This window comes from Vulpes lagopus, chromosome 12 (assembly GCF_018345385.1).
Source record: "Vulpes lagopus strain Blue_001 chromosome 12, ASM1834538v1, whole genome shotgun sequence".
Classification (NCBI taxonomy): domain Eukaryota; kingdom Metazoa; phylum Chordata; class Mammalia; order Carnivora; family Canidae; genus Vulpes; species Vulpes lagopus.
Window position 1 is genome coordinate 59,551,364 of NC_054835.1, and position 111,069 is coordinate 59,662,432.

General features: G+C 65.1%; 2 protein-coding genes across 5 annotated transcripts; both read left to right on the top strand.

Moving 5' to 3' along the window:
- The first annotated feature begins 10,837 nt into the window (after positions 1-10,837).
- Positions 10,838-15,021, top strand: LOC121474032 (collagen alpha-2(I) chain-like). Its single transcript, XM_041726862.1, has 4 exons — positions 10,838-11,328; positions 11,794-11,926; positions 14,620-14,769; positions 14,938-15,021. Exons 1-4 carry the CDS (start codon positions 10,838-10,840, stop codon positions 15,019-15,021), a joined length of 858 nt encoding a protein of 285 aa, XP_041582796.1.
- A 4,454-nt stretch (positions 15,022-19,475) lies between these two features.
- BAHCC1 (BAH domain and coiled-coil containing 1) lies at positions 19,476-78,381 on the top strand. Of its 4 annotated transcripts, none has more exons than XM_041725024.1 (28): positions 19,476-19,644; positions 23,298-23,694; positions 44,981-45,160; positions 54,591-54,713; positions 57,403-59,148; positions 59,442-59,550; positions 59,899-60,107; positions 60,246-60,404; positions 60,550-60,740; positions 60,884-61,214; positions 61,895-62,725; positions 66,375-66,574; positions 66,694-66,830; positions 67,050-67,178; positions 69,069-69,186; positions 69,654-69,945; positions 70,666-70,848; positions 70,939-71,240; positions 71,446-71,553; positions 71,652-71,835; positions 71,913-72,027; positions 72,124-72,199; positions 72,319-72,427; positions 72,885-73,004; positions 73,119-73,295; positions 73,374-74,569; positions 75,230-75,466; positions 76,254-78,381. In XM_041725024.1, exons 2-28 carry the CDS (start codon positions 23,520-23,522, stop codon positions 76,458-76,460), a joined length of 7,944 nt encoding a protein of 2,647 aa, XP_041580958.1. In that variant the 5' UTR covers positions 19,476-19,644; positions 23,298-23,519; the 3' UTR covers positions 76,461-78,381. The 4 variants fall into 4 exon arrangements, with proteins under 4 accessions (XP_041580958.1, XP_041580962.1, XP_041580959.1 ...); XM_041725028.1 differs by having other exon boundaries at positions 71,446-71,517; XM_041725025.1 differs by having other exon boundaries at positions 59,445-59,550.
- Positions 78,382-111,069: the final 32,688 nt, after the last annotated feature.

Below are 111,069 nucleotides of genomic sequence, written 5' to 3' on the forward strand. Positions count from 1 at the left end.
CCGGGTCAGAAGGGAAGCCCAGGCCCCACGCCCGACCGAGGCTTCAGGCACTTCCTCCTTGGGAAGCAGGATGAGGCCCGGAGCTCGGACAGGAGACGGGGCTATGTGTCACACCCGCTGGGGTGAGCTGAGGCCAGGGCCCCGAGGCCCGGAGGCAGCGCTGTCCCTGCACCAGGCTGTCCGCGGCAGCTCAGACAGGGCGATGGTGACAGGGGCACACCATTGCCGGCTGCTGCCCCGGGCCTTCGGGACCCTGGACAGTGAGTGCCCGGCCTCCCCAGGGCCCAGCCTTGTGCCCTCCGCCGCCGGGACAGGAGGGGTCAAGCCAGGACATCAGCAGTCAGCTCTCGGGGCCCAGTTCCCCCGGTGGGAGCAGCCAGCTTGCCCCTCCCCCCCGCCCTCTTGGGTCCCCGGCTGCCCCACCCCGTCTAGCCTCCCAGGGCTTGTTGTCTCAGGTGGGGTGAAGGGCTGGGAGGCCCGGGGGTTCTGAGGGAGGCCGCTGGCCCTTCCCGGCTGTTTCTGCGAGGCGGGCTGGGCCGTCACTCCCACGGCGCCCTCGGAGGGAGGCTGGAGAGCCCAGTTTTCAGATGAGGCTCGGGGGGCTGGAGCGCCCGGGGGGGATCCCGACGGGGAGAAGCCGGCCCAGGGCCTCAGCAGAGCCCTGGCTCCCTGCTCCCGCTGCTCGTGGGGGCGCCGTCCCCTGCTCCCAGGGCCGCAGGCCCTAACTGGGTGACTGGTGTCTTCCTCACCCAGTGAGGAACCAGGGATGGAGGGTGGGGGCGGCTGCACAGCAGCGACAAGGTGCTTCGGGCCTCTGAGCTGTACACTTACGAGCAGTCAAAATGGCCCATTTTATGTACGTTTCACCCCAATTTAAAAAATAAGTAAAAGCTTTAAAAAGAAAAAAAGAGCAAGGCAGATTTTTTTCTTAAAGATTTTTAATTTATTTATTCCTGAGAGACACAGAGACACAGGCAGAGGGAGAAGCAGGCTCCATGCGGGGAGCCCCATGTGGGACTCGATCCCAGGACCCTGGGGTCACGGCCTGACCCGAAGGCAGATGCTCGACCACTGAGCCACCCGGGTATCCCGGCAGAAGGAGATTTGAGACGGAAGAGATGCGGCTGGCGGGTGGCGGGGAGGGGACTGTCATGGCCAGCAGAGGCCAAGAGGCATGACCAGACTGCCCCTCAGAGCCGCACGTGGTCCGGGGCTGTGGCCTCTCGAACTGCCAGAGGTGGCCGCCCCGGGACACTCACCACAGCCTCCGAGCTTGGGCTGGGGCTGGGGGCAGGGGAGGAGGGATCACGTGCATTGCTTGGGTCACTGGGACAGGTCCCCAGTGCAGGTCTGACTGGGCCTCAGGGCGTCCTCTCCCGCCAGGAGGGCCGGCTGTGACTGGCCCTTGAGGTGCTTGGGCACCTTGGGGACACGGCTGGGCTCACAGGGCACAGAGGGGATGGTCCTCGGGGCAGGGGCCTCCCTGCAAGGCTGAGAGGTTGGGGCCAGGAGGCCAGTTTGGGGAGCGGGCCCTGCGACCCACACTGGGTGGGGTGGGGTTCAGTGTCGTGCGCTGGCGCACAGCCTTAGAGAGGGAGGGGAGGGAAGCAGGGACCTGTCCAGGTGGCTGGTGACGGCGCTGCATGCCATCCACGTGCTCAGGCCTCCTCTGGACTCACCAGGGCATGACACCTGCCTGGCTGTCCCCCTCGCTCCTGTGTCACCCCCACCACACCTCTGCCTTCCATCTGAGCTTTGCCCGGGCTCCTGGGTCCTGCTCTGTAAGCCGCGGGGCCTCTCAGCACCCCAGACCCCCCGGATGCCCGACAGCCTCCCTCACGCCAAGCACAGTGCACAGGGCCCCTGAGCCCCCCGCCCCCCAGCCAGCCGGCCCTCAGCACCCGTTCCCAGCAAAGGACCCCCTGTCCCCCTGGGCTCGGGCCCAACACTGCAGTCATGCCTGACTCTGCTCCCCGAACCCGTGGCAGATCCCCACGGCTCTGAGTTTCAAAATTCATGCAAAATCCAACTCTGGCCCTCCCCAGGCCGGGTGCCATCCTCTCTCCCTGTACGGCAGCCTCCTCCCCTAAGGGGCCTCCCAACTGCCACAGCTGTGCTTCCCACGCTCAGGGCTGTCCACTGGCCTCTCCTGCCAGAATGTCCAGGGCCTGCGACGACCTGTGGGATCCAGCCACTGGCTGCCCCAGCCCCTGCCTTGTCCCCACCCCCACCCACGGAAAGCCCACTGGCCTCCTTTCATCCCTAGAAGCCTCAGGCCCTTTGCACCTGCCAGCCCTGCAGCCTGAAATGCTCTCCCCCCCCACCCACCACACACCCACATGACTTGGTCCCTTGTGTCCCTTACTGCTTTGCTCAAATGTCACCTTGGGTGCCCTGGCTAAACACCCGTCCAGTCTCCTGGGCTCCACGCATTCCCTCTGAGCATGCCTTACGGCTGACCTATTCGGTGCATACTCTGCCCCCTGTCCCCCCGCCCCGTGCAGGGTCAGATCCTCAAGGTCCCGGCTCTCCAGGTGCACACAGTGGCCCATGTCTGGCACAGGGTGACGGCGCGGCGGCCGAACAGGAGGGTTGGCAGCGAGGACTACTGCGTGGCAGGGGGCTGACCTTGGCCTGCCCCTTCCCTGGAAGCTGCCCCCACTGTCACGCACGGCATCCTCCAGAAGGCACGCTCGGGAGCTGCGGCTGGGTCTCGGGCCCGCGGGCCGCCTCTGGCCCGGGCATCCTGGGCTCTGCTGAGACTGCCGTGGGGCGGAGAGGAGGAGGCCACCGTCCGCAGTGAAGAGAAGCCGGCCGGGCGGACCCTTCGAGGCCCGGAGGTCCGACAAGCTCTCGGGCCAGCCCTCCGACCTCCTCTCTCCAGCCAGCGGGTGGACTCACGAGCGGCGAGCAAAAGGCCCTGATGATTGGCACAATAATAATCAAACAGACCAATGGAACAGGAGAGAGGGTCAGAACGAGGACCCCCCGCCCCCCAACCCATCTTCGAATCAACTGGTTTATTTTGTTTTTTAAAGATTTTATTTATTTATTCATGACAGACACAGAGAGAGAGAGAGAGGCAGAGACACAGGCAGAAGCAGGTTCCACGCAGGGAGCCCGACGTGGGACTCGATCCTGGATCCCAGGGCCAGGTCCTGTGGCCAAACTGGTTTATAACAAAGACCACTGCAGCGCGAGGGAGAAAAGGCGGCCTTCGGACCGGCTTCTCACTCAAGGCGCCGAATCGGTCGGATTTGATGGGGGAAAATGACCCTTGATCCCTGCATCACGCCATACACGAAGATTAATTAAAAATGGATCACGGACCACAATGTGCAAAGCAAAACCAAAAAAGCTTCTGGAATAAAAATGAGACTCCCTTCAAGACACTGTCACTGGCAAAGACTTCTAACACAGGACATAGAAGGTGCTCACCACGAAAGATTGGACGTCATTAAATTTAAGAATGTGGGGGATCTCTGGGTGGCTCAGGGGTGGAGCGTCTGTCTTCGGCCCAGGGCATGATCCTGGGGTCCCGGGATTGAGTCCCCCATCAGGCTCCCTGCAGGGAGCCTGCTTCTCCCTCTGCCTCTCTGGGTGTCTCTCAGGAATGAATAAAATCTTTAATAAATAAATCAATAAATTTAAGAATGTGGGCTCATCGAGGTGCCATCGAGAGAGAGAGGGTAGGCCACAACCGGAGACAACGTCCACGCCATACATTTGTGTATCTTTTTTTTTTTAAAGACTGTATTTTTAAGTAATCTCTATGCCCAACATGGGACTTGAACGCAGAACCCCAAGATCCAAGCGTTGCACACTCTATGGACGGAGCCAGCCGGGGGGGCCCCCGTGTCTGAACACAGACACCCACCCAGCCAAGGCGTCCTATCCAGAACATATAAAGAACACCCACAAAGGCATAGGAAAGAGATAAACCAACCATTTTTAGTGGGGTCAGACCCCGGAACGGGCTGTCCGCAGGCCTCTAGGCTCTGGGGGGCCGCGTGCCCATGTAGAATCCGTCAGCCTCATTAATCAGCGGGGAAACAAAGATCTAAACTGCGACGACGCCAATAACGTGCGTCCCATGGCCACCGGGAAAGCTCGGGGTAAGGAGCCCGGCCGCAATCGGTGTCCTCGGGGCTGCGGACCTGTCGGTCGCCATCAGGCAGGCAGTTCCTGTCCCACGGAGCCCGTGTTAGTGTCCCACCCTGTCACAGTTCTGGAGGCTGCAGGTGTGAACTCAGGGCGTCGGCAGGGCCGGTCCCTCGGTCCGTGAGTCCCCCCGACTCCCTCCCAGCTTCTGGTGGTTGTGACAACCCGCACCACCCTTTGGCTCACGGTCACGTCACTCCAGTCTCCGCTCCTGTCACCACGTGACCTCTCCTGCATCTCTGCGCCTCCCCCTCCCCCTGCCCAACTCTGATGAGGACACTTGTCACCGGGTTTACGGCCCACCCTCATCAGGGTAGTCTCACCTCAAGATCACTAACTACACCTTCTCCCATTTAAAGGTTCAGAGCACGTGGTAGCCGCGTCCTGCGCTGGGGCCACGTCGCTCAGCGAGGCCCAGGCTGGAAACAACCCAGATGCCCATCAGTAGGAGAACAGATAAACAAATTGTGGTTTCTCCCCGCGACGGAATGTCACCGGGCTGTGAAGAGGACCTGCTGACACGCGCAGCCCCGCGGGGGGACTCACAGGAGCGACGCGGCTGGAAGGAAGGTGAAGGCAGAGGCTCACAGAGCGCAGCTGCGAGCCAGGGAGGTTGAAATCCCGGAGGCCCCAAGGGCGCCCCGGGGGGTGGGACACGATCCGTGTTCACCGAGGTGCAGGGTCACGTGGAGACCAAAGCCCCCAGTACAGGTGCCGTCCCCCGATTGGAACAGGGGCACCACCCAGACCCTGGGCGGCGGGGAGGCCTGCTGGCCAGCGGTGCCCACCTCTGGGTCTGCGCAGGGGCGGGGTGGGTGCTGTCAGGGTGCGGGGGAGTCAGCGGCAGCGCCCTTGGAACCGTCGGAGCCGCCCGGTGTGAGTGTGCACCTCGCAGGTGTGTGCGGAGCGTGCCCCGGGGCCGGGGCCAGGGCGGGGTCAAGGCGGGAGGCCAGAGTGCCTGCGTGAACACGTGTGCTCGCATGTGCGTGCGCGTGAACGCACGAACGGGAAATGAACGTTGGGGAGGGCAAGGGCCGTGGCTACCAGAAAGCTTTCCCTGGGGCGCCCCGGGGGCTCAGCGGCGGAGCGTCTGCCCTTGGCTCAGGGCGTGACCCCAGGGTCCTGGGATCGAGTCCCGCGACGGGCTCCCCGCAGGGATCCTGCTTCTCCCTCTGCCTGGGTCTCTGCCTCTCTCTGTGTCTCTCATGAATAAATAAAATCTTAAAAAAAAAAAAGGGAAAAAAAGAAGCAAGCTTCCCCTTCTGCGTGTGTGGCTCGCAGCAGCGCGTGGGGTGGCGCTGCCCTGGGAGATGCGTCAGGGAGGAACGGCCCGTCTCCAGAGAGAAAGTCAACTGCCGCCTAAACCCAGTTAATTGCCCCAGATTCCAACCTGGTGACCTCCAAATTCAACCAGGCATCACGGTGACTGAGACCCCCCACGTGTCAGAGCAGGGCTGGGGATCCCCGTCCTCCCCGTCCTCCCCGACCTCCCCCGACCTCCCGTGACCCACTGGGGCCGCTCCCTCCGCTCAGGGCCGCCGCCGTCCTGTGGGCCCTACCGGGGAGGAGCTCACCTTCTGCCCGGCATCCGAGGAGCCGGCCCGCCCGGGGCCCACGCGGGGTTGGCATCCTGGGGCTGCCGTGCAAGTGACCACGCACCGGGTGCTTACCGTGGCACAAACGTACCCTCTCAGCCCCGGAGGCCAGAGGTCCAGGATGCAGGTGTGGGCAGGGCCGCACTCCCTCTGAGGGCTCCAGGGGCACATCGTTCCTCCCATCCTCCCCCTTCTGGGGCCCCCACGAGGTCCTCGCTGCCCTGCATCCCTGCAGTCCTGACCTCTGTGATCACGCGGCCTCCCCACATGTCCCTCTGCCTCTCCCTTAGAAGGACACTTGCCATAGGGCTTAGGGCCCACCTAGCGCAGAATGACCTCACCTTGAGATCTTTACCTCAGTTACATCCGCAAAGAAGACTCGTTTTCTTTTTTTTTTTTTTTAATTTTTATTTATTTATGATAGTCACAGAGAGAGAGAGAGAGAGAGAGAGAGGCAGAGACACAGGCAGAGGGAGAAGCAGGCTCCATGCACCGGGAGCCCGATGTGGGACTCGATCCCGGGTCTCCAGGACGGCCCCCTGGGCCAAAGGCAGGCGCCAAACCGCTGCGCCACCCAGGGATCCCAAAGACTCGTTTTCTGAACAAAGTTCGCACCCTCAGGATCCAGGTGGACTCGGCTTTGGGGTCACCATCCAGCCACTCCAGCAGGGTTCCCCAGATATCAGAGTTGGGACACAGTCACCCCAGCCGTATGATTGGCAAAGTGGGGTACGGGGTCTGAGAGCTGTGGGCAAGTCAGCCGACTCCTCAACGCAAACATGGGGCGAGAACAGGCGGGCGCGGGGAAAGGGCGTCCCGACGGCGGTTCTGGCCTGGGAGAAGCGGGGAGAGCGCAGGCCGCCACTGTGCACACCCTTGCCTCCAGGCTTCTCCGTGTCACTCGGGACCACCCTGCCACCTATCTCATCCCCACCTAGAGGGTGTTCCCCGTGATGGTGGGGGACCCCTCAATACATGGCAGGTCAGGGTCTGGGCCCGGGTCTCCTGAGACCAAGGAGGCCCTGGCCCGCCCGGCGGTGGGTGGTCCTGTAGCAGGTGCCACTAGGCGAGAACGAGCTTGCAGGAAGGGAAGGGCCTTGGGCCCCGGGGGTGAGAGGCAGCCCCTTAGAAACAGGAGGTAAAGCGACCTCGGAAGTGCCCCCCCAGACTCCATTTCTGGGGTGCAGGTGGCGAGGTGGGCCTGTGGGCCCTGGTTGTGACGGGCCTGGTTTGCGATGGGGTCGGGCCGCAGGTGCAGGTGCACAGTGGGGCTGCACGTGCCCAGGCAGCCAGAGGCACGTGGGTGTAGGGCCCAGCTTCTCTCCGGGGGGCTGGCTGGGGCCTGAGGCAGCCTCTCTCCAGTGGCCCCGGGGGGACGGCGCGCTCGAGGCCCGGGAGCCGTCTGCCGCTGATGGGCCGCTCAAAACTTTGAACTCTGTATCTCGGGTTATTAATGATGTAAGTCTCCCAACCGGAGGAAGAGACAGGAACTGGGCTGTGCCCGGCCCCCCGCCTGCCCCCCGAGCCCCGGGCCTCCGGCTCAGCCCCTTCCCCACAGACCCTCGGCCCAGCCTCGCCGCCTCCGCCCCCAAGAGGCTGTTCAGGTGAGGGAACGGGGGCGTCCGGGAGAGCAACCTCCGCCCCCCCCCTCCCCCTGAGGGTCAGGGGAGTGTGGGCATCATGGCCGTGGAGGGAGGGCCAAGCGCTGGGCTCGGCCCGGGAAGAGCTGCCCCACGTTGGCCGTTCAGACGTCCGGGTCAGCTCGGGCTGTCCTGAGCACAGGCCGGCAGCGGCCCCTCTGCGCCCGCCCATTGGACCCCCAATCCTGCATTTCTCGGTGCTCTCGGGGCCGGGAGTGGCTCGAGCTCTCATGGAGGCCAATGCCCGGGGTGCAAGTACTGGCAGCCCCCCTTCCTGCCTCTGGGGCCTTGGCCAGCCCTGAGGGGCCACCTGGTGAGCGAGGCCCAGTGCTCAGCCCGCTGGGTCAGTGAGGACGACCAGTGGCTGCTGGGCCCCAAGGCCTAGCTGGGGGCTAGGGTCATTTCTCACCCTTTTCCACTCCTGCCCCACTGGATTCCTTTTTTGACTCTGCTGGGGAATCCCTCTTGCCCCTCCCCAGGGTTGCAAGGGCCCTAAGCCTGCTCTGTCCGCACGCAGGACCCTGGCACCCCTCTCCCCAGCGCCTGCAACGCCAGCAAGTCCCCGGAGCCAAAGTCTTACCCAGCAGCCCTGCTGAAAATCCTCTAGCACCCCCAACCCTGTCACCCTCACGGGGGTTTCCAACCCACGGCGCCCCTCGGCCAGGAGCCCTGTGCAGACCGGTTGGGGCCTCAGCATGGGCGGGGGTGCGGGCGGCACAGGACCCGACTGCAGACCCCAAAGGAAGCTAGCTCACCCTTGCCCACACCCGGAGGCTCCTCCCGCGGGGCCCACACAAGGTGTGCCTGCCAGCAGAGGACCCTGACCCCTAGGGGAACCTTTCCCCGAGGCCCTCGACACTGTGAGGGAGCCTGGCGGCAGCCCAGGACCCTACGGCCTGCCGTCACTGGGTACTGGCGCCTTGAGCCCGGCATGGAGTGTTCGGGGCTGCGGGCCTCCCCGAGCGGGGGTCTCACTGCCCAGCGTTCACCTTACTGTGGGCGTTCAGGAGACAAGTGCCCAGCTTTGGGGAAGTGGGAGGGGCTTCTGGGGGCTGGTCTGCGTACCCCGTGGACTCTGCGGACTGAGGGACCCAGAGCAGATGGCATCTGAACCCCAAAGTCCAGCTGGTGGGCTCTGTGGGGCCTGGTGGGGGTGGCCTAGGGCGAACAGAGGCACCCTGGGCCTACAAACCATCAAGGGGTCTGTGGGGCTGGGGTGGGGCTGAGGTAGCCGGGGAGGTCCGTGGGCATCGAGCCAGGGCAGCAGGAGAGGGAGCAGGGTGTCCCCGGGGCCCCCCAGCAGTGAGGGAGGATAAGGGCCTCCCTCTGGGCCTGGGGATGTGCTTGGGGGTAATGTTTATTGTTTTGGGTTTCTCTGATTACAAAATGGGTACATTTCAAAAGAGATATTTGAGAGCTATAGGAAATGGGAAAGAAGAGAACCATCTGCCTCGACCTAGGTGACCTTCCTTCGGACCCCTCGCCCAGGAAAAGGTCAATAGGCCAGACACACTGCAGCCCTGGGCTTCTGGGGGCCCACGCTGTCCTCCCGGCCCCCCCGCCCCTGCCCCCACTGCCACTTACTAAGAGAGGACAATGCCCCCTCGCAGGGAGCACCCACTTCCTAGCCCAGATCCACTGTGGCGATTCAAGCCCAGACCCCCAAACTCGAGGCCTGCAAGTCACCCTCGTCTGCAACCCCCCCACCTCCACTTGCCCTTGCTGATCGACCCCCACCCCAGCCTGCTCTGAAGCCACCACAAGGTCCTCCGTCCCCGCTGGAGTTGGGGGTCCTTGGCCTCCCGGTCATCGGGGCTGAGCTCCGGCAGGGCTGACGGATCCCAGGGTGGGACCTGCTCTGCGTGGCCAGCAACACCCCAGAGGCGAAGCACCGCAGCCAGGCCAGGCACAGGGCGCCATGGGGCCGGGCGGCTATTCCCAGATGGGCCTGGGGCAGGCAGGGCATTATGTGGGGGAGGCCCAGCGACCCCCTCCCGCCCCCACCGCGGCCGAGGCCCACCCTCTCATCTTCCTCCCATGGCTGCAGCCATTGAAATCTGGGGGAAAAAATGGGTTTGATGACCCCTTTGAAACTTCTGGTCCCAACACTGTTTTTGCCCTTCTCTGTGTGCCCCAGCCCCCAGCCCCCAAGTACAGAGCGGGGAGTGGGGGGTGGGGGTGGGGTGGGCGGGGGACTGCTACGTACAGGACACCCACTCAAGGGTTAACTGAGGCCAAAAAGCAGAGCCACTGTTGTTGTGAAGCGCCCCCAGCCCCCCTGGCGCTGATCCCTGGTCCCGTGGTGACCACGGGAGTGTGGGTGCAGACAAAGCTGTGTTCATCCAGCCCTGGGTTTGATGATAGCAGCACAAGGACCCCATTCTCTGCCGTCCCCAGCTGCGTCCCCCCCCACCGTGAGCCTGACACCCCGGAGGGCCCCCAAGGGCACAGGCTCAGCTGCTGGGGCGCGGGGAAAGCTCGAGGGGCCTGACGGGGCCGGTTCTGCCTGAAAGGTACCGACAGCTGCAAGTCTGCGCGGCATGTCTTCGGGGGGAACCGCCTGCATGTTTACAACTGATTTTAGAACCTAAAAGTGGAGGTTCATATCCAGCCTGTTAAACATAATCTTACTGGTTTCAGTCCAATGTGACCTTTTGGAATCTGGCTTCCAGATTCTTCCCATATATTAGCAGCTCTTCCCAGCTGTAGAGACGGTCACTGGCCCCGCTGCGTGTTCATCCCCGAGACTCAGAAAAGCAGGCCCGGCTAGCAGAACCCGCAGAGGGGACTTTCCAGGGAGAAGGGGGCTCTGGTGGCGTCCTGCTCGTGGGTGCTGCGGCCCACCGTCGGGGGCACGAGGCCACGTTTTTCTGCTCTCCATCCGCAAGCATAAGGGGCATGGAGGAGTCGGGACAGTCTGGCCTGTCCACAAGCCCTGGGGCTCTCAGGACCCACAAGGCAGTCAATCCATGTCCTGGTTTTGCAGAACCTGAAACCCAGCCCCTGGGTGAGAACACAGGCCAGTCATTTACCGTCCCGGTCTCAGTTTGCTCATCTGTAAAATGGGCACGATCACCATGCCACCTGTGTCCCAGGCTGTCCAGAAGATTGAATGAGTGTCTAGGACACCATCTGGCACCCAGATGCCCACGTAGTCATTTAGACCAGAGAGGTGGACCAGCGGAATTGGCCAAACTCTTGCCTCCTGGATCCTGGTCTGGGCCCCCACGCGGGACTGCGTCCCACCCCTGGGAGCCCCCTCTGGGCCAGCGCCCAGCTTAGCTAGGTTGCCAGGTTGCCAGCTTGGTTGGTGGGGGCTGTTTGCTCTTGAGCACGCGGCCCTCCCTTTCTGCCAGCCACGGCCACTGGGGTCCCTCATTCATTCTCTCCCAGAAGCACCCCCCTCACCTTCAGGTGTCCAAAGCCGGGCTCTCCGCCCCAATGGCGTACCCCAGCCGGACAAGGCATCTGGCCCCAGCCCGGGGGTCTCAGGCCCCCTGTGGCCGGGTGGGCACCGGCCGGGCCTCCTCCGGGCCGCCAGCGGGACAGAATGCTGCCCCGGGGCCGGCGGAGGGGATGGGGCGAGCGCCCAGCACGCGGCCTCCCCGCCGGCCCGCGCCCCCCGGCCTGACCTTCTCTGCGGCGACAAAGGCCGGCGGGCCGGGCGGCGCCTTTAAGGACGCGGCGCGGCGGGGTCGGTGCCAGGAGGCTCTGGGCGCCCCAGGGGAGCCGCGGGGGCGGGAGGTGGGGGGGCTCTCGGCGCCCGCCGGCCACTCGCTCGAGGGGAGCCCCCGGCGGCTGGGCCCGGAGCTGCGGGGGAGCCGCGGGGCGGCGGGGGGCGCGGACCCGGGGGAGGCATCCGGCCGAGCCCCCAGCTCGCGGCGCCCCCTCCCCGCGGCCCGCCTGGAAAGCGAGTCGAGCCGGCGAGGACGGTGGAGATTAGATTCCGCTCCTCTCTCATCAATTTTCCGTTTAGTGTCACCGGGCCCCATTGTGGGAGAGGGAAGCGCGTCACCGGGCCATAAATTTGCGATTATGGCGCGTCCGGCCGCCTCCCCGCAGGGCACCGGGTGGGCTCCGGGGAGCAGGTCTGGACGGCGGCGGAGCCCCGGGAGCCCCGGGGCAGGACCTGCAGGGGGTCGGGGCGGGGGCGGGACCTGGGGCTGGAGCGGAGGGGCCCCGGGCGCCCTGCGGTGGGTGCCGCTTCTCCCCAGGCCTGAGAAGCAGGCCGCGGGCCCAGGGCTTTGTTTCGAGCTGGGATGTCTTCTCCCACAGGCCTGGGGGTGGCTTTCTGCCTCAAAAATGCCTGCTATTAAAAATACAAGTGGAAACCCAAGAAGATGCATTCTGAAGGTGGAAAGAGAACTCCCCGATTTGCAATCTGCTCCCTCCCACAGCCCCAATGGGGACACGGACCTGGTCCAAGGCCCAGGGCGGCCACAGGCCCCAGAGCGCAGCAGTGAGCCTCGGAGGCCCAGCGGAAGTGGCCCCCGGGGGCTGAGGGCACCAGCCCCGGTCGTGCTGCCCCGGGTCAGGCCCTTCTGCCTGGCCTGGCTGGGGCCGGGGGACTCTCCCTTTGGGACCCTCCGGCCAAGCCCCTCCCCCAGTTCCTGCCCGCAGCCAGTGTTGATGCGTCATGAATGGGGATGCAGTATGCATTTCTGCAGGTCAAAAACAAACAAAAATTTTAAAACAGCGGATCTATTGAATGATTTTTAATTAAACGGATCTACTGTCCTGTTAACAAAAGCGGCAGGCGGTGGGCGTGCTCCGATCGGGCCAGGGTGGTGGGCCCGTGGCCGTGCCTCTGAGGAGTGGGAGAAGGGCCTTTGCCGCAGGCCCCAGCCGCTCTAGGATGGGAATATGATCGGTGTTTGGTCCGTATCTGCTGCAGGTAAACAGGCCAAGGGCTCGACCCCCGAGCAATAAGCAGAAGAGGCGTTATCTGGTGCCTTCCCAGCCCTGGTTTCCTCCCCAGGGCAGCCCGGGAGGGAGCCTCCAGCCTTGGCCATCAGCTGGGAGGAAAGTCCTGGGAGGCCAGGGTGGGGATGTCGCTGAGCCCAGGGGCAAAAGGACGTTGTGAGCCGGGCCCACCCCAGAAAGTGGGTCTGGGATGCCAGTGGGAAGCTTGGCTGGCAACAGCTTTACAGGACAGGAGGGCTGGGCGTGTGACCCTGCCGAGCTGCACGGGCCCGGCCTCTGGTTTTATGTGTCAGAAGCCAGTCTGAATGCGCTGCCCCTTACCCCCGGAACCCTGCGCTGGGAGAGTAGGAAGGGGAGGCTGGCAGAGGCTGGGGGGCTTGCCTCCTTCAGGAACGTGAAACAATCCAGCTGGGAAGTTTGCTTGGAGGTTCCCGCCCGCTCTGGAGGCCAGGGTGGGAAGGGCAGGTGCCTTCCCCCTCCGTCTGGGGGGCCCTCCTGCGGCCTGAGCTCTGGGAGTGGTGCTCAGAGGACTCTGTTGGCTGGGGCTGAGGAGCGGGGTCTGATGAGCTGTGGCCCCCAACGTGCGGGCCAGCTTGGTCCCAGACACGCCGTTCGGCTCTGCTCCTGGCCTCGCCTGCCTGCGGCGGCTCTGCGTGGCCAGCTGGATTTTATCAGAGGAAACCCTGACACCCAGCCCGTAGCCCCTCTCTCGGGGCCCTCCCACCAGTGTGAGCTCAGGCCCGGGCAGTCCGGCCCCAGAGACCCTGTCCAGACATACCCTGACAGCGACATGTGTAAACACACCCAAACACAGCCGCGAGGGAGCAGCCGCCACGACTGCTTACTTGGCACTCCCGCGGCCGGTCTGGGAGGCCTGCTCTGGAAGGAGGCAGGTGTCCTGGGGGGGTGCAGCAGCCTCCGGTGTCTGTGCCTCCTGGGAGCACCACAGAGCTGTCCCCTCCGCAGGTCCTACTAGACTTTTGTCCTCCACAGGGCGGCTCCAGCCACTAGGCCACCTCCTCCTTTCCCACTGGCTGGGGCTGGGCTCTTCCCACATGCGTAGGAAGATGGGGGGGCCCAGTTTGGGTCAACCTCTTGGGAGGAGATCCCTGAAATGCACCTCCACCCCCAGTTTTGGCTTTAGAGGGTGATGGGGGGGGAGGGCGGCCTAGCACACACACTGGTTCCTCCCCAGACCTCCCCCAGCGTCCCCGGCCTTCTGGCCTTCTCCCCACGACGTGAGAAAGCGGCCAGGGGGCTGGAGGCTGGAGGGGGGACGACAGCGGGCAGCGAGGGGGCAAGGGCCTCCTCACCCCTGGGGGTCCCGCGTCTCCCGGCCCCTCATCTCTTCAGCCGTATTAACAGTCGCTGCCACTAATCAAACGTCCGGGAGGGGAAGCCGGGCCATGGGACGCTCCTGCCCTTTTATGAAAATCACTTCAGTTTAACCCAGATGGGTCTCCTGTTGATAACCTCACGCAACCAGCACCCTGAATTATACTTTACGTGTGAACACACTGGGTTATATTTAGCCACAAATTACAACTCTGTGTTTAACAAGCACCTTCCCTGAGCTGAGGGGGCTGGGCAGCCTCCTGACCCGGTTGGCCCAACCGGGAACAGCATTAACCCCCGGGGGGAGGGGCCCAGGAGAGCTGTTCATCCGACTTCAAAGTCTGGCTCCCCAGCAGCTCTGGTGCCTTTTGAAACTTCCAGCCCCACCCCCAAGTGTGTCTGTGGCCGCGGGGACCAGCTGTGCCTGGGGGGCGGCTCCTGAGTGAGCAGGACTCTGAGGGCCCCCAGCTCGGCCCAGAGCTGGACCTGGGGGGGACTCAGTAGGGCACCGCAGTGCTGGAGGGAGCCCCCTTGGGAGGTGTGGCAGGGACCCTCCCGGCCTGGCCTGGCCCCACAACCCTTCTTGCTGTCTGCTGCTCCCGTCACCTGGCTGGAGGCACTACTGGGGGGCCAGCCCCCTCTTCTGGGGGAGGGGTCCTTCCTGTCCTCTCCAAAGTGGGCCCATCCTAAGCTTAACACCCCACCCCACGAGGAAGACGTCCAAGAGAAGAGCAAGAGCACCCTCCAGTCTAGGCACCAAGCCCGGGCTGCAGCACCCTGGGGAGGACCTCTGCGGGTCCCAGGGGCCTTCCCGACCCCAGCCAGCCAGGGCTGAGCACAGGGGTCCAGGCCGCTCTGCTGAGGGCCTAGTGAGGGAGCCTCGAGGCGCACAGGGCTCCTCAGGTCTGGGCAGGCCTGGCCCACACCACCTTCCCCCCACACTTCTGCTCCCTCCGGTGTCCCAGCTGGAGACCCAGATGAAAAGAACGACACCCCCCCCACATCTGGTGGCAGGAGACCTCCTTCAGGGAGTTGGGGCGGGTGCCCAGCACGGCGTCCTGGAGGCTTCGGTGGTGCTGGCCGAGCTCCTCCAGCTACGGCCCTTCTGGGAATGCGTCTTTGTTTTTACCCCTTTTACTGGGGGGGGGGGAGGGCATGTGTGCAAACTCCTAATCTCCATACTGTCCTTGGAAAGAGAGGACGGGCATCCATCGTGTTCCCGGTGAGGAAAGGTAGGGGGTGCGGGCCGCGCACCCCTCTTCCCCCTCCCGCCCAACCTCTAGATGCTGGGCAAGTGCAAACCTGTGGTTACAGGGCCCCCCCTTCAGGCAGTCCTGCCCGCCTGCTCCCTGGCCCTGGCCCCCTGAGCCTGGGGGGGATGGCTAGGATTAGGAGTCAATTTTCGTCAAGAAACAGTCCCTAATTTGCCCTTTGACTAATGGCCCAGGGAACAATGGAGAGACCCCCCGACGCACAATTACGGAGCACGCAGCTCTGCTTCTGGCCCGAGCGGGCGTTTATTTGGAGCAGGGACTAATTCACAATTTTATGTAATGTACCCGAAACCCCCACCCTCTTGTATTAAAAGATGATTATTTCGTGATTTTGGACAGAGCAGAATCATGGTCTTTTGGGAGCTGGGAGACCTAGATCCATTGCCACCTCTCGGGGAGCACCGCAGACGGGGCGCCAGGGCCAGGGATGGGCTCTGGGGATGTCAAGGGCCCTGGGCCGCATGGGGGAAGGCAGCTTCTCAGGATGCTGATACACACGCATGCCGCAAACACGTGTTGGTGATGTGGAAGTGCGTGCATGTATGTTTTGTGCACATGGGAGTATAATGTGCTGTGTGATGATCAAGTGTGTGCCTGGGTGTGATGTAGGTGTACGCATGTGATGTGTGATCACATCATGTGTGATGTACGTGTGCACGTGAGGTGGCACATGGGTGGTGTGTGTGCAGTGTGGACTTAAGTGTGGTCTTCGAGTGTGTGCCCAGGTGTCAGAGAACAGCTGGCTTCTCGGGCATCTGTTTATCTTCTTCCCAGGCCAGAGGGTAAGCCAGGAGTGGTGTGTGCCAGGAGAGGCATGTGGAAGCGGGGGTTCCTGCAGGGAGGAAGCACGCGGGGGAGGGGGGTATGCTCAGGGACGCCTCTGGCAGGGTTCCAGGCTGGGGCCAGGCGTGCGGGCTGCTGGGCTGTGGGAGCCCATTCCCTTGTGAAACTGCAGGCGACTGCAGAGCCCTGGACACGCCAGCTCAACCTGGCCTCCCGTCGGGACCCCTTCTTGTCTCCTGTCTGACCTCTCCCTGGCTTTCTCTGCCGCCCTCGTGGAAGGCGAGTCTGCAGATCCCTACACCATGTTTCTCTAAAATTAAAAACATTTGTTAGCTCTGGACAGCAGGGAGAGTGAAAAGCTCGAAGCCGATAGTGCTCCCAGCCAGACGTGGCCCGGCCCCAGCCTCAAGGGAGAACACGGGGAGCTTATGTTGGTGGCGCGGCGGGAGCTGCCTAGCGGCCCAGGGCCGGAGCTGGGAGGCCGCCAGACCCTGCCCCATCCAGCAGGTCCAAATGCGGTTATTTGCTGTAACAACTGTTTTGAAACAGCACTGGGGGGGTAGCCTACTAGATTTGTTTTTTAAGTGATGCTGGGGGAAGAAGGAGGGGGCAGGGTGGGGTGGGCATAGGAGGGCAGGGAGCGGTGAGGCCCGGGCACATGCAAGGCCAGCAGGCCCTCCCTCCACAGGCCTGCAGCCTGACTCCGGATGCAAGTCACCAGGGGCAGGGCACAGCACTCGAAAGGTTCTGGAAGCTGGAAGCAGGCTCTCCCCCACTGAATTAGTAATCTGGTGAGGGTGAGCTGCAAAGAATGGGTGACCTGCAACCTGCGGGGGACCTCCCCAGCTGCCATCTGCAGCGGCTGCCTGGGCAGCCAGCATGTCTGCAGCGCTGCCCGAGGGGGGGGGGGGAGCCCATCAGGCTCCAGGACCTTCAGACAATCTTCTGCCCAGGGGGGTGCAAGCAGGGTTTGGGAATTTCCCAGCAGGGGCCCTTCTGCGCCCACACTGGGGGACGCTGGAGGATCCTGCACACCAGAAGCGGCTGCGACTCCTGACCCTGCGGTTGGAGGCCAGGAGTCCCCTCCCAGGGCTGCGGTGGCGCACACTCGGGGACACACTCCGGGAGCTCGGAGAGACCCAGGGTTCCACCGGTCGCCAGAGTCAAGAGTGTTTTCTCTCTCTTGGATGGCGGATCGCTTTTCTTAGATGTATTTTGCTCACATATATATTTAACTCCAAACAGAGCTTTAAAACCTAAATATATATATACGTAAAGGATTCCGGGGCCGGCAAACAGCCTCACTGGAGAAAGTCAGCAATGGGGAAGTCCGGTTGGGACCACAGCGGGCTGCGTGCTGTCGGCGAGGGGCGTTTGCGGGGGTCGGGACTCCGAGGCCCCGGCTGGGGGGTGGGGGCTGCGGAAGCTGGTGGGGGCCCCGGGGCGCACGGAGCGGGCAGCACCGCGCACCAGGCCACCGGAGCCAGGGGCGCCCCAGGGCCGCGCTGCCGGCAGCTCCCGGTCCCCCGCAGCCCTGCAGGCCGCCCCCGCCCGCCCACCCCGGGTGAGAGCGATTTCTCCCGAGCCGGGCCCCTCTCCCGGACGCGCGCGGGAAGCAGGGGCGGGACCCCAGGGGCGCAGGAGCGCAGGAGCGCAGGAGCGCAGGAGCCCAGGCCTCCCCGCATCCGCCGGGGCCGCCGCCGCCCAACCCGGTGGTCCGCGCCAGCCACCCCCCGCCCCGAGGGCCGCGCCCAGCCCGAGCCGCCCCCGGCCCCCCCGGGTCCGCAACGGGGCCCTAATTCAATCGCCCACGGCCTAATGAATAGCCGCGCGCTAATCGGATCTGCAGGCGCCTTACGGGTTTCCGCGCGCCGCCTCTCCTCCCGCGGCCGCCGCGCGCCGCCCGGGGTCGTTTCCGAGGGCTGGGCCCGGGGACCCGCCAGGGCGCGGGGGGGCCGGGGCTCGCCGCTGACTGCCCTGGGGACCGCGCGCCCCGGCCCGCGCCCGCCGGTCCCCGCGCTTACCTGCCCGCCCCGCGCTCTCCGGGGCCGCCCCGCCGGCCGCGCCGCCCCATCCCGGAGCCCCCGCGCGCGGCCCAGGCCCCCCAACCCCAGGTCAGCGGTGCCCGCGGGGGAAGGCCGGCCCGGGCCGTGCGCCTGCTTCCCCTTTCTCTCCGGATTCCTTTGATCCGCGGGCTCTGCGGCGCACCTCGGCTCCCGGGCTGCCGGGGTCGGCCCGTGGGGGTCCTGGAAACTGTCCCCAGCTTATCTCCTTTCATCAAGCGGCCTTGGGCGCCTTGAAACCGCGGAGCCAGTAATTGCTTTTTTCAGGAGGCCCAGTGCGGACTGGACAACAGCCAATCAGCGCCTTGTTTACACTCGGTGATGGACAGCCCGCTGGCGGCGCGCCAGCCAATCCCGGCGGTCCCGCGGGAGCGGGCGGGGGGCGGGGGGGCGGGAAAGGAAGGAGACAACAGAAGGCCCCGGGCTTAACCCCTTCGCGTCCCCGTCGGAATGAGCCGCTGGAGGAGCCGTAATGCGTGTGCACGCGTTTGTCAGCATCTAACAAAACAAATATCCTTTTTTTTTTTTTTTTTGGTCCCCCAGAGGTGGGGGCCGAGACTCACAATGAGAAAGAGGGGGCAAGAATAATGCACCCATCACTACTGAGACACCACCTGGACTCCCCGAGAATAAATAGCATTTTGTTGGGAAACCACATTCCAACAGAAATATTTATTCGGAGACTTTTTTTTTTTTTTTTTTAAGTGCTTTGCGTCTCGTAACGAGGAAGACAATCGTTCAGTGGCTCCTTTCAATTGCGGGAAGAATGGAGCGGAGATGCAGAAGAGTGGCACCGAGAAACACCGTGCAGGGTCTTGGCCCTGTGCATATCAAGGTGAACGCTTTTTTTTTTTTTTTTTTTTTTTTAATCTAGCTGCAGATGAAGAAAAGGGCAATCTTTGTCTTCGCCTTACAGCCCCGTATTTCATTTAGGTCGGTGCTCCGTGGCAAAGGACGGCCGAGGGAGACGAAAATGGGAGTTGCAGGTAGATGGCCAGAGATGCAGGACGGAGTCCCTGAGGTGTGATGGGCAGGCTGGGGGAGAGGCGGCCAGGCAGGTGACTCCGGGGGCCCACGCGCGCTGTCCGGGCCTCCGGCGAGCGCGCATCCCCGGGCTCGCTCCGAGCGGCCCAGGGTCCGGAGCGGTGGAGGGGCCGCAAAGCCGAGGAGGCCTCAGCGCCGAGGTCGGGCCTACGTGCGCACGGTTCAGCCACCTGCCAGGCCGGTCCCAGGTAGGAACAAAAACATCTGCCTTCGCGGGCGCTGCTGTTTCTCGTCCCGGCCTGGATGCACCGGAAGGCCAACGCGAGACCTGCTGGATTGCATTAAAAAGGGAAAAGGAAAAGGAAGGGAAGGAAAAGGAAAAGCGTCCCCTGCGCGCGGACACGCGCTCCCACTCGCCGCGCTCGCTCTCCCGCCCTGCGCCATCGCATTCCCATTCAGCAGCAACGATCTGCGCAGAGGAGCTGCGCAGTCGCCGGGCTTGAATTAGGCGCCATCGGGCTCAGTAGTAGCCCTGCTGCTCCCTGATTGGCAGCTCCCTGGCCCCGCGCCAGCCTATTGGGAGGCCTGTTTACGCCGAATGAGTGGCACGAGCTCCCGGCCGCGGAGGGCGGCGCGGCCAATCAGCGCGCCCGCTGCTCGGGGCTGAGTGGCACGAGCTTATTAGTATGCAGGGCCCGTGGCTCGCCGCGCCGGGCTGCAGGTTTGAGAGCCGCTCTGGATGGGCTCGCTAGAGTCGTTGTTGTGGAAGCGGTGCCTTTACAGTGCAACAGTCAGCACATTGAAAATACCAATAGGAATACAAAACAAAGTCACATTTACTGATTTAATTGTATTGCATTCAATTGTATCCAGGAAACAACCTCCAGTAAGTAACTGAAATTGCTTTCATTTTTTTTTTGTTTTTGTATTTTTATTATTTTATTTTTTTATTTCGGCTTCGGGGATTTACATTTTTTTTTTTTCCTCTTTAGCAAGAGATTCAGGGTTGTGATGTTGAGAAAGATATATCTTCCCTTTTTAAGATTCCGTTATAATGTCGAGTAGGCTTCTTTTTTTTTTAAGATGGACTATAGATCTATATATATATATAAGAGCGATTTTTTTTTTCCTCTGAAAAATCGTATCGATCGGTTTGAAATTCCGCCCCCCCTCCCCCCCCCCCCGTAATGCGTCCTTGCTTTGCTCTGAGCGCTTGTTGTCTCGATCGACACCCAGCATTAGAAATAAATAATCGCGACAGGACAGGGACGGCCGGGCTGCGTCCAGCGCGGAGCGCGCGGGTGGCTGCAAGCGGACGGTCGGCGGGGACCCGGGCGCCGGCCGACCGCGGACGAGCCCCGGCGGCTCGCCCCCCCCCACCCCGCCTCGCTCCCTCCCCCGAGCGGCTCCGCTCGGCCCCGCCCGGTCGCTCAGCCGCGCTGGGAACGGGCCGGCGCGGGGTGGCTCGGGGGCCCGGGCCGCTGGCCGCAGGGGCTTTCCGGCCGCCGGCCGGGTGCGGGCGCGGGGCCGGGGCGGGGACGGGCGAGCGCGCTCTCGGGCTTGGCTTTCCAGAGCCTGACTCACTGCAGAGCATTTCAGAAATTCTTTTCCTGGGGGGTGGGGGATGCTGGACGCAGAAGGGGGCGGCGAGGCCAGCGCAGCGGGGCGTCCCGGGCCGGGGTCCCGGGCCCCGGCCCTCCCGGCGGGGTCTGCGGGGGAGCGCGCCCTGGGGACGCGGGTCCCGGCGCGGCCCGGGGCCCCGATCCCCTCCCGCGGGGGCGGGCGAGGCCATTTCGCAGGGAGCGGGTTGTGCGGCGGCGCCCGAGCAGCCCGCGCCCCCGTGCGCCCCTGGCTCAGCCCGGCCTGCAGGCCCCACGGCGTCGGCGCGCGGGGAGACGGCGCCGGGGAAGGCGCTCCGAAGGGGGTGCTCGTCCCCCGAGGGCGGCAGATGCGGCCGAGCGGCTTTTAGTCCTCTGGCTCAAGCCGGAGGCGACCTGGAGGAGCCCCAGAGCGAGGGGCGCGCGAGCCACGCCAAGCGGGGACGGCGGCTCTGGGAGCGCGCCCCGCCAGCCCGGCGTTCCCAAGTGCGGCTCCTTCCAAAATGCCCGAGTCATGGTGTCCCCGGCCCGCGCGCGGCCCCCGGCCCGGCCCTCCCCCAGCGCGGCCGGGCCCGGGGCTGCGGCGCCGACCTCCGCCGCGGCCTCTCCGGAGCTGGGGGGAGGGGGCCTGCCGGCGCGGGCTCCGGGGCTCCGGGGCTCCGGGGCTCCGAGCCCAGGCCGTGCGCCCCCGCCCCGCGCCCGCCTCGGCCTGGCTTCCGCAGGCCGGCGGGGAGGCGCTGCGCGGCCTGCGCCCGCGAGCAGGGAGCACAAAGGGGAGCCCCTCCAGCCCGGGGAGGTCGCGGCTGCACAGGCGGGCGACTGCAGGTCTCCCCCAGCTGCGTAAAAAGTCTGGCGGGCTGCGGGGCCCGCGATCCGCCCGCCGCGGGTGGACCATGACGGCTGCTGCCGGCCGCCCAGCCCGCGTCCCGAGAACCGCGAGCGGCTCGCGCTTTCTCGGCAGAACTGAAATCTCTTTACCGGAAAAAAAGAAATCCCACAAAACAAAAGCGTAGCGCACACGACTCCCCGGAGGCCGCCCGGCAGCCCTGCACCCCCGCGGGCGCAGCCCGGGCCCTCGGCGCCTTTGAAGCCGCAGGCTCCAGACCTCCCTCCCCTCCTGCCCTCCCTTTGTCCGGCCCGAGGCCCCCGGCCCGGGCAGCCCCTCCCCTGACCCGGGCGCGGGCTGCCCCCTCGCCGGCGCTGCCTGGGCCCTGGCGGCTCGGCGCTCGCTTTGCAGTGCAGGCCCGAGCCGCGGCGCGCCGAGTGATTTGTTAGACCGGGGGAGAGAGCTGGCGATCCCTAGAGGCGAGGGAACCCCAAACCCCTTTGTAGGAAGTTGAGAGACAAAGAGGACTCTGTCTGGGTCCCATTTATTTACAATGCAAAAGTTCTCCGAATAAATATTAAAAAAGCTTATCAGCTGAGCAAATATGTATTCACTTAATACATTATGTTTTCGGTTATAGATTAAATCAAACACAAAATAGTCTGCAAATAAGACGCTGTCGAACTCGTGGCATTAAATATAGCAATTTAAAATGGTATTCACGAAATGGAAAACATCTCCGTGGCTCTGCTGTCATGGTGGGACGGCAAAAAATAAAAATAAAATAAAAAATAAAAAATAAATCAGGTTTTCTGCACGGTCCACGATCAAGGATCTTGAGCCTACCACCCATCTCCCTTTTGTTGGAGGTGATAGCAAACACCCAAACAATGCAGCTTTGCGGATTTAGGAAATGAGGGGAAATATGCAAAGTGAAAGAGGTCCACGCGGGCACACGGGCGTGTGGCTTCTCGGTGTCCGCCGCCTGCCCTGCCTGCCCCGCGTTCCCCGCGCAGCCCGGCGGTGCACTCCCCTGGGTGGGTGGGGGTTGGAAGAAGCGAGGTGGGGGTGTTTCTGGGCGGCCCAGCCGGGACGTGGAAGCCCAAGACTGAGCCCCGGGGTGGCTGGGACTGGGCTGTGGCGAAGGTCGCTTGGGGCTGTGGGCAGTGCTGGCGCTGCAGACCCCCGCGTGCAGCTTGGCGACCCCGGGCTGGCACCGCAGGGAGAAATTCTGTGGCCGATTTGGGGTGCTAAGAGGGAACAAATTCTGAGCCTCAGAGCATTTGGCACCCCCACCCCCCACGCCGCCCCAAAGCCCCCAGTCCGCAGAGGAAGATCCTGGGCGAATTGGATTGGGGGGCGGGGTAATTGTTCCAGCCTCGCTGGGAAGCTCCCGGGTCGGGCCGGCGGGCCGGGCACTGCGGCGTGGCCGCCCAGGTGACCCGGGCGGGGGACGCAGGCTCCCGGGATCGGCGGAGCTGGCCCCAGGCCCTGCCTCGGTGCTGTGGGTGGGTGGGTGGGTGGGGAGGGTTGTCCCCTTGGGTGGGTGGGTGGGGGGGGCGGCGGGTTCTAAAGAATGGGCCGAAAGACGCATGGGGGGATGGGAGAAGTGCAGAAAAGAGAAGGTTATAAAAAAAAAAAACTCTTGAGTTACAATCAATAAAATTACTCGCTTAATTAGCATGGTTATTCGGTTAAGCGGAATGTAGTAAAAGCTGGACCTCGGAATGGGGGGAGGCGAGCGTGGACCTCAGGCCTTTCCTCCAGACACCTCCGGGCAGCGGGGGAGGGGGAGGGTGTGCGTGCGAGTGTGTGTGTGTGTGTGTGTGTGTGCGTGATGGCTTCGCAGATTTGGGTTTTTATCACCCGGCGGAGCCAGCAGCCTCTTGCCGCGGCGCCCTCGCCGCAGGGACCCGCGGGGACGCGAAGGGGAAGCGGCGAGCGCTGCAGCCGGGTTGCCCCGGGCTCCGAGGGGCCGAGCGCGGCCGGGCCGGTGCGTGCGCGCGGGGCATCCGCGGGGCGCGCGCGGGCGGCCGGTGCGCCCCGGGCCCGGGCGAGGACCCCGGCGAGCCGAGCCCCCGAGTCACCGAGTGTCTTGTGCTTTTGCCTCCGCAGACCATGGACCCGCACGGCGGCCGCCGGCCCTGCGCGCGGCCGCCCTCCGAGGACCCCAGCCCGCCGGCGTGCTGACCGGCCCCCCGCCCCGCCGGTGACCCGGACGCCGCCTCCTCCGCGCCGCCCGCCCGCCCGCGCGCGCCGAGCCGCCCCCGGGCCCCGGCCGCGCTGATCCCCGGAGGCGGCGTGGGGCCGGGGCCGGGGCCGGGGCCGGGGCCCGGCATGGATGGCCGCGACTTCGCGCCGCCGCCGCATCTGCTGTCGGAGCGCGGGAGCCTGGGCCACCGCAGCGCCGCCGCCGCGCGCCTGGCCCCGGCCGGGCCCCCCGCGCAGCCCGCGGCGCACTTCCAGCCCGGAAAGTACTTCCCGTCGCCGCTGCCCATGGCTTCGCACGCAGGTCAGTGCCGGGCGCGGGGCGCGGGGCGCGGGGCGCGGGGCCGGGGCCGGGCCGGGGTCGGGGTCGGGGTCGGGCGCGCGCCCCTCCTGCGCCCCGAGCGCTCGCCGAGCCGCCTTCGGTTTCATTTCCCCGCCCGGGCGCCGGCGGGCCCCAGGCCCCAGGCCCCAGGCCCCAGGCGGATCCTCGCGGTCTGCACCGGCCTTCCCCGGGGTCCCCGGGGTCTCCGAGGGGCAGCCCCGGGGCCGGCTAAAAATAAAGCCTTTCCCCTCCGGCCCCCCTCCCCCACCCCTTCCTGCAGGGGGTTAGGGGAAGAGGAAAAAAAAAAAAAAAGGCTAAATTCCCCGGAAACCTCCTTTCTGCATGCTGCATTCACATCCTTAAGACATTCCGGGGCTGGGACAACGAGGCGCTTTCTGCGGGAACAAAACGGCTGTTGTGACGGGGGGCGGGGGGCCCGCGGCCGGCGGATTAGGGCGGTGTGCGCGGGGCGAGCGCTAATGGGCACTGCTGCGGCAAGACGAGCAAATCCTGTTTCTATATAAAGCCTTGAAGTGTCAGGGTGAGAATGGGTTTGCAGGGGCTGCGTGTGCTTTGACAGGCGCCTCTGGTATCCTGCTAACGCCGGCCCGAGCGCCCGGGAGCGCGGCCCAGGCTGGCGGCCCAGGCTGGCGGCCCCAGGCCCGGGCCGCGGGAGCTGCCTTGGGATTTCGGTGCAGGCGAGCGCGCTGCCAGTTTGCTCCGAGAGATCTCCTGAGTGTCCCCCCACTCCCCTTCCGGAGAGGGCTGGTCCTTGGCAGGGCTGACCCGGGCCTCCGGAGCGACCCTGACCCCTCCGGGGCCGCCCCGATGTGACCGTTGAGCCGGGTCACGGGAGAAGCAGAGCTGGGCCGCAGGGAGCCAGGGGGCCGCCGCCTCCAGCAGACCCCGGAGGTCACCGGCCGGCGCCCTCCGAGCTGGCAGGGGTGGTTTGGGGCTTGGTGTGCGGACCTGCTGGTCAGCCTCGGAGGCCGGCTGGCTTTTGTTTACAGTGTGTTCCAAACATCGGAAACATTGCCGCTTTTTTTTTGTTTGTTTGTTTGTTAATTTGGCAGTAACAGTTATTATTGCTAGCTTGATGAACTGTGAATACTAATAAAATTATATCTGCTTTAATGGGATTACAATTAGTGTGTGGATTAAAACGGATGGAAGAGCCGGGCTGAGAAGGGAGGATGTCAGGAGGGAGGGCAGTCGGGAAGGGAAATATAAATTTCCTAAAAAGAAAAAAATATGCAAAATTGCCTAATTACGAATGGGGTTTTAGCGTGGAGGTTCAGAAAGTTCGGACGGAGGAGGCAGGAGGGTAGGGGCTGGGCTCCCCGGCTCTCCGAGACTCAGCCCCGCGCGAGAGGTGCTTCCTGTTCCAGCGCCAGCCCTCGCGCCCTCGGCGAGGCCGCCCTTCTTTCTCTTCCTGCTGTTCCCCTCGTTCTGCCCTCTTCTTTTCTCCTCTCTAGATTTATAACTCGAAAGAGGAAACGTACTTGCTTGGGAAATTGGTGATTTAAAAATATCTGTCCTGGCTGTCCCTGAAGTTAAGTGTCTCTCCTGCCTCTGCGCTGGAGCTGCTGCCCACCCAGCTCAGCCCACGCTGGGGGGCTGCGGCTGCGGCTGGGGCTGGGGCGCGAGCTGGCGGCGGGGACGGTGCGGCCTCCCTCCCAGCCCCTTCTCCTGGCTGCAGCCTTGCAGCCTCTGCTGAGGGTGGGCAGGCTGAGCTTGCAGGTTGGGGGATGGGAGGAAGCAGCTGCACCCCCAGACCCCTGCCCCCCCCCCCCCCCCGCCCGCCCGCCATGCGGGCTAGCCGGGCAGGTAGTAGCATCGCCGCCGAAACAAGGGTCTAGAAGGGCCCCCGACGCCGAGGCTTCCCCAGGGCCATCCCTCTCTGGGGAGGCACAGCCAGGTGGGGTTCCCCGTCAGCTCCCCTGTCCCCACTCATCAACCCACAGCCGGGCCGGGTCTCGGTCAGCCGCCATGTCCCTTTCTTGCTGTTTTTGCCCGATGCAGGCACCACCAAGTCAGGTGGGAATGTGGTCGGGTGGCCTGAACCATTGTCTTGCTCATTCCAAGTTTGACCACGTGGTTCTTGGAGCAGAGGCCATGCTGGGTTTGGAGATCCTGGGTGGGCGCCGGCCTGGTCTGTGTCCTTGACCTAGACTCAGCCCGCCTCCCCTTACGCAGGGTGCTCTAGGGGGCGCTGGAGGTCCCCAGGGCACCCTCAGAGGGGGGCCGGAGGGCCACGTGTTCCTTGTTCCTGGAGGCCATTTCCACCCCCCTTGGGGGACCAGAGAGACCTATTGTGCTTGGAGGTGTCCGACCCATTAGTGACGGAAAGGCTGGCCGAACGGGCGTCCAGCTAGAAACATCTGCCGCTGAAAGCCTTTTGAAATTGCTGAAAGCCAGAATATCGTATTGGTTTTTAAATTTTAGCTACATCAATTTTTTTTAAAGGAATTATGCCCCAGATCACTTTGCTTTGGTCTGTATCCATATATGATCTAGTTTAGAAAGAAAAAAAGTATAATTAAGTTAAAAAAATTTTTCCCCATTTGTGTGCGGATTTCCAAATGGCTAGTTTGGCGGACTTTCTGCCCATTTCCGCGGATGGCCTCCGATCCGCAGGCCAGGCCAAGGCTGCCGGCAGCCCAGCCGCCCCTCCCCGCTGCGACGGCCCCGCTGAAAGGAGAATCGCTCCCAGCTTCTTCCTGTGTCCAGGTCTAATGGGGAGTAGGGTCCCGCCGGCCGGGTGTTGTCCCTGCGTTCCCAGGGCGGCTCATCCCTGGCGCGGCCACAGGGCTGGGCCCAGAGGCTCCCTGCCCCCGCCCGCCCGCCCGCCGGTCCCGCCCCACCCAGTGCTCTCAGGATGTCAGCCTGAGGACCCTGATGGGACGTTGGGCTCCAGGGCTTCTTTCATTGTCTGTCTAAAAATGAAAGTGCTGGTAGCTTTGTAATCGGGCTGTAGGGTTTTATGGTAAAGTGCTGTTCCAGTAACCTTGTCACCAAAAGGTGCAATTAAAATGTTTGGAATCATTATTTTTAGTGCAGTGTTAGATTTTGTCTCTAATACAGATGGTCCGGAGGCAAAGCTGTGAAATCTAGGGGGGAAAAAAAAGGAAAATCAACAACGCATCAACCCAAGATTTTTCATCAGCACTACTGCCTGGAGCGGTTGGGGACCGCGCCTCTCCCGGCACTTAAGAAAGGCGCTTAAGAAAGAGGCGCCGGGCCTGGGAGAGGCCGGCCCCCACCCCCTCTTCCGGCCGGCCGGGCCCTGCCCTCATCCTCCTCGTCCATCCCCCCTGAGGCCAAGCCTTCCAGAAGCACCCGGCCCTTCCCCAAGGCAGGCGGAGGTGCCCACGCGGGTCTTGCTTTTCCGCGATCTGGCTGTGGGCTGGGTCCTCCTCTCTGCCTCCTCTCTCGTGTCTTTTGGGGTGTACGTGGCCCAGCCTGGAAGCCAGGTGCTGCGGGTGGGGGGGGGCGGGGACGCTGGGAAGGAGCAGGGCGGCAGGTCCCTTCTGTCGGGGGTTCGGCCGACTCCTCCGCCGCTCAACGTGCTCCTGATTACCAGCCTCCAAAAGAAAGAAAGCAAAACACACTGGAGGAAAAAAAGATAATTTCCTAGTGTGAAAAGACCCCATCAGAGGTTCCCCCTCCCTCGTCATGTGATATTTTTTTGTAAAGGAGAAAAAATACATTTTCGTAAATACCTCATTAACTCAATGACACGATGGTGTTTCTGCAACAGTTACCAACATTAAGTAGGTGTGAAAAGAGTTACTTTCTGAAGACTCTACCCATCCTGCTCTGGAAGTGACAGAAGCAGACATCAAAGCGGCCGCCCGCTGCAGAGCCGGGAACCCCGGCGGCCCCGCCGAAGCCATTTTTGGAATGTGGGTTTTCTCTCACTGGGGCTCGGCCTGCCCGTGTCTGATTATCGCCCATAAGGATATTCCTATAGGAATATTCAGGTCACGTGAGTAATAAAGCGAATTAGCCCGCGAGGCGGGGAGCGGCCTGGTACGGAGCGCCCATCTCCCCAGGAAAACACACGCACCCCCAAACACTGCCCGGTTATTCTTAGAAATCTCCCTCCTCTGCTTCGAGACTGGGTTCAGCAGCCCGCACAGACAGGACCGAACGCATAGGAGTCTGTTAGAATAACACGGATGAGGCTAAAAATACCCCTCAGAAACACACATAAAAAAGCCAAATCCAACAACAGAACGAGCTAAAAATATTCCAGGCTTTGGCAAAGAGCACAGAGTTAAATAAATTATACAAGAGCCATTCATGGGAGCAAGTTGACTTTCTCTCTTACGGGAACTTGGTTCAAGCTAATAAAAATAATAATTTACTGGCCACTGAGCTTTGCATGAGTTTAAATTTAATTGGTGGGGCTTCTGGCGTTTGTCACTTCTTGGCGATTAGTGGGCTTGCCCTGGCCTGGGGCGGGATGGGGAGGGGGCGGCGGGCCTGGGGTCCCTGGGAGCTCGGGTCCCTCCAGGCTCCTGAGGAGGAGGGCCTGGGTGCAAAGGCCGGATGCCTAGGAGGTGGAAGGAGGAGGGGGGCTGCCGGCAGGGAGGGGGCGGTCGGGGGCGGCGGGAAAGAGACAGGCAAGGTGCGGCTATTTTAATTTGATAAATGATCGTACACCTTTAAGAGTGTGTTTTAACAATCAAGATACACTCCAGCAAGTTGATAGGATGTTCGCTGTCAACTTACATATGTCATCAGAGCGGGCTGTGAGCATAAATAATGTGCCAGAGCGTGCGGGATGCGCTGCAGCCTCTCCCGGAGCCGGGCAGGTAGCACCCCTGTCCCCTGCTGGCGCTTCTCTCTCCTGGTGTCTGGGGTCAGTGGTCAGAGGAGGAGGACAGGACAGGACTGGGTGGGGGCAGGAGGGTGGAAGTCTTTCCTCTCTAGGGAGTTGTCAGGTCTCCCCGCCAAAGTAAGAGTTTGGTCGGCTTGCTGGAGAAGCCACTGCAGGGAGGACCCGAGGCCGGAAATGCAGCATTGTTGGCTGGTGTCTTCAGGCGGCAGATGTCCGTGTTCAGCCACTTCCAGGAATGTTAAGTTTCCACCAGGGGATTAGGGTCAGAGCACCCCCCGCTTTGCTCTCTTCTGTTCCTTGGTTGTGCCTCAGTGGAACCCCCCCCCCAGGAGATCTCTGCGGGCCCTCCTAAACTCCTGAAAGACCACGCTTCCCAGGACGCCCCCGGTCCAGCTCCAGGGGTGGGGGGAGTCCCCAGCACAGAGACTGCCCAGCTAGTGCTTCTGCGTGGGCGGAGGGGGGCCTTGGTGGCACCTCCTGGAGCACAGTGGGCAGGGGTGAGAAGAAGGCCCGCTGGGGACAGCTGGCAGGAGGCCCAAGGAGCCCGCCCCGGGTCCACCCAGCAGCGCCCTGTGACGGGCAGGCACAGCCCCCTGGGAGAGGCCTCTGGGCCCCAGCAGATGGGAGCTGCCCTGCACCCTAGACCCTGCGTGGCCGCCGTCTTGACTGGCGTGAGCAGAGCCCCCGGGGGTTCCCACCGCCCCCCCAGCCCCCTGATTTCAGCCCAAGGCACGTGCCGTCCTTCAGAGGGGCCCCGGTCTCCCCGTCGAGGGCCTGCGTGAAGGGCTGGTCTCCGTCATCAGTCCCACGAGAAAACCCTTCACGCCCTTCGGCGGGCACGCTCCCCAGGCCTCGGGTCCTTAGCCCTTGCCCGAGCCGTGTCCACTGTGTACACCCTGTGAGTGACTTCTGGCAGCTTCTCAGAAGAAACCATCCCCCCAGGACAGGTGTCCAAGGACAGCCTGGCCCGTCACCACCCGTCAAGAGAAGGTTCTCGAACCTCTGGTCCTGGCCTGCAGCCTCCTGGAGAGGTGCTTCTCCGGGATGCCCCTTGGAGATAGCCCCCCCAAAGCACAGCACGCAGACAGGTGACCTGTCTGATGTCCCCCGCCCCTGTCATCCACCAGGGAGCAGCTCTAGGTTCCCTGTTCCCCTGTTCCCCGTTAACCTCTGGGGCCAAAGACTGGGGATTGCAGGGGAACAACAAAAATCAAAGCTAGCCTGCGCCTCTAGAACCTGTCCCCCGCCCCGTCCCCAGCCCCTCCCCCAGTCCCACCCCCCTCCTCCAGCCCCCAGCCCCCTCCCCCAGCCCTTCCTCCCTGGCCCCTCCCCCAGCCCCTTCCCCTCCAGCCCCTCTCCCAGTCCGGTCCCCCTTCCCCCCACCCCACCCCTTCCCCCCAGCCCCGAGGAAGCTGGGCCTGCGGCGCTCGGTGGGGCCGGTGGGGCTGCCGCTGCCGCTGCACCTTGGCTCTGCCGCTCTGCCCGCTGACGTTTTTATGGGATAATATACCGTTTAGATCACGCGGGCCCGCTTGACAGTGGGCCGCCCCTGTTGGTTGTAATACATAACATCCTGCCTCCCTGGCCCTGCGCGCAGCTGCCCGGCCGGCGACGGCGACGGGGACGGGGACGGCGCTGGAGGAGCGGGGGGCCAGGGCGGCCGCGGGGCGGCGTCCAGCGCCGAGCGGGCCCAGGAGCTGGCATCGAGGGCCGCGGCAGCTGTCCGGGCGATTAGGTTCCAGATGGGATCAGCCAGGAAGTGGTTTTCTCATTCTGGCCTGGGGTGGGGGGAGGAGGGGAAGACAAGGAACAGGTGGGTCGGCTTCCCTGCCCCCCCGCCGCCCCCCGACAAAGAGTCCACTGTCTTCAGATGCGAAGGCCGGTGCTGGGCGCTGGGGGGACCCACTGTGTGCCTGGCCCCGAGGAAAGAGGAAGCGGCCCCTCCCCGCCTCAGGGCAGGAACTTGGTTTTCCGCTGGAAGTTTCCAGAAATGGGGGACCGAGGAGAGGACCCGGGTGCTGTCCATCGAGGCCTCTCAGCAGCTGGCTGGGGCCCCAGGGCTGCCTGAGAGCAGTGCCTTCCTGGGGCCGAGAGAGAGAGAGAGACAGAGAGAGAGAGAGAGAGAGAGAGAGAGAGAGAGACAGAGATGGAGATGCCTGAGGCAAATTGCATAAGGACTGAACGGCCCCTGCCATCTTCTGGGAAGGCAGGTCTTGGCTGGGTCCCTCGGCCTGTCCCTCGGCCTGTCCCCGGGGCAGCCAGGGGCTTTCCTCCCAGGGACTCCCTTCCACAGGCAGCTCCAGGGCCGGGCGGCGCGGCCCCCCGAGTGCTGAGCACAGCTGACAGCGAGGAGGAGGCCCGCTGGGGCCCAGAGTCCAGGCTGGGGCTGCGCTGCCCCCACCTCGGGCCCCACGCGTGCCCACAGGTGGCAGGTGCCCACCCAACCAGCCTTCAAGGAATCACATTCCAGCGCCCCTGGGAGAGCCGGCTGTCCGGTGACCTGAATGTGCGCGCTGGTCCGTGTCCATTCGTGCCACCTGCTCTGTCCTTGAGCTCCGGCCCGGCCAGGGTGGTGCCCACTCGGGGCCCGCCCTTGCAGGAGGGGACTGGCCGCCTTGCTCAAGCTCCCTCTTGCCGTCTCACCGTGGACTCTGGAAGCTCTTCCCACAGGACACCCTGTGGCTCCCAGGGCGGCCCCCAGTACTCCCAGTGGGCTCCCTGCCCTGCTACCCGCCCCCCCCCGGCGCCACCCCCCAAGCCAGTTCCACGGCCACCGCTGCCCGGGCCTCGTCACACAGCTGGTCCCGGAGGGTCCTGGCCTCAGGTTCTCAGAGCCCCCGGGTGCCGGTGCTGGGCAGCTCCACCCAGGCCCCCCCCCGCCCCCACCCCCACCGTGTTCTGCTCAGACTCCACCTGTCCTTCCCGGGAGGGCTCCCTGGGCCTCCAGCCCGTCTCTGGCCCTGACCTCCTGGCTGCCCAGTGCACGAGCCCCTGCCCACTGCCGGCGGGGTGGGTGTCCTCCCGGGTGTGCCCCCCCCCCCGGCCGGCCGGGGCTGGGCCTCCCAGGGTGGTGGGGGCCCCCAGGCAGAGACGTGTGCCCTGCCGGGGTGGCACGCATGTGCCTGGGGGAGTGAGGATGGCCCCGTTTGGTTTTCCTCCCATGATTTCACAGCCACGTCGGAGAAAGGGGCAGATAAGGACCGTCTCTGGGAGGTCCGAGTTAGGGGGAGAGGGATGGGAGACATGCCAGGGTCTGCCCTGACCCTTGGTCTCTTTTGGAAAACCAAGGTGCCCTGTCCCCCTACCTGAGTAGGGGCTGAGTGGGACATGCATGCTGGCAGTGCCCCCTGCGTGTCCCCAGCCTGTGTGGCCACCTCCCAGGGGCCAGATCAGCGTCTCCTCATCTTCCAGAAGCATCTCCTGTCATTTGCAGAGGCTCCCAAGCTGTGTGCGCCACATATTAAAAAGTGTCGGAGCTAAACAGATTGGCAGAGTGAGCTGTCCCCTTGTTAGAGTCCCACCTGGAGGCGGGGGCTGGGGGCAGAGGCCAGAGGCTTCACCGGAGTCATAGGGCAGTGGTGGGTGAGGGGGGGGAGCTGGGGAGGGCTGCCCTCCCCTCCCCTGTGGCTGTAGGTGGAGTCGGATGGGGTGGGGCCAAACCTCCCCCTCGCCAAGATTAGGGCCCTGGAGAGACAAGGGAGCCCCCCAGGCGGGGCCGGGGGTCTCACCCCATGCCCTCCGTGGCGTCTCCATGCGGGGGTGGGGGCAGGCCTTTCACCCCAGGCCACTGTGCTTTGTGGCCCCGAGCCCTGGGAGCTGACTCCTGGTTCTCTGGCCGGACGCCTGGCCTGGGAGGTGTGTGTGGCGGGACTGGCCGCGCGCGCAGGCTTTCTGACAGCTGGGGTCCCCTGCTCTGTCCCCGAGGAGCCCGTTGGAGCTGGCCGGACACACACGTGTGCACACCCCGGCCCAGGATGCGCCCAGGGGCCTGCAGAGAAGGTGCTGCCTGGGTCTTGCAGGAGGGGCTGCTTCCCCGGGGGACAGGCAGGAAGCACTTGGGGCCCCTCCCTCATGGGTCACAGCCCCCCCAGCCCTTCTCCATTGAGGTCTTGTGGTCTTGACCACAGAGATAGGAAAGGGGTTCTGGCTCCTGCACCCTGGCACTGGGGTCCTGCCATGGCCCACCGGGGTGGGCTCTCGCTTCTGGGGGCTGTAGGCATGGAAGTGGGGTGGGGCTCATGGATGTGTCTGGGGCTTCTCATGGGGGTTTGACCTCGTGGGGACAGAGGTGCAGCCCCTGGGGTGAGCAGAGCGACCTGCCTGCAGGTCCTAGAGCCCCATGGGGCAGCCGGCGTCTCTCTCTGGAGACCACAGGGAGCGTCCGAGGCCAGAGGCAGGGCGGCCCCGGGGAACTGGGCAGATGACCCGGGCCAGGTCCCGGGCGGCGGTCAGCAGGGAGGAGGGCCTCCTTTCTGTGCGTCGAGATGCTAGTGGGACGGGGGCCAGACATCTGCTCCTCTGTCCCCGGCTGCCACCGTCCTAGTCCCCAGTCCTCTGCCCTGCCCCACCTCGGATGTGGATGTGCCCTGTGTGGCCTCCTTCCTGCTCCCCCGTTTTCTGTGCCTCCAAACCCTGACCCCGCCCACACCTGTGGTTGATTTGGACCAGTGAGCCTGAGGCTGGGGAGACCCCTAGGGAGGTCGCAGGCCACTGACTTGCAGGTGGGGAGGGTCACCCACCCGCCACTGGCTCTGTCCTCTGCCCCTGGATCCTCACTGAGCACATGAGGCCCAGGAACTTCGAGGTCAGCGCTGGCCTCCCCGCTCCCTCTCTGCTTCCCCCTCCCTCCCTCCCTCCTCTGACTCTGCAGGGCAGCCCCAGCCCAGTCTGTCTGTGGAGCCGGCCCCCCACATCTGCTGGGAGGCCCGGTGGGCTGCTGCCCCCCAGCCTAGCTGTGTCGTGGCCCCAGGTGCTGGGTTGGAGATGTGTGACCCCTGGAGGCGGCTCGGACTCCCCCTCCCCTGCACCGCCCACCCGCCCAGGGGGAGCCCGGAGCTCCAGGTGGTCCCTGGGCCGCCAGTGTCCCCCTGTGCCCTGTAGACCTTCCACCCCAGCCTGTGCGACTCACTCAGGTCCCTCCCACCCGTCACGCTTCCCTCCCAGCCCCGCGCTCACGTCCCGGCCCTGCACCCTTGTAGCCTTGGCACGTGTGCTCAGGAAGGCACCGTGTGGCACCAACCCCGGGCGCCTCCTCGCTGGGTGGCGCTCCCCGGGGCCCTGGCGGCCTGCAGGCTGCGGCTTCAGGCCCCGGGCAGGGATGTGAGTCAGGTGAGGGCGGAACTGGGGCTCCCACCTCCCTTCTGGCCTCCGCGGCATCTTCTGGGGGTGCTGACAACAGATCCCTTCGTCCCTGGCCTCAGTGCACGGCCCTCCTCACCCTGCGCAGGACGCGGGGAAGGAGCTGGACTCTGGAGCCCACAGGGCCTGCCGGGTCTGCCCAGTGGGGCAGGTGCCCTGTGCCGTCAGCCTGCCGTGTGCCCCAGCCACCCGGCCAGCAGGTCACTCGTGGGCAGTTTGCCTGAAGCCAGTCCCCTTTTTGAGACTTTTTGCATCCCTGTGGGTCTCCTAAAAATAAGCTTTCAATTTATTTTAAATTAACATTAGAATTAAATCTAAATTAAGTTGTAATGCATCTTAGGCCAGCTCTTAAAAAGTCAACGTATGTGAACACACGTAAGATTGAGAGAAGTCAGGCCATCCCACCCTTCGTCACCTGTCGCAGATGTGAGGACAGATACGTAGTCGAAATCCGAAATGACTGAGTCCGAAGGGCCCTTGAGGAGGAGATGGCCACAGGATCCGCAGGACCCCAACAGAAGGGCAGGGGACGGGACCAGACCCTGCACGGCGCCCACTTGTGCCTGCCCGCAGCGGTCAGGGACAGAGGTGACCTTGGGCCTGGCTTGAAGGGAAGTAGGCTGTGGGGGGCACGGGGGGGGGGGCTGGGGGTGCATCTGCGTCTGTGTCTCGAGGTCAGGAGGCGGGTGGGGCTCGGGGGGACTTCCCACCTAAACCTGGATTTCTGGCTTTTCTGTAGAAGCAGATCTGTTTGCTGAGTTGCTGACTCCCGTCCTGATCCTCCCTTTACCTTCCTGAAGGTTCTTCCTTTGCTCCGGGCTCCCTCCCCTCTCTGTGGTAGTCAGCTATCGCTGTGTGACAAGTCATCCCAAACTTGGCAGCTTACAGTGGCACGCGTCATTGTGTCACGCTTCCTGTGGGTCAGGAATCTGAGTCAAGGAGTCACCAGGGCTGCGGGCATCTCCAGGCTCGGTGCTGGTGGGCCCCCTTGCAGCCCCCCTGCCCCCTGTGGCTGCCACAGGTCTCTGGGCTCAAGGGGTGGGGGTTACATACCAGAGGTCAGGGGTCACCGGGAGCCCCGCTCACCTGAGTCCCTCCTGAGGCCATCCTGAAGCCGTAAGCGCCCTGCCATGCCGGACACTCTTGTCCCACTGCTGGCCAGCTGGCGGCCCTGGGGGGCTGTCCCTGCCTCCGCCCACACTCCCCGGCTCCCCGCATGTGACCTGGCCAAGCCGCTGGAGAACTACCTCGCTCCCTCTCGGCTCAGACCCCTCCTTGCTCCACAACCTTGTCATCACTTCCTCACGGTGACCCCACTCTGGCTCCCAGAGCCCGACCCCTGCTCCATGGAGGCCCCCAGACAGACGTGGCCCTGCTGCCCGGCTGGCCAGACGTGCTGGCTGTGGCATCATCTTACCACCTGTGAGATGTCCCCTTGGAGAGATGCCACCAGCAGGCCAGCGACTTGGCCCCAAAATAGCCTCGAGGACAGTGTGGGTCACCGAGATCCAAGGGTCATTGTTGGAGGCCAGGGTGCCTGGCCTGTGGTTTCCTCAGATTCCGGGCTGGGCCCGGGCGAGGGCCGCTGACCCCGCACAAGGCGGGCACTCGGTAATTGTGTGTCTAATGAATGAGTCGGGTTAGAGTTTCACTGTCCGGACGGAGCCCAGGGTTCAGGCTGTGGCTTGGGTGACAGCGGTGTTGCACTGTGACGTCTGGGCAGCCCTTCCCGGCTGTGCGTGGACCAGCAGCCTGCCCTGGCGAGGTCAGCAGGTGCCCTGGGCCCGCTGCAGCCAGACCCTGGGGACGGGGAGCCAGAGGTCATGGTGCACTGGTGGCCTCCAGACCCTCCGAGGCTGTGTGAGGCGGTGCCCTGGGGGGCCTGTCCTGTCTGGGCGCCCCCTTTCCCCCTCAGGCAGCAGAGCCTTTTCTGTAGTAGTTGCTTGGGGTGGGAATTGGGGGGAGGGGCTCAGTCCTCAGGCTCAGGGACCGTCCCTGGGGTGCATGGGGCCCACGTGGCCGAGCTCGGTGAGGCTACCCGCTTGCCCTGGGGTCACATTGGGAGCAGTGCGGGAGCCCAGTCTCCCTGGGCTGGTTTTCCGCCCCAGCCCTCCCACCCCGGCCCCTCGCAGGCCCCAGCCTGTGGGGAGCGGCGAGCACGGGGCTGGACACCAAGGCGGCAGGGGGACAGCAGGACGCAGGGGCGCTGCTGGGGTTTCTCTGAGCTGCAAGTTCCTGCTGGCGGCCCCCTGAGGCCACCCCTCCCGCCTCAGGGCTGCCCCTCTGTGGACCTGTGGGGTGTGTTCCCCCAGCCCTGAAGCTGCTCCTCTTGCCCCTGCACCTCGAGAGTCCCCAGAAACGCCAGAGCGTCACCGCGGGGGGCTGAGATTTCCCTTCCACTCACGCTGTTTCCGGAGGTTAGAACACCTCCTCCCTGTGCTGGTAGGGGAGCGAGGTTGTCACCGTCACCGCTGCAGGGCTGCGGGCGCTCCCCACCCCGCTGCCAGCCCTCCCTGCGAGCGCCTCCCTGCTTTTGGCCCCGGGGACTCGGGGTGGGAAGGGGGTGCCAGAAGTTGGGGCTCCTGCAGGTCTCTGCCTGGAGGGCCCGGGGCCCTGGGCTCACCCGTCTGTGGGAGCAGGGTGCGTGGGGGTAGCAGGCCCGGATCCAGCCTCTCTCCAGGGGCCCCTGGGGGATTTGGTCTCCCTCGGGGCCCTTGGGGGAGTCACGTGGGCCTCCTCTGCCCCCCCCTCCCCCCTGCAGGGCGATGCCGGCTCCTGCAAAATAAACAGCATCTTTCCCTAATGACACCCGCCTTTCCTCCTCCCCCCCACTCCCCACCCCCGCCCCCAGCATCATATCTCACGTCCCACAACCTCACATCCCACAGAGCCTTTGCCGGCTTGGCTCTCACGTGCTCGTCGTGACTCCTCTCCGCGTGTCCGCGCCCTGGTGTGTGTGCACGTTTCCCTGGGCTGCTCCTGGCTCCCTGCCCTTCCCGCTGGTCTCTCCTACTTCAAGCCCCCGCACCCCCCCGGGGCAAACCCCTGGGCTAAGAGGCCCCTCCTGAGCCGGCCCCTTGCCAGGGCCCACGGTGGCCACACGCTGACCACTGAGGCAGGACCAGCTTCCCAGGGCACTTGGGGTCGGGCGGCCCCATCCCGGTGCCCTCTGGCCACGCGCCGGGCCCGGGGCCTCCTCTGCGGGGGCTGCCCGGGGGGTTGAGCCGCCGGGAGGCCTGGCCAGGTGCTAGCGGAGGGCCCTGCGCGGGGGCGGCCTGGGTGCACACGGAGCCTCGAGGAACAGAGTCAGGAAGGGACGTGTTCTCCCGGAGGGGGCGGCGCCGGAGCGAGAGCCCCCGTGGCTGGATCGAACCATACCTGAAGGAGTGGGTGGGGAAACGAGGACAGTTGGCACTGGCGTCAGGGACCTACAGAACTTGAGAGGGCCCTCCTGCCCGCCTGCCCTCTCTTTCTTAGACACCGGAGGCTGGTCCACGCGTGACCCGTGCAGATCTCGGGTCCCCTCCTGGCCGCCCTCCTGGCCCCGCTCCAGGACGCTGCAGCCGAGCCAGCCCTCCTGGGTGTCCGGCCCATGGTCCCTGGTCCTTCTCAGGCACAAGAAGCTGGCCTGAGGGCGGGCGGCAGCCAGGCGGAGCTCCCCAGTGCATCGTGGTAGCCGCTGGACGGAGCACCCCAGGGCCTGTGGCCGCCCCTGCCCTTGCCCAGCAGCCACGGCTCCGCTGGAGCCCACGACGCATACCAGTGCCTCTCCCACCTGGGGGGTGGGTGCAGGTGCCTGGGTCAGCCCGCAGCCCTGCTAGAAGTCTGGGACGGGTCTGTCTTCAGATCCCTCCAGCCCACCCAGGCCAGCCCGACCTCCGGGCCTGGTAGCTGGACCCGGGGCAGGATGTGGGATGTCGCCTGAGGGAGCTCGCCAACCTTCCTCACCCTGGGAAGACGAGGTGCCTCTGAGCGCCCCACCCTGGAACTGCCAGCCTCCAGGCAGGGAGAGTCCTGCATTTACTGAGGACGGCAGAGGGGTTGGTGAACCAGCCGGGAGCAAGAGGCCGGCTTCCGTGAGGTTTCATGCCAGCCGAGTGCCAAGGGGACTGCCTCTGTGGCCAGCAGGCGAGGGGCACGGGGCCAGGGGGCTGGGGCCAGGGCAGCTGCAGCACACATGCCCCCGCTCAGGGCCAGCGCCCAGGTGGGCACATGGCCGGGGCGGCCGCCAGGTAGGGCTGAGGGTGGCAGGACAGGGAGTAACTGTATACCTGGGTCTGGGGGTTGTGACTACCTACCAGGGGGGGATAATCAGATGGGGGGGATGGAAGGAAGGAGGGAGGGAGGGATGGGTCCACGGGATGGTGAGCCTGACCCCAGGTGGCCTCCACCAGCACCTGCCTCACCCCTTAGAGCCTCCTGCTGTGCTGACCTTGGAGCCTCTGCCCAGTGCAGGCAGCGATCTCCCCTTCATGGGGTGGGGTGGGGGTGGGAGGAGGAAGATCACACCCCTGGACACCGTTCCAGTGACAGGCGACGCGGACACGATGGCCAGGCCCACTAGACCCTCCACCCCCGGCCTGGAGCCTTCACTCGGGGCCCATCCTGTGCTGGTGTGAGCACGTCACACCAGGCCCCGCCAGCAGGTGTGCTGGGCCCTCTGTGGGAGGCCAGGGGTGGGGGGCCGGGGACTGGGGGCCGGGGGCTGGGCTCGGGAGCCCAAAGTGCGGCGTCTACACCAGAGCCTCCAGCTCCTGGCCCCGACTTCTTTCAAGGTGGTGGGAAGGGAAGGGCCTTGCTTCAGCCGAGGACGCTCTGCCTGTTGGGGGTGTTCAGGGGTGGTTTTGACGGGCCCCGGCCACCTCCCCAGCCCGCCCCCAGCCCCGGCCGCTTGCCTGCCCTCAGGGGTGTCCTGGGGGGGAGGTGCTGGCTGCCCGCCCCGCCCCGGGAGGGTGCAGGGAAGGAGGCTGTGTGAGGGGCAGGGGAGCACGGAGGAGAGCCGTGCCCGTGCCCGGACCCTCGACCCCGGCTGGGGCCCTCTGAGTCACTCCCCGCCCCGAGGCCGAGGGCGGCCCCTTTGCCCAGCCAAAGGGCTAAATTTACCCTTTTAATAAGAACCAGACTTATATCCGATTTTCCTTTTCTTTTATTAGTTCTGGGCTGTTGGTGGTTGGGCCTCCCCTGTCATCTTGCCTCCACGTTGGTCGGCTGGGTGGCTCAGCAACCACAGAATTTTCCTATTATGGCCTGAGAACCGCTGCCTTTGGGCCAACCCGGGCTTCTGGAACGTTCTCCTGGGCCATTGGAGAGGGGCTTCCCATGTGACACGCTCATGTTTCTGGGCGGCTGCCCCTCACCCTGGGCTGCTCCACATCCTCGGGCTGGGCCGGCCCGCAGCCTCAGCCTCTGCTTCACATCCCTGCCCCCTCGGTCTCTCCCCCTCCCTCCTCTCTCCCGGCTCCTGCCTCAGGCTCCTCTTCTAGTCCAGCCACCATCTCAGAGTTGTGCACAGCAGCTGGGATCGCTGGACAGGCCAACACCTGGGGGTGGCCAGCTTGCAGCTGGAGGGAGGGGACTCCCCCAGGTCCCCACGGTGGGTGCGTGGGTCCTTGAGCCTGCCCGGCAAGGCTGGCCCTGCAGGGGGGCGTCCCAGACCAGAGGGCTCCTTGCTGTCCAAGCTGCTTCTCCACCGTAGAGAGGATGGGCTGCCCTTTGGGGGCTGGGCCTGGCCACAGGCCTACCAGCTGTCCCCCAGCAGCCACACGAGTTCTGGGGCCACTTTTAGATCCAGGTGGCAGGGGACTGAGCAGCTGGCCTGGTCAGGGTCCTGCTCCCCAACAGCCTGGGGGTGTTAGAGCTACAGTGTGGTGTGGACTAGAGGCTAGGGTCCCCTTCGGTCACAAGCGAGCCTGGCTGTGCCCCCACCTCCCAGGGTAGAGGAGGAAGGAGGTGGGCAGGACCCAGGCAGCTGGTCAGCCCGCTGCCCCCTCCCAGGTCCCCTGGGGGTCGGGCAGACAGAACCAAAGGCCAGGGTCTGGGCCCGCGAGGGGGCCAGTCTGGCGGGAGTCTGGCCTGGGAAGCAGGCCTTCGAGGGCCCCTCGTGCGTGCTTTGTGCCTCGTGTCCAAACCCAGGTGCAGCGCGCATCCTCAGAGCCCGTGCCTCGGACACGCGGGCTCATCTGTGCCCCGTGCACACACCTGCGGCCGTGCAGCGGCGCTCACACGCGGTCACGTGCCTGGGCCGTGGTGGGGTCCAGCCCTGTCGGGACCGTTCCAGGCGGTCGCTGGGAATCCTACAGCCCCGTGCACACCCAGAGCGGCCCCTCCCTGCCCCCCTCCTCCCACCCGCTTTCCCTCAGGCTGCCCAGGCCGCAGCATCTCGGTCCCTGCAGGACTAAGGCTGGTCGCCAGCTGGACACTGTCCTTCCGCGCTCCCTGTCCCAGATGAGAGGGGTGCGGCCGGGCCCTGCGCTGGGCTGTGGGTCCTTCCTGCCCCCGTTCTTGACAGCTCCCTGGGGGCCTGGTTCAGCCCCTCGGCACACCTCCTGTCCCTCTGGTGTCCTGGGGGAGACCCACGATGGCCCCAGGGTTCGGGTGTCCCCAGTGCCCAGGTGAGCCCTGCAGGCCTGAGCGGGAGGGTGGGAGCTGGAGGATGCAGGGCCCGGGGAGTCCCATGCCAGCGGCAGTCGCTGGGCTTCGGGGAACCAAGGGAGCCAGGGGAGCCCCGGGAGGCTTGCTTCTCAGGAGCGGCCGCAGCCATCCTGGCCTTTTCCGCACAACACAGCTCGGCTTCCAGAAGGGAGGGTGCCGTCCCCGTGGCTCACTCAAGACGAAACAAGCGCTGGTTGTGCCCAGCTCTGAGGCCCTCGCCTGCCCGCCTTCTGCTCCCTCGGCCCTCGGCCCGGGGTCACAGTGAGCAGCCGGGCTCCCTGGGGCCCCCCCGCAGGCCTGGCGCAGGGGTGGGGCTGGACACAGGGGCGCTGCGGGCACCCGGCTGCCCAGGCCACCAGGCCCCCCAAGCTCTGGGTGCGTGGCCACCAGTCAGTGCCCTGGGCTGGAGGCTCCCCCAGGCAACACCTGTGCTCGGGTGGGAGCAGCCGTAGCTCCTGGCGGTGGCAGGTGGCCTGGCCAGAGGGTAGCTGTGGGGAAGACGCAGCTGTCCTGGGGCGTGCCCGGCCACGTGGGGCCACCCCAGCCGGGCCCACAGAGCGGCCCTGGGTTTAGCCTCCCGGCACCGAGGCCCCGGGGGCGAAGGCGGGGCTCAGCGGTCACCTGACAATGTCGGGGTGCTCAGGGCCTTGCAGCCCAGCCCTGTCCAGCCGGGGCAGCTGTGAGGGCAGCGGCCAGCCAGGGAGGGCCAGTTTCCCGGTCCAGGTGGCCTGGGCCTCGGGGTGTAGGGTCAGATGGGGCTCGGGGTCAGGGCTGTGCTGAGGAGCTGGGCCGCCAGGGGGTGTCGTGTGCCCCCCCGCCCCCCCCCCGCCCCGGGCATGCTGGCTTCGGGAGCCGGTTTCTCAGCCAGCCGGGTGCCCGGGCCAGGCCTCCGTGGGGTACGAGGCACAGCCTGGGCGGTGCCGGAGCCGGGACCGGAGCCCTGTGTCTGGGGCGGCACAGCCTGGGCGGCCCGCGGCCCTGCGCACACCCGCTCGGCGGCCAGGCCCCTTCCCTGAACACGGGCCGCGTCTGTGACGACAGTGACGGAGAATCCCGGGGCAGCGGCCACCTGGGCAGGCACGCTGGGGGGGACAGGGCGGCCTCGGAGTGGATGGGCCTCCTTCAGCCCCAGCCGGCGCCCTCGGGACCACGGCGTCCGCACGGGGATGCCCCACGGTGGGCCGCCGGCCGGGGCTGCGTGAGGGCAATGCGTGAGGTCCGCAGAGCCCCTGGTCTGAGAGGCTGGAGCCCAAGGCTCCGGGGTGAGGGCGCCCAGCCGAGGGCGGGGGTGTCCACCCGAGGACCTCTCTGGCCTTCCCTGCTGCTCGGGGCTCCCACTGTCCCTCCCCGGGCCGGTGACCACAGCAGTCCGTGGGCAAGGACCTTGCCAAGAGGAAAGAGGCCTTCAGCCCAGTTCCCGGCCAGACTTGGCCGCGAGGCTCCAGCCCTGGCCGGGGCCCAGGCCGCCTCTGCTCACGCTCTGTCTGGGGCTGGCTACTGGTTGGCGGGAGGGGCTGGGGAGGCGGCAGCCAGGTCTGCCCAGGCCCCTGCTGGCCAGGCACGTTGCCATGTCCAGACTCCTTGGAGGTGGAGGTGACAGTGAGAGCCAGCTAGGGGAGGGGAGGCTCCGGGGTCCTCTGCCCTCTCCCGCCACCCACCACCCTGCCCTGGCACCTCCAGCTGCTTCCAAGCTTCTAGGCCCCGGGTGGGAGGGAAGACATGGAGCCCTTCGGAGCAAGGATTGCAGAGCCCCACCGCACAGGTTCCAGGCTGGGGGGACCGGCCTGCGGGCCAGGGGTGTGGGAGCCCCTGGTGGGACCTGGCGCTGCAGACAGGTTTGGGGTGGGAGGGGCCCCCTGGGTCTTCGTGAGAGTCTCCCACGGTGGCTCGGGGCACGCGATGTCTGTGCAGCAGGGAGTGGCAGGTGTCCCCAGCGACCTTTGTCGGGGCCAGTGCACAAATGCCTAGAACACGTGGGTGCTCCCCGGGCAGTGGGGTCTCTGGTGACCTCCACTTCCTTCCGTGTGTGCAGTTTACAGCGAAGCTGCAGACCTCACTTGTGCATGACAAGGCTCTTGTGTTTTCAACCTGAAGGGGAGAGTGGAGGAGGCCCCGGTGGACCAGGCCCTGGGCTGCAGAGCCATGGGGGGCTGGGTTAGGTCAGGTGGGTGTGGGAGGGGTGGCCCCGAAGGTCCCAGGGTGGGGAGGGGCAGGGCTGGGGTTCGGGTCCCTTCCTTGGCCCCGAGAAACCAGCTGAGGGGCCCCCTGAGGGTTCCCTCGATCTGAGAGAGGCTGTGTAGACAGGGGCGAGGTAGACCCAGGCTCGGGGGCTGAGGGGGTGTCCCCTGCTCTGGAGCCATGACCAGGGGCCGCTGAGCCCAGGTTCCCCCCACCTGTGCAGTGGGACCTCCTTCTGGGATAGTGTCAGAACAGGGCACCCATGATGTCCCGGGACCTCCCCCACCCGGGGCAGTGGGTCTTCAGAGGCCGCCTGCCAGCCGCAGCAGCACCCAGGCTGGGGACACCCCGTGCGGGCGGGACCCACCTCCGAGCATCCGCCAAGCCTCGCTCCCCGGCCCCAGGGACTCCCAGCTGCACTTCCCGCCCAGCCCGGGCCTGGCCGGCCGCCTGCCCCTGCCGTGTGGGAGAGCTCAAGGTGCGGGCTTCTCAGGCTGGGCTCCTGGAGAAATCCTTTATCCAGACCCGACTTTTGGACTCAGTTGCTTCCCACTGTCCCGGGAGGAGTGGGGTGGGCGGGACTTCCCTGGGAGGGTGCGGGGGTGGGAGGCCCTGGGAGACTAGGGGCGGCCTGGGCGAGGCAGGAAGAGGCCTGCTCATCCCCCAGGCATGGCCCCCCCCAGGGTCCCCGGAGCCCGGCAGGGGCCGCCCGCCCCCTCCTGCCCCTCCACCCCGGCCCCTGGAGGCCCACACTTCCCTTCCCAGCCCAGAGTCCCCTCCCCTGGCTGGACGCCTGTGGTCTGGCCACGGCCCATGGCAGTCCCAGCCCTGCGGTCCGGGAAGTCCCTGGCTCCTGGGCACCTTCGTCCCCTGCCTCCGGGTCCTCTCAGGGGCCCCACGCGGCCTGACACCCGCCACAGAGGTCAGCGTGCAGCCTGGTTCCCCGCCAGCGCTCTCAGACCTGCCTCTGTGGCCGGCGCCCAGGAAAGGCCCCTTTCCTGCGTAGGTCCCATCGTCGCTCACGGGAGGGGCGGGAGGCCGCCAGGGTCCCCCCCCCCCCCCCGGGGCCGCCCCTCCCTCGCCCCTGCGCTGGGCCCTGCCTCCTCTGTGCTGAGTCACCCCGAGTCTGGGAAGCTCCCAGGGCCACGCCAGGCTGGATGAGGAATCACAAATTCACAAATTCCCCCTGCCTCCCGGGCTGGGAAACAGCTGCCCTGACTCACCTTGGGCAGGGCCTACAGCCTCCGGGCGCCCAGCGCCCCTGGGAACCCCACCGGGCCCCTACACGCAGCCCAGCGGGGTGGTGAGCCCCCAGGCCCGACTCTCCATCCCCCGGGATGGTCCCAGGCCAGGCTCGCTGCCGGGGAACGGAGGTGACAAGGCGCTGCCAGGGTGGGGGCCACGCAGGACGGCCCTCAGGCACCCAGCGGGCAGCAGGGGCCGCTCCTGGAAGAGCATCTGTGCGCACAGACGCCCGGTCGGCGTGGAGATCCAGGGAGGCTCGCTCAGCCTGGCCTTGGCCGCTGGATTTGGGGAGGGGGGGGCACGGCGGCGCAGGGTGCAGGTGGCCATGGCCGTGCAGGCCTCGAAGGCTGGCAGCCCGAGAGGCGCAGAGGGTCCTGGCAGGCGGGTGACCGTGGGTGTGCCGCCCGCCGGCCGGACCCTGACCCTGAGAGACCCTGGGGGCTGTGAGAAGCGGGTCCCCGGCCCTCCGCAGGCTCTTCTTCCTCTTCGCCGTTTGTTTCCGTGTCGCTCACCTGGGGCAGGGCTCATGAGTCAGCTGGGGGGACCTGGGGAGAAAGTCAAGGACCCCACTGTGGGGTGCTGCCCAGGAGCTGGGGGGCCCCCGGGGCTGGGGCAGGGCCTCCACCGACGCTGGAGCTCCCTGGGAGGTGTGGGCAGAGGCGTCTGGCAGGTGTGCTGGTGGCGGGGGGACCTCAGCCTGGGAGGGTCGGGGCTCTGCCCCTGAGGAGGCCCACCCACACCGCAGCGTGCCCCCCACGGGCACAGGGCTTGGCATCTGGCTGCAGGGGTGGGGTGGGGACAGGGACGTGGTGGTGGCAGCAGTGCAAACAGTAACGGGGGCATGGGACCCTGAGGGCATCTGGGGGCCCTGGGGGGTATTGGAAGGCCACAGCCCTGGAGTCCAGGGCTCCAGAAGGAACATTCAGAACGAGGCTCCTGGTGAGGTTGCCCTGCTCAGACTCACTCTCACCCCCTGCCCCGTGTCCACAGCCGGCAGCCGCCTGATGGGAAACTCTGCGGCCTCCTCTTTCATGGGCAGCTTTCTCACCGGCAGCCTGGGCTCGGCGGCCCCCGCGCACCCCAGCGGCCCCGCCCCGGCCCCCTCGGAGCAGGCCTACCGCGGCTCCCACCCCGCCACCTCCCAGATCTGGTTCTCTCACTCCCATGAAGGTAAGTCCGGGGCCGGGGCTGAGCGGAGGGGGCTCCCCTGCTGTGGCCTGCCCAGGAAGCCCCCACGGGGGAGGTGGTAATTGGTTGGAAACGGGGGGCGGGCCCCGCCAGGCAGTGGTCCCAGCCAGATGTGCACACAGATGGGCAGAGAGGGAGAGGAGGAGGAGGGGCTCAGAGGGCTCTGGGGGGGCCAGGGAAATGTGGAGCCCAGCTGGGCGGGCGGGGGCCGGGCTGCACCCTCTGCCTGGGGCTGCGCCCACCTCCCCAGACTCGGAGAGGTGTGGGTTCCAGATGTGCCCGCTGGGAGGGAGGGGCGGGGAGGGCAGAGCTGTCAACAGGCTCCCGCTGCCACCTCGGGGGCCTGGCCTCCTGGTGGAATGGAGCCCTGTGCGCACAGGCCGCGCGGCCAGCAGGGAGGCCTCTGGGGGCCCCTCGGGGACTCTGGGGCTCCCCGCAGCTTCCCAGCGCCCTGTTGTCTGTCCGGCCCCTTGGCACCGTGACGTGGGTGGCAGCTTATGCCCGAGGTCTCTGGGATCCGTGCAGCTCGGGAAGGGTTAAGCCCGGCGGCGCTGGCTGGCACGCGGAGAGGTAATTGCACTTGGCAGCGGGCACAGAGGGCTCTCCGCTCCTGGCACCAGCGCCGCCGTAACTCAGTGACTGCTGGGCGGCAAGCACCGCGTTTGCAGAGCGAGCACCCACACACTGCGCCCGCCGCCCGCGTTCCAGGCAGGGAGATTAGCGCCCGGCGCTACTGGAGAGCCAGAGAAACCTCTTTGTGCAACAAGAAAGGGGCTGTTTTCCAAACAGGACAGGTGACAAGTGAGGGACAGTTGTTAAAATAATCTGGGCTTTAAGCGCTGTGCAGAGTGCACATGTTGGGCAGGCGATAAGGAGCAGCTCTCTTTCCTGGTGGCAGGGTGGCCAGGCGGGCAGAGCGGGGTCCCCGGCCCAGACTCGCCCCCGCGGCCAGCCCCCTGCCCTCTGCACTCGGAGGGCCCCCCAGGGGACAGCTGGTGCACATGCTGCTGGGCCCTGGCTGGGCCTTCGCTGGCGCCTGCGGGTGCGCCCCGTGCACCGTGCACCTCTCCCCCGGGCCCCTCCAGCCCTCCCGCCCTCGGTGTCTGCCAGGCAAGCTCCCAGCCCTGGCAGGAGCATCTGGGAAGGATGTCTGTGGGAGGGAGGAGGGTGGCCGAGCGTGGGGGAGCAGGGGGGAGGCCTGCGGCAGCCGCCCAAGACCACCTCAAAATAACCAAGTAACGGAATAACGGCCCCTGCCCCACCCCGGCCCGGCCACAGGTGCACAGGCGCACCCAGGCTGGCTGACTTAGTTTCCCCTCCGTGCAGTGGTGGCTGGGCGGGAGGGGGAGCAGCTCTGTGTCAGGACACGCACGGCCCCTTCTGGCCCACCCTGGGGGACCCCACCAGCACGGAGGGCGGTTTGTGGGCAGCGCCACCTGCCCCGGGGCCCAGGGAGAGGGTGGCCCTGTCCTGCCCCTCTGGGGGCTGCGTGGAGGGCGGGTGGGAGGCAGCCCGCAGACGCGCCCTCAACGGCCTCCCGCCACTCACTTCCCCTGAGCCAACGGCTGCTTCGGCCAGGAGGCTTGTCGCCTTTGGGGCACAAGCAGCCGAGTGGCAGCCCCAGGGGATCCCCCCCGCAGGGCAGGGGTGGGGGGCTCCCGGGCTTGGGCGGGCCTCTGCCCTGCATCCTACGGGGCGGCCTGAGTGGGACGAGGGTCAGTGCCAGGCCTCGCCAAGGACGTCCCTCCCTCTCGGGCCAGCCCTGTGGCCGAGCGGTCATCGGTCCACCCACCCGGCCCCAAAACACCGCCTGCACCGCCTCGGGCTGGACTCGCCTGCGGCCGGGCGTGGGGAGACTCCGTGGGCCAGCACAGGGGGACCCGGGGGGACGCAGGGGGACAAGGGACAGAGGGAAACGGGATGTGGCCTCTTACCCCCCCGCCGGCCAGCCTCCAGGGCACAGGGCCTGGGGGGAGCAGGGCCCACCCGAGGGTAGCTGGGGCGGGGGACCAGGGGGCCATCTGGGCCGGTGCCTCGGTTTACCCATCACTGCGTCCCCCCCGTGTGCCTTCCACTCGGCCGCCCCGCCTCGGGATCTCCTTCCTGCGGGGGTTCCCCTGCCCGCCGCCCGCCGGCTGCAGCCTCGCCCCCCGACGGGCCACGTGGTGCCGGCTGCGCGCCGGAGCTGGAGCGGAAAGGCCGGCGGCGGGCGGGGCCGGAGCGAGTGGCAGCGCTCGCTGGCTGGCTGCCCTGGCAGCGTGCCTGGCTGCTAGTTTGACTGGGTGCCAGCTGGCTCCCCGCGTGCCGGGGCCTGTTTCTCTGCCGTGTGTGTTCGGAGAGAAGGGGGGTGAGGCGGGCGGGGGGCACGCGACACGGCCGGAGAGCGGGGGCCGCAGGCACGGTGGGCTGCCTGGGCGGGCTGCCTACGGCTGGCTCCCACCCTCCGCCCCTCCTCCCACCGCCCCGGGCCGCCAGGCGCCAGGTGCCCTCCCTGACCTGCGGCGGGCCGGGCGGCTGGAGCTCCGTGGGGAGGGCAGGGAGGCCGGGCGGGCAGCGGGCGGGGGCCGGGTCGAGGGAGGGGCCCAGGCGGCGACCCCCGTGCCAGGCGGGACTCGCCCCGGCCGTGGTGCGCCCGGCTCGGCATCTGGGGGGCAGCTGCCGGAGCGAGGGCCCAGGCTCGCTGCCTCCCTGGCGGAGCTGCTGGGGTGCAGGGGAGCCTCGCGGAGCCGGAGGAGCCGCCCCGGAACATCTGGCCTGGGGCAGGGACCGAGAGTGCAGCCCCAGGCCCCCGGCCTCCTCGCCCGCCCAAGCGAAGGGTCCTGCCCGCAGCTGGACGTTCCCCCCTGAGGCTGAGGATGGGAGTGGGCGGCGGAACTGGCCCAGGCAGGGGTGAGCCGGTGTCCAGCCTGCCTGCCCTGGGTGGGTCGGAGCAGGGGCGGGGGCTGGGGGGGCACAGCACAGCTGGTCCCATTGTCGTCGAGCCTGGCCCCTCTCTGCCCGCCCCACCCCCAGCTGCCGGCTGGGACCACCCACAGGGCCGGTGAAAGGGGATTCTGTTCCTGGGGGCTCAGCTGGGGAGGGGTGGGCCGGCGCCCTGCACCGCGGGCTCCTTGCGCTCTGTCGTGCCACCTGGAGGGGGCGCCTCGGGGGCAGCAGCGCCCACGCCATCCCCGGCCTGGGGCCCCCGCGGGCATCGGCTGCTTCTCCGTCGGGGCCAGGCCAGCCCCCGGTGCTCCCTGCTGCGCCCAGCACCCCCAGCTTCCCCACATGCTGCCTCTCTGCCCCCTCGGTCCCGCCTCGGGGACTTCTGGGAGGGAGCCGGAGGCTGTGGGAGGGACAGCACCCGCCACCTCCCGGCCCTCCGAGGCCATCCTGCCTCCTGCAGCGTCGCGGTCCAGAACTATCTAGAGGAGCCGTCGGAGGTGGGTCTCTGCCCTGGACCCCGGGACCCCCGCAGGCCCAGTCAGCTCCACCCCCCTCTCCTGCCTCAGTGTCCCCGGCGGCTCAGACCTCCTGGGACTCTGCCCCCACCACTGCTGGTGATGGCCGTCCTGGTGCCCCCGTCCCGAGCCGGGCATAGATGCCTGCCCTGCCTCCCTGACCCCTGCCCGTGCCGGAAGGAAGGGGGCGGCTCGTGGGGACAGCTGGCCGCTCTGAGATCTGCCGAGGGTCCCGTGTGGGGAGGGTCGCGACACAGACGTCAGGGCTGCCTTGCCGGGTAGGCCGCATGTGGCCAGCAGAGGCCGTCTTCTGGGGATCCCGGCTCCCTCCAGACCCTTCTTGGGCCTTCCCTGACCCCTCCCCTCCCGGCGCCCGCAGCCACTGGCTGCCTTGGCCCACCCTCCCACCAGGGTCCCAGTCTGCAGTGTCCCCTGCCCTGCTGTTGGGCCTGACCCTCCTGCGCCTTCGCCTGGTTGCTGGGTGCTAGCCCACCCCAGGAGGGTGGCTGTGAGGCGGGTCCCCGGGCGGAGTGGGGGGCTCTGCCCGGCCCTGGCTCATTCCTGAGGCCACAGCTGCCCTGAGGCCAGGACGCCCGGGCCAGTTGCTGGCTCGAGGTCAGGCCGGAGACAGACCTGTGGTGCCCAGGCCTGGGGCATTTCGTCCTGGCCCAGGGATGGCACCTGCCTTGTCTACCTGTCTGAGTGGCACCAGGGTACTGGGCGGCTCTTCACCCCGTTTCATAGGGCAGGGGAAGGGTGGCTTCCAGTCCAGAGCGCCTGTCTGGGAGGCTGTCCACTCCTCCCCTTCCAGCTGCCCCGGGACGGGTCCCCGAAACCCTGTCTCCCTCTGCCTCCCTCGTGTCAGGGGGAGGTACCCCCTTTCCAGCTCTCGCTGGTCCCCGTGCCAGGCCATGGGCCAGGCTCTCGGTCGGTGTTGGGGCCCCCTTGGCACCCAGGCCGGGGTACCCACAGCGAGGCCTCTGTCCGCACCCAGGCGGCCGTGGGGAGTCAGGGCCGTGCTGGCCCAGGCCCAAGGCCCTGCACCTTGTGAGGTCGTCTGCAGGGCTCGGGAGCCGTGGCAGCCTGGCCTCGCCAGCGCCCCTCGCAGCCTCGCTTACTCCGTGTGCCCGCCGCCCTTACAGAAGAGCCCCTGACCCCGTGTGACACGGTCGGAGCGCTGCCTCCTGGCCAGCAGGTGCCGAGCGGGGGCCTCCTTGAGCACAACCACTCCCTGCTGGCCTGTCCTCCGGAGCAGCTGCCCACTGCTCCAGGGCCCTTGGCGCCGTCCTGGGCTGATGTCTGCAGCGGGAGCGAGTCTGGGCCGGGGAGAGGTCCCTGTGTCACCTCCCGGGCCCGTCTGCAGCCCGGCTCGTGACCCCAGAGCCCCAGGATTGCCCAGGCCCAATGACCAGCAGGCGGCAGCCCCTGGCATGGGGCTTCCTAGTAGCCACAGGTGCGCTGTGGGATGTCAGTGAAGGTTTTGGGGGTCACGCTGGTTTGCCCCCCAGCTCTCGGCTCTGAGGTTCTATTGCCTTTCCCGGCAAGAGGCCTGCGGCTCCGGGACTGTCCACGAGGTGCCTGGACCCCCGGCCAGAGCCTGGCCCCGTCCCCCGGGCCTCAGCCCTGCTCTGCGCCTGCGCCCTGGGCGGTGGGGGCAGCGTGTGTGCGTGGGGCATCGTGACCCATGGCTTGGCAGGTGCGCTGAAAGGGCCACCACGTGCCCAGCGGCGGGAGGCTGAGGCGAGGGCACCCCCTCCCACAGGAGGGCTCACTTGGCTCCCCCCAGCGCTCGGGGGCGGTCCTGGGAGCTGCACCCTGAACGCCCAGCCTGGACACCCGGGGTCTGACCGCCAGGTGTGAGGGGCCTACGGACAGGGCCAGGGAGGACACGGGGAGGGGGCTGGGGCCAAGGGGGCTCCCGGCGGAGGCTAGCCCAGGGATGCGCATGTCCTGCCCGCCAGCCGCCCGGCCCTCCCCTTCCTGGGGCAGATGTGATTAGTCAGTCACGCCGGGCTGCACGGGGACGCAGCCCCAGGACCTCTCCTAACTCAGCACCTGGTGGTCACTACCGTTGAGTAGACTCGTGTGTCACAGTGACCCCCGCTGACCTCCTGGCAGGGGCTTCACACGGGAGAGCCAGGGACGGGGACCGTTGGTCCAGGCCGCGCCTCCTAGGGGCCTCCGTGGGTCATCATGGGACCCGTTCAGGGCTGGTGGGCGTGGGGGGGGCCTGCGGGGGCTCCGTCTGGAGGGTCTGACCCTTGCTGAAGCCCCAAGACTGGGCCTGGCCCCGAGGACACGGGGCCTTGATTGGTCAGACGGGCCGTAGAGGTCCTCAGAGCCCGCCCCATGTGCCCTGCCGGCCCCGTGTCCACGCCGTGGGGAGCTGCTTCGGGGTGCAGTGCCGGGACGGAGCCTCCAGAAGAGCTCGCCGAGCGTCCTGGGCTGTGGGCCTGGGCTGGGGTCCTCTGGCTGAGCACCCACTGCCCCCAGCCCTGGGCTCCTGACAACCCCGGGACAGTGCCGGGCGCCCCCCAGGAGGGTGGTCCCTGGGAGGGTCTGGCCCGGGGCGGTGGGGGAGTACGGCAGGGAGACCCGGAGCGGGGAGGTGCCGCGGGCTGGGCGGAGGGCACACATGGGGTGCAGGGGGCCCCGAGTGGCTGCAGGGCCGCCCCTCCTTCCTCTGTGGCTGGGAGGCTTGCAGCAGGACCCTTGCAGGCACCCACCTCCTCACTGCGGTGTCGGGAGAAGCCCCTCCCTCCAATGTGCCCGTCTTCGAGGCTATGTCCCCTGTAGGGTGCCCCTGCCTTTCTTCCTGTCTCCCCTGTCCCCTGGCTGGGCAGGGCTGCCCACTGCCTCCTCTCCTGCTGCCCACATTCCCACCTGCACCCCTGACCTTCCCGGGCAGCCAGCACAGGCCCAGAGGATGCCGGGAGGGGTTGCTCTGTGTGGTCAGCTTGTCTCCTGGCGGCCCAGGGACCCGGTGGTGCTGCTCCTGCCCAGCCCCTGACTGTTCATCCCAGCCATCGGGTGATGGCGTAGACCCTTTGTCCCCTCTTGTCACTTATGTCATGGGATTAGCCTGAGTCTCCTGGCAACTCACAGGGTGTCCACGGTGAAATGTCCACTGAGGCCCGGGGCCTCTCTTCGCAGCTGGGCCAGGCCCTCTGGGGCCGTCGGGGCGGCGGGAGCCCAGGGACAGCCTAGCCTCCCCACCGTGGGCCGTTGCTTTATGCACATTTGCCACCTGTCACTTCGGGCGGGCACAGTAACCTCCAGGGTCTGGGGAGGGGCTCTGGGCCCGGGTCCCTGGGTGTCCAGCCCCCCCCACGGCTCCAGCCCCACAGCCCCCACGCCACCACCCCTTGAGCACCCGGCCTCGGGTCCTGGCCCTGGCAGCCCTGGCTCAGAACAGCTGCTGTGGTTCGTAAAATCATTTTTTATTCAGTTCAGAGAGGAAGGGATCTTTCTGTGTCTGGGCGGGGAGGCCCCCCATCCCCTTCCTCCCCCACCCCGGCCCATGCCCTTTCTGCTGCTTCCTTCTCGTGTCCCCAGCTTCCTCCCCTCAGCCTGTATTCCTGTCTGGGGTCTCCGAGGGCGGGGCCTCGGGTTGGGAGGGGGCCCCCTGCGCCCCCGGCAGGCCCAGGCCACCATCACAGGCTCAGGAGCAGGACAGGGACACGCCGAGCCGGCACCCTGACACTGCCCCCCCGACCCGGCCGGGTGCTGAAGGCCTGTCCCCCAAGGGGGCGGGTGGGCGGCGGGCCCGGACCTCCCGAGGGGTCACGGCAGGAGGGGGGCGTCCACGCCCGGGAAACGGGTTCTGGGAAGGAGGAATTTACAGACTTCTGTTTACCAAAACGAGGCCCCGTAAAACATTTAACAGCAGCCAATTAAAAGGGGACAGCTGTGGCGGTTTAGCCCCCCCAGCACACACAGGCCTCGGCCCCCCCGCCCGGCGGCTCCCGGCCCCGTCCGGCTCTCAGCTTTTGTCAAGTCTTCCAGGAGCTGAGTTTAATCTAGGGAGCAGCTGTTCCAGATGCGTCTCCGCACACAAACCAGGCCAGTTGGCCAGGCTCTGCGGACCCAGCCCTGCCCTCAGCAGGAGGGGCTGCAGGGGGACAGGCCGGGCGGTGGCTGGCACCTTTCGCGAGCCCTCCGAGGTGCCCGGGGATGTGAGCCCTGCACGGGAGGCATCTCGGGCCCTCTGGGGCCCCCACACGGGGTTCCTAGGAGCCCGTGGGACCCGGGACGCGCCCTGCGTTGCTCACCTCTCCGGGAGGGACTCGCCGCTTCACCGCCCGCCCGCTGGGCCAGGGAACATCAGACGGCATCCTAGGGTCTGAATGGGGGCCTGCTCCCGAGGGACCCCAGGGTGCCCCCCGCTCGCCGCTGAGGCCGCGTGCCAAGCTCTGCCCCCGTAGCTCCGTTCTTGACCTCTGAGCTGAGTTCCCCACGGTGGCTCCCCCCTTAGCCTCCCGGGCCCCTGATGCTCCCGGTGGGCTCCGGGCTCCCCCACGCACCTGCAGCCACCCCCAGCGCTGAGAGCGAGCCCAGGCCCCGCCACTCCACCCCCACCCACGGGCCGCCTCGGCGTCCAGGCCCGGCCTCGGAGGACGGGGGCCCCGGGCCCGACCTGTGGTGCTGACCCTGCGCCTTCTGCAGCGCCGCTCCCCTTGGGATGCTCACCAGCTCCCAGGAATGTTTGCTTCTGTCGTAAACGGAGTGTGCAGGACGGTTACTGAGCAGGACGGAAGGAGCTCTCTGCTTCAGGGCTTGTCAGGACCCCGCTGTGACCCCCTGCAAGGGGGTGCTCGTGCCCCCGCCCCCCGGCCTGTGGCTCCCGGCTCGGCTGTGACAGGCCCCCCCACGCTGGCCTTGGGACCAGGCCTGGCCTCGCTCCCCTCCCAGGACTCCTGCACGAGCGCCTCCCTGTCCCCGTCCCTGTGGCCGCCGCTCCCTGAGGAAACCCCTGGATTGCTGCTCCCTCTTCACAGCCAAGGCCGCCCAGAAGGACGGGGGACTGCGCCCAGGGGCCGGTCACTCTTGGGACAGTCGTGCGGCCCCCAAGAGAAACTCCTACAGAGCCCGTTCTCCGTGGAGAGAAAGTTGAGGGCATTAGCTCAACGCACGCGTCTTGCAGTGAGACTGCGTCCTGCCCGCAGGAGCCCCGCTGGCTCCCCGGCTGCCCCGGCTCTGGGCGCCACCTCCTGCCCTCCCTGCGGGGCCGGGTCGGAAGGACCAGTGGCGAAGGGCCTCCTTCAGGTGGCTGGGGGCCCTGCAGCCGGCCGGGACGCCGTGTGTCCATCCCTTCTGGGGCAGTGTGTGTGTCCCAGGTGGCTGGCGTCCCTGTGCTGGGCAGGGCCAGGCCCCCAGAGGGACAGAGAAGGGCCGGCCTGGCATGACTCAGAGGCTCCAGGGAGGGTCTCGGGCCGGGGGCCAGCTCGCCCTGCAGATCTCAGGCACCGAGGAGGCCCGGCCAGTGCAGAGCCGCGCCGCCTGCAGCCTCCAGCAGGACGGGGCTGCCCAGTCGCCCGGGTGCCTGCTGGGTGATGCAGGCCAGGGTGGCGTCTGGCCCCGGCTGTCCTGGCTGGGGGTGGAGCCCATGCCGCCAGGGCCTCTGTCCAGCGTGTGCGTCCGCGGTGTCCCCGTCCTCCCAGAGCCGCTTTGTTGCCCTGCCTCGGAGCTCCCGCGCCGAGTGCTGCTGGGGGGACCACAGGCCCCCTCCTCCATCCTCCGTCCTCCCCTCTCCCAGCCCATCAGCAATTCAATTTGTGCCGCACCAGAGGGATGGTGTTAGTCGAGTCAGAGTTAATATGATGTATTGATGGGTTCCCACCGGCGGGCTGCACACCAGGCTCTGCGGGGCGTCGCTCCGGGGCCGCCCGCCGCGTCCCACCTCCCCGGGGTCAGGGCGGCTGTGGGCCTGGGCCTCGGAGGTGCCTCTGCAGCCAGTCCCCTTGCTTCCCCAGCTCCAGGGTACCCCAGATTTTCGGGGAGTCTGGCATCCACCTTCCTACCCATGAGCCACTTGGATCACCATGGAAACAGCAATGTTCTCTATGGGCAACATCGTTTCTATGGAACCCAAAAAGGCAAGTGCTGGCTTGGGGCTGCGCTGGGGTCTGGGGCGCAGGGGCATCCTGGAGGGTGGGGCGGGCGGGGCGGGGGGTTTCAGGGGTGCTACGTCATGGCAGCCAGCCTGGGCAGGCCTCTCCCCGGGTCTCGGGTCACAGCGGGGTAGGGACTGGGGGAGACTGAGCCTGCTTCTCAGGCTCCAGGAGGACGGAGACTCCCAGCACGTGGCCAAGAGGCAGGTTATGTGCTGGGGCCAGGTGAGCACGCCGAAGACCCAGCCACGCTGCTTGGACCTCTCCAACGGCGGCGGAAGCACCTCCAGTAACCGCGGCCCCGAGAGGTGGCACCCAGCTCCCCCAGTGCCTAGCCTTGCCCCGCACACCTGCCTGCTGTCCCCGACTGCCTGGGCAGCTCCGAGGGAAGATGCCTCCGGGCAGGGGTCGGGGAGGCCCCCACTGCACCTCGGGGCCTCAGGTCAGACAGGGCTGCCGGCGGCGTGGGGGCAGCGATGTGTCCCGGCGGGCAGGGGGACCTCCAGGAGGTGTCCGCGGAGAGGGGCGCTGAGGTCATTTGCTCGAGAGCAGCAGGGATGAAGATGTATGCACGTGCGTGCTCTCTCGTGCACACGCTCGCGTGCAGAGGCCCAGCCTCCAGGGCGCGGAGCCCATCAAGGAGCCCAGGGGGGTGCGGCCGCCGGAGATGGGACAGGCGTGGGGAGTTCCTGGAGGCCTTAGTACCCGCGCCCCCATCTCACCGACCTTTCCTGGGTGGAGCGACATCTCATTTGGGTTTTAGAAAGGTCTCTCATTTGGGTGCTTGGGAGACGGGCAGGGAGGCTGTTGAGAGGGGAACTGAATTGGGACACGGGGCCCCACGGAGAGTGTGGAGGGGACACGAGGGTCGAGAGGTCCCAGATGACCTGCACCCGAGGCCAGGCTGTGGGAGGGGACACACCATCCAGACACACCTGGTGGGGGTCAGGGCCGGGGGGCACAGAGCTGCCCTGGGTGAGGAGAGTCGTGAGGGCAGACTCAGCTCGGGGGAGCCCCAAGGAGCCCTGAGGCAGAGGCTCTCTGTGGGGGCAGAGGGGGAGCCCACAAAGCACCCGCGGGGCCTGGGCCGTGGACAGGACAGGAGAGACAGGGCTTCGGGAGGTAGTGGTCAGATCAGAGGGGTCTCCGGGAAGGAGGGGGACCCCAGCGAGGCGGCTTTGGGGGTGAGCCGACGGCCAGCCCCCACGTCCTCCGGCCCTCTCTCCCGACCAGCCTGCCCCCCAGGGCGCTGCTGTGTCTTGCAACCCTGGGCCTGGCCGGGCAGCCGAGAGCCCTGGCCTTGACCCAGCCCAGGACCGGCGCTCGGGCCGCTGCCGACAGGACTGTGCCTGCGGCTGAGAAGCCCCCCGCCCCCCTGCTGCCCAGCGGACAGCCGCCCCCAGGCCACAGGCTGAGCCCCCCAAACGCCCGCGGGTGCAGCCGCTCTGACAGCGTTTGTCAGGGGTGAGAACCCCACCGGGTGAAGCAGCAACGGAGCCCGCCTGCAGCCGGGGGGCTGGGGGTCGCCGCGGCCTCGCGGTTCCGTGTTGCGGTGGGGTCCCATCCGAGAACATTTGGGTTTCGGAAATCCAGCTAATTAGGGTTCACCCAGGCTCCCCTCTTCCCCCTTGTTTTAATTAGCAGGAAATTGATGAGGAACTTACGCGGCTGAGGACGGTTTTACAAGTTCCAAATGTTCCTTTGTTCCCCGCCGCGTGCCCCTCTGGGCTCCAGGCCCTCACGCAGCCCGTCTGCCACCCCAGCTGGGCGTCGGGGGGTGGCCCCCAGGGCCCCAGACACGGGAACCCCGCCCTAGTTTGGGAGCAGCGGGCATCCCGGGGCCGTCCGGGGAAGGGCTTGCCCCAGGCCGGGCCCATCGCGGGAAGCGGGGGGTGCACCCACCACCCACCCGCCGGGAGGGGCCCAGAGCTTCAGGGACGTGGGGAGCTGATGGGCTCGGCGTAGGGGCTGCCCGCTGGGGCCGCTTCCTCTTGCTTCTCTGCGCCGCCGTCGCTGGAGCCCCAGCCCGAGGGCCCCGTAACCACGCAGGGCAGCTGGGGGCCTCCGTGGGGCTTCCACACCCACCCATCCTCAGGCGTGGCTCGCTGTCTCCTGGGGGTCTCAGCACTTCCCGGGGCCTGGTCAGGTGCAGCCCTCAGCGCCCGGCCCCTATCACCGGGCTCTCCCACAGCACCCCAGGTATCACGGTGTCTGGCCGCACATCGTGGGCGCCACGGCCCACTTTGCCAGCCAGTACCCTGCCCCGCGTGGCGGGGGCCGGGGTGGGGGAGAGGACTCGCTGCCCCAGACCTCCAGCCCCCGTGCTGGTCAGTGCACGCAGCCACCAGTCCCGCCTGCCCTCCCCCAACCACCCAGGTGTGGGGCGGGGGCTCCCCGGGGAGCTGCACCAGTCAGAACTTTCCTGGGGGGGCGATGACTTAATGTCTACTGGGCGCGGAGCTTCCGTTGGAACGATGCTAGAGTTCTGGGGACGGGCGGTGGTGGGGTCGCACGGCCGGACGGTGCGCGTGACGTCGCGGGTAAACCTCCGGAGCCGGTAACCTCGGGGCCCGGCGGCTGGCCGCGTGGACAGGCTCCTGGGCGCGCGTCGCGGGGGAGGCGGACCTCTCCGGCCGCCCCGGCCCGCCAGTGACCTCGGTTCTCTCGCACGCAGATAACTTCTACCTGCCCCCCCAGCCCACCCTCCTGCCCGCCAACCACAACTTCCCCAGCGTGGCCCGGGCCGCCCCCGGCCACCCCATCGGCTCCTGCAGCCGGGACCGAGGCGAGGCCGGGCCCCTGCAGAAGGGCGCCAAGGACTTCGACCGCTTCCTCCTGGGCAGAGAGAAGGCCGGCAAGGCGGCGGACGGCAAGGAGAGGCCGGCGGCCGAGGACGAGGGCGGCAAGGAGCGGCCCAAGCCCGTGCTGCCCGTGCCGGCCGACGGCCACTGCAGGGAGGGCGGCGCCGCGCCCCGGGGGGCCTGCGAGGGCCGCCCCAAGCACCTGGCCTCCTGCCTCCTCAACACGAAGGTGCTCAACGGCGAGATGGGCAAGGCGGCGCTGGCCAGCTGCGCGGGCGCGGGCGGCGTGCTGGTGCGGCCCGGCGTGGGCGGCGCGGCCCCGGGGCGCTGCTCCAAGGAGGCGGCGGGGCCCGCGGAGCCCGGGCCGGCCTTCAGCGAGTGCCTGGAGCGGCGCCAGATGCTGCACCACGCCGTGGCCTACACGGTGCCGTCCGGCCTGCCCGCCGGGCCGCCCCCGGCCCTCAGCACAGCCGCCGGCTCCTTCCCCTGCTTGCAGCTGCACGCGGGCCCCGACGGGCTGTGCCCGCTGCAGGACAAAGTCCCCCGGGACCTGAAGGCCAGCGGGCCCACCTTCGTGCCTTCCGTGGGACACCTGGCCGACAAGAGCCGCCCCTTCCAGGCCGCCGAGGCGTGCGCCGTGGCGGGTGAGGGCGCGGACCGGCACCTGGATGCGGCCCTGGCGCCCGAGCACGCCGTGCCCTACGGGGTCTCCTATGCCCACCTGAAGGCCGAGGGCAAGGGCGAGCGGCGGCCTGGGGGCTTCGAGGCCGCCCTCAACCCCCGGCTGAAGGGCCTGGAGTATCTCAACAGCTCGGGCCCCGAGACCTCCTTCTCCGGGCTCCCCAAAGGCGGTCTGGACAAAAGCGGCTACTTCGAGCTGCCCGGCCACTCGCAGGACTGTGCCCGGCCGAGTCACCAGGACCCGCTGGGTGGGAAGGTCACCCAGGCCTGCTGCACTTTAGATAAAACCGCCAGCAAGGAGACCCCCTCGGGTCCCCCTGGGGCGCAGAAGGTGGCCCGAATCCGGCATCAGCAGCACTTGGTGACCCCCGAGGTGGAGCCGGGGGGCGGCGGGGCTGAAGCCAAGCGCAAGTCCCTGGAGCTGGCGTCTCTGGGCTACGGCGGGCCCCACCTGCCCCCATGGAGCATCCAGTCGGGCCAGGGCACCGCCATGGCCATTGGCGAGGAGCGCAAGGGTGGCGCCTACCTGGACCCCTTCAGCGGCAGCCTGCAGCAGGCCGCCCTCCTGCCGCAGGACCTGCCCGCGCCCCCCGATGAGGTCTCGGCCATGAAGAACCTGCTCAAGTACAGCAACCAGGCCCTGGTCGTTGGGCAGAAGGCGCCCTTCGTGGGGCTGGGCAGCCTCAAGGCCAGCTGTGCCCAGCAGGATATGAAGTTCCCAGCCTCCAAGGGCCCAGCCCAAGTCCCCAGTGAGGCAGAGAGGCCCGACTGCGCCCGAAGCCGGGAGCATGACACCCCGCACAGTGACGCGGAAGTGAGGCAGCCGCCCGTGGGCATCGCGGTGGCCTTGTCCCGGCAGAAGGACCCGGTGAGCCGGCCGGAGACGGCCTATGGCACCAACGCCGGACGCCAGGGCCGTGCAGCCGCTGCCTTCAAAGGTAGGCCTCTCTGCAGGGAAGGGGTGGGGAGTGCAGCCGCCCACCCTCGGGTGCCCGTCTGGCGCTTGCCGGGACCAGGCTCTCCCCACATGCGCGGTCCTGACCTGCCGGCCCCCTATCCCTTGAAGCCACGAATCCCCCACACCTGCCTTCGGCAGGACCCCCATGGCCCACAGGGCAGGAGACCCTCCCTCGGGCCGTCAGCCCCCTTGGCTCAGAGCAGGGCCCCTGCTCGCCGTCCCTGCGGGCTCCCGGCCATCCCAACCCCCATCCCTTTATCCCCTACCATGTAGCAGGCGGTCCGCCCCGTGCCACCCACACGCTGGACCTGGAGGCCGAGGAGGAGAGGGCACGTCTGTCTGAGGAGCGCCTGGGGCTCACCGGCCGGGATCTGCTGCTGCAGTAAGAAGAGGGAGCTCTGGCCATCGGGGCTTGGCCGTGTGGGATGAAGTGGCCGGGACATCAGGCTTTGTGGCCTCACCTGGGCGGGGCTGTGCCCCCCCCGACCCCTGAGGGTTGCTGGGGTTTCTGCTGGTGTCGGGGTCAGGGGTGCTCTGCGGACTTTGCCTCTGCTGTCAGGGCCGCTGCTGGGCGGGCACCCCCCCCACAGAGGCCTGCCTGACCCCGGGGTGTCCCCGAGACCCTGCAGGCCCCTCTCCTTCCAGGGCTGGTGTGGACAGGCCAGGGTGGGGGAGCTGGGTGGGCGGCCGGGCGGCCGTGCTGAGCCCCCTCCACCCCTGTGATGCACAGAGACAACAAAGACCGCCTGGAGTTTGCCCGGATCCACCCCCCGGGCAGCTGCCCTGGAGACCTGGCCCCTCATCTCATGATCGCCAGCGGCTCCTCCCTGCAAAGCAGCCAGCTGGGCGGGGACCCGGCCTCCCACGCGCACCCTGCCCACCCTCCCTGGCTGCCCCGCACCCGCAGCCCCTCCTTGTGGATGGGGGGACATTCCTACGGTCAGTGCTCCGCGCGCAGGGGGACTGCCAGTGGGCATGGGGCAGGGCACCCTCCTGGCTGACCCCCTTCGGCCTGGCGTGGGGGGCCCAAGAGCGCGGGTCCGCACACTGCCTTACTGCTGTGCCCCGTGTCCCCAGGCCTTGGGCACCCCGCCCTGCACCAGAACCTGCCCCCAGGCTTCACCACCTCCGTGCCCGGCTCCATGCCCTCGGTCTTCCCCCTGTCCCAGGACAGCCCTGCACAGCTGGTCATCCTGCCCTCAGAGCCCACACCCCATACCACCCCCCACGCGCTTGGTAAGAGCCTCCTGTGGCTGGGGTGTCGGAAGTGGGTCTGAGGGAGGGATCGGGGCAGCGAGGCAGGCCCTGGGGTCAGGGCTGGGGTCCCCATCCTCGCTGGGGTCCTCACTGGGTCTGACGGCTCCTCTGGCCTTGTCCGCAGCTGACGTCATGGACCAGGCCTCGCTGTGGCCGCCCATGTATGGGGGCCGGGGCCCCGCCTCCCACGTGCAGCACCCAGGCCAGCTCCCCGTGTACTCCCGGTCCCAGCTCCTGCGGCAGCAAGAGCTCTATGCCCTGCAGCAGAAGCAGCAGCAGCAGCAGCAGCAGCAGCAGCGGGCTGGCCCCGTCCAGGTACCCGCCCCAGGCCGCAGCCAGCTGGGATCCGGGGCACGCTCCCCATGCCCCGCTGCAGCCTGGCCTGGCCCAGGAGCCCCCCCACCGCGGGATGCCCTGAGCAGGGGCCGGCCGGCTGAGCCTCTCTCTCTCCCTGACAGCGGAAGCCGGAGGATCACCACCCAGAACTGGAGGAGCCCGTCCAGGAGAAGACCCTGAAGTCCACCCACAAGCCAGTTGCCTTAACCCCCACAGCCAAGGGCACCCCCTCACCCGCCACCGTAGGCCCTGCCAAGCTGTCCCCTTGCTGCCACTCGCCGACCCCGAGGCCCCCCACCGGCTGCCCCCCGACGCCACCACGTCCCAGCGCCCCGTGCACTTTATCCGTCTGCCCCTCGGGGAGCCCCGGGCCCGGCTCCAGGCTGCCCGGCTCCGAGGACAAGAGCGGGGAGGGCCGGCGGGCTGGAGCCGACCTCAACGCATTGGAACCAGGTGAGAGTGGGCAGCGTGGGGCTGCCCGCGTCCTTGCTGTCCGTCCCCATCCACAGTCCTGGCTGGGCCGTGGGGGAAGCCCTCAGGGTCCCCGCCACCTGCTCCCCAGGTCCCGGCTCTGCCTCCGCCGCCCGCACCCCCACGGCCGACGGGCCCCCTGCGGGTTCGCGTGGCAAAGCTGTGTGGCGCACATGAAACCACCCCAGTTCCACCCGAAGGGGACTGTGGTAGCAGAGGTGGCATTTAGGGGGTGGGGGTGTTTTTGTTTTTGGTGGAGTGGTCTGCTGGGTTTTTTTCTTGGTTATTTTTTAATTGCAGTTTACAGGGTGTGTGCTCCTTCTGGTTCAGGGAAAGCCCCCAATGCCTTATCTGAACCCCACCTCCAGTTAGCCATGCCACACCATGCCACAGACGGCCCCTGAACACCCTGGGGCCCCCGCCGGCCAGGGAGAGCAGCCCAGGCTGGGCTGGGGGCCGAGGCCCTGGGTCCAGGGACCCCCTCCCCTGAGCTGGGGCACTCCCCTCTGCTGCTCCTATGTCACCTGTTCCAAAAGTGAGGGCAGAGGGCTGGCTGGGGACCCCGGGTGTGAGCCAGGGATCTGAGGCCCCTGTCTCCCCATCCAGAACAGGGCCACCTGTGCCCCCAGCTGCCCCCTCCTGACACACCTGCTCTTTCACAGACCTGCCTGCTGGATACACCTGCCCTGCCATGGCCAGCTCAGGCTTCTCCATGTCCCCCGACGTGCACTCTTCTGACCTCTTGGACCCCAAAACTATGCAAACTGCAGCCCCCAGGGTCCAGCCTGAGCCAGTGAGGACGTTCCCTCCCGGGGAGCTGCCCCCCCGAAGCCCCAAGAGCCCGCAGGAGCCGGGGTTGCCCTCAGGGGCCCAGGAGGCCACCCAGGACCTTGCCGCCACCCCCCACCCTGCCGAGCGGGGATCCCTGGGGAAGGCAGCAGACCCCAGCCCGCTGGAGGGGCTTCGAGAACTGCCATGTGGGGCCCTCCTCGAGGGAGGGGGCCCCGAGGCCATTGGCCAGGCTCGTTCTACTCAGGGAGGGGCTGCAGAGGAGAGGGCTACGGCGGAGGGGGGTGGGGAGGTAGGGCCAGGGCCCTCGTCGGGGGCGGGCCCCCAGGCCTTGCAGCAGCAGAGGAGCCCAGGCCCCCTGGAGGAGGCCAGGGCAGGCAAGCAGCAGCCCCCCAGGGAAGGAGAGCCGGAGGAGGGGGCTGAGTATCGGGAGGACAAGCTGGAGGAGGCCGAGGCCGGGGGCTCAGCTTCCAAGACCAGCCACCTGCCCAGGGTGCTCCTGGGCCTGGATGCCCTGGTGGCAGCCACCATCGACCTGGGGGACCTGCCAGGCACCGGCCCGCTGGACCCAGCCTGTGCCGCCGCCCCGGGGCCCCCGCGCACCGCCCCTCCACCCTGCAGCTCAGGGATTCACGGGATTGCCCTGCTCAGTGAGCTGGCTGACCTGGAGATCCAGCAGCAGAGGAGGGAGCCAGCCTTGCCAGGTGAGCCCCACGCAGCCCTCCGTGAACCCCCTGGGGCCCTGGAGCCACGCGGGGGTCTGTCCATGGGCTTGGGCTCAGTTATCCACGCAGCCCCATCTGTGGCCCTGTTGGGGGGGGGCAGGGCCCTTGGCTGCAGGGGGTGGTCTCTAGTAGGGTGTAGCTGCCGTGGTCGCCACGTCCACACTGCCCTGTGGGGGACTCAGGGCCAGTGGCCTGGCCATCCTCGTCTCACGTACAAGGATGCCAAGGCCCTCGGGGGACGAGGTGGCTAATGGGGAGGAAGGTTTATGCCCCCGTCAGGGTGTGCAGGCCTGAGCTCCTGCCACCTCGGGCTGTGTGTGTGGCTCTGGCCTGGGGCCTGCCTCCGCTCCTGCCCCCCGGGCCCAGGGGAGGTGGCCTGAGGCCGATCAGCGCTCCCCGGGCCTTGGACCCCCTCGTCACCCGCAGCTTTACCGGGGCCGGGGGCCGGGGTGCTGGTCATTGCCACCCGGGGACCTGCAGGCCGAGAGGCTCCTGTGCTCCCAGCATCCGGAAGAGCCCCCGGGGCGCAGGCACAGAGCCGGTGCCACCCCACGGGGGACCCTCCCCCTGCCCAAGCAGTAACCCCAGAGGGCCCCAAGGAGACTCCTTCCTGGGGGGAGCGCCCCTGCCAGGCATTGTGCTCACCGATATTTATAGAAAGAACCCAAGGAAGTTCTCCGGGCTTGCCCACTTGTTTCCCTGATGCATAAAGCTCTCTGCTGCCCGCCACCGGCGCCTTTTGTGCTGTTTGGACATAAAGCAAATGTTCTCGAAAAGTTACTTTCCCCAGAGGCTTCTGTGTCACTCTCCTCCCGTTCCCCTGGACGGGCCCACCGCAGGGCCGAGGGGAGTTTGCTGGGGAGCGCGTCCATGCGGGCTCCCAGCTGGACCCCTAGGAGGGCCTCACGGAGGGCTGGGGACTGTAGGTGAGGCGGGGGCACCTGGGACAGGGCCTGTGCGGCCCGGAGCCACCACGTGAGCGTGGCTGGCACAGAGTGTGCCGAGCGGATGCCGGGCGCCGTGTGTGTGGCCACCCAGTCTGTGCATGTGAATGCCTGCTGGACCGGCGCCCGTCCATTGAATGAACGCTCACGTGGAGACCACGTGTGTCCCCGTGTGGGTGTGCAGCTGCGGCCGGGCCAGGCGCCCCAGTCACCCGGGTGCATGGACCAAGGGAGATGCCAAGGCCAGGTCTCCACCCCACCTGCCCTCGTGGGGCCCCCGGACCCCCGCCTTCCCCTCCCCTCCTGGGACCCCCCCCCTCCCCTCCCCCTCCCCTCCCCTTCTGGGGCCCCGAGACTCCACCCTCCACTCCCCTCCTGGAGCCCCCAGACCCCACCCTCCCCTCCCCTCCTGGGGCCCCCAGACTCCACCTCCTCTCCCTTTCTGGGGCCCCCAGCCCCCACCTCCCCTCCTGGAGCCCCCAGACCCCACCCTCCCCTGTCCCAGTTAATTGGCCAGTCTGCACATTCTCTGGGATTCAGACCTGTTCCCTGTAAGGTCAGGGAACATGGTCCCTGAAATGAATTAGGAGATTAGCTGTGTTCTCAGATGAGCAGAAGATTCACAGTGGGAATCTGTCTCCTCCTGCCCCCCCTCCCCGAACTCCCCCTAGGCCGGGCATGGTGTTTGGTGAACGGCAGTGGGGATTGGCAGCTGGGCGGCAGTGGGGCAGGTGCTCAAACCCCAAGCCACTGGCTCATGGGCACCATCAGCAGCCTGGGTGCTCAGACCCCCTCGGGCCCCACCCCGCAGGCCTCAGCTGCAGGACCCCACCTGCCCCGCCCCAGGCCTCCATACCAGATGCAGGGACTGGGGGCCCCAGACTGAACCCTGGGGCAGCAAAGGCGCTGGTGGTCAGACCCTGTGTCTGTCCGGCCTGGATGGTGAGGCCTGTGCCCAGGGGCCCAGCCCTGAAGCACCCCAGAACAGTTCACCCTTGGGGGAGCCACTGAGCCTCCCATCCACCCTGAAATTTTGGGAAGTCCAGGCCCTGTCCCTCCCTGGGCCCTGCCCTTTTTTCCTGAGTCAGCCTGGAACCAGCTGATGGGCTGAGCCAAGATCCCACCCTGCGCCCGGGCCCCCCCCCCCACGACTGCTCTGCTGACCCCCACGCCCCTCCCCTGCCGGCTGACCTCCCTCTGCCCTGCCAGCTCCCACCTGCCCTGCAGGACTGTGGCGGGGAAGCCCGGGGCTCCATCCTCACCTGCAAGGAGGTAGCCCCATCCAGGCCTTTCGAGGGACAGAGCTGGCATCCCCCCCCTCGGCATTGGGGTGGGGCTGTGAGAGCTCTCTGCACAGCCCCCAGGATGACACAGCCGTGCAGTGTGTTGTTGGAAGCCAAGAAGAGCCCCCCAGCCCATCTCCCCATGTGCACCCCCGCAGGCTCACCCATGGGACCTCTCGGCAGGCCTCGCCTGAGGAATGGGGGTGCGGGGGGCTCTTGGCCACCACGGTGAGCCCAACGGATAGGACACTGCATGGAACTTCTAGCTGAACTAGGGCTTTGGGATGGCCCGCCCTGGTGCGGGGGCAGGAGGAAGCCCCTCCGTCTCCGTGTCCCCTGCACGCCCGGGCGCCTCCGACACAGCAGCCATGTGGCCCGAGGCCCCCACGGCCGTAGCTGGGAACCGGGGTCCGGAGGTTTGTGCTGCCGGCACCGGCCTTGCCGCCTGGCCCCGTTGCTGCGGCTCGCTGTCCCTGCGGCCGGGCCGGGCAGGTGCCCCCGGGCACTTAGCGGTGTCTCCCCGCGGGGCACTCTCCTGCTGCTCGGCGCCCGCGTGGCTCCTGGATTCCCGCTCTCCCTGGTTGGCTGTCATCCGCCCTCCTCGCTCTTTGATGATGGGGTCCTCGGATCTGTCCCCCTTCGCCCACGTGTGTGCTGTGGCCCAGTCACCCTCTGACCCTTCCTGGCCCACCGCGTGCCTCTGCTGTCCCTGGGACCAGTCATCTCTCCGCGGGGCCCGATTCCTTCCCCGGGGGGCGGCAGGCGAAGCCGCGGTCAGGGTGCTAGGTGTGCGCCTTGCACCAGGGAGCCAGGGAGCCGAGCTCTGCTCAGAGTCACCGCTGCCCGCCGACAGCTTCAGCCCCAGGCCTCCCGTCTGACCCACGGGGCTCCCCCCGGCTGGCTCCCCGTCCCGGGGCAGTGCCTTGCCTCTCGGCCAGCAGCTGCCCTGTCCTGAGTGCGGGCCCCGGGCCTCTCCCTGGATGGACGCTGGGTGGACGCTGCCCTCCACTGGCTCGGCTCCGACCCTGCACCATCCCTCTCCCCGCAGTGTCCTCGGTCTGGGCGGTGGAAGCACGTGGGCGCTTTGTGTGCATCTCAAGCCGCCTGCCTTTACTCAACGGTGTGGGCGCCTCCCCTAGGTCTGTGCGTCCCGGCTGGCCTGGCCCCCGGGAGCCAAGGGGGACGTTCGCCCACCGTCCCGGGGCAGAGGCGGGGTGCTGGGTGCCTGCTCCGGCTCGCGTCTCGCTCTTCCCGGCCACCCCACCCGGTCCTTGGTCCTCGAGTTCTTGGGAGCAGGGCAGCCTGGAGGCCACGCTGAGACGTGGGCTGACATCGGGAGCCTCTTTGAGGAGCGGTATGTGCCCACCCCTGCACACACGCTGACCCTCGTGTCCCCTGCAGAGGAAGAGGACGTGCTGGCGTTCGACCTGCAGCGCCTGGCCACGCTGGCCTCGGCCTGGTCCCTGGTGGAGGCTGCCGGCCTGGACAGCCCCTCCGCCGCCGCCCCGCCGCCGGCCGCCGCCGCCTGCAGGGCTCCCGCGCTCACGCCCCGCATGCAGATCCTGCAACGCAAGGACACCTGGACGCCGAAGACCAAGCCCGTGAGTGGGGGGCCCTGGTCGCGCCCAGCACCGTAACCCACGGGGATCCCCAGCACCCGGATGGCCGCCCCGTCGCGGGCCCCTAGCTGGGCTCACGGCCACTGCCACCCCGCCCCCAGGTCTGCCCCCTGAAGGCCGCCATCGACCGGCTGGACACACAGGAGGTGGAGATGCGCGTGCGGCTGGCGGAACTGCAGCGGCGCTACAAGGAGAAGCAGCGCGAGCTGGCGCGCCTGCAGCGCAGGCATGACCACGAGTACGGCCCGCCAGGCGCGGGGTGGGAGCCACCGGGGGTGCCAGGCCGGGCGGGAGGCTGCGGTCTGGGACGGCCCCAGGGGCAGCAGGAGGGACGAGGGGGTGTCCGGCCGGGCCGAGCCACCGCCCCCAGTATGAGGGCCAACTCCCCAGGCGGCCTGGGCAGGCCCCGGCGGGGGGGAGGGTGGGCGCCGCCCCTGAGCGCTGCCCCGCGCCGCAGGAGAGACGAGAGCTCGCGCAGCCCCGCGCGCCGAGGGCCCGGCCGGCCGAGGAAGCGCAAGTACTCCAGCCTGCTGCCCGCCCTGCGTCCCGGCGCCCAGCTCCCCCGGGGCGACGGCAAGAAAGTCAAGTGAGTCCCGGGTGCGTGGGCCATGTGGTGGGGCTGGGGTGGGTCCAGGGTGCCCTCGAGGCCCCTCGCTGCGCCCCCTCACCGCCCCCCCCGAAGACCCAGCACCCCCTCCCAGAACCCCAGCCGCCGTGAGTGTCCATGCAGACATCCCACGCGGCTTCGTTGCCGCCAGGAGCCACGGGGGGCCTGGAGCGGGGCCACCCCAGGTCGCACCCGGCCGTGGCCTCGCCCGCCCGCCCCCTCGGAGAAGCCTCTTTCTCCGCACTGCATCACGCCGTTGGTCACGCTGGGGCGCTGCTCACGCGGCCGGCGCCGTGTTATTATCCATTACCCGCCCGGCGCACTCGTTGGCACGCTCCCGGGCCGGGCATAATTGTCCTTCTCGGCTACAAATTGCCTCTCCCGACAGACCTATTTGCATAAATCCAACGAGCTCCCGCAAACGCGATTGGCGCGCGCGTGTGCGCACTGCATCAATCCTGATGATTTGGTAATAATAGTTAAATCGGCACTAAATGGTTTCTTCAATTAAGACAGAGGCAAAAAATTAATCTCAGGGCTTTATGTCACAAAACATTAGCAAATGCAGAGAAGGTTATAGGGAGGGGGAGTCCACACCGCCTGTGGGCGGGGGCCTGGAGAGGCCAAATGGCTGAGGGTCTCCCCTTGAGCTGTCCCTGCCCCCTGCCCAGGTGCCACCCAGCAGGGAACCCCCAGGCTTTCCTATTGAGAACCCGCTGCCATCGGGGCCGCTGGCCAAGGTGGAGCCCACTGAGGCCAGGGTCTGGCCAGCGGCCCTGACAAGGAGTCCTGGCGAGGCCGCCCTGCGCTTTGCCCAAGTGCACGTGGCACTGAGCCCCTAGTCCTGCTGCTCGCCTCCCAGCCACTTTCTCCACTGACCCAGAAGCCAGGTCGTCCCCAAGGGGGGAACAGCCTCAGGACCCGGAAGGACACAGAATTCAGCCCCTCCCTCCCTAAGGATTGGGGCTCCCACCTGAATCTTGGGCTTCTCCCCCTCCTTCCTGCCACGGGGCTGGGCTCTGCAGGACTGAAGGTCATGGGTGGGGGGACATCACGTACAGCTAGCGTCCCACCTGGCCTCGCCTCTCCGGGCCCCCCAGAGTCAGGGCCCTCAGCCCCCATCTGTGACCCATTTTCATGAAGGCCACGCAAGTAACCCAGCCCCACAGGCAGCCAAGCTCCCACCCCCACACCGTGGGACAAGGGGACACTGAGACTTGGTGTCAGCGAGGGGATGTGGGTGGTGGTGTGCGGGGTTCCCTCCCTCCAGACCTGGAATTAAGGACAGCATTTGGGGGAGGCTGGGGGGCCTAGAGCCTAGACTTGAGCTTCTGCAGCCACCATGCCAACCCCACCCCCAGCCTCTTCCTAGCAGCGGCAGAGGTAGAGGGAGGAGACCCCATTCTCAGGAGCCTCTCTAGCCCCGTCTGTGTACCTACCACTGCAGCCCCTGGCCTTGGCACCCCCGAGGTCCAGGCTAGGGACCTGCATGGCCCCCCCAACCTTGCAGAGAGCCACGGTGGTTCCCATCCCCATTTTCTGGGTATGAAGACTGAGGCCACGGCTTGGCCACCTAGTGGTCCAGCTGGCCACAGGGCCCTGACTGCTGAGCCTTGGGCTGCCTCCCCGCTCCCGGTCAGCAAGCAGAGGCCCTGGCTGGGGAGCAGATGCGGGGTGGGGGGTGCTCAGCACTGGCTCGGCCCCCAGGCCGCCCAGAAGCCATGTGGTGCTCTGAGGAGCCCAGCCCAGGGCCAGAGCCTTGTCCAGGAAGGAAGCGGAGCCCCTGCAGGGACCATCGTGGGCACAAGGCCGGGATGCCGGGGTGTGCCTGCACCTGCCCCATGCCCACCTGTGCCCCCGTGTCCCCAGGGCGGTGAGGTCCAGCCTGAGCCTGCTATGTGCTGAGCTGCGTGGAGGCGACGAGCCCACGAAGAAGCGGAGCCGACTGGAGCCCGGCGTCTATGTGGGCCTGCAGCCAGCCTCTGCGGTGAGCACCACGGCAGCCTCGCCTTCGGCTCGGGGCTCGGGGTCTCGGGTGTCGGGCACACAGCAGCAGGCCACCCCTGCCCTGCGCCAGCACCCAGCTGGGGTCCCCTGCTCAGATGAGCAGCCCGAGGCCAGGTGCACCCCTGGTGTGGTGGGCAGCCTCCCTCACGCCGCCAGCATCCTGTTCCTCCCGACAGCCGGGGGTGCTTCCGGCCCCCCAACTCCAGGGTCCTGGGAGGGACAGGTGAGGGGGGCGCCGAATGTGTTGTCACGCTGCCCATCCCCCTGAGAACAGACACCTGGGCCCTTGGTGTCCCGAGCCCTAGCAGGGGGGTGGGCAGTCTGAGGGTGCTGTGGCGTGGGAGGTGGGCCAGGCGCCCCCCGGGCCCCCTCGGAGGGCAGGCTGGAGGCCACGGGGCTGTGCCTCGGGGTGGGGGTCCTGTGCAGCGGCTGCCTGTCCGTCCACAGGAAAAGGTTCGGTGCAAGAAGAACGGCGGCCAGGGCGAGCTGGCATCCGCCGTGGCCCACAAGGTGGCCCAGCTGAAGCCGAAGATCAAGAGCAAGGGGCTGCCTGCTGGCCTCAGTCCCTTCAGGCGGAAGGAGGCCGCCCCCGGGGGACGCATCCGGAAGAAGCTGTCGCGAGCCAAGAGTCCCAAGGTGCCCGGGGCGGCCCGGCACGCACAGCCCGGCGACGGCGGCGGCAGCAGGGACTCCCCCAAGTTCCCGGCCCAGTCGGCAGTGGCCACGGCACAGGATGCAGGCAAGTCACGGGTCTGAGCCCACAGCCAGGGCCCACTGGCCGCGACGGCCATCAGAGCCGGGTTGGGGCTCCCGGAGCTTGCCGGGCCCCGGGGAAGGAGACCCCTCCCAAGCTGAGCCCAGCGGCGCTCTGCGGGGCCGGGGAAGGAGGGGGGCCCTGCACATATCCCGGAAATGGGGCTAAATATAGCCCTTCTGCCCGCCTAGGCCGCCGTCCTGCCGTGTCCGGCCAGGCTGACCCGGAGGGGTTATCTGGCCCCCGGCTAACCCACATGTCCAGAAACAGGCGCCTGGGAAAATAGATGCTTCCTCCCCTCCAGGCCTTGCCCACCCCGCCAAGTCCTGGTCTGAGAAAGAACAAAGGGAGGGGAAGAGGAAGCAGGAAGCTGGAGGGCAGTAAGGGGAAGGGGCAGCCCTGGGGAGGGGGGATCCCCAGGCCTGCAGGGCAGGCTCCCCGCTGCCCAGGGCATAAGAAAGGAAACAGGCAGGGGGAGGAAGGTCAGCCAGGGGCCCCTCCCCTCCCCATCCTGGAGCAAACACCCTTACCTGGACGCCTGGCCCGGGTGCCTGCCCCGTAAAGCGGCCCCAAGGGCAACAGTGACGGGCCCCCCTCACAGCCCCCCAACATAGCCACGTGCGCACGGACGATCAGCTCCCCCGACCCCACCCCAACACGGTGCTGCTCCAACGCCGAGTCATCTGGACCCTCTGCCTCCCCCAGGCAGTGGCTATGACAGTGAGAACTGCGAGGGGTTCTTGGGGACAGAGGCACCCCCCAAGGAGCCCGGGCTGGCGCTGCATGCAGGGGCCAGCGTGGCCGTGCTGGGGCCCTCACCCTCTTCCGTGGTCAAGATGGAAGCCAACCAGAAGGCCAAGAAGAAGAAGGAGAGACAGGGCTTGCTAGGTAACCAGGAGGCCAGGGCGGGCCAGGGTCAGCCTGGTGGGGGGGAGCCCAGCATCTGGGGCCCCTGTGACAGCCGCCCTCCCCCCGCAGGGGCCTGCCGCCTTTCTAGCCCAGAGAGCGAGGTCAAGGTCAAGAGGCGCACGGTGAAGGCCAAGGTGGGCACCAAGCTGGAGCGGGCCCCAGGGCGCAGGCCCCCAGGCGCACCAGGCAAAAAGAAAGCCAAGGGCAAGGCCAAAGGCAGCCTGCGGGCAGAGCCAGGGACCACCCCCAGCAGGGACGCCCTCTTCAGCCCCGCCCGGGCCTTCACCTGCCGTGAGGAGGGCAGCAAGTTGGCCAGCGAGCGCCTCAAGAGAGCCACACGCAAGAGCACAATCCTCCAGCCGGGCCTGAGGGTGAGAGGCAGCGGGCCCTGTGGGGAGCCGGCGGGTGGGGCCCAGGTGCTCACTCCACCCTCTTTCCCAGCTCACTGCGGCCTGCCCCTGGGTCAGTGCATAGTGCACCCCTGAGCTCACACCCGGGGTCGGGGTGCATCACAGCCCTGATCACACCCTGGCTGCAGCCACCCTGACCTGGCTTCCTTGCCACCCATACCAACAGCGGAAGAATGGGGCCCTGTCCATCGCCCTGTCGCCGCGCAATGCCAAGGCCATCCTGGGGAAAGGCAGGAAGGTGGGCAAGGTGAAAAGCAAGGCTGTCGGCAAGCAGGTAGCATCCCCACCGCCCGGGCACCCAGGCAGGGTGCAGACCTTCCCCACCCCCACCCCACCCCACTCCAGAGGGAGTTGACCCCTCTGGCCCCCCAGGGCAAGGGCCGGGCAGTGAGTCGGCTGCTGGAGAGCTTTGCTGTGGAGGACGACTTTGCATTTGACGACAACGGCAGCTTTGAGGAGGAGGAGGAGGAAGAGGAGGAGGAGGAGGAGGAGGAGGCGGAGGAGGAGCCGGCCGCGGCCAGCGGTCCTCTGAGCGCCGAGCAGAGCGCCGCCCTGGGTGAGTGGCCCTGGGCGAGGGGCTGGCCGCAGCAGGGGGGTGGGGACGGGGCGGACGCTGACACCCTGTCCCCCCAGCGCGCTCGTGCACCATCCACAAGGAGGACCTGCAGGACGGGCTCCCCGTGCTCATTCCCAAGGAGGACAGTCTGCTGTACGCGGGCAGCGTCAGGACGCTGCAGCCCCCCGACATGTGAGGCCCGGGTGTGGGCAGGGCGGGCAGCGGGCCCTGCTGGGTGGACAACTATGCACACGCAGGCCCCTCATGCCCCCCCCCCGTGCCCCTCAGCTACAGCATCGTCATCGAGGGCGAGAGAGGCAACCGGCAGAGGATCTACTCGCTGGAGCAGCTGCTGCAGGAGGCGGTGAGGGGACGGGTCCCAGTCGGCCTGCCGCCCCGGGGAGGTGGGCCTGGCTGCCCCCGGCCCCTCCTGGGCACCCCTCAGCCCCTCCTGCACTCACAGCCCACCTCCCACCCCTGCAGGTTCTGGATGTCCGGCCGCAGTCCAGCCGCTACCTTCCGCCGGGCACGAGGGTCTGCGCCTACTGGAGCCAGAAGTCCCGTTGTCTGTATCCGGGCAACGTGGTCCGAGGTGAGCCGCGCTCAGGTTCCCCATCAGGGCCGCCTGCACGCCCCCAGGCGGAGCGGCAGACGGAGCCTCCCAGTAGCCCTGCTTCCCAGGCCACAGGGGACCGGCGAGGGCGTGCACGAGGCGGGGAAGGGGCCACAGCCCCCATCCTGGGCGGCACGAACTCATATTGTGGGCACCAGCTCCCCGGGGGTGAATCCTCCTGACCCTCCAGATCCCCGGGGGGGGTGACAGGCCCTGCGTCCCTGTGTGTGGGCCTCGGGTGGGGGTGATGGGTGGCGGAGGGGAGGCCGTCCGTGTCCTGGCAGCCGTGGCAGCTCCCAGGTCGAGTGTGATCAGGAGGCAGAACTGGGCGCCAGGAGCCCGCCCTGTCATCCCCCCGCCCCGGCCGCCCGGCCACCAGGGAGAGCGGTGTGCACCCCGACAGGGGGCCCGGTGCTCAGGGGGGCCTCATCCCCAGGCGCCTGCAGTGACGAGGAAGAGGACCTGGACTCTGTGGTGGTGGAGTTTGATGATGGGGACACCGGCCACATCGCCGTCTCCAACATCAGGCTGCTGCCTCCAGACTTCAAAATCCAGTGTGAGCCCCGGGGCGCCAGGGTGGGCAGCCCCGCCCCCACCCCGCGCCAGCCGCCGGGGCTGGAGTCCGGCCGGGCCTCCCCGCGCCGCGCTGAGGTCCGCGTCCACTCTGCAGGCACCGAGCCCTCGCCCGCCCTGCTGGTGTCCAGCAGCTGCCGGAGAACCAAGAAAGCTTCCTTCGACGCCCCCCCGCCCGGCGAGGCCGCAGCCCCTAGCCTGTCCCCCAAGGCGCACGACGGCCCCGAAGCCTCGAAGACCCCGGGGAAGAAGTCCACGGGCAAAGACAAAGCCGGTACTCGCCCGGCGCGGAGCACCCTCGGGGGGCGGGGGGGGGCGGCAGGTGGGCCTCTGACTCCCCCGCCCCCCCCAGGCAAGGCGGAGCTCCTAACCTCAGGTGCCAAGGCCCCCGCGGGGGGCGCCTCCGACCACTTCCTGGGCCGCCGGGGCAGCCCGCTGCTGAGCTGGTCGGCGGTGGCGCAGACGAAGCGGAAGGCGGCGGCGGCGGCGGCGGCCTCGGCGGGCGGCAAGGGCCCGGGCGTGCTGCAGAACCTCTTCCAGCTCAACGGCAGCGCCCGGAAGCTGCGGGCCCGCGACGCGCTCTTCCCGGTGCACAGCGTGGCGGCGCCCGTCTTCGGCAACGGCTTCCGCGCCGACTCCTTCAGCAGCCTGGCCAGCGCCTACGGCCCCTTCGTCGGCGGCGCCGGCCCCGGGCTGCCCGGGGGCGCCCACAAGCTGCTGCGGGCCCGCAAGGCCGAGCGGGCCGAGGCGGAGAAGGGCGCGCGGCGGCGGGCGGGCGGCGAGTTCCTGGTCAAGCTGGACCACGAGGGCGTGACCTCCCCCAAGAACAAGAACTGCAAGGCGCTGCTCGTGGGCGACAAGGACCCCGGGCCCAAGCTGGGACGGCCCCTGGCCAGCCCGAGCTACGCGCACCCGGCCCTCGTGGGCAAGGACAGGAAGGGGCGCGCGCCGGTGCACCCGCTGCCCATGGGGCTGGCGCTGCGCAAGTTCGCGGGCCAGGCCGAGTTCCCGCTGCCTTGCGACAGCGACTGTCACAGCTCCTACTCGGACGATGAGGAGGACGGGCCCGGGCTGGCCCCCGGCGTGCCCTCCCGCTTCCTCGCCCGCTTGTCCGTGTCGTCGTCGTCCTCGGGCTCCTCCACCTCCTCCTCCTCGGGCTCCCTGTCCACCTCCAGCCTCTGCTCCTCGGACGACGAGGGCTCCTCCTACAGCTCGGACGACGAGGACCCGGCCCTGCTGCTGCAGACCTGCCTCACCCACCCGGTGCCCGCGCTCCTGGCGCAGCCCGAGGCCCTGCGCTCCAAGGGGGGCGGGCCCCACGCGCACGCGCAGCGCTGCTTCCTGTCCAGGGCCGCGGTGGGCGGCGGGGGCGCGGGCGCGGGCGCGGGCGGCGGCAAGTCCAAGCTCAAGCGCAAGGAGGCCCTGAGCTTCTCCAAAGCCAAAGAGCTTTCCCGGAGGCAGCGGCTGCCCTCCGTGGAAAACCGGCCAAAGATCTCAGCCTTCCTGCCCGCCCGGCAGCTCTGGAAGTGGTCGGGGAACCCCACGCAGGTAGGTGGGCCCGCCTGGCGCCGAGGACCCCGTGCCAGGGAGCCGCGTGCGCCCTCTCCCTTCCTTCGCTGGGTCTTCCTGTTTCATTTCAACCAAAAAAAAAAAAGAAAACAAGTAAACTTTGGGAAGAACCAAGGGTCCCTGCCTGATGTGACCAGGCGGATGGCAGTTGCGCCCCCTCTGAGTCCCCACCTCCGCTAGGCAGTCGAGGAGCACACCCTGCCGTGGGGGCGTGTACCTGGGGTTCTGTTTCTCGCGGGGCGGTCCCACCTGGCAGCACATCTTGCGGAGTCTGCACACAAGGGTCGCGGCTTTGGGAGCGGTGTGGGGTGCGGGGAGGGCTGCGGGGAGGGCTGTGCGCACACGGACCTTCTTGGCCAGCGCTCTGGGGGGACACGCGCGCGGCCTTCTGCCCCTGTGAACCACCCTGCGGTGACGCCGGTGGCTTCTTCCCACCAGCCCTACAGGCGGGTCCAGGGCCCCTTCTCAGTTACAGTCTGAGGTCGTGACCCCGTGTGCAGGCGGGTGCTGGTGGGGCCGTGTCCAGCCCTTGGAGGTGTCCACACACACACGCTTGCACACGAGACATCCCTCCCTCTGTCACGCTCCCACACCCCCCAGCGCGGCCCCCTCATCGCCCGCTGCCTGTCTCCCCTGCAGCGGCGGGGCATGAAGGGGAAAGCCAGGAAGCTGTTCTACAAGGCCATCGTCCGGGGCAAGGAGACGCTGCGCATCGGCGACTGTGCCGTCTTCCTGTCGGCCGGGCGGCCCAACCTGCCGTACATCGGCCGCATCGAGAGCATGTGGGAGTCCTGGGCCAGCAATATGGTGGTGAAGGTCAAGTGGTTCTATCACCCTGAGGAGACCAAGCTGGGAAAGAGGCAGAGCGACGGGAAGGTGAGACTAGGAGCATGCACGGTGGGGAGCCTGGGGCAGGTGGGGGACCTGGGGCAGGTAGGGGACCTGGGGGTAGTGGAGGGACCTGGGGACAGGAAGGAGACCTGAGGCAGGTGGGGGACCTAGAGCAGGTGGGGGACCTAGGGGCAATGGGGGGGACCTGGGAGTAGTGGGGGGACCTGGGGCAGGTGGGGGACCTGGAGCAGGTGGGGGACTCGGGGGTAGTGGGGGGGACCTGGGGGCAGGTGGGGGACCTGGGGGCAAGAAAGAGACCTGAGGCAAGTGGGGGACCTGGGGACAGATGGGGGGACCTGAGGCAGGTGAGAGGTCTGGGTGCAGCTGGGGGGCCTGGAGGGGCCTGGGGCAGGCGGGACAGGACACCAGGGCTGGCAGCCAAAATAAGAGGAGTCCCCTCATCCATGAACGCCCCCTCGCTGTCCCGCACACCCTGAGGCCTCCCAGCTGAGGCAGGCGCCTGAGCCAGGTCACCAGGGTCCCTCCCCGGCTCCCCGGCTCCCTGTGAAACGGGCGGTTTCCCCTCTGGGGGACACGTAGCAGCGAGCAGGCCCCGGGGGCAGCGGCCCCTCCCTGGGTTCCCGCCCCCCGTGCAGCCCCCACACAGAGGACCCCTCCCGCCCCGTCTGCGCAGCCCTGGGAAGAGCCCGAGTGTGTAGGTGGCACAGAGAGGGGCATTCCTCCGACTCCCGTGGGGACGCAGAGGTCGGCCCGGGCCCCAGGCGGCCTCCCTCCGGCCGCCGCCCAGCCCCGGCCCTGCCCCTGCCCGCAGAACGCGCTGTACCAGTCCTGCCACGAGGACGAGAACGACGTGCAGACCATCTCCCACAAGTGCCAGGTGGTGGGGCGGGAGCAGTACGAGCAGATGACGCGGAGCCGCAAGTGCCAGGACCGGCGGGACCTCTACTACCTGGCGGGCACCTATGACCCCACCACGGGGCGCCTGGTGGCGGCGGACGGCGCACCCATCCTGTGCTGAGCCAGGGGCGCGGGGCGGAGGGCTCGCGTGCTGGCGGCCGGGCCCCCCCCCCCGCGGCCCCCCCGAGCAGGCCCGGCCCTCGAGAGTCGCCCGGCCCGGCCGCCGCCCCGCCTCCCCATCGGCAGTTCCCGAGAGATTAGAATCCAAGCCATATTCTCCCTAGTACCTCCGACTGTCTCCCACCAGGGAAAGCAGAAATCAGGTGTGTTGTCTATTTATTTCTCTATGTAAATATTGTATTTCTGCGGGAAGTTTTATGGAAAAAAAATAGCGGAAAAGGATTTTTTCCCCACACGCGTGACGAGGGTGTATGTGCATGCGTGTGCGTGTGTGTGCGTGCGTGTGTGCGTGTGTGTGTGTGTGTGTGTGTGTAGGTTTTGTTCTGGGGGTTTTCGTTGAAAATGCACTGTTTTGCTCAGCCTAGCTGAGTTCTGACAGGGGCGTCTGTGGCAACAGAAGCGGCTGGCGGGGGGACGGTCACAGCGTTGACCGGGGGCCGCGTGACATGGAAGTCACACTGCAGTGTGTTCCCTCTTGCCCCACCCACTGGGAAGAATGGATCGGGGTGTCGGGGAGCAGGGCAGGTCAGGACGAGGGGCCCCGGGGAGAGAGGGATTCCGGAAGCTGAAGGAGAAACCAGGACCAGCTGGTCCCCCCAGCCCGGATGGTGACAGCAGCCATACATGTATCTTACCTCTGTTTAAAACAAAACAAAAATGAACAAATATTTTAAAGTATCGATACGAGGAAACGATGTTTGGATTTTATTTCCTGAATATTCCCAGTCATGTCTGATTTCCGTTTGATGGCCAGTCTGCCCAGCCTCCACTCAGAGCAGGGAAGGGACCAGCCCCCACCGACTCACGTGGAGGTTTCGGGGCCTTTTCTGTGGCCACTTGGCCGGGCGGGTGGCCTGGCTGGCAGCTAGTGTGGGGCGTGGGGCGAGCTCGGGCCCCCCTGCCTCGACCCCAGGCCCTGGCGCGAGTGCGGGAGCACCCCTCTGGGGGCTTCACCCCTGCACCGACCCGCAGCACCACCCCGGGAGCCCCAGAGTCCTCGTCACCCCCTCACTTCTCCTGTGGCAGGAGAGACAGGGCAGGTCTATGGCCCAGTGGCCCTTGTCCCGAAATGAACTGAGGGCCGTGTATTTCCGTGTGCCACCCCCCGAGTCCCTGGAAGGCCCCCCAAGTTCATCACTGTTCCTTAGGACGAGATTTTGTGTGACCACGGACCTGCAGCCCGGGTCCCCGGGAAACATGGGATGTCGGCGGGTGCCCGGCACCCCAACCCGGCCCCTCTGCCCCCTTCCTCTGCAGCCAGGAAACCACCCCGGCCCCTCCTCCCGCTCCTGGCTCCGTGGGAAGTGCTGGGGCAGGGAGGGGGTCCCCTGCACCCCAGCTTACCTCTCCCACCCCCATTCTCCCCTTTGTCTCGGCACGAGTGCAATATTCATTCCTGGCGGTCACCCGGGAGGCGGCGCCCGAGGGCCTGCTGGCGGCTGGACAAGCAGAGCGGAGAAGACGCGGTGCCCAGGCGCTGAGTGGGGACAGCCCGGCCGCAAGAGTTAGAGCCTCCGGCTATTTTCAACCCCAGGCACTGAGCGAAGGAAAAGCCCCTTTTCTCAGCTGGGCTGGCCCTCCCCCCCCCCCCCCCCCGCGCCCCCTGCCCCCTCCATCTGTGCGTGTGGGCGGCGCGGCCCTCCCTCTAACGGCGGTTAGACCTGGCGAAGCGCGACTATTGTAAATGTGTAAACTAAGAGGATGGTTGGATTTTTTTTTCAATGTAAACACTAAAAACAAACAAACAAACAAAAAAAAACACAAAGGTTTTATGAACAGCAAACTCTATGTAAAGGCATTTTAGTATTAAATTTTTTATTGATAACTTGCTTAAGAATAAATATATGAACTATTGTACAGGTGTTCGGTGGTCCGGAATCCTAACTGTGCCTCGGTGTCCGTGTGCACCTCAGCGGTGACTCTGGGGGCCCTGGGGTCTTGGGGGGGTCTCAGCCGTCGTACCCAAGCCCCGTGCCCACGTCCGGGCCGGGGGAGCCCCCACGTTAGCCAGAGGGGAGCCCCTCAGGGCGGCTCTGGCCTTCGGGAGCTCCCAAGCTGAGGGTCACTGGTCCCACCAGAAGTGAGCCAGCCGTCCGTGGCCGGGGCAGGTGCTCCTGGACAGAGGAGCGGAGGGCCAGGCCCCGCGGGGCACGGCCACACGGAGGGAGGGTGGTCCCCGAAGTGCCGTGGCCAGCTAGGGGCGGGGTCCGGGCGGACCGGACGGCAGACCCGTCCTCAAGGAGAGCGCGCGTTCATTCATTCGAGAAACAGCTGGCAGCTGTGTGTAGGGGTAACAAATACACGATGCTCCAGCTCGCTAATGGACAGCTGAGCGCCCAGGCTGGAGGGTGCCAAGAAGCGGGGTACAGTGGGGGTCTGGGAAGCCACGCCCAGCCAACCTGCAGGCCCCAGGTCTTCCCGGAGCCCGACCCCGTAGCCAGGGAGCTGGCGCTCCGGTTCCCTCCACCTCCAGGATCCCCGAGGAGGGAGGTCCCAGCTGGCATCATGGACCCCATTGAGGGGACTCAGGGCAGGTGTGCAGGGGCAGGGTAAGTGTGGGGAGCGTACACGTACCCCCCACCTCTGCAGGTGTGCAAGGAGCTGTGGGCCATTTGCACGGGCACACACACACACAACCGGCCAGCCCTAGGGACATCCATCCCCGCTTTCTCACGTCCACCCCTGGGCCAAGTTGGTGGGGGAGCGCGGAGGGGACAGGACCCCTACCCTGGGTGGTGCCCAGAGCCCTGAGCAGGCAGACAGGATGGGAGAGGCCCCGGAAGCTCTTCCTGGGCGGCTCTGAGCCGCGGCGGGGGGATTAGAACGGGGCCTGCGCGGGAGGCCCGGGGCTGCCCTGCCTGAAGGTCTGGGCGCCTGGATTCAGCCCTGCCTGAAGGCGAGCAGACTTCTCCCTCGGACTCAGGCTGTCAATCAGCCCCCTGCACTCAAGTTGATGGGGGCTTCCAGCCCTGGCCCCTGGGCCCAAGCCTGCAAGGCCTGTGACAGGGCGAGGCACCGAGTGGGCCCGCAGGAGCCTGGGTCCAGCTCCACAGTGGGGCCGCTACCCAGGCTGGCAGCCCTGACGGCAGGGGCCCGCTCCCCTAGGCTTCTGGGTGAGGGGCCCTGTGGGCAGGTGATGGGGGAACGGGGCGAGGCCAGAGGCGCAGGACCCCCCAGCATCAGGAACATCCGGACGTCTGGCTGCGTGAGGAGCAGACTCCAGGGGCCCTGGGGCTTCTGGCATCCCTGAGCCGCGACTCCGCCGCGCCCCCCACCCGCCCACACCTAGGCCTGCCTGGCCGTGCAGGGCCAGTGGGCACCAGCGGTCACAGCGAAAGTTCTGGGGCAGGCTGGGATGGGTCGCGAGCCACGGGAAGGGCGGCCCTGACCCCCCCCCCAAGGAGCTGCGTGGGAAAGCCCCTGTGGGCAGGTCGCGGGTGCGAAGCCTCTGTTCAGCCACCGCGGGGCCAGCGGCATGCCAGGCAGCTGCCCCAGCCTTCTAGACGCCCCGGCGCCCAAGAGACACACGGGAGGCCTGGGGACGGTCGCGCCGCCGAGACAACGCCCCCCGCGGAACCGCACTGCGACACTAAGGCTGAGCTAGGCCTGCAGGCCCAGCACGGGCCCCGGCTGCAGCCGTCCTGCCAGAAATGAGGACGCCGCGAGGAACCCCCCACCCCGCCCAGAACAGTCCTTGAGGGCTTCCCGGAGGAGGAGGAGAGGATACCCCGGGCCATCCTGTAGGCAGAACGGGGCAGGGCAGGCAGGCAGGAAGGTGAGGAGCGGCCGGCGGGCTGCTGGGAGCCAGAGCGTGGCAGCGGCCCGACGGGGAGGGGCACCCAGAGCAGGACTGGGACAGGGGGACGCACCCAGACTCGGGGTCAGGGTTAGAGCGGCCGGGCCGGCACCGCGGGAAGGCCCGGGGTGGGCAGGCGCAGAAAGCCAGACGGCCCAGGGATGCGGGCAGGTGGGGTGAGCGGGGGGCTGGGGAGCCAAAGCAGGACTGGGTGAGCCCCCGCAGCCCCACCTCCTCCCGCCCCCACCCCGGGGCCTCCAGCCCCTCCCACGGCCCACCCTCACTCGGACAAGGTGGCCCTTGCCTTCCAGAACCTCCGACCGCCCAGAACGGGGCCCAGGCGAGGGAAGGGGGTGGACGCCAGCAGGGCCCCAAGGGTTAAACATGCAGGACTACACTTTGATCAAGACAAACGAGCCATTATGTGAAACGCGAAGCAAGATAAATGATGGCACTGGGTGAGCGAGATCGATACAAGTGATGTTTTATCAGGTAGAGATGACAACCCGGCTGATCGCCGTTCGTTTTTAATACCACAAACCAATCGGGGACGAGGGGCTTTAATTGTTCGTGCCCCAGCCTGGGGCAGGGTGGGAGCCGGTCTCAGGCCCAGGCCGGGGACAGGCGGGAGGTCAGCTCTGCGGCCCAGCCAGCAAAGGGGCATCTGGGCCTCCTGCCAGGACCCCAGGGGTCCCGACCTCCACACTCCACCCAGCCCCATTGCCCAGGGGTCCCAGTGAAGCCAGCACCCCCCTCCCAAAGCTGCTTCTCCTCTAAACGTCGGGCCTCCTGTGCCTGACTCAGGCCACGCGCTCGGACCCGCGACAGTGGCAAAAAGCAGGGCTGCTCCATGCACGGGGTCCAGGCAGAAGGGCCGGGAGGTCACCTGGGGCCGAGTGACACAGGCCTCCAGAGAGGACAGGTGGAGGCAGGCAGGGCGAGGCGGCAGGGGGTTGCAGCCCGACTCTTCCGGCAGCAGCCCTGACCTCAGGGTCCTTGGCTGGAAAGCAGGGTCCCCGGCCCTTGTCACCAATGAGAATGTGATGAGATTAAGGTGAAGTTCACGAGAGGTGGCAAAAGGGATTTCTGGAGCCGCGCACATGCACGCTCGCACCACAGCTCCCTCTCTGGGCCCCGCACCACGGCCCCGGGTGGGAAGGAGAGTGGCCCGGCCAGGCCTGGGCTGAGCACGGACGTCACACTTCCCAGCACAGGGACTTCTCACCCTGCGGCCAGCAATGACAGATGTGGGGACAGGTGTGGGGACACACGCCTGGCCCCAGGCTGCACGTAGTGGAGCCAGATTCCACCCCAGCTCGGTCCAGGGACCGACAGGGGCTTCCCTGGGGCTGTGCATCAGGCTCGCACCCACCTGCTGAAGGAGGACGGGCCCCAAAGCCCCTGGACACGCCTCCCTGTCTCCACACTAGCCTGGACGCCACAGCCCCATGCAGCGCCCGGACCAGCCCTGAAGACGGCAGGTGCGTGGGGGCCACAGGGGCGAACGCTCTGAGACGAACAGGATCAACACCCAGGCTCCCCGGCCCAGTGAGCAGGGGCGCCTCAGGTGAGGAGGGGTCTGGGTGGCAGCTGGGTAGGACGCGTCACCGCTCCACTCCCCTGCTGCCCCCCTCCCTGCACTGGCTGCCTGTCCCTAGGCCCAGCTCCCGGACCCGCCCTGGCAGGAGCACTGACACACACGGCTCCCGTGTCCAGCTGGGCGTGGGCCCCAGGGAGTGTCCATCCCACCTGCTAGGGCCCAGACGCCCCAGGAGGAGGTGGATGGCTGGGGCACGGTGGGCCCTGGGGACAGCCCCGCAGCCCCTCCTCTGCCCTCCTCACCTCGGGTCAGGCCAGGACAGTCGGGGGCCACTGCAGGACGTGGGAATGGTCGAGGCCGTAGCCGGGGTGTGGGCAGGGGCAGGCTGTACGGACCCCCCACACCATCCTGCAGTCTTGACTCCCAGCCCCAGCCACACCGCTGGGAGTCCTGAGAGGGGGTGGCCTCCAAACTCCCCGCTGTGTTTGGCCCGGTACTGGGGGGATGGGGGCCTGGCAGGGCCCAGCACACAGCAGGTCTTCGGCCCGTTCCCGCCCCAGGCCAGGGCCCAGGGTTCAGAGAAAACCTCCACGGGTCCCGTCTCCCTCCGCGCTGACCCCCGGCTGGCGGCGAAGCTGCCAACACCTGCGTCTGCCCGAACGTCCTGGAAGCAGCCGCCCTCGGGACAGAAGCTTCTCCATCAGATGCGATCGGCTCCGGCAGGAGCGCAGCTTGCAGCCGCTCAGCCACCCGTCGTCACCTCCACGAGTCCGCCGAGGACCTACTGTGTGCCGGGCCCGCTGCCAGGCACCGAGAGGCCTCGGGAGGTGGCAGGAAAGGGGGCCGGACAGACGCCCCTTAGCACGGAGCAGCTGCGGGGGAGTCCGGTGGGAGCCCGGACCCCGCAGAATCACTCCTGGGGCACCTGCGCGGCTTCCTCCACCTGCTGCAACCGAGCAAAACCTTCAGGCTGAAGCAGCTTCGGGAGGACAGCAGGAGGCTGTGGTGGCGGGCGGCGGGGGGAGCCACCTGCCGCGGGGACCTCGACCCTGGGGCGGCCTGGCCGGAGCCCGGGCACCCGCTGGCCGCCGCGGGGTGCGGGGCGAGGGCTGCACCCCGACGTTCCCGCAGCCATGCAACGCTTTAGGGGCCTCCTCACAATGCGGTGCGCTGCGAGGGAAAGTTAAAACCCCCCTTTTTATTTGGGAGCCTTTGAACACGTTTAAGATCTCGCCCCTTGTCAGGAAATGTGTTTTCACTTATAAGAAACAGACCCGGGGGGCGGCGGGCGGCCGAGCGTCGGGAGGCTCCGCACTGACAGGGTAATTACCCCGCGCCCGAGCCCCCCGCCACCCCTCCGCCGCGGGCCGATGCCCTGGGTGTGGGGCCGGCGGGGCGTGCAGGGGCGCCCCAAGGAGGGAGCTCGGCCCCGCCACCCGTGTGCAGACCCCCCTGCCCCGGGGCTGCGCACACCCGACGCCCCGGGCCCTCCAGCTGCGGGAAGATTCCCCCCCTGCCGCCCAACACCCCCTGCACCCTCTGCCTGCAAACACCTGCGAACACCCGCGAACCCCTGCAAGCACCGGGCACGCAGGCGGCCTTGACGGTTGCATGACCTCGGTGGCCCAATCAGGCGAGGTGCTCAGCTTTGGGGGCCGATATGTGACCGCTGAGCCCATCAGGGTCTGCCCCGGGGTCCCCCGCGAGCCTGAGTGGGCGAGCGCGGCCCCGGGTGGGTGGCCCCTGCCTGGGTGACCCAGCGGGAGCACGGGGCCTGCACTGGGCGCCGCCTGCACCCGGGGGGGGCCGCCCGTGAATCCTGGGTGTCGGACTTGGTGCTCGGCCGGGACTGCGCACGCGTAAGATACAGGACCCCCCCAGGCTAATTTGACTTTCCGTTAAATAACAAAGGACTTTTAGTGTAAGTATGGTCCGTGCAGTATTAGGGATATACTTATACTACACATTACTCGTTGTTCATCTACATCTTTTTAAAGTAAACTACCCCCGGCATGAGGCTCGAGCTCACCACCCGAGACCAAGAGTCACACGCTGTACCCACTGAGCCTGCCAGGCATCCCCTCGTCTAAAATTTTGACTTACGGGACATCCTATATTTATTTGCTACTGTGAGACAAGGGGATGACCCTGAATCCCAACTGTTTGTCACACCGGGTGCTGCCTAGCCCACCTGACCACAAGCAGGTGCACCCAGCAGTTGCCCAGCACGGAGCAGAGGCCCCAGGCACAGGAGGCCACTGGAGTCCACTCCTGCACAAGCCCGTGGCCTCTGTGAAGCCCCGTGATCTGCTAAGGAAGAAGCAGAGTGGATTTACAGACGTGCCAGCCCCAGCCCCAGCGGACCACGAGCCGTGACAGCCATTGCAGGACAACCGCCCCCTGCCCCCGGGGGGAAGAACATGGAGCAGAGGCCTGGACGTCCAAGGCCGGAGTCTACACAGAGTCCTGGGCAGGGCTCGTCCATCTGGCCAGACATGAGGGACTTGGAAGGAGCATATGACAGATGACTCAGGGAGGCGGAAGGAGAGTGGACAGACATCGTGGACTGTGCCCAGAGGCCGCGCATCGTGCGACGTCATCGGAGGTCCACTGCAGAAGAGCCCTCGCCAGTCCACCAGGCCTGTGACCCGCCCCAGGGCGGCCTGTCAGCTCCCTTCCCACCAGACAGCCTCAGGCTTGCTAAAAGGGCTCGATCGAAGAACACAGCGGGCAGGCAGGAAGACGGTGACAAGGACCCCACCGTGAACCTTGCTCCCAGTAGCTGAGCTGGATCCCCAACACGCACCCAGTTGTCAGCAACAACAGACCTCAAATCCCAACTGGGATCCCAGGCCTCGGGGGAGCCAGGCAGCTGTTGATTCCGCTGGGCCCTTCCATCGTGGCATGTCCTCGCCAGGAATAGGCACCGCTCTGGATACGGATGTGCGTCGTGGGCCTTGTGAACCCCTCCACCCGCTCAGGAAACCCCACCTGGCCCCTGCAAGCAAGGAACTCATTTCTTTTTTTTTTTTTAATTTTTATTTATTTATGATAGTCACACACAGAGAGAGAGAGAGGCAGAGACACAGGCAGAGGGAGAAGCAGGCTCCATGCACTGGGAGCCCGATGTGGGATTCGATCCCGGGTCTCCAGGATCACGCCCTGGGCCAAAGGCAGGCGCCAAACCGCTGCGCCACCCAGGGATCCCGAGGAACTCATTTCTGAGCACAGGTACAACAGGAAGGAACGCGTCCGTCCCCGTGCCACGCCCGCCCTGGCTTCTGCAGCTCAGGCTGAGGGGGTGCGGCCCACAGACCCACACAAGGGCTATTTCTCACCCAGCCCCAGACACAAGTCCAGGAGCTGGAGGAGCGGGCAAGTCCAGGAGCTTCTTCCATCATGCAGTGAACGAGGGCTCTGCTCTCTGTCCCGATCAGAGCGGCACTGTGTTACGCAGGGGAGGACACTGCCCGGCCAGGAGATGGGAGCTGGGGCCACACCGGGTGAATGGGCAAAGAGGGTGTGGGGTTACCAGTCTGGCCTTCCGTGGGCAGGAGGACACGGTGGGCCTGGGGACCTCAGGAACGATCCTCCATAGTGTGCAGATGTGTTCATGGCGGACCGTGCAATCCCAGGAGGCCAGAAGGCACAAGGGCTCCGACCTCCTCAGCAGTAAAGGTTAGGTCAGCCTACCAGGGAGAGGCCACCCGCCCGGGGCACCAATATGGAAGGTCAACAGCACAGGGACCACCAGTAGTATGTGACCCGACGGGGACGGGAAGAAGAAAGGGGGCCGTTCTGACTTGTCTGGGCTTGAATGCATCTTACTCTCTGCTCCTCTGCTCTTCCTTCCTCCTGCTGTGGGGTCTCAGACATGCAGGCAGTGGGTAGTTCTGGCACCTACTTGAGGCTGCACACTCTGGGCAGGATCTCACCAGAACTCAGGGAGGTGGACACGCCCCAGGGGACTATGGCCCCAGTCACCTCCCATTGCCACGGGCAAGTGCCCTAGGTCAGCCTCTCTTGGGAGGGAGGTGTTTTGACCCTCATACGGCTGCACTGTGCCAGGCGGGGCCCCCGGAGTCGTGGGTGTGAGTGCAGGGAGAATGTGTGACTTCCACGGGGCCAGGGCGTGGGCCTCCTAGCCATGCTTCCCACAGCAGATGCCCTGCTTCCCGCAGGAAATCCCCTCACCAGATCCACATGGTTCTGTAGAGCCACCAACCACCCGCCACCAGGTGCACTCAGGACCAGGCCCCGAAGGTCACAGTGCGCTGAGCCCTGGCCCAGGGAGCAAGCCCGTTCCTGGCCGTGCAGAGGGACCCCTGTGCTCCCACCGGGTACCAAGCGGGGACAGGTGGCCCGGCCAGCGCGGAGGAAGCAAAGCCAACCAAGAGAAGCTCTGCATCTGACGGCTTCGGACACCCAGAGGCCGGGGCCGCCCCTCGCTGTTCCGGCCGCACCTCAGCTGAGCAGCCTGGCGTCGGGCTTCCAATCGGCCCGGGCGTGCGAGCCCTGGGGCCCGGTGCCCGCCGCCCCGTCCTCCCAGCGCAGCCGGAGGCCCCGAGCCCTTCCTGCCAGGGCACAGGCTCCCCCCGCTCCGGTCCTGCAAGCGCTCTGGTGGCGGGCGGGGCCCATGGAGGCCTGATGAGGGAGAAAGGGCGGTAGTTTCTGGGGACCCACCCCCCCCAACGCCACCGCACAAGGACTGAAATCGCGACTTCCCACGGGAAGCTGGAAGCACCCACATGCCCGTCAGCAGCCGTCGGCGGGACTCGGCAACCCCACTCGGCGCCGCGCACCTGGCCGGGAAGGGGAGCGGGGCGCGGGGTTCCCCTGATTTCACAGCCCATCCCACGTCTGCGTGTGTGCGCGCGGCACTTACACGGGGGTGGACGCGGTCTGGCAACTGCCACCCCCAGTCCGCCTGGCTCCTGTGGGCGAGGCTTCGACACACCTGGGGAGAGGACTTGACTCTTGACCTCATGCACCTCAGCAGCGTCCGCTTTCATTTCTACAGGCGAGTGGCCCTTTGTAAGTTTTAAGGTGACGGCAAACGGCAGAGCCGGAGTTAGCATCGGTGACTCCGCCCCGAGAGCGGGTTCTGGCGGGGAGGATGCTGCGTGGGGAGCAGAGTGGGGAGCCGGGGGGCGCATCCCAGGGCTGAGACGGGCAGCCCCCAGGTCCTCTCCTACCTGCCTGGGCTCCTGTCCAACGCTGAGGGCACACAGGTCCCAGAGGTTGGCCGCCCCTCACTGTCTCTGTCTTGCCTCCTGCACTCTGGGAAGATGGAGGGGGCTTAGGGCCACCCGTGTCCTGTGTCCTGCTTACAGAAGAGGCAGTGATGGCCTGGGCCCACCAGGGACAGGAAGAGAGGGAGCATCTTGGGTGAGGGAATGACAGGGGCCTCGTGGTATTGAACCTCCCCCCAGATGGGTAGAAGTTCTGGAAAGTTCTCCTCGGGGCCTGCCTCTCCTGGCCCGTGTCTCAGCTGTGTGCCCTTGCTCTCCTGACACCTGGTTTCCCCATCTCTGAACATGAGATGAAAGGAGTTGCCAGCAGGACAGGGCCTCGGCACGGGCTGCAGCAGCCCTGGGAGCCTGCGGCCTCCGCTCCTGGGCGCCGAGGGACACCTTATGTGCAGGGAGGGATGGGGGTCCCATCCACTGGGGCTTTCTGGCCCTGAGCAGCCTCTCCCGGTTTCCAGCTCCTGGGAGGGGCGGAGACCTTAGTAACAGCACCCCACCTCGTGGCGGGGCCCCTGCTGGACGCTGCTGGACGCTGGGCCACGCTGCAGCTGGAGACGGAGGACGGCAGCGCCACGTGCGCTGGGCAGGGGTCGGGGCTGCGCTCCTCCTGGTCCCTTCTCCCCTCCTGCCGCCTGCCAGGCCCATGGGGTGGCTGGAGCAGCCCCCCTGGATCAGAGGACAGAGCCCCAGCTGAGGATGATGGAGCCACCAGGCTCGAGGAGCCCGGGTTCCCGGTGACCCTGGAGCCCCCAGAGCTGTCCTGGAGGCTTTCCGTGAAAGAAAGAAATGCGGCCTTGTCTACGTCACCGTATTTTGGAGGTCCTGCGGAGACGAATGCCGAGCTTGGGTGTGGCTTAGTGACGCCCCCAGGCTCGGTGGGCTCCCCGCCACCTCCCCAGGCCCTCCTCCCCATTCTGCTGGGCCACCTCCTTTAAGAGTCCCCGGGACATCGTGATGTCTGAGGCCAGTTCATTGTCGGTCCTCATGTCAGGCCGGGTCAGGCCTCAGCAGAGCCCATCGCAGCCTGTAATTATGTATTTATTGTGGATTTCCCTGATTGCCGGCTGCCCTGCTCTGCCATTACCGCGCGGCGGGGCCCTGCCTGCGTGGGTTCACCGTTATGTCCCTGCACCCAGCTCGGGCTCTGGGCACAAACGTGCCCCCAGCAAAGCCCCGCCAGGTGGGCGCTGACCCTGCTGACCCCACTGCCCCCCGCCGGGCCTCCTCAGCCCTCAGCTCCCAAGGCCCCGTTGCTGCCCGCCCTCCCCCAAAGCCCAGAGTCCCCTCCCCAGCTCGCTTTGCTCTGCACCAGCCCTGACCTCACGCTGGAGCGGCGTGCCGCAGGGCTGGCCAGCTACCCGTCCCAGCCACATTTCATTTTCTGGAAGAATTGAGACTGGAATTCCAGGAGCAGCTCCAGCGCTCACTGGCAGATGTGGCTTCACTCCGCAGAGTTTCTGTCCCGTAAGTGGGGTGACACTCCTCGCCTCAGGCAGTCATCCGAGTGCCGGGGGTGTTAGGAGTGTGTCCCCCCACCCCAAATGGCAGAGTGAGGGCCGAGTCATCCCCAGGGCCGGCCCAGGTACAGGCCACCAGTACCCACCCCGGCCGCCACGTGGAGGACCAGAGGCATCGGCGGGGCGGAGCACTGGCCTCCCAGCAGCCCGGCAGGCGGGCACGGGCGCAGGAGCCGCGCTAGGGTGCCGCGCTGGGATGCACTACCCTAGGCTCTGCAGAGCGCCCGCGTCCTTAAGGGGACCCCGGGAAAGGAAGCCAGGGCCCACCCATCCCACGGAATACAACACAGCAGCGCCAAGGGAGCGCCACAGACACGCAGCGGGGGCATGAATCGCGGGGCTTAGCCCACAGGCCCCGCTCCTCTGGGTGAGTTAAAGATCAGGGCCCTCCTCGCCCCTTGCTCCCCGTCCTCCGCTGCCCCTGCTCCTACCTGCCCTTCAGCGCTATCTCAGGGCCTCCCCCTTCCTTTGTCCCCATTCGGTCAGGAGTCCTCTCCCTCCTGAACCCCTCCGGGTCCCTGGCTCAGGCCGCCTCATCCTGACTAACGTGCAGCTGTGCTCCCGGACCGTGAACTTCCCTACTAGGACGCGTTCTCTTCTCCTTGGGGTCCCCTGGGGCTGAGCCCTGGCTGTGCATTGAAAGGCCCCCCAAAAGGCTTACTGAGGGGATCCCTGGGTGGCTCAGCGGTTTAGTGCCTGCCTTTGGCCCAGGGCACGATCCTGGAGACCCGGGATCGAGTCCCATGTTGGGCTCCCGGCATGGAGCCTGCTTCTCCCTCTGCCTGTGTCTCTGCCTCTCTCTCTCTCTCCCTGTGTCTCTCAGGAATAAATAAATAAATCTTAAAAAACAAAACAAAACAAAAAGCTTATTGAGGGGAACAAATGCCCCTACTTCCAGGGAAGACCTGTCTTTGGCCTCACCCAGGCAAAAAGCAGGGTCCCTTCAGCCTCCAGCATGTACTGAGCACCCAGCAGACACAGGCCCCAAGGAGAGAGGACCGAGAACAAGGGCAATCCCTATGACTGCGATTTATGGACCCCGCGGCAACTCTTGAATGAAAACAAGCATCCAGGAAGGCCTCCTGGAGGGGGAGGTCCCTGAAGGTGTTGCTCATGCGCACTGCCGGAGCTCTGTTCGCCAACTTGCCTTGTGTCCCACTCGCCATGTGCAGGCTGACTGGGCAGGAGAGGCTCCCAGGGGCTGTGCAGTAGACAGGCCCAGCGGCGCCCTGCCCCACCCTCTGCAGAGGACGCACATGGGTCTCACTCGGGTTGTAGGCCACTGCCCTAAACGGACGGCAGCATTTCTGAGGGGACCTTATTCACACCTCGGGACAAGCCCGGGACACCTTACCCCCGCCTTGCCTTGCCCTGCACGGTAGCCAGAGGCAGGTATGGATGGGGACTCCCTGCCCGCTGGGGCTGGACTGAGACAGTGAGGAGCCTGCAGGCAGGGAAAGCAGCCGGAAGCGGGTCACTGCACTATCCATTCTCCTGCCAGCCGGGTCTCTGTGTCCCTCTGCCCAAGGTCACAGCCCCGCTGGCTGTGCGGCTCCGGTGAGTCCGGCGCCCTTCAGGCCTGGGGTGGTAGCCGGTAGCCCTCCCTTTGTTGCCCGCCCTGGGGACGGCTCCCGCTCTCCTTTCATGCGTGGGACTTGGATTTATCCGAGTCTGTGCTCAAATGCCCCGCGAAGGGCGCCGGACAAATGCCCCGCCGCGGCCCTGACTCATGCCAAAGGCCGCTCGGGCATGTGCCTCTTGCAGGAGCCTGGAGCAACTCATGGAAGCCGGGAGAGGCCCCCCAGGCCGCGGCGGGGCCACGGCAGGACGTCCAGGGGCCGCGTGGGGAGCGCGCTGCATCCGGGCTCGCTGCAGACCCGGTCTCCCCGCCACCTGCCCGGCCTCCGGGCCTAGCCTGGGGGTGCAGCGCTGGGGGGCGGGGGCGCGGCCTCCTCCCCACAGGCGCTCACCTCCCCGCGCGTGCACGCCAGCCGGAAGCCGGCACAGCGCTGCGCGCGCCCGGGGCGCTCGGGGGGCCGGGGCGGGGGTCCCAGCGGCGCGGCGCGGCCCCGTCCCGTCCCCGAGCGCGGCCCCGAGCCGCACGCCCCGCCCGCCGCGGCCCGCGAACCGCCGCGCGCACCGCCCCACGTGGGGCCGCAGGAGCCCGCGGCCCCGGCGCCGGATTGGCCGCCGCGCAGCCAATCAGAGGCCGCCGTCAGCAGCGGCTGCGACGATTGGCCGCCGCGGGCGGGCCGGGAGGGGGCGGGGCCCCCTTTTGTTCTCTCCTCCTCGGCGCGGGGCGCCCCACCTCCCGCTCCCGCCCCCGGGGACCCCCACCCGGAGCTCGGGGCCCGGGCCGCGGGGGAGCTGGCGGGGGGTCGCAGGTTGCCTCCCGCCGCCCCTCCGAAGTGGCCGCTGCGGGGCCCGGCCCTCCCCGCCCGCTGGTCCACACGCAGGACGACGACCCTGCGGCCCGACACGCGGCCTGCGCGGGCTCTGACCTTGGACGAGCCCTCCGGGTCCTCCGTCGCGCGGTTCCCTTACCCTTGCTTTCTCCCTGTCCCCGAGGAGGTGGAGGAAAGAGCCTGGGATCCTTGAAAATGCAACCAGTCGATGATGGAAAGGCCCGGGCTTTTCCTGAGGGTGCGGTGGGGGAGGGCCGACCCCAAATTCAGGGTGATAGGGCTCCCCTGACCGCGTTGGAGGGGTGGTGAGGGCGCAGAGAGAAGCCCCTCCCTAGGTCACCCCTGCTCTTCGCTCTCTCTCCCAGTGGTCCCCCTCTGGGGTGGAAAGGGGTGGCTCTGGAGGTGGGGGCCCACACTGGGGCTCCGGGCTGGGCTAGGGGTTCAGGGACTCAGGGTGAGTCTCCCTCCTGGCCCAGCACCTCCCCCCTAGAAGCATCTCCCAGTGTGGCCGTGGCCACAGACACATCCCGCAGGCAGACGGGCAGCAGCAGGGGTCCCCAGGCTGTAGACGCAGGGCTACCAAGTTCTGCACAGGCCTCGGGTCCCCAGCCAGCTGGGAGCTCAGAGGCCCAACTGCTTTCCTCACACCAGGTGGCAACAAGGAGACCACCAAGCCCTGGCGAGGGGCCCTAGCCCTAGGAAGGGGGCAGTCAAGCCCAGGGAACCCTCAGCTGCTCCCATCCCCCACTGGCCTGGAAAAGCCCCCAGGACCTAGTTGATGGAGAACAGGGAACCCTACCACTGGCCCAGGAGTAGCATCTCCACCAAAACAAGAGTCATCTGCCTGGAACTGGGAGTCCGTACAAACCATAATTCTTTGAGAAAGACAGACTGATCTGATCCTCGTTCAGCATGCCTCTGTGCCGCCTGGAGCCGTCCCTTAGCCATTCCCAACAAGCAGCATGGGAGCCGGGGGCCTCCCCCGCAGCCTGGCCATAGTGGCCCCTGGAAGGACTCCCAGCCTCAGGGCCTTGGCAGGTGTCTGCTGCCTCCTGGGGGCGGGGTGCTGGGAGGCTGACATCTGCAGTGTTTTTACTGTTGGACAAATTGAATCAATTAAACAGTCCCCATCCGGGTGGTTGGGCATAGCCACAGGAAGAAGGGAAGCAAAGGCAAGGGGACTGCACACCTGTCTCTCGGGGCGTCCCCTTGGTGAGAGTTCGGGGTGAAGATGCCAGTGGGATGCACCCCTTTACGTCCTGTTTAGGGGCAAAGACCCTCTGCTGACCGCATCAAGGAAGAGAAGCCAGCCCAGGGGTGCGTGGAGGAGACTCCGGCCGTGGTAAGGGGGCCTCCTCCCCACTCTGGCTCGCCGAGTGAGACCCCTTTCTCCACCTAAGATTCAGGCACTCTGGGCTTCTCAGCTGCCTGCCCTACACACTGAGGAGGCACCAGAAGCTTCCCTGCACCACAGGCTCCTTTCAGAGGTATTCTGTTGCTCTCACACGGAGGCCTCCGGAAGCAGGGAGGCTCCACGTAGAGAGGAGACGGCCCCAGGAGGCCCGGGGAGCCAGCAGAGGAAAGAGGAAACAGACTGCGGAGGTGATAGCGAGGCCCCCAGTCACCCACCTGCAGCGGAAGCCTCCCCCTCGGGCAGGCCCAGAAGGATTTAGGGGCTGGCTGCTCTGTGACCCCGCTGACCTCGAGCCGGCCACTGCCCGGAGCCCATGTAGCTGCTGGAGCGCCCTGTGCCCAAACCACACCCTGTGCCCCGACTCCAGCGGGGCCACATCCTTAGCACCGTCCTCCAGAGCCCCGGGCTGTTGGCCTCGCCTGGGGCTGCGAGGGGTGGGGGGCAGGGTCCCAGCGAGTCAGACGAGGCTCCCCAGCCGGCGGCCATCCCCGCACAGGTACTCGCCAAAGGGCTCTTGCTCATCACACGCCAGCGCAGCGGTGCTCTCACTGTCACCCTGAACAGCCAGGCCACGACTGTCCCTTGATGTCAAGTGACTATGACTGGACCACCGGAGGCAGACGGGGTCCTATCAGTAATCGGCCACAGAGGACAGAGTGGTCAGCGGGAGCCCTCCATCTGCCGGCACTCAGGAGCCCCGGGGCAGAGGCCGAGAAAGGGCACTGGGGTTAGCCAGTGTCTGGGTTACGGGCTGGCCCAGGATCCCACTTGCAGCCATTAGCCTGGGCCAGTTCCCTGGAAGATGAGAAGCCCGTGGCGGGTGTGCGTGTGTGTCTGGGTGGCTCAGCGTGGATGTGCAGGCAGGGGCCCGGGCTCCAGGCCCAGCTCTGCAGCCAGAGGTCCTGCCCGCTGCGGGAGAAGTCGGGAGGGGCAGGGAGAGGGTCCCCCTCTTGGTTCTTGCTCACATGTCACCTGCTGAGGACCCCCGTTAGGGTAGAGTTTTGAGGCACAGAGGTGTTGGGGGGATGGACGGGTCTTGGCCGGCTGGTGTCACGTCCTAAGGAAGCGAAGGGCGGTCCCTCCAGCTTCCCGGAGAGCTGAGCGCACGGGCCGGCAGGAACGAGCGGGAGCTGCGGTGCAGCCTGGGGCCGGGAAGCGGCCGCCGGGGGTCTGGACACCGCGTCTGAAGACCGCTGCGGCCTCCCGCCCCTGCCGAGCCGAACCAGGAGATCAAGCTCCGGCGCCGCCGAGGGCCGTCCCGGCGGGAGCCGGCGGGTCGGCAGGAGCGGTGCGGGGGCGCCCTCCAGCGGCCGCGGCGGCAGGGGCGGGCGGCAGGACCGCGGGGCGGGGAGCCGGGCCTCCCACCCCCGCCTGGCCTGGCCGCCGCGCGCTCCCGACCGCATGGGAGGTCACTGGGGAGCCCAACGGGGGGCGCCCGCTGAGTGTCACGAGCAAGATGCCTTTTGGGGAGTCTGCGGGCTTCCAGCCTGGATGCTCAGGCGGGGGGGCGGGGCCGGCCTGCAGGGGCCCGGGGGGTGGGGTGTCTGGCTGCCTCCCAGCAGGTGCGGCTGTGCGCTCTCCGCGGACGCGGCCCCGGGTGGGGTGCTCGCGGGTCAGGCACTGCTCACGGCGCGCAGGGGAGGATGGAGAGGGTGCGCGTCCCAGCGGCCGCAGGAGTCCTCAGCACCTCCGCCCCGTGGGCCTCCCGGGGTCAGGCGCGCCCGGAGCCGCCGGCACACGCTCTCTCCAATATTACTGCTTTAAATATTTCAGCAGCTTTGTTGAGCTACAATTCACACACCATACAATTCACCCGTCTGAAGTGTACGACTCCATGGTTTGGGTATATTACATCGTTAATTTTTAAAATTGCGGTGAAATATATATGATATTAAACTTGTCGTTTTATTTTTTTAAGGATTTTATTTATTTATTCATGAGAGACACACAGAGAGAGGCAGAGACACAGACAGAGGGAGAAGCAGGCTCCATGCAGGGGGCCCTATGCGGGACTCGATCCCGGGACTGCGGGGTCACGCCCTGAGCCAAAGGCAGACAGACGCTCAGCCCCTGAGCCACCCAGGTGCCCCTAAACTAGCCATTTTAAAATCACTTTTAGGTGCACAGTTCAGTGGCACTGTGAATATTGGAGCATACTCAAATCGTTGTGCAACCATGTGCACAACCCTTCCCAGAACTTTTTCATCATCCCAAACAGAAACTTTGTACTCAGTAAGGGACAACCCCCTGGGCCACCCTCCCCCAGCCCCCGCTAACCTCTACCTTCCCTCTCAATGCATTGGCCTGTGCTAAATGTGTCATGTAGGTAGAATTATAGGCTTGTCTTTTCCTGTCTGACCCCTGTTCCTTAGCATCGTGTCCTCGAGGTTCGCCACACTGTGGCAGGTGTCAGAATGTCCTTCCTTTTTAAAGCTGAATAATATTCGGCTGTGTGGATGGACCACATTTTGTTTATCCTTCCTCTGCTGATGGACACCTGGGCTGTTGCCACCCCTTCCCTATGGTGAGGACAGGTGCAGTGAACACTGGCCACCGGGATCTGTGGAGCTCCTGCTTTCAGCCCCTGTGCCCTGGGGGGGGGGGGGGGGGAATCCCCTTTCCAGCGCTCTGAGTGGACAGACTCTTCCAGAAGGGCTGCATCAGCACTGCTCCATGGCGCCCATTTCTCTGCACCCCCATCATCACTTGCTTCTTGTCTCCGTGTTATTATTATCGTGTAGCATTTCTTTTTTTTTTTAAGTTTTTTTTTTTTATTATTATTTATGATAGAGAGAGGCAGAGACACAGGCAGAGGGAGAAGCAGGCTCCATGCACCGGGAGCCCGACGTGGGATTCGATCCCAGGTCTCCAGGATCGCGCCCTGGGCCAAAGGCAGGCGCCAAACCGCTGCGCCACCCAGGGATCCCCTCGTGTAGCATTTCAACAAGTAATAATTTCATTACAAATTATGGATTCCTTGAAGATGATCTATAAGCGACGGAGGAGAAAACATTTTGCCTTTGCCGCCGGCCCCACCGCCGCCGACTGGTTTTTACGAGGGGGCTGGTTTGCCTTCTGAAGCCTGCGGCCTGGGAGCGGCGGGGTGCCGGCGGGGGTGCGCAGAGGCGCGGGGGCTGTGGCGCTCTGCGCGCTTCGGGCGGAGCAGGCTGCGGGCCGGCGCGCAGCGCATCGCGGGGCTCGCGGGCCCACTCGCGGCCTCACCCGCCCGCGGAAGGACCGCAGCGCAGCCGCCCCCGCCGCCCCCCGCCGGGCCCTGGAGCCGCGTGCTCATTGGTCGGGAGCGCGGCAGCCCGGGCCAATCACGCGGGGCGGCGGGCGCGTGCGCACCGGGCCCTACGTGCAGCCCCGCCCCCGCCGCGAGGGGCCGCCCCCGGCTGACCCTCGTCCCCCCGGGGCGCCCGGGGCCCTCGCGTGGGGTGCGCCCGTGGCCTGCGCCGGAGCCTGCGTGCGCTCCGGCCTCGTGGCGGGGCTCGGACAGGGTCCTGCAGGCGGGCCCGCCCCCCGCCCCCCGCGCCCTCGCCGGGCTGCCCGGCGATCGGTGCCCGCCCGCTCCTCCTCGGCCCCGGGCGCCCGGACCCTCTAACCTGCACCGGGAGCAGGAAGCGCTGCGAAGCCGCGGAAATGTTACTGCGGGAGAATCGGCGCCGCGGTGCCCACGGAGGGGCAGGACCGCCGAGGGGCCCCTGGGGGCGGGGGCGGGGGGCGGCGTCTGGCCGCGCGCGCTGCGAGACAAAGGGGTCCCCGGGCCTGCGAGGATGACGTGCCGGCCTCCCGGAGGCCCGCGGGGACCCTGGACCTCGGGACCTGTCCCTTGTGTCGGAGCCGGGCCTGCGCACCCACGGCGGCCGCCCCTCCGCGCTGAGATGCCCCCGCGCCCACAGGGGCCACCCCCACTGTGACCCCGCCCCGCTGACCCACAGGGAGAGCCCGGGCGCCCTGGGAGGGACCCGCACACCACACACCAGGCCGATAACACCCCTCCCCTGCCCTCCCCGCCCTGTTGCAGAGTCCTGGGGGCCCGCCCTGGCCTGGGCCTCTGCTGCCCTGGGTGTGCCTCGGGAGCCCCAGGTCCTAGCGGGGAGGGGGAGGCGCCGCAGGCCGAGGAGGCCCTCGGAGCCTGTGAGAGTCGCTCAGCTCCCAGCCTCAGTGCTCGGCCCAAACTGGGAATCCCGCTCAGCCGTCCGCATGCGTTGCCAGAGAACGGGCGGCTGCCCACCCAGCCCTCCGAGGGAAGCCAAAGCCCTCCCAGGAACCCACAGCCCACGTCCTGTGCCCGCTCCCCTGCTCTGTCCCCCACCATCTATCTCCTGGCCACAAACTGTCATGCGCCAGGTCCGCTCCTGGAAGATACCCAGGCCTGCACTCACCCCAGGGCCTTTACACTGTCCGTACCTCTGGGGACCCCTCTTTTCCCTCCCATCTAGGTGCTCCATGTCCTTCAGATCTTCATTCACATGTCTTCCTGTCGGGGGCCTCCTCCAGCCCCTACTTCCACTTTCATCCCCTCCCCCGCTCACATCCCCTGTGACACTGCAGCTTCCTTGTTTGTCAGTCTGTTTCCCTCTACTAGGCTGTGAATTCTCTCTGCCCATTGTGTGTCCAGCTGCATCCTGCGCGGTTCCCAGGAGGCCCTCCCTAAGTATCGGTTGACAATAAAGGAGTGGATATAAATCCGCCATAAATCTGCAGACCACCTTCCAGATCAAGGTCGGCCCCCTCCCAGCCCCACCCGGAGCCCGCGCAGCAACAAACCAGGCGGCGACGTGTAACGTTCGGGACAAAATGTTAACATTCTCAACGCATCAGAGGGTCTTCATTATTTTTTTTAAGATTATTTATTTATTCATGAGAGACACACAGAGAGAGGCAGAGACACAGGCAGGAGGAGAAGCGGGCTCCATGCACGGAGCCCGACGCAGGACTCCATCCTGGGTCTCCAGGATCACGGCCTAGGCTGAAGGCGGCGCTAAGGCAGCCACCCGAGCTGCCCCAGAGGGTCTTTATTAATCAGCAAGGAAAAGGCCGTGGCTGCGAGCAGACCTTCCACTGTGACCCCAGGTCGTGCTCCAGCCCCCAGGCTCAGACATGAGCTTTCAGGCAGCCAGGAGTGTCATTTCTCACCCACCGGGCTGGTACGCATCGCAGGGTGGGTGCCAGGAATAGGCGCCCACGGGAGCAGGGAGGGCAGTGACCGCGCAGGTTGACCCTGAGGACCCGAGGGAGTACAGCTTGGGGGTAGCTGGTGAGACCCTCCCTCAGGACAGCCCTGGCCTGCCTCCCTCCCTCCTCCGCCATCTGGATCCCAGTGCAGTCTGTACTTGATGCCCCGGGCACCAGCTGGGAGGAGATCCGCCTCTCTGGCTGGTGGGTGGCAATTCAGAGTGGCAGCTCCACTCGTGAGCTCCGTGGAGAGGCTCGCGGGCACCGTCAGGTGGGCGGGAGGCGGCCAGGGCAGCCCCAGAAATACTTATTAAAGAGTCAATAAATCACAGCTCCGTGCACCTCTCCACCCTCTCCCCTCTGCATTGCTGCCTGACTTTTTTATATTGATGCATTTAATTTATCTCTAAAAATGGGCAGGACTGCTTGTTTGATTTCCACAGGGGCCACGTGGGGCAGAGAGCTGACAAATTATCTCCTGACCCTGGGTGGCTGATGTAATGGGTCCCCAGCGCTGAAGGCCCCGTTCCCGTCTCCCGGATGCTCCCTGGTTTGGCTCTGGGCCATTCCCCATACGGTGTCATCAGAGCTGCCGCTGTCCTTGGCAGCTGGCTCATTTGTCCATGATAGTGGACACCCGTCAGTCCGGGGGGCCCCCGCAGGCCACAGGGTCTGGCCCCTGGCCTCTCTAGCCCAGGCCTCCCAGGGGACAGGCAGTCTCGGGACTGGGGTGGGGGCGGGGGCCTGACCTTCCCTGAGGCCTGACAAGGCTGCTGGGACAGTGTGGATTGTTCTTTTGCCTAAATCACCAAGACAGACAAGATCTGAGGGAGTCACAAAAAGGGATTTGTTTTCAGCAAAAGAAATCTGGAAAGTATCCAAGGGAGTTATTTGTCTACACCGGACAGGCTGAGGCCATCTGCGGCTGAAGGATGTCCCATAGCGGTTTCCAGAAGAATCCCAACAGAGGAGCCACGCTCTAGGTGTGACCCTCAACCTCCTTCCATGGACCTGAGGTTGGATTTGAGGCAGCTTCATAACAAAATTGGCTGGGGCGCCCGGCTGGCTCAGTCAGCGGAGCCTAAAATCTTTTTTTTTTTAATTTTTAATTTTTAATTTTTTTGAGCCTAAAATCTTTAAAAAATTAACAGGGACTCCTGGGTGGCTCAGTAGTTGAGCGCCTCCCTTCGGCATAGGGTGTGACCTCGGGGTCCCGGGATCGAGTCCCACACTGGGCTCCCTGCGGGGACCTGCTTCTCCCTCTGCCTGTGTCTCTGCCTCTCTCTGTCTCTCATGAATAAATAAATAAAATCTTTAAAATATAAATATCAAAACTGCTAATTAGCTTCTGAGACTAACGCGTACATGGCAGACAGACACTGCGGCAGCCAGGGGTGGTGGGCCACCTCCGGTGCATGTGTCCCTGAGGTCCCCTCCCACACAGGGGACCAGTAGGATAGGACAGATGGGACGCCGCGGCGCTCCTGAGCTAGGTCCTGCCCCCCAGGCCCCGCAGCGCCACAGCCTCCCTCCAAGTGCTTGGCCAGACAGCCCGGGCCTCAGCCCATCAGAATACGGTCCTCCCCGACTCGGGGTCTAATCCCCTGGAGGCCCGGGCCGCGGGGCGGAGGTGCAGGTCTCAGGTGCTGGGGAACTTGGCCCCTCACGGCGGGCCCGTGTGGACGCGAAGGGGGCGTCTGCGGTGGCAGGGCTGGGAGCCGGAGAGAAGCCCGCGCAGCCCGGCTCACGCGGCCCCAGGCCTCTGGATTCGGGAAGTGGGAAGCGTGATGCGAGCCGCTGGCCGCTCTGCCCTCCCACCCCCAACCCCGCAGCCCGGCCTCCGCCAGCACGGCAGACGCTTCTGGAAGTGGGATAGATGTATCTGGAAGTGGTGATAGGAAAGACCCCGATTCGGGGGGTCACCAGCAGCAGCACCCAACGGAGAGTTGGGGCCCACAGCAGAGGGTTCAATGCCGGGAGGCCACAAGCCTGGACCGCGCGGGGTGCACCTGCTGGGGGCCCGCTGCCTCGGGTTCCCGCCCACCCGCTGGGCAAGGCTCTCAGACCGCCTGTGGCGTCGGTGGGCCGCCTGCCCTCATGCGCCAGGCCGTGTCTTAGCTTCTCACCCAACGCTGGGTGCCCGTTGCTTTTACACCCAAGGATCCTGACTGAGGACGTAGCGCCCAGTGGCGGGCGGGTGCCCAAAAGTGAGAGCCTCTGGAAGGCTCGGGGCGCGGTGCGGATCCCTGCATCCATCTGCAGAGGCAAGTCCAGGGTGTGTCCAGGTAGGGATGCTGTGGAGTAAATTCCGCTCCGGTAGCACAATTAAGAGATTAACCTCATGGTGGCTCATTTTCCTCATATAACCAGAAATCTAGAGGTGGGGGCTGTCCCCGTCCAGGACCACACTCAGTCTCTCCGCTCCAACACTGCTAGCAGGGGGCTTGGCTTTTGTCCTCGTGGTTCACAAGGTGGTGGCCGGAGCTTCCAACATAGCTCACGCGACACAGTCAAGGCATGGAAGGGAAAAAGAAAGAAGAAAAGAAAGGAAGAGGAGGCAGGCCTGGTCACATGTCCCCTTTTTATTTTTATTTTTTAAGATTTTACTTATTAGAGAGAGAGTCTGTGTGAGCGATTTTTTAAAAATCTTTTAAAAAAAGATTTTAGGGGATCCCTGGGTGGCTCAGCTGTTGAGTGTCTGCCTTCGGCTCAGGGTGTGACCCTGGGGTCCCGGGATCGAGTCCCGCATCGGGCTCCCCCATTCGTGACAGGCTCCCCAGCACGCCCAGCACGCGCCCCGAGACAGCTTACCTGGGCCCCGGGTGTGGCCGTCTGTAGGCTACTCCTAGATGTTGCCAAACCGCGTTCTGAAATGTGTCACCTTCCATCCGACGGGTTCCTCCTTCCCAGCGAAGGTCCACGGCCCGGGCTCCGCCAGCCTGGTGCACCGACCCGCAGCCCCGATCCCAGCCTGAGCAGAGGCAGCACAGAACCTGCTCTGCCGATGGGCGGCGGCACGGCTGACGGGGGGCAGCGGCCGGGGGGCGTCTGGCGGGCGGAATTGGTTGCATTTCGCTGTACGCGGTGGCGGCGGCAGCAGGGCTGTGCCCACCTACCCGGCTCTGCAGCAGGACGTCGGGCTTCCCAGCCAGCTACAGGATTCCCGGCCCGATCCCTCCACCCCTGGCGCTCCGAGCCGCCCGACTCTCGTGGAAGCACCCGTCTTCCGGGAGCGCCTGGCCGCCTCGCTCGGCCAACTCTTGCTTTCTGCGCGGGTCATGATCTCAGGGCTCCGTGAGACCAGGGCCCACGCCGGCTCTGCTCAGCGGGGAGTCCGCCCGCGAGTCGCCCTCTCCCTCTGCCCCCCGCTGCTCACACGGGCCCGCCCGCGCGCTCTCTCTCTCTCTCTCTCTCTCTCTCTCTCTCACACACACACACACACACACACACATACATGAATCTTTAAAAGAAATTTCCTCTTCAGGGGCCCCTGGCTGGCTCAGCTGGGGAGCCAGAAGACTCTTGATCTCGGGGTTGTAAACTCCAGCTCCATGTTAGGCGTAGAGATTCTTAAAGATAAAATCTTTTTTTTAAAATAATTTTTATTTACTTATGATAGTCACAGAGAGAGAGAGAGAGAGAGGCAGAGACACAGGCAGAGGGAGAAGCAGGCTCCACGCACCGGGAGCCCGATGTGGGATTCGATCCCGGGTCTCCAGGATCGCGCCCTGGGCCAAAGGCAGGCGCCAAACTGCTGCGCCACCCAGGGATCCCCTAAAATCTTTTTTTTAAAGATTTTATGTATTTATTCATGAGAGACACGGGGACAGGCAGAGACACAGGCAGAAGGAGGAGCGGGCTCCCGTCCGCACAGCAGGGCTGAGCTTAACCGTGGCTTGTGGCAGCGGCAAGTGCGGGACTCTTGGCCCGGCCACCGTCGAGCAGAGAATGTATGATCATCGGGGGAACGCTGACGTCATCATGGCAAGTGAGAGGCACAGGACGTACCTGGAGTTGTCTTGGCCAATCTGATGAAGCGTCATTTATTGAAAGCAAGAAACCAATTACCCAGGCTAAGCTTGTAGCTTCGTTGGCAGAGCGGCTCGGAATGTATCCCCGGAAGATCAGCGCGAGCCTTCGAATGTAAAGGCCTTGGAGGAAGCTCAGGGGCGCTGGCCGAGAGAGCTGGGCAAGTGGACACCCCCAGACGAGCCCATCAAGACGCATGCGTGACAGCTCCCATCACTGTGTATGTGTCATAACAAGAAACTTAGAGCCGCCTCCGGGGCCGCGAGTGAGAGGGGTTAACGGACAGTGAATGTCCACGGCGGAACACTACGCGGCGTCCCTAAGTGTACTGACCTGGAAAGACGGTGGCAACCGGCATGTTGATACGAGAAAAACCAGATCATGGAAGCGTATATCCTTTGTACTATGACATTACAGGGGCGCCCGGGGGGCTCAGCGGCTGAGCGTCTGCCTTCGGCGCAGGGCCTGACCCCGGGGTCCCGGGATCGAGTCCCTTGTCGGGCTCCCCGCAGGGAGCCTGCTTCTCCCTCTGCCTGTGTCTCTGCCTCTCTCTCCGTGTCTCTCATGAATAAATAAATAAAATCTTTTAAAAATATACGCACATTACAAAGCATAGAAGAGACTTCCGTTTCTGGCCATCACGGGATACGCGGCATGGGATTTGTCCTGCTGCCACCAAGAAGACTGGAAAGAAAAGAAAATATGTAGCAACGTTTTCTAAGATGTTGGACAACAGGCAGCCTGGGACTGTGGGGTCCCTAAGAGACGAAAAACAAAAACGTGGGCCCTACAAGGATCTTACCTTTCTGCCTGGGGTGCTCTCGGGATGGAGGCACAGGGACTGGAGCAGGGCGGGGCGGAAGCACTTGGGAGCAGCAGGCCAGAGCGCCTCAGCCAGCGTGGCTGTGCAGAGAAGGGGCTCCCGAAATCCACACAGAGGCTCCTTGAAGGTTTTGGGGAAATTTTAGACCAGGCCGGTGTTCAAGGAAACCCCATGAGACTCCGCAGAGAACGGCTCCTGGAGAACTGTAGAGCTGAGCCTTTCCCAGAGCTCACCTGGGACGAGAGACCCTGGGGTCCCAGCACACCTCGTGAGGCACCCGGAGGATTGCACGGAGAGCCCATTAGTCATGTCTGGGTAGGACAGCTAAGCTACCCCCGGGGGAAAAGGCTAACCCAGACTCACTCAGATGAAGCTTTCAGTTAGCCTCAGAAAAGGGGTTCACGGGTGGCTTAGTCAGTGGAACTAACATGAGTCTCTTGATCTCAGGGTGGTGAGGTCAAGCCCTACAGTGGGCACAGGGCCCACTTAAATTAAAAAAAAAAAAGGAGAGAAAGAAATTTTTAAAAATATTTTATTTATTTATTCATGAGAGACACAGACTGAGATAGAGGCAGAGACACAGGCAGAGGCTCCATGCAGGGAGCCCGATGTAGGACCTGATCCCGGGACTCCAGGATCACACCCTGGACTGAAGGCAGGCACCAAACCGCTGAGCCACCTAGGGATCCCCAGAAAGAGATTATATAAAAGAAGCCAATGGAACTTTTAAAACTGAAAATTAAAATTAACTGGAATTAAAAATGAACTATATGGACCTAGAAGCAGATAATGAGCAAAACAGATCAGTCAGCTTGAGATCCCAACAATAGAAGAGCTGTCCAACCTAAATCACACCAAGAAAAACGCGTGAAAAGTGAATAGAAACCCAGTGATGCTGTGGGACTGAGGCAATCAGCCCAACCTATATATAATCAGAAATTGAAAAAATAATGGCTAAAATTTTTCCAAAGTTGTTGGAAACTATAAAGGCACAGATCCAAAAATATGACAAACCCCAGCAAAGTAAAGATAAATAAAGGGCCAGCTGAGTGGCTCAGTGAGTGAAGCATCTGCCTTCGGCTCAGGTCATGATCCCAGGGTCCTGGGGTGGAGTCCAGCCCCGGGCTCCCCACTCTGCAGGGAGTCTGCTTCTCCCTCTGCCCCTCCCTCTGCCTGTGCTCTCTGTCTTTCTCTCTCTGTGAATAAGTAAAATCTTTAAAAGAAAGATAAATAAAACCACACTATAACAGATCTGAATCAAAATTTTGAAAACCGGGCAGCCCCAGTGGCGCAGCGGTTTAGCGCCGCCTGCAGCCTGGGGTGTGATCCTGGAGTCCTGGGATCGAGTCCCACATTGGGCTCCCTGCAGGGAGCCTGCTTCTCCCTCTGCCTGTGTTTCTGCCTCTCTGCCTGCCTCTCTCTCTCTCTCTGCCTCTGAATAAATAAAAAATAATAATAATAAATAAAAATTTAAAATATATAAAAAATTTAAAAAAACACAAAATTTTGAAAACCAGTAGTTAAAAAGAGTAAAAAGCATCCAGGGAGAAAAAAGATACGTTCCGTTGAGGGAAACAAAGACAAGAAGGACTACTGACTTATTATAAGAAACAATGCAAACCAGAAGACAATGTAATGACATATCTAAATTGCTAAAAAGGAGGAAAAACGCCTTATTAACTATAATTCTGTACTCAGAGATAATGCTACTCAAAAAGGAAGGCAAAACAAAACTTTTTCAGACAAACAAGGCTGAAATCATTGATTGTTGGCCGACGTGCACTACAAGGATATTAAAGGAAAAGCTATGTGGGGCGCCTGCCCAGCTCAGTAGTAGAGTGTGTGACTCTGGATCTCAAGGCTGTGGGTTCGAGTCTTACACTGGGTATAGAGATTAGTTTTAAAAATAAAATCTTTATTTATTTTTTAAGTATTTTATTTTTTTTATTCATGAGACACACACAGAGGCAGAGACATAGGCAGAGGTTCTGAGAAGCAGGCTCCCTGCGGGGAGCCCAACACGGGACTCAGGATCAGGCCCTGGGCTGAAGGCAGCACTAAACTGCTGAGCCACCCAGGCTGCCTTAAAATCATATTTTAAAAAAGGAAAATCTGCAAACTGAAGAAAATTGATACCAAAGAATGCCAAAAATGGGAAATGTAAGAATTTTTATGTTTTTAATTCTTTTAGAATATAATTGATTTTGGGGGCCCCTGGGTGGCTCAGCGGTTTAGTTGAGCATCTACCTTCCACTCAGCTAGGTCAGCTAAGTGTCTGACTCTTGGTTTTGGCTCAGGTCACGATCTTGGGGTCCTTCCTGGGATCGAGTCCCACTTTGGGCTCCCTGCTCAGCATGGAGCCTGCTTCTCTCTCTGCCTCTGCTGCTCCCCCTCCTTGTGCTCACTTCCTCGCTCTCTCTCTCTCTGTCTGATAAATAAAATATTTTTAAAAATATATAACTGACTTTATTTTTTTAAGATTTATTTATTTATTTATTTTAGAGGGGAAGAAGGGCAGAGGGAGAGAGAGGATCTCAAGCAGACTCCATACTGAGTATTGAGCTGATCACAGGGCTGGATTCCACAACCCTGAGATCCTGACCTGAGCTGAAACCAAGAGTCAAACACTTTACTGACTGAGCCATCCAGGCGCTGCCTAAAGATAGTTGACTCTGAAGCAAAAATGAATAGCAGTGCATCATTAGGTTTCAACACATGTAGAAGTACGATATGTCAAAACTAGCACAAAGACAAGAAAAAGGAAATAGAAGTGTATTATTGTAAGATTCTTACATCAGATGTGGACTGGTAAAATCTGTACGTGAAGGTAGAGTGTGCTATGTCTGGAGAGAAAGAGAGAGAGAGGCCGGAGGGGGTAAGGGAGCGGGAATGGCAGAGATGGCCACACTGGATGAGGAACAAGACCGAGTAACTGATGCCTGCCAGAAACATACGTTGAACAGAAATAGGTTAAAAGTCTAAAAATGGACTATATTAGAGCTTGCAAACAGTAATCATAAGAAAGGGGAGTTGCAGACGCCTGGACAGCTCAGTCGGTGAAGCATCTGTCTTTGGCTCAGGTCATGATCCTGGGTCCTGTGGTCGAGGCCCGCGTCGGGCTCCCTGCTCAGCGAGGAGTCTGCTTCTCCCTCTGCCTCTGCTCGTGATCTCTCACTCTCTCACTCTCTCTCCAAATAAATTAAATCTGAAGAAGAAGAAGAAGAAGAAGAAGAAGAAGAAGAAAGAAGAAGAAGAAGAAGAAGAAGAAGAAGAAGAAGAAGAAGAAGAAGAAGAAGGCCGCTGCCACCGCTGCCACCTCTGCCGCCACCGCCTGGGTGGCTCAGCGGTGGAGAGGCTGCCTTCCACTCAGGTCTTGACCCCAGGGTCCCGGGATCAAGTCCCGCGTTGGGTTCCCCGCATGGAGCCTGCTTCTCCCTCTGTCTCTGCCTCTCTCTCTCTCTGTCTCTCATGAATGAATAAATAAAATCTTTAAAAAAAAGAAAAAAATAAGGAGAGTTGCTATATTAGTATCAGACAAAGTAGATTTAAGGACAAGGAATATTTTCAGAGGTAAAGCCATCATGATTCTAAAGGTATATACACCTAATAACAAAGTTCCAAAATATGTGACAAAAATCTCACTGAAAGTTCACATGTAGAGTTGATTTCAACAATCTTCTCCTAGAAACTGAGAAGACAGAGGCCTCGCTCACTCAGTAGAGAATGTGACTCTTTTTTTTTTTTTTAATTTATTTATGATAGTCACAGAGAGAGAGAGAGGCAGAGACACAGGCAGAGGGAGAAGCAGGCTCCATGCACTGGGAGCCTGACGTGGGACTCGATCCCCGGTCTCCAGGATCACGCCCTGGGCCAAAGGCAGGCGCCAAACTGCTGCACCACCCAGGGATCCCGAGAATGTGACTCTTGATCTCCCAGTCATGAGTTCAGGTCCCACATTGGGCATAGAGCTCACTTAATAATAATAATAACAAAAGTCACAAACAAGAATGTGAGACGACAATTAAAAAAAAAAATTAGTAAGGAATAGAACACCCGAACAACCACATCACCACTCAGAACTTGACCTAATTAACATTTTTAGAACACTGAACCCCACATGGCAAAATCCACATCATTTCCCTTTTTTCTTTAAATTAATTATTTTTTTTTTAAATATGCTCCACACCCGCTCTGAGGCTTGAACTCGTAAGCCCAAGTGTTGCATGCTCTGTTGACTGAGGCAGCCAGGTGCCCTGCACATCCTTTCCAAGTATACGTAGAAAATTAACTAAGATTGGATGCCTGGGTGGCTCAGTCGGTTAGGCTCAGGTCATGATCTCAGGCTTGTGACATCGAGCCCTGCATCTGGTTCCAAGCCGGATGGGAGTCTGCTTGAGATTCTTTCTCTCTGTCTCCCCCTGCCCCTCCCCACTACCTGAAAATAAATTAAGATTGACCAAATTCAGGACACCTGGGTGGCTCAGCAGTTGAGCATCTGCCTTCAGCTCAGGGCCGGATCCCGAGGTCCTGGGATCAAGTCCCACATCCAGCTCCCTGCAGGGAGCCTATTTCTCCCTCTGCCTGTGTCTCTCCCTCTCTGTGTGTGTCTCTCATGAATAAATAAACAAAATCTTTAAATAATAATAATAATAATAGTAATAATAAAAGATTGACCAAATTCTGGGCTATAAAACAAGTTTTAATAAATCCAAAAGGATTGAAAGAATATAGATTATGTTTTCTGACCTCTACAAAAGTAAAGTAGAAATCAACAACATAAAGATTCTGGAAAAATCAAAAATATTTGGAAGTAACTAATATATTTCTAAGATTTCTGTGGATTATAAAATAAATCACAAAAGAAATTAGGACATATTTTTAACCAAATGATATGGAAAACACAATATATCAAAAATTTGGTGCTTCAACCACAGCAATGCTTAGAGGATATATATAGTTTTAAATGTTTACATTAAAAAATAATAAGGGTCCGAAGTCAAGTATGTCTGCTTATATCTTAAGACCTGGAAAAAAAAAAAAAGAAGAAGAAGAAGAGCAAATTAAATCCAAAATAGAAAGGACAAAGAAAATAGCAAAAATCAATGATATAGAAAATGAATAAGCAATAGAGAAAAATCAATTAAAGGAAAAACTAGCTCTTTGAAAACCTCAGTAACTTTGATAAAGCTCTAGTCACACTGATTTGTTTTATGGGCTGACTTGTGTCCCCACAAAATTCATGCGTTGAAGTCCTAAGCCCTGGGCTTAAACGTAAAATGTAAAGCTCTGTGACTTCTAGAACGGACAGAAGAAAATCTACACGACCTCAGATTTGAGTTTCTGTATGTAACACCAAAATCCTGATCCACAAAAGAAAAAATTGAATTGGACTTTATTAAACTTTAAAACTTTTACTCTGGGCAGCCCCGGTGGCTCAGCGTTTAGCGCCACCTACAACTCAGGGCGTGATCCTGGAGACCCGGGATCGAGCCCCATGTCGGGCTCCCCACAAGAAGCCTGCTTCTCCCTCTGCCTGTGTCTCTGATTCTTTCTGTCTCTGTGTCTCTAATGAATAAGTAAATAAAAAAATCTTTAAAAACAAACAAAAAAAATGGCCAGATGATCTGAATAGACCTCTCACCTAAGATGCACAGGTGACACACATGTGAAATTATGTTGAATGTAATTTGTCATTTGAGAAATGCAAGATTAAGACAAGTTACAGCTACACTACTATTCAAATGGCTAAAGTTAAAACAAAAAAAAACCCTCCCCAAAAAAACAGGGGCACCTCGGTAACTCAGTAGTTTGGGCACCTGACTCTTGGTTTTGGTTCAGGTCATGATGTGTACTCAGTGCAAAGTCTGCTTGAGATTTCCTCTCCCTCCTCCATGCTTGTGCTTGCTCTCTCTCTCTCTCTCTCTCTCAAATAGCTAGCTAAATAAAATATTTTAAAATTAAATTTAAAACTGGGACATCTGGGTGGCTCAGCAGTGGAGCGTCTGCCTTCGGCCCAGGCCATGATCCCGGGGTCCTGGGATCGAGTCCCGTGTCGGGCTTCCCGCATGGAGCCTGCTCCTCCCTCTGCCTGTGTCTCTGCCTCTCTCTGTGTGTCTCAAGAATAAATAAAATATTTAAAAAAACTTAAAGTAAAAATCTGACATGTCAGTTCCTCAAAAATATTAAAAAGAGAATGATCATCTATATATATGACCCTGAAATTTCACTTCTGGGCATTAACCAAAGGAACTGAAAGCAGGGTCTTAGCTATTTGCAGCCCGACATTCATTGCAGCCCTACTCGCAGGGCCGGCCTGAAGCCCCCCAAGTGTCCATCCGCAGGTGGACGGATCAACGACATGGGCCCCCGCCCGAGGAGCGTTACCTGCCCTCAGGAAGGAAGGAAGGAAATCCTAACAGGCGCTACAGCAGATGAAGCCTGAAGACATTATACAAGTGAAAGCAGCCCGCAGCGAAGGGCAGCTTCCGAGGAACCTGCTGGATGAGGTCCCTGGGGTGGACGGGAGGACGCAGGCGCCCGGCCGGGGCGGCTGTTGGTTGGTGGGGACAGTTTCAGTTCTACAAAATGAAAACGGTTCTGGACATGGGTGGCACCACCATGAACTCAACACTGCCGAACGCTTAAAAGTGGTTCTGATGGGAAATCCTGCGTTATGTGTGTTTTACCACATTTAGAAACGGAAAAGCGAGAATATGAGATCGCAGGCAAGGAGCAGAGCATCGGAAACCGTGGCCCACTGCCCGCGGGATCGCGAGCGGCCGCCCGTGGAGGGGAGCTGCGGTCCTTACAAGGACAAACCTCAAAAACAAAAACACAAACAAAAGCAAAACAAAACAAAAAAACCAAAGACAAACCTAATTTTTACCACTGAATCCAGTGACTCCCCGGGCGGTTTATCCACCTGATTTGAGAGCCTGTGTCCGCGCCTGTGTCCGCGCCAAGGCCTCCACAGACACATTCATAATCGGTTTCTTTTTAAGGATTTTATTTATTTATCCATGAGAGACACAGAGAGAGGCAGAGACCCAGGCAGAGGGAGGAGCAGGCTCCCTGCGGGCAGCCCGACGTGGGACTCGATCCTGGGACCCCGGGGTCACGCCCTGGGCCGGAGGCAGCCGCTCCACCGCTGAGCCCCCCCCCCCCCCCGCGCCCCTGTAATGGTTTTATTGCCAAGGGCCGGGAGCCGACCACAGGCACATGAGGAGGCGACCGTGGGCCGCGCACATGGGACAGTGGCCGGTGAGACTCGGTAAGCCACAGAGCTGGACAAAAGCCAAAGAGGCCGGTGTGAAAGGCCACATCCTGTCCCTTCCATGTCGACCGGCTTCTAGAAAAGGCGACCGAGAGAGCGACAGCGAGAGAGTAAATAGACGGGTGATTGCCAGGGGCCTGACGGGGGTGGCGTGGGGTGGGGGGGTGGAGAAGACGCAGCACAGAGCAGGCCCGGGGGGGGGGGCCCTAGCTCCACTGTCCTGGGGGGGGCTGCGCTTCTGCAGGCTTTTCCAGCAGGACAGTGAGCCATCACGGGCGCGACGCTTCCCAGGCGACTCAGTAGGTCAGGGGACCGCAGGAAGGACCAGGAGGCAGGCCGCGGCAGGAGGACCCGGGCCGGAGAACCCCGGCAGGGGGACCGGGTCCGTGACAGGGGCCTGGAGCCACAGCGGGGCGGAGGCGGTTTCCCCGGGGCGCTCGTCGCGCGCTGGGACTGGGTTGCAGAGTCGGTGGCTGCTGGCTGCTGGGTGCTGGGTGCTGGGTGCTGGGTGCTGCGAGCCGGGTTGCCTGCTGTGGGGTGGGAGTTGGCCGAGAGGCAGGGGGCGGGGGCTGGAGGTGGGAAGGCCGTGGGCGCTCACTGTTGCTTTACGAGGAGCGCAGGCAGTCGCAGGTAGGAAGATGCGTGCACCTGCGTGTATGTGAGCACATGCACGCGTCACTCCCAGCTCTGTCGCCAGAAGGGGCCGCAAGCCGGGGCACCCCAGGGGCACTGAGCACGCCCAGCCCCCCCAGTGCGGCCTCTGATTCCATCCTCCAAGGAAAGGAGGAGCTGGAGGCCAGCCGACCCTAGGACCGAGGCGGGGGTGCCCAGGGAGCCTGCCGCGTCCCGCCGGGGCCAGAGGGGCACATGCAGGCGACAATCCACACCGCGGGACCTTTGGAGTGAAGCAGTAAGTGGATTACAGCCCACGGCATCCCGGGTACTAAAATATCCACTTGTGGGGACACACGACAAATGAGGGGATGGAGGGCACACGAGCTCCCACGCAGACCTGGGAATCATTTATGGAGAGGCTCCCCGCTGGAAGAGGGGAGGCGTAGGCGGAGCAGGGCCCCGGCCCCACGTGGTGACATCCCCCCAAAGAGAACGGTCACACGCCCTGGGGACAATGAACACACCCCAGCCAGGGCTCACGGCCCGTCCTCAGTGATGGTGTCACACTGACAGCAGGGACCCCTGAGTGATGTGATGAGAAGCCTTCAGCTCCGTGGTCTTCCTCCCCAAACCCATCGCCCAACGTGAGACGCGCCCCGATGGAGGGAGGGTCCCAGCACCCCCAGAACTGCTGGGCCACCTGAAACC

Bases quoted from the DNA above. Each gene is read 5' to 3' on its own strand.
- BAHCC1 (XM_041725024.1), top strand. From the start codon at position 23,520: ATGGATGGCCGCGACTTCGCGCCGCCGCCGCATCTGCTGTCGGAGCGC. The intron at 70,849-70,938 runs GTAACCAGGAGG...CTCCCCCCGCAG, and splicing joins GGAGAGACAGGGCTTGCTAG to GGGCCTGCCGCCTTTCTAGC. The intron at 72,200-72,318 runs GTGAGGGGACGG...CCACCCCTGCAG, and splicing joins AGCAGCTGCTGCAGGAGGCG to GTTCTGGATGTCCGGCCGCA.
- LOC121474032 (XM_041726862.1), top strand. From the start codon at position 10,838: ATGGCGTACCCCAGCCGGACAAGGCATCTGGCCCCAGCCCGGGGGTCT. The intron at 11,329-11,793 runs GTGGAGATTAGA...TCCCTCCCACAG, and splicing joins GAGTCGAGCCGGCGAGGACG to CCCCAATGGGGACACGGACC. The intron at 14,770-14,937 runs GTCTTTGTTTTT...CCCAACCTCTAG, and splicing joins TACGGCCCTTCTGGGAATGC to ATGCTGGGCAAGTGCAAACC.